General features: G+C 38.6%; 3 protein-coding genes and 1 pseudogene across 11 annotated transcripts; 3 read left to right on the forward strand and 1 right to left on the reverse strand.

The window, feature by feature from the left end:
* Nucleotides 1-11,019: 11,019 nt before the first annotated feature.
* Nucleotides 11,020-18,307, forward strand: ELF5 (E74 like ETS transcription factor 5). Its single transcript, XM_027642249.1, has 3 exons — nucleotides 11,020-11,143; nucleotides 17,570-17,800; nucleotides 18,135-18,307. The coding sequence occupies exons 1-3, from the start codon at nucleotides 11,020-11,022 to the stop codon at nucleotides 18,305-18,307; spliced, it is 528 nt and encodes a 175-aa protein (XP_027498050.1).
* Nucleotides 18,308-43,710: 25,403 nt separating this feature from the next.
* Nucleotides 43,711-81,660, forward strand: CPT1A (carnitine palmitoyltransferase 1A). 8 transcript variants are annotated; one of them, XM_027642129.1, is made up of 21 exons: nucleotides 43,733-43,788; nucleotides 44,033-44,421; nucleotides 55,702-55,788; nucleotides 55,924-56,079; nucleotides 57,045-57,184; nucleotides 57,589-57,760; nucleotides 60,865-60,966; nucleotides 61,645-61,782; nucleotides 62,646-62,723; nucleotides 63,390-63,497; nucleotides 64,542-64,629; nucleotides 67,171-67,366; nucleotides 68,381-68,569; nucleotides 69,612-69,717; nucleotides 70,878-70,994; nucleotides 71,786-71,950; nucleotides 72,617-72,751; nucleotides 73,416-73,568; nucleotides 74,870-74,974; nucleotides 76,995-77,087; nucleotides 78,569-81,660. In XM_027642129.1, the coding sequence occupies exons 4-21, from the start codon at nucleotides 55,939-55,941 to the stop codon at nucleotides 78,653-78,655; spliced, it is 2,313 nt and encodes a 770-aa protein (XP_027497930.1). In that variant the 5' UTR covers nucleotides 43,733-43,788; nucleotides 44,033-44,421; nucleotides 55,702-55,788; nucleotides 55,924-55,938; the 3' UTR covers nucleotides 78,656-81,660. The 8 variants fall into 8 exon arrangements, with proteins under 8 accessions (XP_027497933.1, XP_027497930.1, XP_027497929.1 ...); XM_027642132.1 differs by lacking the exon at nucleotides 44,033-44,421 and having other exon boundaries at nucleotides 43,711-43,788; nucleotides 55,702-55,780; nucleotides 55,925-56,079; XM_027642128.1 differs by lacking the exon at nucleotides 43,733-43,788 and having other exon boundaries at nucleotides 43,936-44,421.
* LOC113946647 lies at nucleotides 78,694-91,639 on the forward strand (annotated as a pseudogene).
* Nucleotides 91,640-121,123: 29,484 nt separating this feature from the next.
* GAL (galanin and GMAP prepropeptide) lies at nucleotides 121,124-129,211 on the reverse strand. Of its 2 annotated transcripts, XM_027642521.1 has the most exons (7): nucleotides 129,099-129,211; nucleotides 128,863-128,943; nucleotides 128,125-128,179; nucleotides 127,128-127,199; nucleotides 126,632-126,718; nucleotides 123,505-123,582; nucleotides 121,124-121,433 (listed from the first exon to the last, which is right to left on the reverse strand). In XM_027642521.1, exons 2-7 carry the CDS (start codon nucleotides 128,941-128,943, stop codon nucleotides 121,381-121,383), a joined length of 426 nt encoding a protein of 141 aa, XP_027498322.1. In that variant the 5' UTR covers nucleotides 129,099-129,211; the 3' UTR covers nucleotides 121,124-121,380. The 2 variants fall into 2 exon arrangements, with proteins under 2 accessions (XP_027498322.1, XP_027498323.1); XM_027642522.1 differs by lacking the exon at nucleotides 127,128-127,199.
* Between the last annotated feature and the right edge of the window lie 14,968 nt (nucleotides 129,212-144,179).

Genomic DNA, 144,179 nt, shown 5'->3' on the forward strand with positions numbered 1-144,179 from the left:
CTGGAAAGAGGATTACCTATTTGACCTACCATCTAGACAGTCTAATTTGGGCACAACCATTGCTCTTTTCCTGTTGTATCTTCCAGCTGAATTTCAATCAGGATCAGTGAACATTTGGCCCTTCTATGTTATACCAGGGAAGGTGACAAAAAACTTTGCAGAAATCCAAGTAGTTATTTGGTTAGTCCCATTCATTTGCAAGTCTCCAGGAGAGCATGGAGTCTTGCAGGATTTAATGATTCTCATAATTAAGTTTTTCAACTAAGGCTGTAATGAGTATTTCCACTCTGTTTCTTATGCCTCAAGTCATGAACATGTCATGAGGTTTGATGAGTTTTAAGAGAAAAACACAAGAGAAACTTTGTACTTGAAGGAGAGAACTTGTGTTTCTCATACATGGACACAAGGGGAAAAGTTTATTTAACTTGAACTATGTAGAGGTCTGTGGTTGAGAGATGTTTTCCTTTCTGGTCACTAAAACATGAGCCACCTTTGCAGGCAGTAAGAAAGGCATGCAAAGGTGTGTAGCAACTAAGAGGTTACTTTTCTCTGCCTTTGAGTTTCAAGGATTTTGAAACAGGTTCAAACAGTTTCTGAAGTTTCATGTTTCATTGAATCCCTTAATCCCTCAAATCTTGGTGCCATTTCTCACTCGTGCTTATATCTTAATCTCAAGTTTCTCACTTGAGAACTATATGGACCTATTGTTTAAAACTGAGGCTGTGAATGACGGTGCATCTGGGAGTTTTGTTAGAGATTTTCCAGCTGCTTCTCATGGTATGGGGGGTGTGGATGTCTGAGGGGGGGAATGGTGGTGCTTGTTCAGGTGGGCTGCACATGAACACTGCATGAGGCTGATCGCGTCCATAGGAGCTCATTTTATCTTTGCATGTTTTGTCACTTTTGTCACTGAATGCTCATAAACCAACATAAAAATAGTCATAGAAAGCAAAGCATCTGATGCTAAAGGATCAACGCCTGAGCAAATGTCCACATCTAATCCACAGTCCCTGTGGATTAGATGATCCTTACATTTCAGGTAGATACTACTCAGGGCAGCAGGCAAATTCCCTCTCAGCCTGCCTCACCTTCCCAGGTGTCCTCATATGGTAGGTATGAAGCACTGGAACTTCAGGGCCAGGCAAATGACAGTGTGGATGAAGGCCCATCCAGGTGGGAGGGGCTGCCCTAGGGTGAGTCAGTCCACCCCCCACATCATGACGGCCTCAGTTAAGAAAAACAAAGTGTAGATGTGATCAGTGACTCCCTCCAGAGAAGAACAGAGGGCCCGAAATGCTGACCAGGCCCAACCGATGGAGAAGTCTGCTGCTCCTTGGGGTCGAGATACGAGATGTTATGAAGAAACTCTTCAGCCTGTTGCAGCCCTCTGGTTCTTCAAGTGGGCAGTGACGAAGTCCCAACAAGAAGTCTGAAGTCAGTCAAGAGGGACCTCAGGGCCTTTGCCTGAGTGGTTGAAGGATCTGGAGCACAAATAGTGTACTCTATCCTGCCAGCTGCAGGGAACTATGGGGATAGAAATAGGAAAATCATACAGATGCATGCAGCCTCATCTGGCTCCAAATCTGATGTTACCAGCAGAATTTTGGGTTTTTTGATCACAGGTCAGTTTACATGACACTAAGATTTCCGGCAACAGACAGAAAAAAGGATCTTTGCTCAGGAGTTAGCAGGTAAGCCAGATTTGAAGAGGGCCCACTAGGACACAGAATCATCCTGCCTCACTCATCATGCTGGAGGCATCCAAACCCATCAATATCTCCAAAACTTTACTAGCAGAGAGGGCTTCAGCCAAGTCTGCCACAGGGCAAACTGCTCCTCAGTCCGGGGCTCAGGATGCAGGATTTGACATTCAAATTCTCCTTTCACCTAAAGCCCCCACGTGTTTTACTGCTTATGAGATAGGCATGCTGTCAGCTGATATTCTCTTAATTAGTCTAATTAACGGAATTTCACATTGCATGGACTAATTCATTAAGTTGTAACAATTTGCTGAGCCAAAGAATGAGGAGGATTGCTTTTACACCTTATGGTTATAGAATCATAGAATGGTTTGTGTTGGAAGGGACCTTAAAGACCATCAAGTTCCACACCCACCCCCCACCTCAGGCAGGAACACCTTCCAACAGACCAGATTACTCAGGGCCCCATCCAGCCTGGCCTTGAACACTTCCAGGGATGGGAGCACTGACTTTAAAAAAAAAGGGAGACTCAAGCTTACAAAGCTACAGAATCTGCAAGGTGTGGAGAAAGGGATGACTTTGTTCAGATTTATCTAGAGCTCCATTTTCATGAATTAAGCCCTTCTAAGCTCCCATGAGTAGGAACAAAAAATTGGCCTCAACTTAAGAAAGATTACATATAGTGTTCTAAGACATATACAGATTTGTTAAACTAAGAAACCTGTTGTGTCTATATATGTCTTTAAATCAGCCTTTCACATTGTCCCACAGTTTTTAAACAGAAAAGTGAAAAACTTTCAGGGTGAACCAAATGATGAATAGCACCAAACACATACAGATGACCATTCCCAGGTCAGAATAAATTTGAGATTCTTTACTTTTGGATCCTTGCTTTACTTACTTTTGCTTGAGATCCTTACTTTCACGTGGAGGTTGTAGTGAGGTGCATGTCAGTCTCTTCTCCCAAGTAACAAGAAACAGGATGAGAGGAAACAACCGCAAGTTGCACCACGGGAGGTTTAGATTGGATACTAGGAACAATTTCTTTACTGAGATTTTCTTCACTGACTGTCAAGAATTGGAACAGGTTGCCCAGGTATGTGGTTGCATCACCATTTCTGGAGGTATTTATAAGACCTGTAGATGTGGTGTTTAGGGACATGGTTTAGTGCTGGACTTGGTAGTGCTGTGTTAACAGCTGGACTCAATGACACTAGAAGTCTTTTACAACCTAAATAATTCTATGATCACCTACATAGACAGACCTCTTCATGAATATTGGCCATCTGGACTTCTGAGAGAAATAGGCACTTTTATTTTGCCTTTTTTATGGGCCTTGTAAATCAGGAGATGAAAGGTATTTTTAAACGGTGATAATTTTTATAGCACTCAATTGATTTCTTCTGCTGTTTTCTAACCCTTAAAATGTCTCAGACTGACTAACCCTTTTGTTTCCTAACTCCTCTGAGGTTAGTCTGTAGGGGAATTCTCATCAAATTTCAAAGACACACCCTTGATTTTTCTTCCCTTTAAAAAAAATAACAGAAGGTTGTGTAAAGCATTTTGACCCTCATTTCTGGTGACATAAGGAAAAAAAATTAGTTCTCACTCCATCTGAAACTGGGAGGTGGCTACTGTAGTTAGAAGAAGAACAGGATCTAAATGTAGATCACCATCGTGGTAGTCTGAATTTCTGGTTAAGAGATCAATGCCTGTGGGAAGTCTGTGGCCCTGCTTCCTTTCTGTCAAGCAGAAGACAGAAGAGAAAACAACAAGTTCTACCAAAATCTAGTAAATCCAATTTCTTGAGTTAAAAAGTGCACAAAGGCTTTTTAGTGCCAAAGTGAATCCAGCAAAGCAGCCTTATCTATAGAGAAGGTAAAACCACGCTGTTGGGCTGGCTGGCAAATCAATGTTTCCTTTCCAATCCGTCTCCTGCTACAAATGTAAGGTGCTGTTGCCACCCAAACTCAAAAACTCGAGCTCTGCCTGTTCTTTACCACCAAGGCTGTAGTCAGGCTTTGTTTTTTCTTGGTATTTCTGTCACCATTTTTAATGCTAACACTAAAAACATTCAACACTGGCTTCTCACAAAAGTTTTTTAGAGCAGAAAATGTGCAGCCTGTGAATCTTTAACGGTGACCATCCCACATAAAGCCAAGGATGTCAGTGGTTCCACCATTCTCAAACCCCACCCTGTCTGGTGGAGACAATCTTTAGGATACGAGGGAATGGTATCTCAGAAGAGATGCTGGAAACTCATGCTATGCTGCAGTCTCTCGTTTATACATGTTCCTACTTTTGTCTTCACTAATAGATTCTTCTGTCTCTAGTCTGTATAGCACTATCTCTACATGGAATTACACACACAAAAAAGACCCCCAAAACATGGAAAATCTGTACCTTTTCAGGAGACTGAGAAAACCTGTGGGAGTAGATGCTACAAAACTCAGCAGAATCCTGAATAACTAACTGTACCTGCTGCTGGTAAATGCTGAGCACCAGGGCACTGTCAGAAATGTGACATTTTAGTCATGTTCACTATGGTTTGGTCTGAGTATATTCAGGTCGCAGTGCTGCAGAAGGTAAGCACAGTGAATTACTGCCAGGATCACTGATCAGCAGATCATTGCAGGAAGATATTGAGGCTTTTCATGCACGCAGCAACGTCAACAACATCTTAAATTCTGGGTTTTCCATTGTCAGATCCACAGGGTTTAGCTCCTTGGAGAACTGTGCAAAGAACCTGTGTAAGCTACTCTCTTTGTACAGGACAATTTGATCTGCGGCCCCAAGGTTCATGCCATCTTGCCCCAAGGTCCTGCTTGCTGGAAACTCTGGTTATTGCTTTGAATTGCACTGCCCACTGGCTGCCATGGAACAAATTCACAGGTATACATGAACATCTGTGCCAATCCATTTGCCCGAGGAATATAAAACAAAATCATATCACAGTAGTATTTCATTCTACTTAACCATTCAGATTTTTGGAGCATTGTAACTCGTCCTCAGTGCAAATGTCAGGGTGAGACTTCTGACAGTGATCCATGAGGTGACACACACCAAGGGAGCAATGGAATATTTGACGTTTCATGCATACCACTAAACCTTCAGACTTCTGTTTTTCATACAATTTTTCAGATATACGTCAGGATTTGTAGGGAACATTTCTGCAAAAGAAAAATAGGGTTAATTAATTCAGTTGGTCCATCATTTGGTTAAGTAGGATGTCTTTTTCCAATAAACACTTTTCCAGGTAGATCTCCCAGAAATTTCTGCTATTCTGCAGAGAGTGGCATGATTCTGATTTAGAGGATTTACATGTCCAGGGGTGGAGAGTGGCATGATTCCAGTTTAGAGGATTTACATGTCAAGGGGTGAAGATGTGAGACAGTGTGTTCATAACATCCTCTGCTACAATAGGAGAGTTGACCTTGAGGTTTTTTTTGTCTGTCAGTTCTGGATGGAGGAAACAGAGTTAATCTGGTTTCTCTGCTTCTGTAGTTGAAAGGAAAAAAAACTAGATTAATATTTATAGTATTATGATCCCCACACTTTCCACATCATATAAGTCAAAGTCTCTTTTAGGTCACTCTGATGATAGCGATAAAAAATAATAACAGGTTATAAAGTGAGGAAATATCAGACAAAGCCAGTTTAATAGACTGTGAACAAAGTTCATTTTAGCCAGTCAAAATCGGTGATGTATTTGGATCAGAAACATCTCACTGTGGAATTTTTCAGTGTCCATTTGCACTCATCAGTAGCACTTCTCCAGTAAGTCTGAAAAGTTCTGTGATTGGCAATTTTATTAAAAACTGTGAAAGATGGTGTCATGGACTAATCCAATAATAACTTCTTCCTGTTAATCTCAAGAGCTCAGTCAATTTTATTTAAACCTGCAGGCATTTGTTCATGAGCTGAGCACCAGTGCTCAGGTACTTCTGTGTAAATCAAGGTGCACAGCATGGACTGGTGCTGACTTGTGAATTCATAAGTGCAGAAGCATGTCTACAGGACTGTATCAAAAGAAAAGACTTTTTCCAGATCCTTGAGAAATGAGAATTTTTCTTAAATATCTTCATTAAGTGGCAGAGAAAGAAGAGGAAATTTCCTTTTTTCTTTTTCTTTTTCTTTTTTTTTTTTTTTGGTGCAATTCTTAGGGTTATACCTATCACTTTATGTTCATGCAGCCTTTGAGATCCATTCTGTACAGTGCAGTAACTGCTACTCCTTATTTATACAGTTACTGATGTTTACAAGGTTACCAACAATTTCCTGTCTGGATTATCCCATAGTTTGTATGCTGCTTTATCAATGCAAAAGCCACATTGCAGGAAATCATACTGTTGCTTTGGAGAACATGATAAGCTGTTGCACAAACTTAATTGTTTGGTCTCATGCACTGTGGACTGGGTTTCTGAAAAGATCTGCCTGCAACATGACTGCCACAGCATAAACGCATTTTCCCCATTGATAGAAGCAATTCTATCATTCCATCATTCTACCATTTTGAAATTTTAAGAGAGAAAGATAGAAGAAAGGTAAGTAGAGAAGGAAATTAAAAAAAAAAGAAAAAAAAAAAAAGAAACGAAGGGTAGAGAGATAATTTAGCTAGCTAAAGGAGAGCAAGGAGAGTGCAGTGGGCAGAAGGAAGGAGAGGTCCTCTATGGCTAAGGCTTTGCTAAACGGGAGCCTGCAGGCTAAGCTTCAGCCAGGTTTGTCAGCCACCATCTTGTGTAACAGAAGGTAATTCTCCTGGTGCAGTATGCTCTGAAATGGCCAGCTGGGACACTGCACCTGGGTGGCCCTCTACCAGCTCCATTAGCAGTGTTTCTTGGCATGGCCCTATTGCGCTGGGGAGATGAAATGTGGCACTCCCTGTGAGTCACTTCTTGTATTCACACCATGCAACATTACCTTGCATCAGAGTTGCTTCTCCCCACGGTCATGCCTCACCACTAGCATGAGATGCACATGACAGCAGCAGGGTGAAGCTTATGAGGCACCTGTCAGCACAGTCATGGAGAAATAAATGCCTTTGCTTGAAGTGAGAGCACAAAAGAAAAGCAGAAAAGTAAACCAAAGGGAATCTGCAAGCTCCTGCCTCCATTATTTGTCTCATTTAACCACTCCTCCCTCCCCCATAACCCCATTCCAAGAAAATTCTGGTTCACAAATTTCTGCAAATAAGCAAATCTTTGTAGAAAGCCCACCTAAAATGTATAAAAGACAACATATTTTCAGTACTAGAAGTAGTATGTCTCAGAAGAGTTGAGGTGTCACATGTGCCTAAATTTTAAACTCTTGCTGTTTATGCAGCCACGCTCAAGAGACTACTATCTAAGATGGAACTCTGGGGCACAAAAATATTTCGATCTAGTTGACCAAAACTATTCTTAATTTATATTTTAAAGAAGTATCATATTATGTTAGATGTACCCATTTCATTCTCCAATTCATTCTTGCTGCCTCTGGTGTCTCTGGTCTGCTGCTCCTAATCATACCAAGCATCCTATCCATGAACATTCAAATATCTTCATGACCATTTCAGACCTTAAGGCAGCCGCATCTGGCCTAGAACCCAGCAGGTTTTTGGTGGTCTCAGAGGCACAATGCTCAGCCCTACAGAGATTTCACCTGACGTAAGATGAGCACTGTCCTTTCTCTAACACCCACAGTAGTTAAGCCAGTCACTTTTCTACATCCTGGTCTTTGCCAGATGCAAAAGGTGAGAATGCCAATTCCTCAGCTTTGAGGGCTCTGAACAAAATTTGATAGCTCCTCATACATGCTCAGGTCACAAAAGAAGGAGTAACACTCCCCTTAGTTCAAGTGCTTACATGTACCAGGTTTGCTTAGGTGGTCTGTAATTCATGCTTGCATAAATCAACACTTTTAGAGAAAGAGGAAGAAAACAAGATTGCCACGGTCCAGTGGGTAGGGGAATAGGAAAGCAACACTGCACAAAGGAGTCCGACAATGGAGAAGATCGGGGTGCAATGGCACTTTATTGAGGTAGAGCAGGGACTTATATAGGGTCTGTTTCAGAAATGCTTGGTAACAGGGGAGGAGCATGGGATTGACATCTCAGGGCACAACGGGGTAGGAGAACTCAGGAAAGGAGGAGGAACTTGGGAGGAGTCGGGCATTAGGGACCAGTGGGGACTCATCCTGCACCGCGGCACTCCTCAGCCAATCAGGGCAGCATGAGCGGGAAAATGAGGGAGTAAACAACTTCCAGCGGGAAAACAGCTCTGAGCAAGCCCGGGCGAGTCCTGGGCTATGCAAGCAAATGGGGTTAATACAGCCATGTGGAGAAAACACATCAAACAATGTTTAAAACAGGGTATGAACAAGCAAGTCCATAAAATGGAATCTCTTCACACATTGAAAAGGTCCCTCCATGCTTTAAAGCGTTCCCATTCGGACACAGGCTCCTCAGTACAATATGGGATAAAGGTAAAACTTCTGTACTTGAGAATGTTTTTCCCCTGGTCCTGGGCTACGTTATACTGTATATTATCACTGTCATCAAAAGGGGTGTGTATAAGAACTTGAAAAACCAAACCAACCTGTCTCTAAGGTGTTCCATATATCACAGTCCTGCAGGTGGCTTTATTTCTAAAGTTCTGGGCTGTGCTGCTGTTGAAGCCTCCTGCTCCCCCTTGCTCCCAAGACCTACTTCGGGACTTAATTGCTGCATAAGGAGTAATCACCTACCTAAAAGTAAGCTCCATTTCTTTACTGAAGTTGTTTATAAAAGAGCTAAAGGCTGCCAAAATGGTTTTGCTGTGACGATTTTATCAGACACTCAACTGATGCACTGCCTGCCATTCTCATTTGTGCATCACCAGTTTTCTCAATGACAAACAGTTGACTTTGGTTTAATGAATTAATGGTGGAGACAAGCATGGACCTCAACATCTTTTAATATGTTAACAATCTAGGCGTGTCTCACTAAATCAAAAGAGATTGTTTGTAATGTAAACCCCAATTTCTAGATTTGGTGAATCCAGCACCAGCTGGAGTAAAACTAAGAGCTGTAAAGCTCTCTTGTTGTTTGAAAAAACCTGATTGACTCTTCCAATTTCTACGTCCCCCAAGTGTATTTAAGCAGATATGTGCATACATAAGCAGCACCTGCTAACGGTAAGATAATATTCAATATGGCCCAAACCAATATCCTGTTTGCATAAAATACATGAAAATATATTATCTTTTTCAATTATATTAATAATTAACATTTTTTCTAGAACATCCAGAGCTCTATATGGGAGCAGCAGTGTAAACTGCATATGAGTAAAACAGGATTTTTCCTTCCCAAATAGTTTTTGCTGCCTGTAAGGCATGTGGTCAAACCTGTTGGTAGGATTTGAAGCTGGCAGCTTTGCCCCACACCTGCAAGCCCATATGTAGTCCTCAGCAGAGACTGAGGCTGCCATTCCACTTCACAAGCTTAGTTTCTCAGCTTGGAGAAATAAGTCGCCCTAACAATAAGCTACAACATCAAGCATGTGTCTTGTTCCAAATTTTTTTTTTAAATCCAGTGACCTTGGATTTATTTCATACCTCTCTTTGCTTGTAACAGTTCATCCATCTTCCCAGACATTATTTCTCCTTGAGCAAATCTACTTTCCTTGTTTCATGGATTCTGAATTTCATTCCAGACATTTCTTTGTGGAAAATCTTACATGTGGGGAGGGAGGTATAGAGTGAGAGAGATACTTCGAATAGGTTATCTTTGCAATCATTGTTTGTAAATAGATATCTTCTCCTGTATGGGCAACTCAGTCAAAGGAATGAAAAAAAAGAATACTGGAACCATCACGAACTTAAATTCTGGTGATTTTTTTATATCTGAGACCTTGCAGTTTCATATACATCACTTTGTATGAATTCTGTAAAATTCTGCATTGCTCACTGAATATGCAGTGTTCATCCAAACGCACAATTACACACATATGTATGTATGAGGTATTCTACACTAAAAAATTTGGCAGAAATGCATAGAGAGTGAAGGTTTTTACCAGACTGACAAAATCTCTAAATATTGCCTCCCACATTCCATCCATAATAATATGATTAGGTGAAAATGTGGTGTCATGAAGTATTACCTTGCCACATATATGAATTCTAGTATATTAAAGCATTTCAGGGGACTCCCAAATGTTTCCATGTTCCATATCTCATCATTGCTTAATTTAGACTAAGATCAGCTTTTTCTTTCAACTCTGGAGACCGTGAAAACTTCTGAATGCTTCCCATTTCTTCAGTATACACAGCTATTTGGACATTTTTTGACTTTGTAGTAGTTTTATATCACACATTGATCTTTAAGACCAGATCATGTTACTCTAGTAAACATTTCAGGTGTCTTTCTTCTACAGATTACCCAAGATAAAATTAGTTATGAAACACAGAAGCAGCTTAGGTCTGGAAAAAAAAGAGACAAAACTGGTTTAAGCACTTCTGTGTGAAGTCTGAAAGGCCAGACTTTCGGTCCATGTATTTATTCAACAGCAGGAAGTCCATGTCCATTCCAGTCTGAGGAAATTAATGCATGTGTACATGCATGATATATGTATAAGAAAATGGAATAAGCAAAAATTCTCTTCTTCTGTACTTGCTCTAGTTCCTATCATAGATCATGTTTTCCTCTGACACTTGTTTCTTTCACTGAAATACCACCAGTTAGTAACCACTTTGTTCTTCAGTAATCTTATTTTTTGTGCAAAAAGCTTCTTTCCTGAAGTGAATAACCATTTTTTTACATAAATTCTCAGTTTCTAATCACTTTTGAAAGCATATTTTTTTCTCAGACTTTGTTAATCTCCTCACACTCTGGTGTGGATGACAACTGTGGCAGTGTCTTACAGACAAAGTGAGTATCCTTATGGCCAGAACAATGTTTTCTCATACATTTGTATGAGAACTTGCTCAAAACTTTTTTTCCAATGATATTATTAAGCCATAATGTTAATATCATGTATATGTTTCTAATTGGTTTATTGCTCACTCTTATTTTTATATCCATAGATTTCATTATCAAGTTCCTAGTAATGTGTCATTACAATCATTTTTACTGAAAATCTATCTGTAGTATATTGGTCATCTGCCTTCTTCCTAAATTTCTCAGTTCCTTCATGGCAGTTTTCAGAATATCATCATTAGCTTCAGCTGAAGCTTAAATGACTGTGGGCAAAGGTACCTCATAGAACTACACATACACAGCTAGGGAATAATGCCTACAGCCTTAAAACTTTGGTCCTTAATATTATCTTTTCATCTTCAACTAAAGTATTAATATCTTAAGGTGATGCTGGAGTCAGTAACTCAGAGCACATTTCTGCCAAACACAATGGTTTGTGATCCCCTGATGTCTTCGACAGGACTCTTTGGGACAACCGAAGATGTCTACACTGCCTGTGATCATCAAAGAGGTATGCAGACAGGCTCCAACAGAAAAAAGAAATTGTACAATGTCAAAAACTGGAAAGTGATTTGAATTCAATTCATTTTAGATGAATCATGCAGCAAAAAGGCTACAGATTCTGAAACTGCTGCTGAGGCTCCTGTTATATGCATTGTCTGCTCTGGTCTTACTGACCTTTTCAAGCATATCACCAGTCATGTCAGTTAAAGCCGCACAGGAATAGTAGCAGCTTTAGTTTTGTTTGTCATGCAATGTGTTGAAATGGTGCTTTCTCCTCTTAATTGAAAACATGATACACCTAATTCAAGCAGAAACTTTCAAAGGCCGTTGTAGTTCATTATGAGGGGCTCAGCAACTGTGGCTTCAGATTCTTGACTCCTTTTGTTTACTCCATGTGTTTGAAATCCAGCATTTCTCACTGAAAAGGTACCCACAATACACCACTTCAGCTATAAAATGGAAGAGTAATTTATTTTGGGAGATTTATGGTTCCTCAAACGCTCTGCAACTTTGTAATGAATAGTGGAGACTGGGTAAATGCACACTAAAATGGCAAGGACTAGGATTCTGAAAGCCACTAGAGAACACAACAGCTGTAGAAATGCATCTGTAATAGTGCAAGAGTTCCCCAGTACAGAAATTGCCAATGTTAAGGGTGCAATGTTCTAACTGTGCATATGGAAAACCTATGCTTTACCAGGCCATGCATCTCGTGTGAGGAATCCCTAATCTGTTTGAAGGAATTTATTCCAAATGTTCTGGTGTCAGATCAGGTCCTTGTTCAGAAGCTTAAGTAAGCACTGCTTGTTAGAAATCTTCTCCCTTCTAAACGGTTGGATTAAATTCCCGAATAGTCCTGGCATTCTTCACTGTGCTCAGGTTGAATCATTCAAAAGGCTCTGAAAAGGGAGGTGGTGCAACCCACTTTGTTAATGAGCCAAACTTTTGGTGAGAAATGGGAAGAAATTATGACTCTATGCAAAATTTTTCTCTTCTAAGCTATTTTTGTTCTTTTACATGAGAATACTGGTGGTCTTATGGAAAAGAGCTTTCCCACCAAGACACATTTTGAGTAATAACAGTAATTTCTGCATGGCTTCTGATGGTGCTAATCCATGACCACTGAGGACATAGTGTTTTGTTTCTATATCACTAAGTTTGACATATGAGATAGAATATAAATCTTCTTGCTTCAAGATGGTTGCATTTAAAGCCCTGTAGGAATAGAATTTTTTTTAAAATCATACTGATTTCATACTAGTTTTCATTCCATCTTAGAATACAGAACTAACTTTCATTTAAAATTCCCAAACTCACAGAAAGCAGTCTGTTTTAAAATTTAAACATGCACTTTTAAATACCTGATATGATTCATTCAAAGTTAATTTTGGATCCCTTCTTCTTTTACCTTGATTTTTATTAAAGATCTGCCTGTTATTCAACCTTCTTCCACGTCTTTAAACAAACAAACAAAACACCCCAAATACAAAACCCACAACACCAACATTGAAATAATCCCAAGGTAGTTTCTGATATTGGCATATACACGTTTGCCAAAGGCAAAGCAGCCCATCTGAGGCATTTTGACAAGATATAACTTTACTGTGGTCTGTTACTAGTTAACACTATAAGGTCTGTGGTGCTACACCTTCACAGCTCTGAATTCATCCACATGAACAGTGGTGCAGCAGTTATACTCGAGCAATCATGTGAAGTTGAACTTCACTTGTAGCTAAGTGAAAAGCTCCCTTAGTTCTTAAGACACAGAGCTTTATGCAACAATCAGGTCAGACAGCCTCTTGCTAAGCAAAGATGAGCTGAGGAAGTAATTAGCCTTTTCTGACCAAGGTAGGAGCTATGTTTCTTCCTGGACATGTTTTCTATTGCTCAATTCTTCATGCTTTTAGGCTTTCTAGGAGTCCTTTCTGGTTACAGTAATTTATCTCCTGAATAAAATTTAAACCAGCCCGTGAATTCTCTTATCATTTCTTCCACAGTAGCCAAGGAGTACATATAACACCTCTAGCACACACAGATAAAGCCACTACTGCATTGCATAAGAAGCCCTTGAGCAGAAAAGTACTTTGCTCTGCAGCCAGAGTAGAATGTAGGTCAGCCTAATAACATGCAACCTGCACTTTTTTCTGGTGACAGTAATAGGCTTAAGGATCGTGATCCCAACGTCTTTTGAAAACCTGTTTTCTGCTAGGTAGAAACAAAGTAGAAGCTCAAGTTAAACAGAAGAGAAAGTGATGGCAAGACTGTCTAGAAAGAAACAGATGAAGACAACTGATTTACAGGCTGTTGCTAGGCTTTGTTCCTGTTTTAGAAAGAACACTAGTATTTTATTGTATGAGCCCAAAGTAAGTTCCTAAAATATTTTCGGCAAAAGTGTGAAGAAGTTGCAGCAAGCCTGATCAGATACAGGACCCTGGTTTAGAGGGACTTTTTTCTGGGACAGTGCATCCACCCCCATGCTCCCATGGGGAGAACTACAGAGTTAGTTTGCCTTTCCATTCCCACACTGGTAATTTTATTGCTTTTATTTTCTGGTTATCAGAATATATCAGCATTTGTATCTCAGGGAATTTTTTTTAATACAAAGTGGAATATTAAAATTCGTGACACCAGAAATATTGTGTAATTTTTCATTTCTTCTCTATATTTTCCAGCACTTGGTGAAAAGGGTAAAATAATACAGAAAATTCACACAGTCTCTGACTTCTAAATTTCAAACATTATGACTAAATTAAATGTCTTTTCCAACAGACAAAAAGGTGGAGCGTGTTACATAGGAATGATCTGCCCACCTTATATTAAAACTGGACTACATATAAAGAGACTAGACAGTTTTGTTTTGGCTGATGGCAGTATTTCCCTCCACATATATTTTCCCACACATACTATATTAGCTTGCCTGCATATGCCATGCAGCAGTCAATGTATCCCTGGAAAAGTCTGGACAGCTGTCTTTCATTTGGCATGCATTCCTGAACCTACTTGAGACTTATTGCCTTCCACAGCTTTACTTGTCACCACCGATAAAACCACATCCCCCACAAAGTAGGAGACTCATTTTAGAGGTGTCACCTTAGCTAGGGAACTTCAATCAAGTCTCTTGACTGAACAAGCTCTGTAGTCTGGGAAGATTATGTCAAGAGATGCCATTCTCTGAGGGCTGCCCAACCCAGGCTCCATGAAAAGTACAGTAAGATAGTCAATGCTGTTGAACAGGCAGTGGAAATCACCTTAAAATGGTGGAATGGAAAAGGTCTGAATTCTGTGTTTTCTTCTGCACCCCCTGCTACCCATCATCATCCTGTTTTAGGCACAATTCTGGCGTGTTCTTGTCACTAGGGGGTCTATTGGCCCTTATATTTTTGTATGGTGATATGAAATTTTACCTGCCCCTTTCTTTTTCTCTAAAAAAAGACCCCTGAAATCTTTCATAGACTTTATGCCTTTTGCTGATCTTTCCCTCCTTAGTGGCATAATACCTTGACCATGTTCATCATTTACAAGACAGGGAAGCTCCCTGAATTCTTTACTCTGATATGAGGTAGAAAAGGCATGAGCACATGCAAAGGTGAGGTGTTGGTGTCAGCACCTTTAAAATGCTCGACATATACAATAGTACTTCAAGGGACCATAGCATATTTTAAAAGAATGATTTGAGCCTTTCCAGAACCAAAGGAAACACAGAAACTGGACTACATGAGTGCTGTTCCATGAATAAAACATGCTGTGTCATTTATATGACAATACAAATCCTGCCAGAGAATATGATATTTATCAAAACAAAGTCAAAGTTTCAAGCCCAATGGCCAAAGTATTTCAAGGTTATTCACTGTACCTGTGAATTGGTAGAATAAATACTTCAGCTTTTCTTTCATATTGCCTTAAGATAGGGAAAAAATTAGCAACTCACCACTCTTGTAGATAGAAAAGTGAAGTTGTAGGTAGAAAAGTGAAGTTGTAGATAGAAAAGGGAAGCCATGACCTTTTCACTCAGCTGTGTATTGCACACAGATATGGGGAAAGGATCTAGACTGGCTTGTGGCAGCAGGTCACAGAGCAGCCCCTGAAACACAGGGCTGGATTTGTGCCCAGCCCCACAGGGACACCCATCTCCTGGTATATCTGTCTAGATAAGGACATGATGATGTTCCAGTTTTCCTAAGGGGGGCTGGAGGCTGTTGGCAGAGGATTAAAAAAAAAAAATAAAAATATGCCTGATTCAGAAAAGGATCAATTCAACTTTCTGCTTCTCTTGAGCAGCCTCTGAAGTTGGGATTCCAGTAGAGCTATATCCTAATTTTAAAACTTTTGTTTTTTACCTGGCAGAAGGCCTGTGAGCCTGCTGCTCCCAGCACTCCCATTCTCCCCCACAGAAGCCTTCAGACTCTGACATAGCCAGGTGTGTTCAGTCTGCAGGGCTTATAAAGTTAATCCAATGGCAAGCTCCTCTGATTTTCCTTCTAACTAAGGAGGTGAATAAATCTGGGATTCAAATATCCTAAAGGTATGGGTCCCAAAAGTCAGACCCAGAGCTTCTGCCCACCTCTTGGCTTTGCTACAATGTCACAGTAGCGTCTCAGGGTTTAAAACACAGTATGCAGTATTACATTAATCCTATATGTGCATACATATGAAGATATTTATAGCATGGGAATGATTCATGAAAGCAACCACAAATTCCTCTGTAAACCTTTAGGAGTTGTAATTAAAGTAATTAGAAGTATTAATTACTTTACAGAAGTCATGCAGGATGCAAGATCCATATTACAGTTATTCTGTCACAATTTCAAGCCCTTCGAATTAATTTTACTGTCGAAACTCTTCCAGCCTATTTGCATCATTTTGCACTCTGAACTGGCTGTCTAGACAGACAGATGCTATTCACTCGACTTGCAGTGCTATCATAACCTATATTAAATTATTACAATTTCATATAAGCAATCCCTAAAATCAAATATTCAGGACTTATTTGAAAATGAAATAATAAATAATGGATAACTGGACTAAGAAACTGTGAAATACAGATCAAGTGTAAGATGCTGTGGGACGTGAAAATGAACTAAACCTTTTCTGTTTTCTCCACATTACTTTCATTCACATGCTTGATTGCCTTTCTTTTGCTATTTACTGTTCTGCAACTGCTCCACTCCAGTGATATAAGTATTACAGATAATATATTCAAAATTAATTTAGAATCCTTAAAGATCCTAAAGTAAGGATCAGGATTGGATCCCTGTAACTGCTTAAGAATCTCAACTGAAATTACTAATCATCCTTAAAAAGAATAGAAGAAAATTGAGTAACGAATGAATGAAAATAATGATTCCAAGATGTATACTTGAATTCTGCTTTCACTAAATGTTATTTGAATGGATGCAGAAAGGACATATCCTTGCCATTGCCTCTGCTTCTTACAATCACCCAAAAAAGGTAGCTGCACATGAATCCAGCAGAAGACTGTAAGATCAGACTTTTGCCTGTATGTAGCAGTCTAGCTCACGGAAAGAAAAAGCAGAGTTTTTGAAAAAGTGTGCCCATCACTATACCCAAGAAGATTCAATAATAAGAGCCTGTGTTTCAATTCTAGAAAAAAAAAGTGTTTAAATCGCAGATTATGCTTGTTAACTGTATTATATAGATTTATCATACCAGACCTAGACATAAGATCAGTAATACATTTTTCTAGGGGAAAAAATTATTGCAAATATATGCATATTTCTGTACATTTTCCTGGTAACTGCACTGCTAAGGACAGAAAGAAGCCTGTTAAAAAAATTTGGAATTTAATTGGCAAAGTAGTTTTAGGTTACAACTGCTTAGCAAGTTTACTTGGAAGCTCTTTGTCCAGTGATGTGTTTTCAGAGTAGTATGTTTTTCATTTTCTGATCTAACAAAACAAATATTCCCTATGATGACATTAACATTATTTTAGTTAAAATAAATGAAAGAACTTGCTGGAATTCTTAGAAAAAAATGTAATAAATTAATGTTATTTACCTGTCTGCCACAAATCGTAACTAGGTGGCTTTGACTGTTTTCACATCTAAGACCGAAGTTATTTTAGTCTAGGAATACGTCACTTCTTTATATTACAGAGTGCTCAATTCTCACAAATCCTGTACTCTAACTTTTTAAATTTTTTTGACTGCAGTATTAAGAGGCACATTTTCTTTTCTTCCCATACATAAGCACTTTTGCTTGAAATGTCTCACACAGGATGAAATACAAAAGGCTGTACAATAGGAAGCAAAAAATGCAAAAAACAGGGCTTGATGTGTTTGAGAGGAATAAGGAAGGAAAACTGCAGTCAGGAGAAGGAAGAAGGATTAGTTTTGTTTGAAATGTGTTTATTAAAATGAAGTGCACCATGAATTTTTCATTGCAATATTCCTTTTTCTTGTCAAATATGTTGCAGATCCTAATTCTTTCTGGACATCTATCCACCCAGAATACTGGAGTGAGCACAACGTCTGTGAATGGTTGCAGTTTTGCTGTGACCAGTACAAATTAGATGCCAACTGCATTTCCTTTCCCCACTTTATTATCAACGGCTTGCAGTTATGCAACATGACCCAGGAAGAGTTCCTAGAAGCTTCAGGCATTTGTGGTGAGTTCCTGTATTTCATCTTATGGAATATCAGGAGTTGTAACTGTTGATGACAACAAAGTAATCACACTTTATCTCAGTTGAGAATGTTACACTATATTTGCCAAGCAACCCCCCCAAAATTTCTCTTTTTGCTGTTCCAGTAACACTGATGGTTTCTTCTCAACTGTGATGACCTTGGGGGAAAAGTACAACAAATCAAAGATCACAGTTCTTTGTAATTCTTGCATCTTTCAAACAGTGGAAGGCATACTCCAAGGCATGTGGGAAAGTTTAAACCTGTTTAAAGTCTTGAGAGCAATTTAACAGAAAGAGAGGAGCTCTCTGACTGTAAAGAACACAGCGATTCACATACTGTTCTGCTGTCATGAAGTCCACGTGAAAAACTTCTCTATTGTGACTTCTGCTACTACTTTGTCCATTGTTTCTTTTCTGGTTTTCCTCTGCAGTTACTATTACAAAACGGGCATTTTGGAACGAGTGGACAGAAGGCTGGTGTACAAGTTTGGAAAGCATGCCCATGGATGGCAGGAGAACAAGATTTGAATTGCCTCCTGTTTCCTTCTCAGTACAGAATGTGCCACATCCTGAATTATAAAGCTGCAATGGATACTTGAGGGAGAGTTTTTCTGCTCCCTCTCTCCCCTCTGTCGGTCTGGTTGAACTCATTGCAGATTGCTTCAAAAGACAGACTAGAGCAACAAAAACAGCACTTGAGATTTGGAGTTGTCCTCCCCTTCATGATTTCTGCCAAGCACTATCTCTTGTACCCCTTTACTGCTCCTCAAGAGATTAGGATTAATGTTGATGTTTAAACACTCCCTGCCTCTCTCTGTCTTAGTCAGTATGTCCACTGGGAAGTATTAAATTCTACCCTGTTTCACTGCCATTTAAAAGAAATTGTTTAGGTACATCTTCCAGTTAGGTTCCTATACTTTGGAGTAACACAGAAAATTTTCCTTCATTTCATAAGAAAAACACTTTTCTTATCCAATGTACCCTAAACCATTGCATTTCTCATATATGCTAGAATTCAATATGTTGTTCAAAATGAGCAATTCAGTCCTCTATATTTATCTGGATTTAACTGGTTCAGTCAACTAAGTTAACAAAGAAAAAAGACTATTCTGAATTTATCAAGCAGCTATCTTCCTTGTCTATTGATGTCATCTGTGCAATTATATTAACCTATATATGCTTGGTATATTTAGTTTTTTGAGCCAAAAAAGAGTTCACTGCAATTATTTATCACTGTTCTTTGTGCTGTATTGGTGAGTTGCTATTGTTCACATTATATCAATTCTGTTATATAGCAGAATTAATATAATTTTTATTATAAAGAATTTTGATGGAAATATTAACTCCTCTGAAATCCAAGGTCACTTTTTGCAACTTTGCATGCATAGAAGTTTGAATTTTTCTTCTATTAACCCTCATGAAGGTGAATTCATGTAACTTATGCATTTGGAAGAAGCAGTTCCGGAAAGAATATAAGCATTTGCTGAAGTAGATTAATTTTAAAATGCAAATTATTATTTGTGGCAAGGTTTTTATAGAACTTTTGCCCACATCTATACAACCATATGTTTAATTCTTCAAAGCAGCCTATGACATACAGTTTTACATATACCAATAAAAATTAACATGCAGTAAGTGCCCTCAGTTGCTCCCTACCTTAACTTTGCAATAAGTAAATTGGTTAGAATGAAGGATGATATGGGAAAATTCAATTGTGTTTTTTGAAAGCATCATAGGCATTTGGTAGTTATTACGGACATTGGTTTTTACACATTACAAATTTAAGCAACTCTAAATCCATCAACAATTTTAGGCTAACCACAAGTGGCTTTCAGGGAGTTTTGATGGGGCTCTGGTCTTGCTTTCCGATGGATGTCTTTGCAGCATGTTATTCCACATAACCTGAGTTCATTGTTGAGTTCCTTTGTTCTTTAGCCCTAAAAGTCTTCTTCTTGAAAATCAGAAAACTGTGGCCGTGTCTGCAATAACAATTGTGTTTTACAGAAAGCATTTGGTTTAAGAACTGGAATTATGCAATTAAGTACTGTTGCAATAACATTTTAGGTTGGTACCTTACTACACTACTTAGTGGGGAATGGCTGCGATGGCTCTTACTGACTGTACAACCTGCATCATGTCCTGACTTCACCTCTACCCATCAAATGCTGCAAAATTCATATTAGAGATGATTATCACTGAGGGTTCTTCTGAAAATTATGCATCTATGGATATCTTCATTTTATGCCTGTTTTTCAACCATTTATTTCTTTTTGTCTGCCTAAGAGCATCATACATTCTTCTTGAAAGATAAATTCCTTTAAGATATGGATAGGGTATAAAGGGCATACTGTGAAAAATGCTCAAATTTTATTGCAGCACTATTGCAGCACCTATTTCCCAATAAAACACTATTACTTTGCTAAAAGAAAAAATCATTAACCACAGACAAAACAGGGACATTAAACTCCACATAAAATTAGTCTATAAGAGGACATAGAACTGAGGGATGAGTACTTTCAAAATAAAATTTACCTCCTAAAATCATAGAATCATAGAATAGCTTAGGCTGGAAGGGACCTTAAAGATCATCTCATTCCAATCCCCTGCCATTGGCACAAATGCCACCCACAAGATTATGTTACTCAGGGCCCCATCCAACCTGGCCTTGAATACTTCCAGGGATCCCCATCTTCTTTGGGCAACCTGTTTAGTGCCTCATTACTCTCGAAGTAAAGAATGTCTTCCTATTATCTAATCTAAATCTCTCCTCTTTAGTTTAAAATTGTTCTCCCTTGTCCTATCACTATCAGCTCTGCATAAAGTTGTTCTCCTTCATTTTTGTAAGCCCCATTTAAATACTGAAAGGTTGCAGTGAGCCTTTTCTTCTCCAGACTGAATAATCCCAGCTATCTCAACCTGTCTTTGTAGGAGAAGTGCTTCAGCCCTCTGGTCATTTTTATGGCCCTCCTCTGGACCCCCTCCATGTGTTTCTTGTGCTGAGGACTGGAGACCTGGTCTAGTGGAAGGTGTGTCTGCTCGTGAAATGTGTAGCTGCCCATGGCAGGAGGGTTGGAACTAGATGGTCTCTAAGGTCTCTTCCAACCCAAACCATATGATTCTATGATTATTTACTGCATGAGAGGCTGGGTCAGACAAAACAGTCAGGGAGACTCTCCTATTGAATCATGAATTCAGAAAGGGCCCCCTTGTTTTCTAAACTCCTTCTTAGAGAGGAGTTTGGGTGCATCTGGATCCAATCCTAGTCTCAGACTTGATCAATAGTTTTTATCTCTAGGACTATAAATATGCACAATGAATCCTTTACATATCTTTCAAAGTTTAGTGTGCTGTCAATCACTTACCCAGAGCAAGGAAACTCTCAGCCAGAGAAAGTTTCTCAAGGAAACTCTTGAGAGGCTCCCCTGCTCAAGAGGAGATCCTGGTGTGCAGCCTGATGATGTACAGGAGAGCTCAACTGGCCCTGGGTTGTCCACTGCTTATAAAGTAAGATTATACTCATAGTTCCATACCCGACAGACATCTGGCTCACCATTTGAGGCAGCCCTTGGCTACCACATTGCCATCTGCCCCCAAAGCCAGAGTAAACTGGATACAGCCATCACAATCCCCACTTGTGGTTATGGCTTAAGTGAGAAGTAAAGGGGATGTGGGGAGTGAGAGGTAGGGGGAATGAGGGGGCAGGAGGGAGTGACACCACCACGTGTGTTCATCTCTTTCTGTGTCCCTTTCTGTGTGGCTCTGAGCACCAAATGCCATTCTGTGTACCTCAGGGTCCTCTAAGTGCCCTTTGTCACAGCTCAGGGACCTCCGTGTATTCTTTTGTTCACTTTACACCCCTCACTATCACTTTCTGTGCAGACCCAGAGCTTCAAAGTGCCTCTTGTTGAGACCGATGGGCTTCCTTGGGCCTTTCTATGTGTGCTGGTGTCTCCATGTGCTTTTCTGGGTGGCCTTGGCTCCTGGCCCTACCAACACCAAGCTTCTGCCCTTATGCCTCTTCCTAATCGCTTTCCTAAACCACTGCCTCACTCTAACTAGAGCCTTGGTCCAAAAGACAAAACCTTCAGCTTAGGACTCCCATAAAGAAGGGGTCAGGACTAACAGCTGTTGCTGCCCTTTGATGCTTACTCACAGCCCCAACCAACAGCAGAACTCTCTGCTTGTTCTGACACCTAGTGATTTTCCATTTTGGAGCAATGTTTGGTTCGACGTAGTTCCAGGGTACATTGAGTTTGATAAGCAAGTGCATCACTCCATCTAGTGGTGCTATGAAACAGGGACAGTGGGAAGGTAAAGGCCAGCAAGAGCCATCTGTCCCGGCAAATTTGGAGTGGGAGCAGTGCCTGGACATTTTCAGTTTTGGAGCTGAGCTCTGCCCAGAGTAAATAACGTGATGGTGCGTTTAGTGGGAAGGAAGGAGCATAACTTCAGTGTTGGTTGTGCAGTTTATAGTCTTCAAGGGGAAGGTAAGGGCCAACAGTTTTCTGTCTGTGTAGTCGCTGGAGGTTTTCAATTTTGTAGCTATGCTTCTAGGTAGGTGCATTATTTCCAGAATTATTTTCTAAATAAAGTATCCCACCAACACTGGGACTATATGCTTTCCTTCCCACTCTCATGTTTTACCACCACATACTCTCACTCTGGACAGAGCCCTGCTCTAAAACTGGAAAAGCTCGTTGACTGCTCCCATACTAAAGGTGATAGGACCAAAAGCTGTTGCTGGCCCTCTGCTTCCACTTTTAATGCCCCCAACATCCCTTCCCTCTCACACCCAGCCATGGTCCGTGTGCCCCCATCCCCTGACAGATGAACACTTGACCCAGCATGCAAAAAGGTTTTGAAGAGTGGAGAAAGTGTGCTCAGTGGTATCAGCCCACCCCACCTAAGTATAGGTGGATGATTTAGAGAAGGTGCCTGGGTGTGCAGCTGCAATGTGAGCTGCAGGTTGTGTCCTGGGTGAGGGAAAACAGTGAGAGACTCAGGCCAGGGGCTGTGACCTGGTGCCAACCCTTAGCACAGCAAAGGGCATGGGAACCTGTGGCATAGGCCAGGTGACCTGGCACTTAGGGACGCAGCAGGACCCAATAACACAGCAGGAAGGCCTCAGACTATTGCATACACAGACTGAAAGAGTACAAAATTCCCAGGATCCCTTTTGTTGGGTGTCCCTCCCCAGGAGCACTATCTCAAGCAGTTATTCTGTTGTTGCTCAATGACTAAATTACTCAAAGAATCCAGATATCTGAGACTCTGCTACGGGAAACCGAGCATTGAGCCAATAAGGAAACTTTGTCTGACTGTGTGAGTGTGGGGTGTCCAGGGAGTCAAGTGGGGCACCCATTGGTCACTGGAGGTGCCTGCTGTAAAGGGTCCTTGGTCCTAGTAATTACAATCCTGGAGGTGAGAGTGTAGCTACCAGAGTGGCTACTGGGTAGTCAGACAGGAAAGTTTCTTTACAAGTACATTTAGATGGGAAGGAAAGACCATAATGATGGAGTTTGTGGTGGAATTTATAGGCTGCAGGAGAAAGTGAAGTCCAGAAACAGCTTTCTGTCCTTGAAACTTTTATGTGGGAGCAGTCGCTGGACATTTTCTGTTTTAGAGGTAGTCTCTTTCCAGAGTGATCATGTGTGATATTTTAGTTTGCAAAGAAAGTGCACAGTCCCCAGTGATGGTGGTGCAGTTGATAGCCTGCAAGGAGAAAGTGAATGCCAGCAACAGCTTTCTGTCCCAGCAACTTTCATGTGGGAGCAGTTCCTGGTGTTTTCAGTTTCTGAGCTGGAATCTACCAAGAGTAAATAACATGATGGTATGTTTAGTTGGGAAGGAAAGCACAGTGTTGGGTAGTGCAACTTACAGGCTGCATGGTGAAAGAGGAGCATCAGCTTTCTGTCCTGGCACCTTTTATTTGGGAGCAGTTGCTGAACTTTTTCAGTTTTGACATGGGCTTTGCCTGAAGCGTAAGAATGCGACAGTACATATTTTGGGAAGGAAAGAGCGTAGCCTTAGAGCTGGTAGTGCAGTTTGGAGGGTGCAAGGAGAACGTGCAGATCAGCAAGAGCTGGCTTTTACCTTCCCTCGACACCTTTCAACAAAACCACTAGATGGTGGTATGTGTCTGCCTAACAATCTGAATGTACCTTGGTGGTTTCTTGCTGAGCAGAAAAGTGCAGCTCCAAAACTGAAAAAGTCAGGGGAATGTTCCTGCACAAAAGGAGCCAAGACAGAAAGGTGTTGCTGACCTTCACTTTCCCATTGCAGCCTATAAATTGCATCACCAACACTGGAGCTACATTTCCCACTGAAATGTACTATGATATTCACACACTCTTGACAGTTCGGTGAGAGCTCCACTCTGCAGGTACACCTTTCTTCACTCTGATGCAGTGAATCCAGGACTCTATCTTTTTTATTTTTCACAGCAGTACATGTAGTCAAAATAAGTCAATATTTGGTCCTTTCCACTTTTCCTCTGGTGGCTCATCCTTCCAGGTCTGAATATAAATAATGTCTCTTGGTCAAAAGCTGTGGACAGCCACATCCAAAGGAAGGGACGTTCCACTAGGTAAGATACCTATGCAAAGAGGACAAAACCCATGAGAAAGACAAAAGATAATTTCTCGGCATATCATCACCTTTCACATGCATTTGATCACCTTTAGTCACCACAGTATTAATTTGATACAGTCTGCCATAGAGAATTTCAAAGGGGTTTATTCCCCCTCTGACATGTGGGGTAATCTGGATTCATATTAAAGCAATAGATAATACATCTACCTAAATTTTTGCAATTTGTCTTTTGATAGTCTGATTCAACTTTTCACTAGATTGTGGTTTCCAAGACGTGTGCAAATCCCATTAAACTGAAGGAATTTAGACGCTCCCCGAACCACCTCTTTGATGAAATGTGGCCCACTGTCTGAAGATAAACCCTCTGGAATTCCAAATCTTGTAATTATTTCTTTTAGTAACATTTTTAACAACCTCACTGGCTCAACTGCTGTGGCAAGGGAAAGCCTCTGGTCATCCTGAAAAAGTATCAGCTAGAACTAGCAGATCCTTACTACATCTACGTTTAGATAACTAAGGTAAATCTATTTGCCATTATTCTCCTGGAGTTATTCCCCTTTTCAGCACTCCCACAGGGGCTTTCTTAGGATTTTAGGATTATTTACACAGCCGATTGGCATTTTAGTGGTTGTGAGAATCTGTTGATCCAAAGTGTGTGATTCAAAGTTCACAGGCAGGCAGACATAATAACCATAAACCCACACTTAGAACACAAAGAGTAAATCTATTTCTGTTATCTTGCCAGCTGGGTTATCCCCAGAGCAGTGCCTGGGCAAAAGCACACAGGCAGAGACTCAGGCACTGTTAAACTTGGTCCATGCTAGAGAATCACTGGCCTGCTGTTCACTCTGCTTTATCAAGGGTTATTCCCAGCTGCAAGGTCACTTGAGCTATTGACAATCTGCCTCACCAGTCTTCTGCTTTTAACCCGTTCCTCCAAACGATGTTATCCACCAACACTCAGAACTTGTTTTCTTTTTTGAACATCTCAGTATTTCTGCCAGTCAATCTTCTTTCATTCACATATTGACACAGACTCATGTTGCTATTGTTATCTAACCATTGTTCCAGTTCTGTTGCAAATACATCACCAAACAGAATCAAGCTGATTCATTATCCCTGTGGTTGTAACATCCAGCATAGCTGCATCTTTCTTCCCATTGTTAGACCTCTGCTCATCCACCACATTGCAAAAGAAAGCATCTTTTAAATCCAAAACAGTCAAATAAGTGTTTGCCCATTATTTGTTTGGGGTTTATTTGGTTTATTGCTGTACCAGCTTGTGTTCCTGAGAACAAGGCTTCTTTACTGGTAATATAGAAGTATTAAATTCAGGTTGATGCTCTCTAAACAGCATTCAATACCATATCCAGGATGTCATTCTCAAGTTCCTCGATAGTCTGGTTCATTCATTAACAGATTGGAGCCTTCCATGCCTTTTTTTTTTGTGAGATTTTTAACTGTACAGAGTTTTCTGATAAAAGTTATTTGAGCATTTAACTTGGATAATAAATCACATCCTCACAATGGAATGTGTTGTTCTGGCACATATAGAAACTCGTGTCAGTTTAGTATCTCCAATTGTATACGCCATGAGTTGCAAGAATGACTACAAAGCTCTTTTTCCCATTACCCTAACAATCAGTATTGTAACTCAGTGGGTCATTACAGCTCTTACTTACTGAATGTGTGGCTCTACTATTATCAAAAATCTATTATTTCATTCCCTAGTTTTACTGGAACTAGGGAACCTGCTGAGGATGCCCTGATGTTTTCCCCCAGTTCCGTTCACTCCTTGTCAAAAATCCTCCAGCACCATAACATTTACATTGTCTAATTTACCCTTCCTGCCTACACATACACATTGATTCAGGCCAAAAAAGTATTTGTGGGGGATGTGCCTTTCAGACCCCAGCTCCCTGCCCATTCCTCTGTTTGTCTTAAAGGTTCCTGTATCATTGGCCAAGTATGTCCTTGTCACTTCCCATATGCTCTTTATTTTTGTCTGTATCCTCTTTATCTATCTCTACCCCAATGTTATATAGGGTAGAAAGGAGGGAACTAACATTTGCCTTCCCTTGCCTTCCCTTCTGGCTCATCCCTTCTGCAATGTACAGTCCCTTGCCTTTTTTCGTTCCTTCTCCTCAGTATGTGGCATCAGCGTAACTCCTCCCAATCCACACACAGTTGCCTGCTCCCCCCTTGTCATCTACTCAGCCACCAACGACATCATCAAAAGCTGCAGAACCCTCTTTCTGCTCCCACATAATCACAACAAAGACACCAGTGACACTGCAAACACCTGCCAAACGCATTCATACCCAAGCAGTTGTTATGTCAGCTAGGACATCACAGGATGGAAAAGCACATAGCCCCAGTGCCTGAAGTGCAGTTTATAGGCTGTATGGAGAAAGAAAAGGCAAGTAACAGCTTTCTGTCCTGGCATTTTTTGGTAGCAGATGTTGGATGTTTTCAGGTTTTATACTGGCATCTGGCAAAAGTAAATAATGTAATGGTACACTGAGATGGAAAAGAAAGCACAAAGTGTTGGATATGCAGTTTGTAGCCTGCAATGTGAAATAGAAGGCCTGCAATTGCTTTCTTTCCAGGTACCTTTTGTGTGTGAACAGTCACCAGACGTTTTCAGTTTTGGAGCTGCAATTGTGTTAGGTTAGAGAGACCCATGGTACACTGCATTAGGCAGCTCCTTATCCCCATTGATTTGTGTGGATGGGTGACAGGGGCAAGGTAGAACTAAGCAGCAGTTTTCTGTCCTGGCACTTTTTTGGTGGGAGCAGTCTTTGGATGTTTGCACTTTTTAGCTGAGCTCCTCTGAGTATGAAAGCATATGATGTTTCTTGTAAGTAGAATGCAATTGCATAGCCTCAGAGTTGGTGGTGTAGTATAAAAGCTGTAAGGGGAAGGTGACAATAAAACCTTTCTGAACTAGTACCTTTCCTGTGAGAGAAGTGCTGAAGATTTCCAATTTTTAGCTTTGAGTACTCAGTACAAAACAAACCATAACATTTTTTCACAATCAGCAGATTACAGCTCAAAAATTGAAAGTATCCAGCTACAGCTCCCACAGAAAACCTACCAGTACAGAAAGCTGTTGCTCACCTTCTCTTTCCCTACACAGCCTATGTACTGGACCTCAACACTGGCTCTAGGTGCTTTTCTTCCCGATCTATATGTACAATCACATTTTTTCACTCTCTCCAACAAATTTGAAAACGTTCAGTCACTGTTCCCACAAAAAGGGTGGGAGGGAAGAAAGCTGTTGCTAACCTTCATCTTACCCTGGCAGCCTTTCAACATCACCTCCAATACTAGGGCCATGCACTTGCCTTGACAACTAAAGGTATGATCACATTCTTTACATCTCACCTGAGCCCAGCTCCAAACCCAAAAATGTACAAGACCTCTCCCACACAGATGATGCCAGGTGTGTTGTTGGCCTACGCCTTTCCCTGGCAGTCTTTCAACAGAGCCACCAAAAGTGGGGCTATATGCTTGCCTTCCCAAGGTTCATTCAAACTCTCTTACTCTTGCCCCATCAACACTGGGGTCTTGCTCTTGCCTTACCAAATAAAGATGCCATCACATCCTTTCAATCTTGCCAGAGCCCAGCTCCAAAGTTGAAAACATTGAGGGGCTGCTCCTACACAAAAGGTTTCAGGACAGAAAGCTGTTGCTGGCCCTCACCTTCCCTTTGCAAACTGTCAACAGCACCACAGACACTGGAGCTATGCACTTGCCTTCCCAGCTAAAGGCACCATCACATTCTTTCATTCTCCCTAGAGAAAGCTCCAAAATTGAAAACATCAAGCAATTTTTCCCACAAAAAAAGGTTCCAGGACAGAAAGTTGTTGCTGGTCTTCATCACTCTATTGCATCCTTTCAACATCTCCAATACTGGATCTATCCTCTTGCCTTCCAGATTGAGGGTTCCATTACACTCACTCTCACCAGAGCCTAGCTCTAAATTTTAAACATTCAGGAACTGCACCTAAGCAAAAACTGTGAGGACAGAAAGCTGTTGTTGGAATTCACTTGCCACTGTTTTCTTTCATCCAATTCTAGGATCTCCCTCTACTGCTGAAGGCAAGTGGAAACTAACCAGATATTACTTTGATCTTGTTGCCCTTTGCCTCATCCTTCTCCTTGCTTCTCTAAACATTTCTTAATATCCTCAGGGGTGAGGGGTAATATCTTCTCAGATTACCAAAACACTGGGGGACATGGGAGGTGTCACCCAATATGAACCCTGCATGACTGGATCCCACAACTGTGTGCAGGATTATCCTGCTTGTTCTTTCAGATTTTCCTGCTCTCCACTATCTCTCATCCAAAATGGCATTTCCTATTAGAAACCCATGTGTCATACAATAAGGCAGTAGCGGCCCTAGTATGCATGAGTACATAAATTCTGGGAGTCCACAACTAGAACAGAAAGGTAGTCAGATGGCCATGTTGCACTGAGAAACGCACTCAGAAATCCCTGGGGTGCACAGCAAGGCAGTCCAAGCAAAAAAGCTCTCAGAGGTGCCTCTGGAAAACACAAAAATTCACTCAGCAAGAAGAAAGAAGGGTAACCAGAGATCTTGAGAACAGACTGAAAAGGTCTACCCACATAAGCAATGAGAGCCAAGGATCTGCACAGAAAGACACCTGGAGGCCCTTAGGCAGCACAGAAGCAGACACAAGCACATGTGCTATACAGAAAGGCATCCCGAGGCTCCCTGGGTCCAACAAAATGCACTTGGGGACTTCTGCATTGCCTTCATGTGTTGACCTGGAGCATTTGAGTTTCTTATGAACAACTCTGGGGTCTCCAAGAGCCTTCTTGTTCATGCCAGGGATCTCTGAGTACCTTTCTGTGCATTCAAGGGGAGACAGCCTGTGGCCCAGGTGCCTCCAAGTACCTTTCCATATACCCTGCTGGCCACCAGGCTGCCTTCTTATGTGACCCTGGGTTCTCCAGGTGCCTTTCAGGATGAACCAAGCGTTTCATGTGCCTTTCTTTGCTCCGTAGTGGCAATGATATGTTGCGTGCACTCCAAGAGTCTTCAAATGCCTTTATTTGTATCTGAGGCCTCCAGAGGCCCAGAGTTCTTCAGGAGCCTTTCTGGCCACCTCTGCTCCTCAGTAGCACCTTCTGTGCAACCCTAGGGACCTTCTGATGACCAGGGCCCATGTAGGCTTTTTTGTGCACCCCAGGAACCTTTGAAAGTGTTTTAATGCATCTCTGAGGCTTCCAAGTAGTTTTCTTTCTGGCCCCAGGAGTTCCAAAAGCCTTTCAGATAGACCCATAAGGCACCCATGGCCTTTCTGTGTGTTCCAAGGGTCACTGTGCACATCTCAGTGAGAATTTTGGGCCTTTCATTGCTTCCTAGCAGCTCCCAAGCAATTTTCTGTGCATCCCAGGGCCTCTGAGTGCCTTTCCGTGTGGTCCAGGATCCTCACTGAGCAGTTCCTAGGACAACGTTGTTGAAGAGAAAGGACCAGGAGATAGGAATGCCTGGGAAGATGCCCTAGGCATGCAGCAAGTAAAGTACAACAGCCTGAGACTGCCACAGAGCTGGCTCTAGCGGTTTGCAGCACATGCCAGTCTTGCTCTTCCCATTTTTAAAGCTTGAGAGGTTTTGTCTTTAACGTGTGATATTTTCTGTGCTATAGTCAGCTTTGTTCAGTTAAAGTGAATCAAATGTTCCCATGAACACTTAAGTACTTCCAGGAAGTAGATAACTAACCAATTCCTGTAGTCCATAAACACACCTCAGTTTAATAAGTCATCAATTAAAGGAAATTCTTGCACAATTTTTTACCTTTGGTGCTGAGTCTGCATGTCTCACAGGAACTTTTTCAGTACCTCACACTGTTTTGCTTCTTGTCTCTGTAACTTAAATATATATATTTTTTGGAGAAAATTATTTCTGAAAATTAACTGGTGGTAGCATCTGGCAGAGAAGAGTATTTCAAATATCAGACATGCACCAAAAATACGCATTCTTTCACTTTTTGTCTCATTTGTTACTCTGATTAGTTGGGTTGGTGGCCTTGTAAGTTGAAGCACAGGTCCCACTCTCTATGGTTATATAGCAATCTAGACAAGAAAACCTAAAAGCAGACTTTAGTACAAAAATTACTGCTGAAAGTACTTGTTTGAGCATGGATGTCATTTAGATGGAAAGCCTTCTCATAAAAGTGAGAAGTTCAAATACTGTATTTTGTATTAATGCTGCTCTTATTTTTACACATCACACAGCATGTTAAGGCCTTGGTCTTCACCGCAGCAGCCATCGAAATGAAGGTTCATCTTTAAGCACATGAACAATCCCACAGAGTGCACATGTAAATTATTTGAATGCTTTGTTGGATTAGAGCCAGGGACTCAATATCTCACCATATGGACTTCTCTTGGGAAGACTGAGGATCTGGAACTGATTTTAGTTCTGTCCTTGATAAGAATCCGTCACTGAAAATGGCAAGGGCCTATCCCAAAAGTCACACAGGACTATGTTTATTTAAATGTAACCAGGATGCAGGTGCAGTAAATACAGCTAAGAACTTTACTGAAATGCTGTGGATACTTTAGGCTGTGTGTCCATTATGGGCTGTAGCCTAGAAGAGCATGGATGGGCTTAAATCTGCTACTTGGCATAGTCAAGGCAATCAGCTGTCGGAGCCAGGATGTCAGTAGGTTAAATTAGCAGTCTTGCAGTGAGGGTGTAAATCTTTCTATAGCTTTTTCACCCAGCAAACCCACGCATTTCATAGAGTGTCATGTGAACAGTTCACCTTGGGCTCCCAGGCCTTGCCACACTGTGTCTGTAGCTAAGAGAAATAAGTGAACTGAATTGGATTTCAAAGGAAACTCCATCAAATTGCAGATATTTCCTGTCATTTTAATGAAGATAAAATGAGTCACTGCAACTTTCATTAGGCTAAATATTTCGTTTAAAGATTTGTATCAGTTCTTTTCCTAATTGACTGTTTCATTTTTTCATTTGCTATATAGATAGAGTGTAGATTAAAGTCAGAGGACCAGCTCTAACTCCCACAGCCTAACACTTCACTCACATTGGAAGAAATGGACCTAGCTGTCCTGAAGTCATCAGTGGGAACAGTGGGAACAGGCAGGCGGTATTTGGCCATAATCAAACATCACTGGACCAACTTATTTGTGGAGGAATCCATCTCATTTAATTTTAGGTGCCTAAGAATTACTTAAGAAAGTGTAAGATAGGTGTTGGCTCCTTTCTTAGGCCTGCAGAGTCATTGTAATGCCTCTGGGCCATGTTCCAGCTGACTTGAAGAGGATATGTTGCCACTACCCACAGGGGGACCTGGGATCAGATTTCATGAATTAAGTGTCAGAGAGGCACCATGAGGTAAGACAAACTGTCATGACAGCAGATTGTGGTAACTGCCTGGATGATGGAAGATTTTCATTAAACTGAGCTGCTTGGCCTAAAGAACAACATCTTGGCTTTACATACCCTACCTTTCTAAAGTGGGACATTTCCCACTTTAGCCTTCTGAATAATCTGTGCTTTCTCTTTCTGTGGCAAAAATCATAATCTCCCCATGTACAAGAAAGCACCAGAACCCTTTGAACCAGTGCAGGTTAGGGTCTAGGGCCTAGAAAAACCTAGAGAAAAACCCCTGCCACCCTGGACAGCCCCCAAGAGCTGTGGCACCTCACCAGCAATGATGCTTTCTCTAGTAATTTTACCAACCAAGCATGTTACTTCATTTTCCTTTTCCTTTAATTTGTGTGAACAGCTTAAGCAGTTGTTAAACTGCTCCCACCATGACTGGTTGGTATTTGCTGGGATTTTGCTGAACAAGATGTGATTGAGCCACACTTGTCCACCTTGTCTGTCAGCAGGCTGAAATGTAAACATCAGCGTAGGTGATAGTGTCCTAGTACCAGTATTTACAGAGAGAGAAATAAATAAGTTGCTAAACTTCCAACCATGTATCTTGTCCAGTTCAAGAGTCCATTTTGGGCAAGGATGCCAAATGTTTTTGTGCCTGTGGCCTTCTTTTGAAAAGATAGTCTGCTTGAGAAAGACTCCCTCTATTTGTCCTCACCATTTGTTTTTAAAGGCTAACTCAAAGGTCTCCACTGTCTCTTGACTGCTGCAAGAATGTGCGTGAAGCAGGGGCAGGAGTGGATAACGTGTCTACATTTTCCAGGTAAAGTCAGGTCTTATATCTGATATGCACCCTACAGGTACACTGCCATATGATAGCACATGCGCACTCGCACATCCCATAATAGCCATGCCTGCTTCAGGTAAGGAGCGTGGCCAACTGACAGCATCCCACACATGAAACTCCAGGAAAGGACGTCTTTGGAAGGTAACAGCCCTTTATGCAGCGCTGGAATCCCATTACATTAGAGGGTGACATTTTCACCAGAAGGCTTCAGGTACAATGTGAAAGGTCAATCACGAGCTCACAGGGCTAATGATGTTATCAATAGAATCACTATGTATTAGAGGAGCATTATGATGGCATGCACCCTGTGGAAAAAACAGAGATTTTGAAAGCTCTTCTCCATTGCATTATTATTATAGCTTCTGAAAAGTAGTGATGGATACAGTTAGAAGCCCCTCTACAGAAAGCTATAGATGAAAGGGAGTGAGGCACGTTAGCTAATCTCCAAACAGTCCAATCATATTTGCATCAATATTCATGCTGTTTGCACACTATCACAAGAAGTCCAGCAAAACTGTACACTTTTATCTCTGGAAGTCATGTCCAGCACAAATCCCACGGTAGGGGTGAGAACTGCAGATATCTGTGAGAAGCCTGCATTGCATGGGACTTTTTACAAAGATAAACATGAACAAACAAGCAAACCCCTTCAGCTTTCAAAGGGGCTTTATAGAAGCACCTTCTGAAAAAGTACGAGAGCAGAGTGACTCTGCATTTAGCTAATTTCTCAAATGCAGAAATCAAAAATTTTTAAACACATCTCATGCTGGGTTTTTAAGAAGAGTGTTGACCTCCATGCAGGTATTCCTCTGCTTCTATGAAAATGATGAAATAATAAAGGATCAGTTACAAAAATTATAGAATGAAAAAATTAATCCATAATTTCCTTCCTGTTTCCAAACGGATGAGCTAAAATACCTCCTCAGATGTAGAAGAGCCCAGAAAACCAAAAAAGTCAGACAACATAAGATGCAATGCTCACCTAGTCAAGTCCTACTTGAAAGCAACAGCCTCGAAGGTAAGAAGAAAAAATTTTACAATGAAAAAAACGTGAATGTCTGTTCTGGGTAGTTTCGTTCGATTAAACCCTGAAGTGTACCTTTTCCAAGGTATTTATTTATTTATTTATCTTAGCAACAGTCACATGATGGCAGTGAGACCTATTTTCTACTGAACATGTTGCACAAAGTGCTTGTTCAATAACATATGCAGTTGATATTTGCACACTAAGGACTGACACAGTTCAGTACCTTGCCAAGTTTTCAAAGTGAGGATCACTTTGAAATCCTGAATCAAATTCAGGACTCATGAATACAAGTACATTTAGGGACCTAGTATTATGGCCTTTTTAAAATTGCTTCATTCAAGAGCATGTAATTTTCCCCCATGTATTATTTCTTCAAAGTCATTTTCACGTAATTGTTTCTAAAACCAAAATTTGCCTGTATCGAATTCATTATTCAAATCATATTAGCTTCCTAGAAGCCATAAAAAATTAGTCACTGGCAGAGTCATTCTCATTTTGCTACAAATATTAGGCCTGCATAAGATTTGCTGAGAAGTACCACATCACTATTTTTACAAGCTGTGTTAGAAAGCACTCTTTCCTTGCATTCTGTAATTGATGTTTTTCACTATTCTTCATTTTAAATCATTCAGAAGAGTATAGTATTTAAAGGAGAGGTGCAATTGCAGTCTCTTCTCTGACCAATTCAATTTCTCCTATATTGTCATATAGAAGATGACAAACTTCTCAGCCCTATAGGCTTTTAATAATTCCACATACTCATGGCTTTCTTATCTTAGCTATTTCCCCCTTGATCCTAAACTGCAGGTGATATTCTAGTCATCCAGCAGGCCATCTGTGTGATTTTTAAATTCATTAGTTTCCCAGGCACAAGTGCAAACTAGACTTGATCTTACAGATAATGAGACTGTGAAGCTCCAGCAGGGAGAACATGAGGCTTTTCAGTAGTCATTCCTCGTCTGACAGTATTTTGACCAGTACCCTGGCAGATATGGCTTACCTAGGAAGCTGACCTGCCTACATGTTAGTAAATTGTCCACAGAGTCGTGTATATTATAATTCTTTAGGTCACAGAAATCTTGTTTATGAAACATGCTGATGAAAAGTGCTTCCAGTCACTTTTCCTTATCTGTTCTTAGCTCTTTATGTGGTTATAATACCTATTTTAGATATATATGGGAAGCATTTGTGCTTTGTGTATGACCACAAAACTGAGCAGAATTACACTGACTAGAACTACTCAGCCACAAATATGAACAAAGTCCACTGGATGCTTACGTCACTTCAAAGACACCGGCCAAACAGCAGTAAAGGACTTGTGCACTTGGTTTGTTGTCTGCTGTCCATCCTGATATGAGCTGAACTTAATGTTGGCAAATGGGTTACTCAAACATTTTGCTTTCTGTAACAATTTTTATTACTCATTAGGATGGTTTGATAAACACAAGGTCATTAAATGAGACTAAATACTTCCTTTTCTCCAGAAACTGAAAAATAATGCAGTGCTTTTCTTAGCTGTTTACCACCAGAGCCAATCTTTCACCTGCTTATATTTAGGTGAAGAGTACCACAAAATTCACTGCCTTCTGCGTGAAGCATAAACCACTTCTTCCAGGTTTGCTTTGCTTTTAAGCATGTAGATACATCAATGATGTGATCAGGAAATATTAAATTATATAAACATAAAGACAACACATTTTGCCAATTAAGTGGGGAAGAAAAACAAACATGACAAATCGTTTGCTCTTGGAGAGGCTTGCTCATGCAGGAAGAATAAATACAAACAGCAGAACAGAAGACTATAAAACAAAACAACTCCCAAAGTAACTTTTGAACCTGGCATTTCTTCAGCCTTTAAGCAATTTTCCTCTTTAATAAGGCCTTAGTGGTAAAACTAGCCATTGACTTTGCTGATGTTGGTGTCAGTTTCTGATGGAGTGGGGGGGAAAGGCAAAAAAGCCATATCTTGCTTGATGTTAGAGATTCCATGGCAGAGGTATGGAATATTTAGGTTTCTAATTTAAGCATTTCTGAGTGTACTGTTTCGGCAGCTACCTATGTTTCCTCTCTTCCCAATAAGGATGAAGAAGATTCAAAATGTCATCAGGGACATCAAAGGCATCAGGGCATGAAAGAAGCCAAAGGGGAGGAAAGTGAATGTCAGAATCCTGCAACAGGATTGCAACAGGATAGGCAGAGCAAGGAACTAAAATATCTTCGTGCATTAGCATCACAGATTCACAACAGAGCTGTGGTATTTGCTGCTGCAACAAGCACACAGGCACATCAGAGTGTCTCATGGTGAAGCAAACCAGGTACTGAGGGTGTGGAGGGTCATGAGGCCCAACAGCCATGGCAAGAACAACACACAGAGCATCATGCCATGCTGGACACCCACCCCCAGCAGCAGCCTGCACACCACTGCTGCAGTTGAGGGGTGCCACTAGTAACCTGTATGTGAAGGGAGATTTTAAACTGCTTTCCTTCCAGTACAAACACTGTCCATACCCAAGCTGCCCCACACTTGCTTTCTCATGTCCTGATCCAATTTCTGAAGGACTTTTCCCCCTTCTAACCCACTCAGCACTCTGCTTTGCTTGAGTTGTCGGTACTATAGAAGTTAAAGGAAAAACATCACAAAAAAATTATGCTTTATTGTGGTTGCAAATATAAAAAGATTAGGAAATCCAATAGAAAAGGTACAAAGGTGGATTTTAATCATATGTGTACACGCAGCTTTGACTGAAGATGAGACTTGCATGCACTGCAAATCTATGGGTCTTTAAAATCTCTTGGTTATGCATTATACATCTGAAACAAAGTCTAAGGATTTGAGCTCATACTGCAGCCTGTTTATGGAAATCTACCAGTGTGATTTGAGAGAAACTATAGCACAGAGACTTTTTACTTTAGTATAAACATTATAATGAAAATTAGTCCTCTTTCAGGACTTTGAAGGTTAAAATATCTTTATCTTTCCTGACACAGTGGTTGGGGAACAGTCTTTATAAAGAATAGCACTGTGGATCTTAGTTTGATTGCTGTGACTATGGTGTTCAACACTGAATACTTTATCTGGTTTAGCTTGGAAATAGCTCTGCAACTGATATTACATACTAAGAGAAGCTTGATGGGGGCAGGGTTGGTCTGATCCAAATTCCCTGTATTTTCTGGGAGGTATTCTGCAATGTAAAGCAAAAAAAATCACAATGTGCTAGGCAGAATGGAAGAATATGTCCTCACACAGCTGTACTCCTTACTAAAGAAGGTGTATCTGAGTGAGCATGACAAGTAATAAGGAAAATGCCATAATGATGTGGGGATGTGCTTCAGTCACCTGGGGATGAACTGCTGACGTTTGAAGGAAAAAGGCTACACTGACATAGCAATGCCATGTAACCAATAGTAGTCCTAGTGAGTGTTGCAAGGCTTTGAGGTTTTATTTTATTTTATTTGTTCAAAACCTATGAAGAAAGCGGAAGGATCTTTTAATCCACTTCAAATCTTTTAATCCACTTAGCTGGAAGCACATGGTCTTATCCTGTGCATTCTTCATTCTGTCTAAAATGGCAAAATCAGGTGAAAAAAAGGGAAGTTTTTCCTCCTTACTCCTCACTTGCACAGATAAGTTTTGCACAGCCTTCCCATGTGCTCTGCTTATCTTGAACTACGAATACCAATGAAGAACTCATCTGATATGCTTTGACTGGAAATTAGAGTAGCAAGAAATTGAACTCCCTTCCTTCATTTTAGACTTAATCTCTAAACAGCAGTTCAATTTCCTTCAAAATCTGGGACCAGTTTGAGAATTACAGTAAAGCACATAATCGGTATAACAGAAATCAAACAAATAGACACAAATACTAAATACCAGAGACCCTGCAGACTTTGGTGGGTAGCAAATAGTTCTGCTTCTCTCCAGCAGATTGCAGTAGGAAGTAGCACTTACAGTATCTGTGGCCCAAAATTCTGCAGTACAAACCCCTTCAGTTATGGCTGACATTTGAAACTGTTAAGGAAAACTATGCTATCAGTTTGAGATCAACTGTTATTCTGAGTAACAGATTTTCTATTGACAGCAGATTATTTTAAATATTTTGCAAATAGACATAACAGTATCTTTCCAAAAGTATCTGCCAGATCCTCCAATGTGAACAAATAAACATCTAAATAACTTTCCAAATAATCTTTAAATAGACCTTTAGTCTTTGCCAGAAATGATGGTGTGTATTTTCAGGCCAGAGTGTTTTCTTTCTCAAAGTTTTGCAGAGTTAAGGGAGTGCCACAAACACAACCACTATTAGGTTGTAACATTCACTATGGTTTTTTCTAATATACAGTGACCTTTAGTATTGTATTTTTTACTTGTTCCCTTACCTTAGAAAACTTCCAAATACATACTTTCCTTTCAAAGCTTGGCCAGGCTCCATGTTGCTACTGTTAACATAACCTTAGGCACATGTTGTGAGGCTTGTACATAATGTCCTTTATACCTGGGATGTCATCCATCCTCTCACCTTCAGGATGGTATCAAGAGATCCATATTCCTCATTCAGTGTGACTGTGAAGGACAAAGTCAGGAGTCATAAATATGCAAAGTAAGAGATAAGAAGTGAAACACCAGAAGGAGAGAAATGAAAATCATGAGATCTAAAAATCTGCATATGGTGCAGATCTGTCACTTGCTGTGGATGTTCCTACCAAATACCCTCTTGGTCCAAATTTCTGGGTGGAGGATCCCTTACAAACTTGCCCAGAAGGGCTATCTCTTCTGCATGTCACAGCAGTACTTTCCTTTTGGTCTTCCTGGTCAATATGTATTAAAAATAACTTGGAGAGACAGTGAATCGCCTGGAACACAGAGTATGCAGTTGTCACTTAATTTCTTTTGCACTCTTCTGCTAAAGATGCTCAGGCATTTTAGGAAATCTCAATGGGGTGTAGTCATGGTTACTGAATTAAAAATTTAAACTTTCCAAGAAAACACAGGTACCTGCTAAGTTGATGGATATTTTGGTCTGTAGTGTATTAGACCTATACTTATCAACTTCAAAAAGATATTCATTAGTGCTTGTGTTCTCTTGGTCCCCTGGTCATCTCTTTGGAGGCAATGTTACAGTAGATAAGACTATCTCCGTTGTTTAAAATAGTAACAGCAGACATTGGGAACATAACCGTGGCCATGGAGAATTATTAGAGCTGATTTCATTTCTAAAGCAGTAATGTATTACTTATTGGTTAAATGGCACCTGCAAGTGTTCACTTTCCAGGCAGACTGCAAAGCCTAGTTAGTTTGACAGAGCACAGAGAGGTACACTTGTTTTATTTGGATTTATAAACTCCAGTCAAAACTTGTGACATGTTCTGAGTTATCATTTTGCCATTCCTTAAAAAAAATGCTTGTCTCACTCAGGAAAAATGAATGAACTATAAGTGTTCTAAAAAGGATATTGTTTAGGAGAAGAAGGGCATATTTATTTTCCCAAAACATCTTTCTGCTGTTGCAATCACAGACACACACCATATGTTCTGTGCTAGGTCTGACTGCCACAGGGTAGGCTGACAGCCCTGTTGACAACTCAGTCAGGTTAGTAGTATACATTTTATCTGGTTTAAAAAAGCAGTGCAAGGAACAGCAAGACACTGTTCTGTTTAAATATCTGTTAAATTGCTCCTGTATCTTCATGAGAAAGTATTTAAGAGTGCCAGCTAAAGCATTTTAATAAAGCCTGTTCCAAGTATGAGATATTACTATGCTGACAGAGCTTGGTGTTACTCAAAATAATAACACTGGATGAGATGGTTGACTCATACCAAAAAGGGCATGGGAGACAGGAGTGGTCTGAAACATGTAAGAAAAGGACGATGTGGCAAGGCATGGTCAATATGGTACATGGAATCACTCAGTGATTTTCACTGGTCAGTTATGTGCACCACATAGTTTTGCAACACTGCTGACTCATATTTAACTTGCCATTGACCAGGAGCACCAAGTCCCTTTCGGCAGGGCTGCTCTCCAGCCTCTCTTTCCCTAGTCTATAAACACAACTAGGATTGCCCTGTCCCAGGTACAGAATCCAGCACTTGCCCTTGTTAACCTTCATATGGTTGGTGATTGCCCAGTTCTCTAATTTTTCAAGGTCTCTCTGCAAGGCCCCTCTGCCCTTGAGGGAGTTGACCACTGCCCCAGTTTGCACAGTTTTTTGGAGAACAAATAAAATAACACTTTTCCTGCCTCATCTCTCTAAAGGTAAATGTGGCCATTTTGTGAGTCTGCACAAATGTAAGTGTGTACACTGTCAGTGCCCTTCCTGGGCTTTTGGCTGCCAGATCTCTGGGCCTCCTTAGACACAGGGTGCAGGTGTCTGGTCTTGAAATGAGCTGTTGGGAGAAGTTGCTCTGCAAGGTCCCAGTGGGACTCCCTGCTTAGCTTGGGAGTAGCTTTTAAGCAGAGGGTCTCATTCTTGGTGCATTTCTGCAGTTGAATTGCATCTGGTTGTTTTCCACCTTCACAACTTTGGACTTGCCTCATCGCTGAAGACTTGTCTAATGATGTGGTTGACCCCGTTTGCTGTCACAGGACCTGTCCTGCTCATCTTGCTCAGATGCCATGGAAAGGTGCCCTTGTCAGGGAGGGTCCTACCTGGCCTGCTTTGCTCCGACCCGTGGGTTCCTGGCAAACAAACATGCATACACTTACCTATCTAAACAAAGTTACACTTTTGAGCTGTTCTTCATTTCACTTTCTACCAGTTTGTTTTGCCACTCAGGCTATCAGTGGTTGTGGGACGTTGACTTACCTGGTCTTACAGCCTAATTATGGAAACCTTCATTTTTTAGATACCATGGGAGAAAACAGGAAGTGAAGAAAAAACAACCAAGTGTTTTTGGTCCTGTATAAAATGAAACTGCAGTGATGTTTTCACTAGCAAGCAAATTGGGAAAATATCTGATCAAGCACATATGACTGCACCCATTAAATTTGTGCTCTGAAGGTCTTGAATAATTAAATTTCAGTAAGTAGAATAATTCTGTTTCAAAATAGCGAAGAGAATTGCTTATCTATATTAAAACTGCTCGACAAAAGCAACTTGAAAAACAGAAGTAATTAAAAAAAAACAATACACCAAAACAGAGAAACACAAAATTGCACTGGAGATAACCAGGTTTCCAGACCAGATTCAGATTCAGGGTATAGTACTTTGCCAAAAAAGTACCATGACACCATGTCTTAAAAAATAGACAAAAGTAAAACCAATGAAAGATATGTACACTGAATAAGAAAAGCTGCTACAAAGATGTCATGCTGCATGTACAGAAACCAGGAAGTCTTAAAGGGATGAGATAAGATAACCAAATATATTTAGTTCAAGAATTACATATCCATTGTAGTAAACTGATATTATTTCAGTCTTACAAGCCACAGATAAATGTGGCCTGTCATTGATTATTTCGATTTCTTTGGATTTCAAGGATCAGAATTAATTACTAGAAGTCTTACAGCACCAAGCACATGTGGTCTGCGCTGATGATACTCGTAATTTTCTTAGAAATTATAAATAGGTCAATTTTAGGGGAGTTAACTTTGCTGAGCAGTGCAAGATTGCTACAGAAGCACAGGCTTCTGATGCAGGCATGCAGATGACTGCACTTACAGCCATGAGAGGCAGAATCATCTTATGCCCTTAGCTGAAGAAACACAGTTAGCAGAGGAGATAGAGCATTTCAGCAGTGCATGCTCTCATAATAAAAGGTGTGTTCTGATTTGGTTATTCTTAGAGAAGTAGCAAACTTTCTTCTTGTGGGTTAATGGGTGAATAGAGTCTGACCTAGATGTCAGTGTCAGGATCACTGGGAACTACTCAATAGGATTATCTGTGAGGTTTACACTTGCCAGCTAAACAGAGCCAAGTCAGGTTTAGCTAAGTTGCAATCATCACAGCCTTATGTAATACAATACCTTTCATGTCTTTACTAAGGTTATCTGCAGGATACTTAATCGTGTTAAAGTAAGCACTCTGTCTTGATGCTTCATAATCCATGACAGCTTGCACAATTATATGGAGAACAAAATAACTAACACCGACATATGTTCTTAGCTGATTGGTCTAGTCCTGATTTCATATGCAGTTGAAAATGTTGACTGGAGACTAAGATATATAAAAAACTACTGGTAGAATGAGCAAAAGCAGACTTTTTATTGTTTATATATACATATATTTCAATAGTAAAAGGCACCTGCAAGATTAAATAAATATATAAATGCCTAACAAGACATTTTAGACTGCCTTTGTGCATAACGAAAAACATAGAGATGATTTTTCCTAAGTAATTAATTACCTTCTTGAAACTGTCTAAATTACATTCCTATCCACTATAGCTAAAAATATGTAGATATGAATGCTTCTACTGGGTGTAAATGGTGACTTATTCTTTGGGTTTTTTCTCCTCCTGCTAATATTAACAGATCTAAACCCCTCTTCTAATTTTCCTCTTGATTTTTTCTAGGCTTTATGTTTCCTTCTAAAAGAATAAAACCTTAAAATTGCATCATTAGGCATACAACATTAGAAGGGAAAATTCTGACCAGAAGTGGGTTTTACTTTTCATTGACACTGCATCTTCTTAAGGGTAATGGAAAGATATAGCCTGTAGTGTCGGCGCTTCTGGATTCGGTCATGTTTGTTTGTTTAGAAGCCTTCTGCCACATCCTGGAAATTGCAGCAGGCAGAAGTGCATGGCTGGGTGGGTTTGCACACAAGCGAAAAATGTAGGAATCCCAGCTCTTACTAGTTCGAAGGAGAGACTTCATACTGACACCACTACAGCCTGACAGGCCACGACCTCCTTTTGGGACACAGCGGTCTTCTAGCTGTTATGATGCTGAAATCAAACAGAGCATCACATATTCCAGTTCTGAGCTCTTGAAAGGGATTAGTTTATTACAAATTCAAAAAGCAGTAATTTTCAAATTTAGTGACATTTTCCTTGGTAGTCCCTTCACAGCACTGCAAATACTGACACTTTGTACCTGCTCTTCTATCTCCCTAATCTGAGCACTGGTTCAAAAGAGAGAACATCCAGCTAGGGCTTCTGAGTGGGAGAAACCAGGAGCAAGGGCTGTTGTGTCCCATGCCTTCCCTTGGAAACTCCACACCTACACCTGCACTTGCTCTAAGACCTAACCCTCAGCCTTCCCAGCACCCAGGAACCTACGGGAAAGCCATTGCCTTGGGCTCACAGAAGTAGCTTAGGGTTTCCAAATCTGTTTTCCTTGGCAGTCCATTCATAGAATCATAAAATCCTCAAAAACCTCCAGGGATGGAGAATCCACCACTTCCCTGGGCAGCCCATTCCAATGCCTGATTACCCTCTCTGTAAAGAATTACTTCCTAATATCCAACCTAAACCTCCCCTGGCAGAGCTTAAGACCTCTTGTCTTACTGATAGCTGCCTGGGAGAAGAGACCGATGCCTACCTGGCTACAACCTCCTGTCAAGTAGTTGGAGAGAGTGATGACGTCTCCCCTGAGCCTCCTCTTTTCCCAGCTAAACAGCCCCAGCTCCCTCAGCCTCTCCTCATAGGACTTGTGCTCGAGTCCCTTCACCAGCTTCGTTGCTCTTCTCTGGACCTGCTCCAGGACCTCAATATCCTTCCTGAACTGAAGGGCCCAGAACTGGACACAGTATTCGAGGTGTGGCCTCACCAGCGCTGAGTCCAGGGGAAGAATCACTTCCCTGGACCTGTTGGCCACACTCATCACCAAACTGGTCCCCCACGTGCAATCCTCTCCCAAGGTGCACATTTCGCCCCGGCTCCTCTCCTCGCAATCCCTGGAGCTTCATTCCCGCGGACGGCTGAGAAACCATAGAGACCGCGGGACCCCGTCCCCGCTGCAAACCCAACACTACCTCCCCCGCCCGGACCTCCCCCAGGTCTGGGAGTGCTTCCCTGTATCCCTGCCCCCGGCTTCCCGCCGACCGCTCAGCCCAACCCAGCCCAGCCCGGCGCTCCTCTCCGGCGGCACCTCCCCGCCCGCTCTCGCTCCGCCTCCGCGGGGCGTGCAGGGGCGCGGCCGCCGTCCCATCGCTGCCTCCCGAGCGGCCGCTCCCGGCCCGCCCGCCCAGCGCCGCTCCGCGCCCGTCCCCGCCGGGCTCTGCAGGTGAGCGGGACGGGGCCCGGCCGCCGCGCTGGGGCTGCGAGCACCGGGCTCGGGCGGTGTCAGGGAGCGGGGAGGGGGCGCGGCGGGCCCCGTCCCTCCCGTGTCCGGCTGATTCACCGCGGGCCGCCGCTCCCCTCCCCCTTCTGCCGGGGCGCGCCTTCCTTGGGGCTGAGGAAGGGCCACATTGGGGCCAGGCAGACGGGCTCGGTTGGTCCGGTTTCAGCCTAATTATTGTTTCTGTTAGGTCGAGCACGAAGTTGTGTGGTGCCTGCGCCAGTGTGCCGGGTGCTGCTGTTAAGCGGGGCTTGTCCTTGCTGGAGAAAAAGGTGGAAACGCAGAGAAGGTGGTGGGCGCGGTGCCGAGGCGGGCGCTGGAGAGCCGTGGAAAGGCGCGGTGTCCTTGGCATCCTGCTCGCGATTTGCCCGTGGTTTGAGGGCTAGTGCCTTAGTGCCGCAGATGAGGGAGGGGATTGGGACAGGGGAGCGGCGTGACACAGGTACACGGGGAGACTCGCTAAATCTGCGCCGCCGTGTCAACAAAGGTGACACGGGTGACCCGCAGCTTCGTGGTTGTGGCCCGTAACCGGGAGGAGTTTCACGTCTGTAGAAGTGTGCACGCGGCGCAGCATCACTGGTGGGTTTTCAAGTGTGTGGAAGCGAAATAATTGTGTGTATGTGTGTTTGTATGAGAGACTAGTCCGTACTGCCCGTGCGATTCCAGCCTGTGAAACCTGTAAAAACCGCAGTCAGTGCCAACTGCGTTCGAGCTTCACACCGAAAACGTAATACTTTGCTCAAGGCATGACAGGTTTACTGTAGGAGGACGCTAATTAGACTTCTCGTAAAAGATAGATCAAGATTTTTGCATCATTTCGGAATTCCCTTTTCTTGCTTCATCTTTGCACAGCTTCGGTCTTTTTGCGCTATGTTCTCTGGTTTAAAATAGAAAACTCAACCTAAAATATTACTTCAGTTATAATCCAGTTATAACAGAGCTGTAGTAGTGTTAATGAAAGTGTAACAGGAAGTACCTTTTTTGGAAAGAGAAAAGTGCAAAGTAGGATCAAGACAAACATCTCATTCTTCCTCTTAACCTGGCAGGTTGTCAGCACTTAGAGGGCAGTCTGCAGTCTAAGGGATGTTACAGTACAGAACGCTACTCATTTCCTTTTCACGTGTGTAGGAGTGCAGCACTGAAAATGGAGATCTAATGCCTTCGTTCTTCTTTCATTATGTTTTCCTGAGTGTCTGACGTGTTCAGTTTCCAGATCTGCAACCTCCTTTATGCGTTTTCTGACCATTGCAAACGGATGTTAGATGAAACAATTCTTGTGGGCGTCAGAGGTAATTAGCAGGTTCTTTCTGTTGTTAGCATATCGATATAAACTAATAATTACCATTTTAAAATAGCACAGGTAGTATTGTAGGTAAGTATTGTGTGGATCTCTGTTAGTCTAGGAAATGTAGATTTACGTGATTGCACAGGTATTGGGATCTGTCATAGCCGTGACTTAGCTTGAAAGTTGATCTGAGGGCTCTTTAAAATTCTGAGGTGTTACAGCCCTGAATGAAGAGCTTTTCCCAGGAAGAAATCATTATTCCTGGCTAAACAAAACTGTAACCTCGAACAACTGAGGCTTTATAGTGCTGAGAACCAGAATGGAAATTGTTCCGTTGCACAAGCTGAGTAACACCCTTTTTTGTTTCCCCTCCTAGCTGTGAGATGTACTCAGCTTCTTTCATTGCTCGCGGTGCTTTTCCCTGGGAACTTTTGTTTGGCGCTGGCAGCGCCTTCCCGGCGCGCGTGGAAAGGCCTGGAGCGGAGCGGCCGGGGGCGCGCGGGCGGCCCGGGGCGGGGCTGCGGCGGCGCGACCTTTCACCCACTTCTCGGCAGCGGTCACGTGAGCGCGCCCGGAGCGGGGCGGGGCGGCGGGGGCGCGCCGGGGGCGGGAGCGCGCCCTGCGGCGCTGGGGAGGGACCCCGGATCCCCGCGTTGGGAACCCAGGGGGCCGGAGACGGAGCAGCACACGGTCCCGAGCAGCTAAACCCGAACGCCGACTGTGGAGCGATCGGCGGCTCGGTGCGCGCTGGACAGGGAGGGTGTTTCTGCGATAGGCAGGATGTTGAATCTCGAGCCTCTTGTTGAAAATCTTGGGTAAATGCTGGTATTAAAAAGACAAGCAAACAACCCTTCCCACTCCCCACCCCTCCAAAACCCCAACCAAACAACAAAATTCCAAAACTGTGTATTTTTAATATTCCAAACCCATTGTCTTTGTCGTGCAGCATGCTGTATCATAGTCCCGAACTCCACATTTTCAGAAAAACAAGATCCAGATGACTGAAGAGCATCCCTCTTTCTTCAAGTCTGGGTTAACTTTAATATGATGATCAATTTAAATATTTTTGCGAAGGGTTTGGAACTGGTTCTTCGGTCTTTCAACCTTATACAAGGTGAAAGACCTTATTCAGGTCTTTCAGCCTGGTACAGTAAAATGTCATTGAACTACTGTGAGAGAAATTAATTCAGTTTGCTTTTGGTCACCACACATTGTTGTCCATCTTCCAGGATCTCCTAAGTCCTAAAATGTTACGTCTTGTATGTCTCGTAAAAGTCTTGCCATTCCAGAAATATTTGTTGTCATAGAGAATAATTCTTGTTTACTGCATAGAAGCTCATTAAGTTCCAAGGGAGAGAGAAGGGATAAAACTTGTATAATCTAAATATCTAGGTATGTCTTTTATAGCAGTTAAAAAGAAATACCCAGATCTAGAGCCTAGTGTTTGTGGGGTGGGGGAAGTTTCTACATGGTATGATAACTGTGCAGTGTTTTAGCAGAGTATGCTTCTCTGTTACTCAGTAAGATTATTCTGGATTTCTAGAAGGTCAGAGGATGTAGTTTGCTGGGGTGTGTACAATATAACATGTAGTGCAATAGATACTAGAATGATGTAAGAGGCCTAGGAACAGTATGGTATGTCCTACCCAGTACAGGGGAAAATCCCTAGAAATAATAAAACAGTTATACGTTTCTGTTTTCATAGGAAGAATGTTGGTGTTTTGTGTTTGTTGAGGGTTTTGGGGGGGATTGTTTGTTTATTTGTTGAAGTGTACGTTTTGGAACCATCTTTTACAGGAGCATGCTATTGGGAAGAGAAAAGAGGTCATAAGATCCAGAAACTGTAGGGATTAATATTCCTTTGGGATAGCCTAGTAATTAACACATTGTTTGCTATAGCCAGTCTCCTCTACTTTGCCTGTCTTCAGTTTGATCAGGTGAGAAGACAATTTACTAACTTTCTCCCAGAAGTGGTGCCAGTGAAAAGTCTGTTCTGTGAACATCTCTCCAAGAAACTTCGATGGCATCTGTGTTGAGTCTAATGGGAGTTTAAAGCCAGCAGGCAAACACTTGTTTGGATGTCTTAAAATGAAAGCTAAAACTAACATTGAAGTCTGACCCCTGAGATACACTCGCTTGTTATGGTACTTAGTGGTCACAAACTTGAGCCCTCAGAAATGACTGAGTGGGTAGCAGATGAACTTTGTCACTCCACAGTTCCTTACCATCTCAGACATGTTCAGTGTAAATGGTTTCATACAGTGTAATGGAAAATAGTGTTTGAGAACTGCTGTCCGTGACTATTTTCTCCATTGGCACCAATTTTTCTGAAATCGTTCCAATCTGATCTAGTCTCTCTGAGCAATTGAAAGCTGTGTGTGAATTAAAAGCTCAAACTGCTTTTCTGGACTTTCTGCTTGAGAGCTACAGCTGACTGTTTGATGTTGCTTTGTAATATCTGTTAGGAGCTAGGAGCATTGGCATGAATCTGCCTCTCAGTGTGTCCTACCTTCAAGATCCCAGCTGCAATGAGCTTCTGGAACAGAAGATTTGTGTGTGACAAGTAGATCTCAAACTGGCTTTTAAGGAAGAGATCTGTTCATGTATGTTTACGTTTCATTCTTTGGTCTGTTTGTTATTCCCCTCTATCCACATATACCTGTTGCACCAGTTTACCACTTGGTAAGGGGATAAAGAAATGGGCCCAAGATTCCAAGGGAGATACCTGCAGAGGGTGATGAATATTCACCTGCAGGTGATCTTGGAGAACTGCTGAGGTCAGGACACAAACTGTCAGTGGGACAGCAAGTTGCTGCAGACTTCTTAGCTGTTCTGATTTCAGACTGTCTGCTGTGGGTGACTTTTGCTGTACCTGGGAAAATACATGTGTTCAGTTCTCCACCTTGTCTTGAACCACAGCATTTGTTCATTTTTTTAGATGTGGGAAATCCTTAGAGACATTTGCAATTCCAAGAGACCACAGCTGTCAGGTGTAGGTGAGGGTGGGAAGGACTGGAGCCAATGACGAGCAATAAGCAAATAGGAGAACTTGTCAAAACTAAAGTGGCATGAGAACACCTGTCAGTTTAACTTTGTTTTCATCAGATCAAGTGATAATTGATTGAATGCTATGCTAATTCAACTTTTAAAGGAGGTGATTCTTTGGTTTCTGTTTTATTTCTATGCCGTAGTCATTAGATTCACCTGAGAAGCCCTGTTGAGTGAATTTAATCCACATGACTAATTTTTGCATGGAAATTATTTGGCTTCACTCCTTAGATTTCTCATAATGATTTTGTGTCTGTAAAATATGATTAGTCATTGTAGGATAGCTGAGTTATTGGTAAAAATTGAAAGCAGCAAGTATCCATGTTGTCTTATATGCTGAAGCCTGATTAGATATTATTGAAGGTTATTAGGTAAGAAAGCTATTTAGAAATAGAAGTTCTCAAGTGAATAACTGTGTCCTGTTAATATTTCTAGTAAGTTCAAAAGTCAGCACCTTGTGGAATGTCACGTGAGCTATGAATAAATTCTGCTCTTTCTCAGGCTTTGGTATCTCAATACCTTTTTGCGGGAATGCAGTATACATAAAGGTGGCATTAGCTAATAAAATATCCAAGAAATAGATATGAGAGAGACTAGACAGTCTTTTTGGTCATATGTTTAAATGTTTGAGCTGCATATTTTATACTGCTTACTGAAGATTTTGTAGATCCAAACCTAAGTTTCCTTTGGAAGTCATAAAACTCCAGACAAATTTGATGTTTGTTTAGTTTCCCATTAAACTGAATGCTTTTTCTTTAGCTTTAGTTTTAATTTTGTTCAGCTCAAAGGAGCACCAGGAGCACCGAAAGCATTTTTGGCATCGTTTTGGCATTCTCTGGTTAGCTGCCTTACTTAATCAAGCCTCTTGCATTAGAGCAGAATTGTGGCATTTATGTGAGTGACTGCCTCCCCTCCACTGTCTGACATATGAGTGGATGGCACCTTGAGTTACTGTCAGCGCTGGATGCTGCTGTATAGCAAATACTTTAGTGCCTGAAACTATTGCATTTGTAGCAAACTCCATGAAAACAGTTTACTGAAGTCATGTCGGTTTTATTATTGATAATACAGACATTTTTAATTTGATTGGAACAATCAATGTTTTGTCTAGATAGGGATATACATGTAACATTAAATTTCAACTTTATTTTTTATTACGAGTTTGTAGAGTTTCCCACCATATCACTGCAATATACGTGGCACTTAAGGTCAGCTCCAGAAATCTACCTCCTGCCTTCACACTAGCTATTGAATATTTGAATATTTGACTGCTACTACCAATGTGAATTTCAAAGTATGATGTTCATTTAAAGTAACTGAAGCACAGGATTTCTTGTTCAGGCCTTAGTGCTCTGAGTTTTTTTTTAAAGCAAGTCTCTTACAAAAACTCCTATGTTAAACTTCATAAAGCATCTCTGCTATGTTAGAACTGTATAAAAAAGCAGGATTGATGGTTCAAGCCCTTAATCCTCTTAGTGGCTCTTCACTGAACTCTCTCCAGTAGTTTCATTTCTGTCATTGGGAAGCCCAGAACTGGACACAGTTCTCAAGATGGGGCGTCACCAGCACTGACTAGAAGAGAAGAGTCACCTGGTGGCAACAGTGCTCCTAATGCCCTCCGGGATTCTGTTACCTGCTTTTGCTTCAAGGGCACCTTTCTGGCTCATGTGCAGCTTGCTGGAGCTTTGCTTTCCAGCCAGTCAGCCTCCAGCGTGTACTAATGTGTGGGTTACTCCTCCCCAGGTGCGGGACTTTGCACTTCTTGTTGAACTTAACAAGGTTTCAGCCTGCCTGTTTCTCCAGCCTGTCAAGGTCCATCTGGGTGGCAGTGAAAACCTTTGTTTTATCAGTCATTTCTCCCAGTTTCGGTACAGAGACTGGTAAATCCATTTGCAGTTTCTTCTTTTTTTTTTTTTTTTTGCCATCTTCACACTTTTCAATATATTTGACAGCTGCTGCTTTTGCATCAAATATCTAAAAGGCTGTCAGATTGAGAGACTTCAGGACCTCTGCAGAATTCAGACAGGTGAAGACACACTTGTTGAAGGTTACAAAGACAACTACATTTACAAAATATTTTGGAAGATTCTAACCCTTTATGTTTGTGTAATAAGAGACCTTGCTGCGTGATGTAAGTATTTGATATACTTTTGGTTTGGAGAACCTTGTTTGCATGAATGTTTTTCAACAAAAGCAAAAATAAGCAACCTTGATTATCCATAGATTTGCATCTACTTCTGGGGTTGCTGTGTAGGTCAGTGTTGCCATTTAACTGTAGCTGGTAGCAAAGTGTGGAAGTAAACTAGCATGCTAGCAAGTTACTTGAGGATGTTGGCACTGTCGTTGTACTTCACTGCATATCAGTTCATTGCTAGCACATTACATAGGCAAAGTCAGCTACCATGGGGTAGTCTGAATTATTTTGTATTGGTGGTACTGAAGGCTTGGACCAGTATATGACCATCAATAACTGAAATCTGAAAAGAAATTCAGAGTAATGCATGAGGAGATTGGATAGACATCTCAGTGTTTGGAATTCTCTTTTTATTTAGTATCTGATATGAAATCAACAGATTTGAGCATAAGCAGTTATTTACTGATTTGTATAAAACAAAACACGTTCGTATTTTTGGCTTTTCTAGGAGAGTAGAAAATACAGATTTCCATAATGATAGCTTACACAGCTGAGAGAAAATATTTGGTCACTGTCTCAGCACAAACACAGCACAGATGTCTTAATGTTTTAGTACTGGCTCTGATTTCATTAAGTCTGTCCTCAGACTCTTGGAATTCAATGATCTATCCTAAAGTGTCAAATTATTTTGTCAAATAAATATACAAAATAAACTTTTGAGTGTCTGTTTTCTACAAAAAGCTGTAGCAAGCTCACCTTCTGAAGGGAGATCTTATCTGTGGGCAGTAAAATACTGGATAAAACTTCTTCAACGTTTTCAATTTTTAAACAGGTTTCAGAGTTGAAGTGTTTTACGAGAACTTGTGAGAACTCCAGAATTATTTTCCAGTTCTCTGTGGCTGCTTTTAACATTCAAACAGTAACTCTTACTGCTTTGCATGTTAATAGAAATAGGTTCCCTCCCTGCCCTGCTTTTCTCTTTGAAATAAACTGTTCTGGGGTCAGACCAAGAGTTTGGGGTACTTGCTTGGTTTTCCAAGACCTTCTTAGTTTAAGGTGTCTAGCTTTAAATCGAAATTTTAATACAGTTTTTAAGTATGTTTGCTAATTAAAATTGAGTTTAGTGTACTTTCATCTGATATTTCTCTCCCCTTCCCATCTTGAAAGCTTCCTTAAGCAATGTAACTTTAAATGATTTAGTATCATATTTCTCAGCAGTCTCTTATTTCTTTTTGAAACCTGAGTGCTAAGCTAAAATTTGAAGTTTTAACTTTATTTTTATGAATGAATGAAAAATTCTTCAGGGGTAGGCTTCTGTTATAGTTTGGTTGTTTACTTCTAAGCTTGCCTCGTAGGAACTTGGCAGGAGTCAGAAGGCAGAGTCCATGTGATAAGATGCTTCTCATTGCTTTATTGGTGGTACCTTGCACCTGCATGAAGTTATGAGGACTTCCAGGTAATTGGGAATTCAGAACTGCCATTATATAGGTAATTCTGAATTCAGAGCTGCCATCATACATGTGCTGCTGCAAGTCTACCCACCATCTATGAACACAGTGGTTTGGGTGCCAAAGACGTATGTTTGAGAGCTCTGACAGTATGAAACCTGTGTGTGGTGGTATGTAGCAGAGTGCTCAGAGAAACTGTATGCAGCAGCCATTGCTTTTTGAAGAAAACTGTCAGTCCTTGATTGTCAGAGTAGAATAATTGGAGAGAATTGTTTTGTGAACTTGGTTTGGTCACTGACAGTTGTATGCCCTGCATATAAAAGCTAATCTATAAATAGATATTAAAAATCTATGAGGACAGGGTCAAACTAAATTGTCGAGGTAACTTGCAAGTGAGAGTTGTAGAATTAAGTCTCTCATCAAGGTTTTAGCTATTCTGGATCACGTGAGTAAGACTTCTCTCCAGTTTTCCTCCCTGTTAACTTACCTCCTTTCCAGGAAAAGGAGCTATAGATGTGAAAACTACATTTCAATAATATGTGTCTTTCCGGATGTTTGAACTTCTGACATGGGGAAACGGCAGGGTTCTCTCTGTTCCAGAGGAAGAGGAAATAGGGGGGAAAAGTGGATTGCATGAGGCAAGCAATGTATGGGAAGCAAGTGTTTAGGATGAATTCTGTGATAAGAGGTGACATCCTCTTAAAGCAGAGGAGTTGGTTTTTATGAAGTATAGGTGGTGACTTAACTCTTTTTAGCCCTATTATTTTATCCATATAAAGCTTACGAAATCTACAGAAACACAAGAAGATTCATACTCAATAGCATTTCCAAAAGTAACCACTTCAGGAATTGTGCAGTGTACCATAATACATTTAAGTGTTGTATCGTGGCTTGGTGTGTTTTAAAACGTGCACAGTAATTTTTTCACTGCCTTTTAGACATTGTGTTCTGTATTGTGTGACTCAGAGAGACATTACCAACCAGGAGTAACTTCTTGCATGCCTGACTTAAATGGAAGCATCCTGCACATGAGGCCTCTCTTAGCTTCGGATTTCCCAGAGTTGAGGCTCTTATCTCCTTCTGTGACTGTAGGAACATGTAAGCCCTAACACAGACAGTTCAGTGTCATAATGTCCTGAAGTCATAAGGTCTGTCAGTTAAACGTCAAGCTTTGTAGTATAAATGTCCTGAAACTGCAAAAACAGCAGCCTGAGGATGCTTTATGCATAGGAGGTGTAACAGCATAATTTTTTCAGACCATCACGACTTGGGCTTTCTAGTGTGCTCTGTGTTTTCTTGACTTGAAAGTGACATCCAACATAGCAGTACTTGCTTACAACAATGGAAAAAAATTGTGCTAAGTTTTGTTTGGCTCAAGCAGAGGTATGAAAAAGGAAGAGGAGAAACATCTGCAGCTGTTACAGCATGTTTGAATTGAAATAAAACCAGATAAGAGCAAGGAACAGGCAGCTTTCTTCTTTAAATAAACAGGAAAAAAATCCAAATTATCAATAAACCAAATTTTAAGGGGCAAGTGTGTGGTTTTTGAAGATATATTAATATTACTGGAGGACACTGAAAGGAATGAAAATAGCCATTTCAGATTACTTTTAGAAATAATTGTGCTGGATTTTTTTTTTTTCCTCTTTGAGTAAGACTTGGCCAAGCTGCTAAGAAAGTCAAAAGCTGTTGTTTATGGCTCTCTGCTGGGAACGAGGTCAGTTAGTGTATGCCATACAGAAATATGTTGCAGATTAAAATGCCTGAAGTTAGAAGAAGCCATTGTTTCAGTGTGTGTTAGCTGATTGATGTGGGTGCTGCCTTAGGAACAGTGGCAAGTCAAGTTTAAAAGTCTAAGGCATGCGCCTCCGGCCTGTGCCCTTTTACCTACTTTCCTCGCAAGCACGTGGCAGTGCAGGAATGCAGCAGAGGGGAAGTGTACAGCGGCTTATGATTAAATTCGCCTTGAAGGAGGAAAACAAGTGTTCAGAGAAAGAGACTTCAGGAAGCCTTTGGTATTCAGCCATCGTAATTCAGGGCGCTCTTAAAGGCTTATGGTTTTCTTAAGTAAAGAAAAAGAATATGAAAAGAAACAGGCCATTTTATTGTTTCACATCCTAAGGTCAAGCAGTACAGTCCTAGAACTGTATTTGTTTACTTGATTCGGGATTAATTCTTGCTGGATTAATATTTTTTTCATTTGGGAATGAGGAATATTTTCCTTACTGAAGCATGTTTAATTTTATGAGCATGCTAAATTTTAATTCATTAAAATGTCAGGTTAATTGTTCACAATTAATGCTATTTATAGTATTTTTATGTCTTCAACAGTAAAAAAGCGTGTGCCTAAAAATGAGAGTTCCTGAAATTCTTTCCTTTCAGAAACAGAGAGGAGATTAATTACAAATTTCCAAACTGAAAAGTCAGAGGGAGGTGAAGGGTAAGAAAACTAGTAGATCTGGTACTTAAGACATTGGCATTCTAAAATACAAAATTCCATGAGTGAACTGCAGAACCTGTTGGCCCTTCTTGAGACAAATCCAAGTGCCTGATTCTCTGTATGTGGATATGGTTGGGGTCTTTTGTTTGTGTCTGTTGGGTTTTTTTTGATCCTAGTCTTAATAGTACTGCTAAACATATGGTAAATTCTTAACTTTGAATACTTTCTCCTTTCGCAGCCCCTGTTGAGCCCAGGTTATATCATGTATTACTGCTGCCTGTCTCTGTTTTGTTGCTCTGTTGCAGTTTTGGTCTCAAGGTCAGCTGGTGCTGAACAATTTAAATGAATGAATGGACTGCTGACTTTGACTTCCTCATACAGCAGGGCCCATATAAGTAGTTGTTAGTGACTGAGTCACTAAGTACTACAAATTGCAGTTGTTACTAGGGCATGTTTTACAGGGCTTGTTTTAAAGCTTTCTAAACTGGTCTTCAAAGCCGATTTGGGTTCTTTGTTGTCCTAATCAGATGCTGTATGCGCATAGATCAAATTACATACTATCTGTAGGATACTATGAGCTTTAGCTACCCCTCTGGAAACAGAGGAGCCTGATTCCCTCAGAACACGGCTTCTAAAACTTGAGCAGTGGCTGATGGATTTGGAAGATCTGTGAATTACCATCAACCACTGTAGCAGTAGTTGTATTGCTGAGGTGGATCATTGCAGGCTGGTCTAGGGATAGGCACTTTAAATATTGCAGTCCCTGCCTGTTGGTCAGCAACCTTACTAGATGATGTGTAGCAGCACTTACTTTGTTCATATTTACCTAGTGCTCCTTCTCTTTTATTTATTATGCATTTGTTTCCTAAGCCTACTGTTACTGCTACATTCCAAGTATTTATGTTCCCTAGTTGTCTACTCATACACTTTTGCCCCCGTTCTTTGTGATTCAGAGGACTTTGACATAGTAGAAAATTTACAGACTAGAGGAGCAGCACTACAGTCATAATAAACTGCTTTTGAAGTGTCCAGCTAAACTGCACTGGGTAGTCCTCACATACTATTCAATAGAGGATGACAGTCTATCGGAATTTCCTCTACTCTGCATAATTTTGATTTTTGCAGCTATGTACCAGTCAGAGCTCGGAGCCATAAGGACTATATAGTGTCTTATTGGTGTGAGTAATCAGCTTGAAATTAAGATATGAAAAAAATTTCAGTGAAAGATACGGCCAGAAGCAGCTTTGATTTGCTAGCTGAGGTGAAAACTTTAGGTATCTTTTGTTTCAAAAGGATGAAAAAAACCCATTTGCTGAATCACCTTTATCATTAAGAGGGAGATGCTTTGTAGCCATGATACGCTTTTTCCAAATATTATGGCTTTTTCTGCTCTGCTCTGATATTTTTATTTTTTTTTTTTGTATTGTGTATATGCTCAATATTCAGCTTACTGCGGTGCTGCCAAAATGCTGGAGTTACAGGAGTGTTTTGCTTCCATTTTCAGCTGTGGTGGATAGAAGAGGTACCTTAATTAACAAACCGGACGGTCAGACTGAAGTGCAAGCATAGTCTGTAAGGAAGAGGCAAGTACTATATGTAAATTTTTCCTACTTGGAAATCTTCCCCAAAATTACGGTGTAGAATATATCTTTCTAGAAATGGGCTAGCTTCTAGTTTTGTTGAATGAGAAGGAAGTATTTATTTTTTTCAACTTTGTTTTTTGACAGAACTCTCTGTGAAAATGGCGGAAGCTCATCAGGCAGTAGCTTTTCAATTTACAGTAACTCCAGATGGGATTGACCTGCGAATGAGCCATGAGGCACTCAAACAAATTTACCTATCTGGTGTCTATTCATGGAAGAAAAAGTTCATCAGATTCAAGGTATGCCAAATTAGTCAAATCCACTAAACCTGAGGGTTATTTAATGCTTTATAGATTTATTGGAGTTTTGTTAGGCAAAACTTTTTTTTTTTCCTTTATGGCAAATGAAGTTCCTCATTGTGAAAGACTTGTGTAGGTTTTAGTTAATACAAGGGATACTGAGGAAAATAGCACTGAGTAATGCTGTAAAGACTGAAAGAGTACATGTTTTTGATGTATTCTGTGGAAGCAAGATGAAACATGTAGGAATTAATAATAGCTTTAATTGACTTCATTCTATTCATAATACATCATGTAATTATATATTCTTTTAGCTTAAGTCAAAAATACAACTAGTTGTGATTTTTAATGTCATATCTCTTAGAGGTACAAGACTACACTCTTTATTTTGGCAAAGAATATATAAAATCAAATTTGCACATTAAGGAGAAGGTTTACTGTTTTCAAAAAGTTACCTGAGCATCTGTCTTGTACAACTTATGCTACATAGTATTGTTTCCAATGAGGGATTTGATGTAAATCCTTGTGAATTTACTGTTTTGTTCATGAGATTATAAATAAGTATCTGTTTTGTTAGTAGCAGTCTATATAAGCTACAGGCTATCTTCAACATCTCTTTCAAAAACATAAGCATGTTAACAACAGTCTTATTACAATTTTCATATAAAGCTAGCTATGAGGAGGACCATTTAAATTATAAAAAAAAAATATTGATTCTGATTCTCAGTGTCTTGTTCAGTAAGAGAACTTAGAAGTTCCTTTAATTCTTGATATTAATGTGACAATTTTTTGTAGTAGTCAAACTTAACTAAATCCACTCCCTACTCTTGAGATCAGCATATGTAAGAAAACGTTGGATAAGCTTAACTACTTGTTTAAAACTAAATGACTTAAATGTCTTTTCATGGTAATATGAAGTCAACCACTTTGGTATGAAAAAATTATGTGAAGGCTTTTCTTTCCAGAATGGAATTATCACCGGCGTTTATCCTGCTAGCCCATCTAGCTGGCTTATTGTAGTTGTGGGTGTGATGTCAACAATGTATGCCAAAATTGATCCTTCCTTAGGAATTATAGCTAAAATCAACAAAACACTTGATACAACGTAAGTAGACAGAAAAGTTACTTTTCCTCTAAAGGGAAATCGGTTTTATTTGCAGATACTGTTAAAGCTATTCCTGTGTAAAAAGTATCAGTTTTGGGATCTATGGTTGTGACAGGGTAAGCCAAATAAACAGATGTATGAGGGTATGAAATAGGTAGGTTGTTATACCAGTATTACTGCATTGTTTTCCGAGTATTTGGGAAGCACATTTGGCAACTTTTGTGGCCTTTGATCTTTATGCATGAAAAGGTGTTTGGAAAGAAGCTTATGAAAAAGGGGTAAGCAGGCATAAAGGTTGTGCAATGCCTGCCTGTAGTACCATTAAACTTAGGTTTGCCATATCAGCTTCTCTTTGGAACTTAAACAGACATTAACTGGCATGTGGTGGCTTTTGTTTTAAATAGTGGCTACATGTCAAACCAAACACAGAACATCGTGAGTGGAGTGCTTTTTGGCACTGGACTTTGGGTTGCCCTTATTGTCACAATGCGCTACTCTCTGAAAATGCTGCTTTCCTATCACGGTTGGATGTTCTCTGAACACGGCAAGCTTACTACAGGCACAAAGTGTTGGATGGTAAGGATATGTTGTCTTCCTGTTTTATCTTAACTTCTGTCTTATTGGTATTCAAAGCCCTATTTTTTTCTCTACTTCTGTTTTCTGTATCATGGGACAGGAGGCTGTTAGGCAGCTATTTCTACTAGTTACTGTCACCCTTCTAGTGCTGTAATTAAACTATTTTTTCTGGCCTTATAGAAGGAAGAGTAAACACTTCAAGAATACTTCTAAATTTGCCAGTCCCTTGGGACTGTGTGACTGAAATACCTACTTTTTCTCTGTGTGCAAGAATTTGGCCTGCAGCACCAAAGAATCTTGTCTTCACAGAAAGTGTTACCCCAATTCTTTGCTGAAATGTTAGGATTTCTGGTCATCCATTATAAAATTATTCTTTTGCTTGAAGAAAATAATATTGAGTGTCCTTTCAATTGGTTTACTGGTATGCCTCCAAAACAAGTTAGAGAAGAAGCATAAGGTGGAGGTGGCTTGTTATGCAGTTTTCATATGGGGTAAGATGAGAGTGCTGTGTCTCCTGTGGATTATCATGGTGCTTTGGAAAAGGATTCTTAAAGGATATGATAGGAAATGTAGATATAGGTGCTGCAAGAGATGAAGTGGGGTTTTGCTACTTGGTCTAATTTGTTTCAACTCACTTTTGGCAGTATCGTTGTAGAAATAACTGAAGTACCATACTATGATAAAATTAGTCCCTGCAGCCTCAAAAATTAACTGGTGTGCGTTAACCTAAGCACGTGTCATGATTTACTATGAAATATGTTCAAGGACAGGTATCCAGAATGGTACACTAAAATAGAATTTCATGTTTGTCTGTTACAAATGAAATTTCTAATTGATGGTTTCTCCTGGAAGCGGTATCAGCCTCGTGACTTGAATTTGTACAGTCCAGAGGCTCTGAATGGTAAGGTTTTCTGTCAATTGCTTGAAGCTCTAGCTGCCTTGGTTTTCAGCATGTCCTACCAGATATTTTAAAGCTCTTAATATTGCCTTATTGAACTTAAAAGAGTATGAACTGTAATGCTACTTACCATGCTTTGTTGCATATCATATTTATAAATTTCTCCTATCATATATGTTGCATATGTATTTTGTTGTGTATTATATATGTTTTAAGAATACAGAATGCTAAAGGTGTATGCTCAGCAGTCTCATCTATACTTACTATGAAAATTTATTTTAAGATCTTATTCTCTCTTTAACTAGACCAAACAAAAGAGAAGACTGATCTTGCTAGTAAAACAGCTCCAACTACCTTAGCTTTCCATATTTTTATAATAATTTTTATAATACGGTTTTCTGTTCAAATAGTTATTGCAGTCAAAAACCTGAGCTCTGATTTCAGTCACAGTACAACATGATTTTTCAGACTGGTTGGAAGTCTGGTGACACTGCTAATGAACATATTTCATCTTCTAAAGTCAAATTTCCTGTACCAGTGGTAAGGGAAAAATGCAATTATTAGTTGTGGTTTTAAAAAATTAAATAAATTATTGTAATTAATTAAAAAATCATCTGTGAACAGATGCAACATATGCTAGAATGACATTATTTGCTGTGTCTGTGTATGAAATCAGATGTAATGAAGTGTGTGTGTCTGTCAGATCACTTTAATGGTCTCAAACTTTATAAATTTTCTGCTACGAGTTTGCTTAAGAGGTAAATACCATGAAATCTGTTTGCTGAATTTTGTCAGTTGAGCAGGTATTCTCTGGAGGTAACTTTAGCCTTTTCTGGCTTAAGAGTTCTGGAATAAAATTGTCTCCAAGTATGGAATTAGATTTTCATATGGAAAGCTGAGCTTTTTCTTTCTCACCTGGTTTCAAATTTATCTTGTCATGAAGCACAAATAGATTTTATTGGGCCGATCACTGTGGTGCATCTGTGTACATCTGATGGCTCTGATACAGATCCATTTGCAGGGAGGTCTTTCTTGCTGGTAATACTCTGCAATCCTTAAGAGTTTTGTGCTACTTGAAATAACCTCCTCTAGAAGTGCTGATCAAGGAAATTGAGAGGGAGGAAACACTACATTTTAACTAATAGTTTTGTGAGCTGAACAGGAGACAGAAGGGAGAAGTTTTCGGAATTTAGTAGTGGAATTACATCCTCTGTTTTCTTCTGTGTTTAGTCTGTTGGCTCATATACAATATATGATGTAATATATTGGACCAAGATTTAAAGGTTCCACTGGATTGTTGGAATAATGCTTAACCTCACTTTCATGCTGAAATAGGGCGACACTGTCAAAATCCTTTCATGTGTAACCTAGAACTTGCATGGTTTAGACTTCCAGCCTACTGTGTGCTGCAGCTGAAAAGTAGTTGTAGACAGAAATGCTGCTTCTGTTTTCAGTCTCCTGTGGAACACAGGAGGTGCTGTAATTTCTGAAGCTAAGTCATCTCTGGCTTTTTTGTTTTGGGTTGTAACACAAGCACTGAGTATAACGCTGGCATGCTTGCACAATTTTATATGTTCAAATCATGTAGTAGACTAGCAGAGACATACTTATGCTTGAATTAATTCCCTGTGATATCAGTCCTATTGTTGATGTTGAGCTATAACTTCGGAAAACATTAAACGATGATACCAAAGCATAATTAGTATTTTTGAAGGTGGCTATAGTTACCTGGAAACCTTGGCTGAGTGACAGTCTTGATTCCTGTTTCAAAGTGCAGTACAGGTATTTTTGTAGTATCTACTATGTAGCATAGTAAAAGATCAACTGGTAGACTTGTTTTTTTAATCTTTACAGAGGGGAATATATGAAGAAAAGAAGTGCTAAGTAACTGTCTTTATTTTCTACTGGCATCAAGATGTGCCATACATAAAACAGCAGTATTGTGTAATGACAAGAAAATTGACTGGAAAGTCAGAAATTACTATAACCATCTTTGTCTTCCACTGACTTATTGTTTAACCTTTAGGAAGTTAGTTTCTGTCAATGCCTTTTTTATTTGTGAAACAGTGATAAATATGCTAGTCTCCTAAATTTAGTACAATATAATTTACCACTGAAAAGAACTGAGTTACATTACATTTTTACTCTGTAATTTTTCTTTTGCTGCAGCTAATAATTTGTGGTGTTTATTTTTGCTTTTCTTCAGGCCCTTGTAAAACTGTTCTCAGGACGTAAACCCATGTTATACAGTTTCCAGACATCTTTACCACGATTGCCAGTTCCAGCTGTTAAAGACACAGTCAACAGGGTGTGTACATTCACTGCTTTATTTTATTCAATAACATTGAATCCATATTTAGATGGGGGGGGTTGCCATGTGTAGAAGTATTGCATGGCAGTATTAATATTGTGTGATGGATTCGAACTTCTGCATAGAAATTAAAATAAAGGCTGTGACAAACCACTGAAACTGGTGACAGTTTGAAGCCAGTGTAATTCATATTGGATGGCATGAAGTCAGTTGTTGTAAGACTGTGCCACAAAGTGTGATTTCCAGGGTTTTGGAGCATACCACTTTTATTGTCTTCCACAGGTTGAACAGGTAAATATGTGTGTTATGACACACAGCCTTACAGCAAAGTGTGTAAGTATGACAGTATGTCACAGAAACTGAAGGTTTCATTTTTAGAGATGAAAAAAAAAATCTGTCTGTATATCTTCTCCTCTTGAGTGGAAAATGTATCTTTAGAAAAGTAACTTCTTCCACTTGTGGTTTGCTGACAAATGTCTGGAAAAGTATCTTATTTTTTGAAGTTTGCAGCAGACATTTAGAAGAGCATACACTCTTATTTCAGAAATGTAGTATTTGCAGCCTCATGGGTTGAGACTGGATAATGTTTATTTGCTGTTAAAATGCTTTAGTAGAAATGGTGAGAAGCTACTTATTTGTTACTGTACTGATGCTGATTCTTTTGCTGTGTTCTAGTACCTGGAATCAGTTCGGCCACTAATGGATGATGAAAAGTTCAGAAGAATGGAGGGTCTGGCCAAAGACTTTGCATTTAATTTGGGACCAAGGCTTCAGTGGTATTTGAAGCTAAAATCCTGGTGGGCCACCAATTATGTGAGTGTATAAATAGAAAGCTCAGTTGTTCAAATGACATAATTTGTTCCCTGTTGCCCTTTTTGGCTTAAGCTTCATTATTTCTTAAAAGCAAAAGAAGGAAATTGAAACTGCCTGATATTTTTGTAAAGTATGTGTGAGACCACCTGATTTTGCACGTAAATAATTTGTGTGATTTGGTAAACAGTGTGGTGAAAAGAACTTGAAAAAACGAATCCTTATTTTGTGTTTGTTATTCTGGAGCAGGTGATTTAGCTTTTGCTGTTAGGATTGCTTTTGGGGTCTGTTTATTTACTTGTTGAGCTTGATAGCTCAACAATGGGTCTGGCTACCCAGATAGTTTAGAAGAGTCATTTAGGCCAATTTTGTAATATAGAGCAGCTGAATCATACAGAAGAAAAATAAAGAATTATAATAATATTGTTGTTGCTCTGTTCTTTCTTTTTTCTTACCAAAAAGAAGACCCAAACCCCAGCATCATAGTGAGAACTGTAACATAATTCCTTTGTGATATATTATGAAGCATATATCTGTACACAGTAGCCTAAGCTGTCCTGGCAAAGGCTGCAATGCATTCAGGAGATCTGATACATTTTAAAATATTATCTTGAGATCATGACTTCTTTGGAACCTTATCAGCTGCAGCTGAATTTAACTTAATTCTCTCACTGCTTTTTTTGCTGTTTTCCCTGAAGCTTGACAGAAATTAGGAGGGGTTTTTGTTGTCTTTTTTTAAGTAGGGAGGCAGATTAGAAGTTTCCTTCCTGCATTTGTACGGAATGTTGTCTTGTGGAGCCATTAACCTAAAAACAAACTGTGGAAATTATGAGATTTTACTGCTTTTGTTTTCCTTCCTCCTTCAGGTTAGTGATTGGTGGGAAGAATATATCTACCTTAGAGGACGTGGACCAATTATGGTTAATAGTAACTATTTTGCAATGGTAGGTAAATATTTATAAACACTTTATGTGTCAGGCACTAACGTTTCTGCCAGGTGTCTTACTTTGTGATATCCTTCTGCTTAGAAATCCATTGCCATTTAGTATGTAACATTCATTTTCCTTTCTTTAATATAGTCTGCAGCCAATGCCTTCACGTACATTCAGGTACCTTGAGTACCTGAAGTACTTTAAGTACATCTGTCTTAATAACAAACCTAGCACATCTACCACTTTGGCAAACTCATACAGTAATTACTTACATGGTTTTGTGCTTATTGCAGCAAGCACTCTTTCAAAAGCTCCATGTAAAACTGCATGGGTAACACAGTTCAAAGGAGATGTGTGCTCATACATGCAAATGTCTGTAAAGGAAGTGAAAAAATATGGTCTTGGATCAAGTTTTACGTAGCATTGTCTTTTCTGCTGGAATGATTAACAGCTGTCATGTATGTTTTAATACTGATGCTGTTTATGAAGATAATGACTGCTGAACTAATTCAAGTTTCAAGTCATCAACTCGCTGCATTAGTGCATTCCATATCTTTTGAAGCCTTATATATATTTTCCAGGATAAACTTTTAAGAATGTGGATGAAAAGTACTGTCGGTGGTGTTTTTCAGATAAAGTCAGGTAATCATTAACTTATGATTCTTATCTACTTCACAGGACTTCCTTTCTTTACGTCCCACAACCCTGCAGGCAGCTAGAGCTGGTAATGTTATCCATGCCATCCTGCTCTATCGGAAAAAACTGGACAGACAAGAACTCAAACCAGTATGTATATCAGTTTGAATGGCTTTTGATCTCTTTCCAGTCTCTTTCCAATGACAAGTTGATCACTGTTCAGAATGGGAGAGGAGGGGAATTCTTATTGTTAGAACTGTATGTGAGATGTAACTAATTTTTGTGGTCCCATGTCATCTTTGTTATCTCTTCAATTACACACAGGCACAAAATAGCAACTATCAAAAATACAGGATTCTGTCATGCCAAGTAATTGCAGTATTTGAAGTTAGCTTCGTCATTACCCAAAAGACAAATAGAGACTTGTATTTGCCTATGTCAAATATTCTGTATAACTGATATTATTGGTATGTGTTAAGCCTGTAGTGGTACTTTTGAGACACTAAAGGATGAAAAGTCTGTGGTACCATGTAGTGTGAGCACATGAGGTTTTGGGACAAAGGACTGGAGACCTCTTGATGCCAAGAGTGGGCCATGGGAGCTTAAGCATAGATGGTGATAAAATTCTGTGTTGCATTAGTTTCTAGGTATCAAAGATAGGCAAGGTAAATCCCATCCTGAGTTTCTGTTATGCCCAGTGGCTGTGTATTGTAGTGAACAAATGTTGTGGAAACAATTAAGTAGTTTTGTTCAAGGTCATGGCAAGGATGCAATTAGTTGTGTGTAACTCCAAATCTGAGAAATGTGAACTTTTGTTCCTACACAGCTATAAATAGTTTTAAAATAAGAAATTAAGGGGTAATGAATGCTGCATGTGTAAGTTTTGCATCCAGACCAGCCATTGAGAGGTTTTTTGGATTTGAGATGCTAACTAGCTTCAGTCATCCCTCCTGAAGAGCGAACTTTTGGTAGGAAGGAAAAAAAATAGTGCTACTGGAATGTCCTTGGAATCTTCCACGTGTAGTTCAATGAAAGAGGATGAACAGGGAGGAAAAAAACCAAAAGTGAGTTGATGTATTATAAATCTTATTATTCTGCAGCCTGTCTTTAGTCAGATCCTTGTTATTTTCTTTGCTTTTTTAATTTTCTAATTGTATATGCAAAATTACATTTTAATGTACATTTGTGTCACAGATTCTTCTGATGGGATCTACTGTTCCACTTTGTTCAGCTCAGTGGGAAAGGATGTTTAATACTTCCCGTATCCCAGGAGAGGAATCAGGTAAGCAAGGCCAGCCAAGGAAAATAAATACTGTAATGGAATTCAGGGTTTGGGGTCTTTTCTACCAAAATCCCATTTTTCCACATAAGGATGTGACTGACACAAGTATACATCAAATACTGTATTCCAAGAATCAGGAAGTAGTGAATTGCTATAGAGTGCATAGGTGTTTTTCGTATGTTACTCGCTCTTACGTTTCAAACTGCCTTTGAACATGTTACTCCCACTCAACTACAGAATTCAAAATAGAGTTTCTAAACAGACATAGGGATGTGCCCATTCTTTGTCCCACATTTGCTGTACTGTATGAAGTTGGATAAAGGGGAAAAGTGCAGTTGGGTAGTGGATAAAGCAGTAGGTGCATGTGTTGGATAATACTTTGCTCTCAGTTCTGCTACTGCCCTTTGCTAGTTTATTGAGGAATTTTTTTCCATCTGTGCCTCAACTTTCTTTATCTGCAAAGTGAAGACAAACACATTCCTGATGTCATCCCTGTCACAAATTAGCTTAAATGGACAAGCAAGGTTTTAAATCTCTATTGGACATCTGTAGTGTATGAGCTATTGTTATGTAGAGTACTTCAAGTACTGAGAGTGCACCCCTTGCCCTTTCCCTATCCTCAATAAAATAAAAGGTATAAATGGTTTGCATTTAGCTTTGGATTTGGTGTTCTTTTAGTTTAAAATGAATTTTGCATAAAAGTGTAGAAGTGGCTCATTCTAACTAACACCTGATTAAAATACATTCTATATGTCTTAATGATTCTCCTCAGTTTCTCCTGATTCAAGTCTTTCAAATTAACCTACAGTCAGTATCATAAAAATTAGCTTATTTTTCTCCTAAGCACTTCACATTTTCTATTTCACTTTTTCCATTTTCTTTGTTTCTATTTTTCTAAAGGGCAAACAACTTTGTCATTCTGTATGAATATGTGAGTTACAAGGACATTTTTCTCACATTCTCATGAGTATCTTGATTTCTTGCCCCCTGATTTCAATTTTTCTATGTATATTACAGTTCCTAAAGAAAAAAAGGAAAAAATCCATAGCATGTCTTCATATTAATTGATGGTAAAATCTTATTCTGTCACTTGAGCAGTTGTTTCATCTTCATAGTTTTTAGCAAAACATACTATGGGATGAAATACTTCTTCTAAGAAGGAAAGGGCCTCTATGTCTTTCCATTCCCATTTTTTAATAGGAATTCCATGCAGCACGTTATGTACATCTTCAAATGTACCTAAATGGTTTCTTGGACTAGCAAAACAAAAGGATTTTTTTGTTTTGCAACAAATGTGTATTCCAGGTGCATGAATCTGTATTTAGGCCTATATAAGTAAAGGTGTCTAAAGGTAATTGCCAGGGTTTAACAACTGTTGTGAAGTCAGTTGTTGATGTAGATGACCGGTGATCTCAGTTTTGCTTTTTACATTCAAGAGGTTGTCTTTTTTTAGTATGGACACATCAGGTACAAATACTTACAGTGTCCTGACTCAGGTTGGGATTATGGAAAAACTTACCTCTTAGCTGATTGCTTTGCTGCTCTCCCAGCCCCCCCCCCTCCATCAGGGGGATCTTCTCAATTCACAGCCCAGTGTATTAATGCAGTTGACACTTGGAGTGATGCTTCTACCAGACCTGTAGTTGGCAGAAATGCAACATGGATAACCAGAGGCACGATTAGCTCAGTGCTGCTTCTGATAAGTAGATTGAGCATACCTACCAAAACCTGATGGTTAACTGAGAACAGCCAAAGTAATGAACTCTTGTTTCTCAGATCTCTCAGAATCATGATTTTTAGGCTCAACCTTTATTTTTGACATCTTTCTTCACCATCTCAATAATGAATCCTTTCAGATTCATAGAAATATAACAGTTCTTTGGGATAGTGAAGGAATTCAGTTAACAGTTTTCATCAGTTACAGGCTTTTTCTGTCTGTTTTGGAAACCTTCACCTGTGATTTGATACAATACCTTCATGACTAAATTTTGGCTTATCCCAATTAAACCATATAAATAATAAAATGAGGAAAAAATTGTGGTTCAGTTTTCTGCTTCACTGACATCCATAACATTAAACATTTTGACCATATATGGAGTGTTCACTCTGCCTCTGCCAGGATAAATGTGAACAAAACCTTATGGTACTAAATTTTGGGTCTCTTAAGACTCTTCTCAGATTGTACCATGAGTTGTCTAGGACTTCAATGGAGATGATTTAAAAGTACCTGTCCTCAGATTCATCTAGCATGTTCTTTTGCTGACTGCTTTATCAGACTACACTACTAGTGCTCAATTTTCAGGTAGAAAAATGCAGGTTTTGTTGCTTAATACTAGCCTCCAACATGGAAACTGGTGGTGCTATGTGTGCAAATGGTTGTCATATCTGGGTATTTGACTGTTTTGTGCAGGAATATTTGTGATGAAATAAGATGGGATGCTGAAATAACCAGCAGTGCATGCAGCAGGTATTTGATGTTATTTAGTGCATTAGTGTTTTGAGATCTCAGCTTTGTTTTCACATAAATGATTGCAATTCTAGATACTCTCCAGCATGTGAAAGACAGCAAACACATTGTTGTGTATCACAAGGGCCGTTACTTCAAAGTGTGGCTGTACCATGATGGCAGACTCTTGAAACCCCGAGAAATTGAACAGCAGATGCAGAGAATTCTTGATGATGATTCAGAGCCTCAGGCTGGTGAAGAGAAACTTGCAGCTCTTACTGCAGGAGATAGGTACAGTGGTTATTTTTTAGACAAATTTAGTGTTTAGAAATAGTTACATAACATGCTAACTGAGTACTGGCTTTGGAATTTTAGAATAGTCTGCAGTCAGTTGCTTGTACATTGGTCACTTATTTTGTATATTGCTGATGTGTAACAGTGCTTCAGTCATTTGTAACTACGTGGAGGTAAAGGAATTTTGCAGTGACAATAAGTGATATGGATTACTTATCTGGAGAAGTTGATTTAATTGTGGTAGTCAAAAGTGGTAATTGAAAGCTTTACAGTGCTACACATATTGAACTATTTGAATTCAATAGCTTTATGTCTATGCTGAGATTCATTGACATTTTAAAGAATATCTTAAAAATTTTGATTGAGAATGAGAATTCAGTAACTGTTATTCCATGTTCATGACTTGCACCTGCACAATGAAGCAGTATGTACTCAGTTCTAGGTACAAGATCACTAAATGCAACTAAATTGTGGCAAACTGTCAAGTTGTTTCTGGACAAGCAAGAAAGAGCTGTGGATTTTAATATACTTATGTACTAGGAGTACTTCCTTTTGTTCACTTTCTGCTTTAAAACAAACAGATTTTTTTTTTCATTGGGAAAATCACATAAATTTGGAAGTAAACATAGTGCAGCCGTGTAGAAATTACATTGATCAGGACTTCTTTTGCTTCAGATTTGTTGGACTTATTTTTGACTTTTTTTATAACAGTCCAGACTTTTTAGGTGTTGTAACAATGGACATTAATATCTGTTAATTGTTTTCATTATGCATAGAAATGTTGAATTTCTGAGGATTAAACTTTGCACATGTGTGATAAGTTGAATTGGTTCCTAGGATTACACTGTATGAGTATTTTCAGAACTTTTCACTGCTCATATAGCTTAAATGCATTGAAAGTAATTGTGTCAAATTCTGTAAAACTAGGAGGAATCTCACAGTGATCTTCAGGGTGATGAAACATTCACACATTTATGTAATCTGGCTATAAACCAATGGGTTTTTTTACAGAGTACCATGGGCTAAAGCTCGTCAGGCTTATTTTAGCCGTGGAAAGAACAAACAGTCCTTAGATGCTGTTGAGAAAGCAGCATTCTTTGTGACATTGGATGACCTCGAGCATGGGTACAAGAAAGAAGATCCAGAGAGGTCACTGGATGCATATGCAAAATCATTAATACATGGCAGATGTTACGACAGGTGCAGTATTGCTTCTGTGGAAAATGCCTTCTCTTTTTTAGAATTTGGCTAATACATGTGAATCGGTGACTTACAAGTTGATAAATTTCATAGAGTTCACAGAATTGTTTGGGTTGGAATGGATTTTCAAAAATAACTGGTTCCAACCCCTCTTGGAACGGGAAGGGACATCTTTCACTGCATCAGATTGCTCAAAGTCCAGTCCAACCTAATGCTGAACGCTTCTAATGACAAGAAATGTACAACTTCTCTGGACAACCCATTCCAGTGTCTCACCACCCCATTGTAAAAAATATCTCTCTGTTATGATGCATTGAAATTTACCCTTTTTCAGTTTATATCTGTTGCCATGTGTCCTGCCGCTATGAGCCCTGGTAAAAAGTCTTTCTTAAATTTTCTTTTACGCCCTAAATAAAAGATATTGAAAGGCTGCAAGAAGGTGTTCCTAGAGCCTTCTCTTGTCCAGACTGAACAACCCCAACTCTCAGCCTTTCTTCATGGGGAAAGTATTCCACTGCTCTTACCATTCTTATGACATTTTTCTGACCCACTCTAACAGGTCTGTGTCTGTGTTTGCTGGGGACCCCAGAGCTGGAGGCAGTGGTCCAGGTGGGGTCTCACCAGAGTGGAGTAGAGGAGGAGAATCTCTTCTTTTGATCTGCTGGCCATGCTGCTTCTTAAGCACACCAGGACACATGATTGTCTTTCTGGGCTGCAAGTGCACGTTGCCAGCTCATGCAGACTTTTTCATCCACTGATGTCCCCAAGACCTGCTTGTCAGGGCTGCTCAATCCATTCATCCCTCAGCCTGTTGATACTGGGCATTGCCCTGACCCAGGTGCAGGGCCTCATATTTGGCCTTGTTGAACTTCATGAGGTTCAAATTTAGGTCTATTTATTTAAATAAAATGTTGTTTAAAAAAATAAGAAAAGGTTGAGAACTAATGCATTTGAATGTGAATTTTGGAGAGAGATGAAGTTACAATATAAAAATGCATTTGAAATGTACAAAGCCATAAGGAAATACTGATTTCTTTTGTAGGTGGTTTGACAAAACATTCACTCTCATAATATTCAAAAATGGCAAAATGGGTCTGAATGCAGAGCACTCCTGGGCAGATGCTCCTATTGTTGGACACCTGTGGGAGGTAGGTGTTTAGTACCAAAAGCTAATGCAGAAGATAATGTGATATGGTCTGTGCAACAGTGCTGAAGATCAGCAGTTACTTTCAATCCCTTGCATTCATGTTGCTGATGAGTGATCAGGGGCCTATGTCTGTAGCAACTGTAGAATTTTAAAAATATCTCAAACCCCTGCTTAAAAGGATGCTGCCCTTTGAAGGGCAGCATTTTAGTGAGCATGGATGTCTTCACAGAAAAGTGATACAGCTTCCAATCTAACATGTTTATAATATTTTAAATCCATAAATTGTCGTCTCTTTGGTATGGCATTGTATTTTGTGTATATACGTGCTCCTGAAGCCCTTAAGCTTCCTTGTGCTATATAAATCTCACACTTACATTCAAAATTTAAAGAAATGTACAGAATTTAACTTTTCCTCTAACCCGTTATTTGATCAACTGCATATTCATATGCAGTTTACATTATCTCTTGTATTTATTTGCAATGAATGGAATAAATGCACTTTGTCGTATCTGTTCATCATGAGCTTAGTTTATTACTTGAAATCCTATTTAATTTTTTTTATTTTATTTTTGAAGCTTAAACCCATAAACAGTTGCATGACTCAATCATCAAAACTATTTCATAAACATTAGTTCGTTCTGATTTCAAATGTATTTGTGCAAATAGGTCCCAGGTCTAACTGGTCCCTCCAGTAATTTCCTAGTTTTATTGTAGAAGCACTTTCATGTCTGTAAGAACAAAAAAAAAATTTCCTTGCATTCTCTAAGGAAGGAAAAAAGAAGGTCAAACTGATTTGAGGGTGACTTGACAATGCAGTTTAGACTGTCTCAATGAAAGAGACTTTTATTTTTTTACTTCTAGTGGGTTTTTAATTGAAACATTTTGATTAACTCAGTAGCAATTAACAAAATGCGTCAGTGTAATCGAATAAGTGTTTGGTGCATATCTGGTATTCTTCCCACTCAGAACACAAATAAAAATGCCTTAAAATAAGAGGTAAAATTGAAGACTTCATTTGCAGTTGTTTTCTGTATTTGGAAATGGCTTGTATATTGTATTTCACTGTGTACTGAAAATAGGTTATATTGATTTCACAATGAAATCCTAATTCCACAGCAATACATATTGTGTTGCAATTCTGAAGAATATCATTCTTTGCAGAATGTGATGGCAACTGAGTATCTGGAACTGGGCTATTCAGAAGATGGGCATTGCAGAGGGGATACCAATCCAAACATTCCTATCCCCACCAAACTACAGTGGGAAATTCCCGAAGAAGTAAGTACAGAAGAAGTGGTTTGAGGAAGAAACTTCTCTTTTCCTAAGCAGTCATATCATTTATGTAATTACTGGTAACGCTCTAAATCAACTATAAATTCCTATGAGTCCTGTAGGATGTGTAGGCATTACTCAGTTTACTTATGAAGTCAGGGGTTTTTTAACATCAAGCTTTCTTGATTGGCAATATGTCAAAAAAAAAGTGGCTACCTATTTAAAATAATAACTATATTAAAATTAAGTGTAAGTTGCTGAGATTTTGTTACTGTTGTCACAACAAATACTCATCTAATAGTTCCCTGAAACTACCTGGTTTTTTGTGTTCAAAATTGTGTATACGTGCCTAATAAGGTTTGTTTGGGGGTTTTTTTTCCCTGAGTTCAGGACAAACTGCCACTGCCTGTTTTGATTTTAATTTTGAATAAAAAAATAATGGTTGATGATGTTTTTAATTGGGCATGTATGGCAGCTTGGAAGTCATACAGCTATTGCTATTCTATATCTATGGGTCATTCTTTTATGTTCTGGTGATCTAGAGAGTTTTATTATGGTGTTTTTTAAAGTGTTATTTTTGGATATACAGTGACTTAAAACATTTTTATTAGCTTTTTGAATTTTAACTTCCTGGCAAAAATAGCTTCTCTTCTTTCTCTAAAGGGAAATTATTTAGATAGTGATGTTCCTGACATGCATAAAGGCAGCATTTCTTATTTATCAATTAAAAATACTTGCCATTGAATGCATGAGTGTATGCATATAGGTGTGTGTAATTATTTGTTTCTTTATTTAAGTGTCAAGAAGTGATTGAGAGGTCTCTGAGCACTGCCGTAGCTCTGGCAGACGATGTGGACTTCTGTTCATTTTTCTTTGAAACTTTTGGAAAAGGACTAATAAAGAAAGCAAAAACCAGCCCTGATGCCTTTGTGCAACTTGCCCTGCAGCTTGCTCACTATCGGGTAAGAACAGACTGTTTCTGCCTTACAGAATCTCATTAAATTGGGTAAAAAATATTTGTGATTGAAACATGTGACTGGGTAGAGTAATCTCATGCTGCTTGTGCAAGGTTATTAAAGACGTTCAGTGGAAATTGATAAAAACCCTAAACGGATTATTAGCTGGAAATGACTGCTCCAAGGACACGTGGAGATTTTTCTCTTCTTCTTAGCTGGTCTATCATTGGGCATTTGGGACTTGAAAGAAGATATAAAACTTCTAGTAGCTGTGTTTATAATCTAAACAATGTTACAGGACAGTCCCTAACAGGATTAACAAAAACACCTACCTGTGTTTTCTTCTGCTAGTTCACCTTTTCTGTATCGTGCTTTCAGGAAAGGCCAGTGTAGCAACATTCAGCTTCTGCTATAAACTGAAAAAGATTGAATATAAAATGCAAATAGTAGTCCTTGCTAGTTTGATTGTTCTATTAGTGTTTATCAGATCATGCTGCTAATCTTATTTTTGCCTTTATTATATTCAGATCGGAGGGCTAATGGTAGGCTACTAAAAACTTGAGTTTAATTTGTGGAATGATTCATATCCTGTGTGGTTAGCTTGGACTATTGATTAAGAAAGGGGGGCTTTTTTTCTTAAACCTTTAAGTTCTTATTTTTCCCTTTTTCAAGGACATGGGAAAATTTTCTTTAACATATGAAGCCTCTATGACACGCTTATTCAGAGAAGGCAGGACTGAAACTGTTCGTTCGTGTACTGTTGAGTCATGTAAATTTGTTCAAGCCATGGAAGACCCAACTGAAAGTGTAAGTCCATGATGTTGTTGCCTTATACAGTTGGGAGAGTAGGTTTAGATTGGATATTAGGAATAAATTATTTACTGTGAGGGTGGTGAGACAACGGAACAGACTGCCCAGAGAGGTTGTGGATGCCCCATCCCTGGAAGTGTTCAAGCCCAGACTGGATGAGGCTCTGAGCAACCTGGTCTAGTGAAGTGTGTCCTTGCCCACAGCAGCAGGGTTGGAATGAGATGATCTTTAAGGTCCCTTCGAACCCTGTCATTCCATGATTCTGTGGTAATTCATAAGTACATGAGTTACCACTAGACAACTGTATAAATCCTCAAATAGTTTTTACACACTTGTAGTGATGCTTTTGTTTTTTTAAGAAGGAAGTGCAGCATAAGGTAATTGTCCACATTTTCTGTCAATACAGCAGAAATTCTAGGCCATACCAAAAGAGAATGGCAGAACTTAACCATTAGTTACAGTTCCTGAACTTCAGGAAACTGTGATTACTTGTGAAAATTTTGTGACTTGTAAAACTCTAACATAGATTTGTAGAACAAGTAATTTCATACCAGTTAAACTTTCCTTTCTGAGTGGGAAGCAAGAATCATTCACAGGAAGTAAGTAGTTGCTCAACCCAGTTCGCTTAACTGATTTTTCTTAACCTTTTTTTCATTGTTAGAATGAAAATAAGCTGAAATTCTTTCGGCTTGCTGCTGCCAAACATCAGCTCTTGTATCGTCTTGCCATGACTGGTGCTGGCATTGACCGGCATCTGTTTTGCCTTTATGTGGTGTCCAAGTACCTTGCAGTGGATTCTCCTTTCCTTAAGGAAGTAAGTGACTTCTATTGGTAAATATTCATTACAGTAAAAAATCCTTTGTTTAATTAGTGTTTTGCTGTATCTGCTTTACATACTTGTAGAACTCTGTTTTTTCTAAGAAAAAAGGTAGCATTTGTAGGTAGCATTTTTTCATATCTGCTGAGAGATTGTAAGTTTCATTTTGTTTTATGTAAACATTTATTATGTTTCAGTGAGCTTTGTAGTATAATCACCTTGAATATCGTGTGCAGTTTTGGGCACCACAATATAAAAAAGCTATTAAGAGAACATCCAAAGAAGGGCACCCAAGATGGTGAAGGGCCTTGAGGGGAAACTGTATGAGTGGCTTAGTTTGTTCATCCTGGAGAAGGGGAGACTCAGGGGACACCTCACTGCAGTCTACAACTTCCTCATGAGGGGAAAAGGAGGGCCAGGTGCTGATCTCTTCTCTGTGGTGACCAGTGACAGGACCTGAGGGAATGACCTGAAGAAGAATTACTAGAAAGATATAGTTAGTATTAAAAAAATTGTTTGCATGTGGTTTTTACATATTTTCAAGACGACACAACAGAGGCTGTGTGTTTTGTCTCAAGAACATTCTTTTGGAACTGTGACAAATTCACTTTAAGTTATTATAAACTAAAGGAGCTGTATATGGCATTAATGTCACAGTTTATTTCTGTGACAAATTTATTACTTAAACTAGATTTTAAGATTGGAGTTTATAAAAATAATTACATTGCACGTATTCATTTTTTTCTGATTAATAAAGAATGACTTCCAGCTTACCTCAAAATTAATCTACTCACATTTGCCTGTTTGCTCTACTCACATTTACCTGTTTGCTCTCCTAAATATGACTGATGGCTAAGTCAAGAATAAAACAACTTTCTACATATTGCACAGACTTTCAAGATACATATGTATTGTTAGATAGTTTAGAAGCTTCTAACTTGATATAGTATCTTACTGGGAATTGAATATGGCTAGTAATGATCTTGTTAAAACAAGACCTGTTATGCATTATTTACCAGGCTATCGACCAGATAATCGTGTTTGAAGTAGCATTTCTATTCAAATTTTATTTCATTCTCTTTAAAGAATTGGCATCACTACCTCATATGTTAATATCAGGACAAGTTTACCTGTTTCTTTTAACCTTCTTAATCGTTCATTCTGTTGAAATGGGAACTGGAGTTATCCTTAATATTGCTTTATTGAGTGCTTTGTCTTAACTAGTTTTTGAGAAGGTTGCATATTCTTAAACTTAAAGAGTGTTATACTTGTTTGCATCTCTTTCATATCTAATGAAGGTTTTGTCAGAACCTTGGAGGCTGTCAACGAGTCAGACACCACAGCAACACATTGATCTAAAGAAGAACCCTGAGATGTTATCCTCTGGTGGAGGGTTTGGACCGGTATGTTTGCTAAATATAAGTACCCATTGAAAAAGAGTTTTTAGTTTCAATATGCCAGTTTAAAAATTTGAGGTCTGTAATACCGTAATATTGCACATCAAGGTGCAACTTACGCTTTTATATGCATGTGTTCAATGCTTTGCCGTGATCTGGATGTGCTCAGCAAAATTTGTGTCACCTTTTTCTGGTATCCTGCTACAAAAATGGATTGTTCTTAAGGAAATATGTAGTTACAAAATGTGCTATGGGGCTCCATGGCAGAGAGATCTGATAAAAATGGGGGTTTTGTCATATTACCTGTGCCCAGAGCTTCTGTACATCAGACTGTCCATCACTGTGAGCACATTACAGTGACAAATGCCTTATTACTTAAATTAGATTTTAAGGTTGGGATTGATAAAAGTACTTATTCTTGACTTGTTCTTTATATTTCCTGATGGATTAATAAATGTGTTCATCCTTTCCTTTAGATTAAGCTGCTCGCATGGTTCTGCTTTCCTCTCCTAAGTGTGAATAGTGGCAAAGTCAAGCATGCAACTGTGTTCTACAACTTCTGTAGACTTTCAAGAAACTAGTGTATTGTTAGAGATATTACCAGCTGCTTACTTGCTGTCATATTTTATGGGGACTTGAACTTGGCCATTAATGATCACATTGGTGTTAACAAGATCTATTAAGCAGACTTTATGGGGCTTTAAGACTGTTTTCAAAAACCATTTCTATTGAAAGAACAATGAGAGGGATCACCAGGCTACTCTTTGTCACACAGAAATTAGGGTGATAGAGTGTATTTTGGCCGATTTGTCAAGCTGGAAGATGTGGGCAGTTTTTAAATTATTATTACTTATTTAATCTTGTTTCTGATACAGCTTTCAGTAGTTTATGAAGTTGGAATGACTTTGAATTGCAGTATCAAGGAAGCCTAGCTATTGCAGTACTGCTTATTCTTGAGAAACTGGCTTATTCCAGCAGAGTATAAAGTCAGTATTCAAAATCCCCAGATGTGATCTGGCAATAGAATAAGGGTTTGGCTGCAGGAATTTCTAGCGCTTTTTTCCTTTTGTTTTTGCTAAAGGTACATTAACTGATCCCTTCTTACTATTTCTTTATTCCTTTAATTTCCTTCCTTCCGTTGTCTACATTTCCAAATAACCCTGCTTATATTTCCCTGAATCCCTTCTTGTGTTCTTAGAAGAACTGTGCTTTTGTTTGCTGAAGTAGCACAGAGATTCAGTGCATCAGCTTGTTGGTTTTAGGGGTTTTTTTAAGCATTCTGTAGAACTTATTCCTGTAGTAGTAATGATGAGAAGACAGTCAGACTGCTTGGCAGCAGTGGCAACAAAGAGCTGGAAGGTTGTGATCCTTTGAGTTAGGAAAGAGACAAAGAAGGGTGACAGCAGGATAATTTGTGTTTACCAGGCGTACTTTGAATATAACATCAGACTGAAACTTGGGACAGTTAATGCTACTAATGTTGAAATTGGACAAGACCTCTGCTCATGATACAGGTGTTCAGAATCATATATTTACTGTAGAGTCAGATGACTTTGCCTTTGGGCAGGTTTTCATAATACAAGGCTTTTATACTCCATATTTATGTATCATATTTGTTTACATTGGCAGAATGATCCCATGTTTAGGTATACAACTGAACTATTTTATTCCTTTCTGCTTAAGCACTGAAGCTGTGTAGCTGATTAGGACCAGACCTTGATAAGAGAAACTCCTTGAACAACAAGTATTTTATTTCAAAATACCAAAGCTGGAAAATATTACAGACAAATATTCAGAAAATATTAATTTCATGCACTTCAGATAAGACTAGAACTATTCCTCAAGTGGAAATCAGTCTTCAAAAATTATCCATTAAATATGGAATCTTGAGTTTTGCTTGAGGAGAAATTGCAACTGATTTTAAAAACTACACAGTAAGAACTCTTTACTTATGTATAAGTTGATTTGGGAATGGAAGGAAAAAGAAGAAGTTTAGAACTTGTTTTTCTCTTCTTTCTTCCCGTAGGTGGCTGATGATGGTTATGGTGTTTCTTACATTATCTTGGATGAAAATTCCATTCATTTCCATGTCTCCAGCAAAGTATCTTGTTCTGAGACGGTAAGTCAGTCCTTTCCTAAGGTTTAATAAATCTGTTCCGATGTCTGCTTATAAAACTGTTCTATTCATTGTCTAAAAAATTGTGGTAGAATTTGCAGCATACTGTTATGTATTCTTTCTCAACATATGCTGTTTTTCTGGAGTTTTTTGTCTCCACAAAGAATGGAACCAAGAATCATGAACCAAAATCATGAACCAAGAATACCATATTCTCTTTCACTTATACTTTCAAGCATAAAAAAACCATGTGTTTACACATGTGTAGTTCCCTGGAACTCATGTAAAATGACTTACTGTTTATGTGTCCCATAAACGGTAAGATGGGCATGTCTTGATTTTTGTTATTACAGTTTTGCTTTGATTTGTCTCTGGCTGCAGTTGTAGAGATAGAGTAAAATGTATGCTCCCTATTTAAATCTTTGTGGTTTAAATATTACTGAAAGAAGCTGGCCCGTAAGTTGTAATCTGTGCTTGAGAAACATAATTCATCAAAATTTATTAGAATAACACCCATTATTAGAATATAGTAGATGTCATCTATTCAGTATCCTGCTATTGTGGAAGCCTGCCCTGAGTCAGATTCAATTCATCTTTCCCCTTTATATTTTTATGACTTTAATGAACATGTTGAGTTCGTTCAGGGTTACATAGCTGAACTAGTTTTCTTCTTTTGACCTAAACTTATCTGAGGGATCATGGTGCCTCTGGTTAATTATTAAAGATTAAGAAATACAACTTTGTTTTTTTCATAGTTGATGTTGTTCTTCAGATACCCGTTTACTTGTGCTTTACATTTCTCTGTATTCTTTTTACTTATTGGTCAAGTCAAAGGTCCACACAGAAAAGGAAGCATTTCATGTGTGTGGCCTTGATATTAGTAGGATCTTTGCAGTAGGTCCTGTAATGTAGCTGAGAATTTATGTTTGTAATCTTAATTTCTTGTATCATTCATCTAGCACTTGGAATAAACAGAACAAGTTCCTAGTTTGTTTACACTTAGAAAACTGTTATTTTTATTTTCAATACTTTATGTACTTTTTCAGTAGCAGATGATTCATGACTCTAATAGAAACTTAGAAACGTTTTTCTGATTTTTTTTTTATTTATTTCTTGGTCATTAGTCATACACTTTCTGAACATTCCTTTGTTTTCTGAAAATTAGCTTTTGCAAAATCTTGTATAAAAAGCAATATCAAAACCCAGTGATTTTAAAGTAACAGAAACCTACATATGCATCTGATTTCAAAAGGATATTATCTCGGTTCTGTCTGTAGGAAAGTAAATGCATAATGAAGAACTCATTAGTCATTAATAGAATAAACCTGGATACATTTGTATTGTATTGTATGGTAAAATAAATGCCCAAATTCCATGAGCTCCAAAATTACAAAATGTTAAAAGGTTTCTTCTTTTACCTGAAAAATAACTGTTGATTGACAGTAGAAGTATTTGATTTTGGATTTTGTTTGTTTGTTTTTAAGGATTCTCATCGTTTTGGAAAAAACATCCAAAAAGCGATGGTTGACATCATGGGTTTATTTAACCTTGGTAAAAACTGTACTAAGTGAAACACTTCCTTGGTGCCAAGCAATCTCCTCTTGTTGGGATGAGAACTCTTCTGCACAATGAACTAGAGCAAGGTTTGTCAAACAGTAGCTGGCGAAGAAACTGGTCAACACCTTCTTAAACATTTATTAAGACTTTAGCAGTGTATTAAATTTTTCTTTTTTTTTTTGTAGTTTGGAAGAGTTTTTTTCCATAAAGGATGACTTTTGAAATCTTGTATGTTTATAGAGATGAAGCGTAGTATTAATGCATGAAGTCATGTATATTCTAACTTCTACAGTTTTCTCTTAATTTGTATACACTTTACACTTGCTCTTTTTTGTTCTAAAATTAGTTTACTTCTTTCCAGAATCAAAGGGATAAAACACACCGACTTAAATACTAGAAAAAGTTAGATTTGCTATGTATTAATAGCAGAATGTTCTTCAATGTATCTGCTGCTTTATGTAAATGAGTGACAAAACTTGTGGCTGTTTGCCTTGTTTGGTTTTTTTTTAAGAGGTAAATTTTGGAAAACATACCAAAAAAAATCCCTGCTGCAACCCACCTTAACACACTAAGTTGTATAAATTTTATGGTTTTTGAAAAAAACCTAAACAAACAAAACAACCCAATCATTGGGTAGTAAAATGTGTCACCTCATTAACAGATATCACATTTTTTGATTGCTTACAGGCATGTTTGTGACACTGACCTTATTTCTGTGTGAATAAATGGACCTGTGTGCTTGTTCATGCAAGTGCCTTAGAAAAACAAAGATCCTTAACCTAGGAAAAAAGCATATGCTGGGAGTTGATTTTACACTGGTTTAGTGGTGAAGGAAATGAAGTAGTAGTAATGCAGATCTGATTTTCAAATTACAGGTTAGGATGATGTGGCATAAGGAGACTTGAAAATGTTGCCATATGGTGCAGTTTGGTTTAAAAGTCTAATTAAATGCTCCCATCTTAAATATAAAGATCAGTCCCTATGAAGTGCAGGACTAACTTTGTTTCAGATTTACAGATATTCACGTGTTTGTGTTGGTGAATGGTATTGATGGTCACTTGAAATAAGAGTTTCTGTGTCCCAGGAATTGTCAGTTTAATTAAATGTACTGTGTTGGATAGTCTACAAAGCAAGGCTGTCTGTATAGGCAATTGCAATCTGCCTCCTTTCAGCCTGGAAGGACCACTACTACATTGCCAACCATCTGCATGAGAAGGGCAAACTATTAAAGCCATGGAAAAAACTCCAGAATGGGAGAATCATGGCGGTTCTTAAACCCTTCCTGGGAGATGCCCTTGATCACGTAGTTTCTAAAGGATACAAGGGGAGAGGGGAAAGCTATTTCACTCAAAAAGAAGCAATGATGTTTCCAAGTGCAGAAATAAAATGGCTGCTGCCAAACTTTGTGCATGATGCTTCTCTTCCACAGGCTTTATAGGTGTGGTAACTTTTTACATCCCTGCAGTGTAGTAGAGTGTACTTGTTAACACCACAATTTTTTTATTTTTATTATTTTATGTGTAATACATGGTGGTTAGTAGTACAGTGAATGGTGCTCCAGAGCTGTGCTGAGTTTAAAAGGCCCTTGGAGTGGATTTAAAACTTCTCATTAGTCTTTGAATGTTTTCTGGCCAGTATTTCTAACTTTCTGTGCCTCCTCACGTTTATTTTTACTCTGATCTAGCTAATAAAATATGTGGTGGGAACCCTCAAAGATCCAAGATGCATACCTAAGCAACTGCATGCTTACAGAAATGTAGGAATCCACACAGGAATTGATCAAAGACACTCATTATTTGGTTAGGGTACAGTATGTGGGAAAGGACACTTAGAAATAAGCCTTACTGTGGATGGCAGGCCTGGCATTTATCAAACTACTGCAACAATTTTGCAGTGATCTGTTTTTGGAGCTGCAGAAATAATGCACTGGGGGGGTTGGGGGTTTGTGTTGTGTTTTGTTTCTGTTTTTTTTAATTGACCAATCTGTGCTTAAATTACCATTAGGGTGTGATAGCTTTTAGGATTTTCTTTTAAAAAGAAAGGTTTAGATTTGACTCTCAGGTTTTAAGTGTTTCTAGTCTAATTGTAGTTAGTGCAGTTATCAATGCAATTTTACATTCTTGGAGAGTAACTATAATTGGCACAGAAAGCTGTTTATTGTAACTGTTTAAAAGGTTTTGTGTTGTTAAATGTATCTTTTTAAATTTTGGAATAGATCATAATTCCTAAACGGATAATATTTCATTTCTTTTTCTTTGAAATGTCAGCAGCATGTAAATAAAATATGCTTTTTGGATGTAAATCTTAGAAATCCACAGTGAATGTAGGTTATTAATAAATAATTTAAATCATGATGTTCAATATTGTGTAAATACAGTAAAACTGCTTGGGGTTTTTTTTGCTCAAAGCCATAGGAATGTAACTAAAATTGCTTAGATTTGAATGAATCTTCTAGTACAGTGTACTTTATTGTAAAGAAAAATGTTCATATTCCAGTAAAACTACTAATTTGTTACTAAACCCTTGAATCATTGATTCTCAATTAGTGATTTAAGAGCTCAAAGTTGAGGTTGAGTTGGTGATAAAAATGAGGTTGGATGATAATAAATTTTTCTGTTTATTAAATTGCATTAGGGATTTGTGAAATACCTAAAATGTGTATTTTTCAAATTTATCTCAGCTATTTTGTAGCAGAAATTAGGAAAGCATTAAGTCCATTTGGAGGGTACCATTCTTCAGGATTAATTCTGTTCCCAACTGAATATTCTTTAAAGGCTTGAGTCTTTTGAAGAACTAGGGAAGAAGTGTGTGCCTGACCTGGAAAAACATGGTTCTAATTCAGCCTTTCTACCAATTGTTTTCTCATGTAAAATATATTAATTTAAGATAGAGGGGTTTTTTTAATCTTGTTTAGTTACTCTACATCTATTGTTGGTTATTTACATCCAACACTTTGTCTCTATTTTCTACTTTCTTCTGTGACTTCAAAAAATGAAATAAAATTTCACAATTACCACTACTTTGTGTTTACTGCAATGTTTAACATCTTTTGTATCTTTTTCCCAGCTCCCTTGCTGCAGTTTCTGGACTGGCAAAATCATTGCTGTTAAATCCAGTTAGGAACAGTAGTAACAGATTATTGAGTTGGTTTGAGCAATGATTTAAACATGTCTTGCTAGTTAATAGGGAGTGTGTTAATGAAGAATTCTCTTTTTTGGGTTCAGTAGAAAGAAGAAACAATGTAGGTCTTACTTTAGATGAGCTTCTTTTCATGAGATCAGGATAACTGCTGGAATGTTTCTGTGAAAGTCTGTCTGCAAGCCAGTGGATAGCTCCGGTTTGATTTTTACAGTGACTGATCCATAGAATAGGAATGGTAAGGCAGTGGACAACTAGTTAAGGCACAGAAAGTTATTATTGTTAAAACATTATTTGTCTAATCTATAGATTCCCAGTAACTGAAAACTCCCTTGGAATTTCATTATAACTGGGGGCTACTTTGAGATGATTGGTAGGGATTTTTTTTATTACCCTTTGAAGGTTCACATGCTGATATTTAAAATGCTCTTTAATTTAAAAAATCTACAAACAAACAAGCCAACACACACACAAACCCCACCAAACTGTTTTGTGTGATGCCCCATTTTCACAACCATTTAGCTTACTGCTTTGCTGGACATTGCATCCTTTGCAATACGAAAGAACACAGTGATTTCAATTTCACACTTCATCTCTTCAATACTTTTAGTTCCTGACTGTATTTGAAACACCTTTCACCAAGACTGGATACTGAAGTTGTAAATGAGTATGTTCAATCTGAACAGAAACACCATGGAAACTTTCTAGGCACAGAAGATACTGATTTTTATTTTTTTCCCCATCTTCCCTTTGCCTGTTTTTCAGGGTGGCAAGTATAAGATGAAAGCATTAGAATAAAAAAACCTTCAACTGTTAGGTGAAACCTTTGAGAGGGGAGAAGGAAGAGCAGGGATATTTTTTCTTTTGTTTTGTTTTTCCCTGACTTCGTTGGCTGCAGACCTGGGGTCCGTGGGCTTGAAGATTGTAACAAAAAAATTGATTCTGATTTCTTCTTGAATTAATTGTACAGCACCCTATGGATGAGAGGTAGCTTGAAATTGTTTTGGATGTCTTTAGCTGCTATGTTGTTTTTTTTAAACACACAGTATTTCCTAAAAGTGAAAACATTTAATGCAAAAAATGTAAAGTCCAGGTTCAGTTTCTGCTTTCAAGAAAAGCATCTCTTAAGTGGCCATAGGTAGTGGCCCCGTGGGTTTAGTGTGTTTTCTAACACTGAAATCTTCATGGCATTGGGGTAACAATTCCAAGTTTTACACAGTGATTTGTAGAAAGGACTCTTAAGGGTAGCAACTTGAAGCCAGCTTTTTCACAGAATGGTTGAGGTTGGAAGGCACCTCTGGAGGTTATCTGGTGCAACCAGCTGGTTGCCCAGGGCCACATTCAGATGACTTTCTGAGTAACTCCAAGGATGGAGACTCCACAGGCCAGTGAAGCCAGTGTTTATTCATGGTGACAGTGAGAAAGTATTGCCGGATGTTCAGAGGGAAACTCCTGAGTTTCAATGTTTTGTCCTGTCACTGAGCACTGTGGAAAAGACCCTGGCTCCATATTCTTTGCACCCACTTCTTATCTCAAGGCTGCACAGTCCCACCTCTCTCACCCTCTCCCTATAGGAGAAATGTTCCTGTTCCTTATTCATTTTCCTGGCCCTGCATTGGACCCTGAGCAGCCTGTCTGTGCCTCTCATTCTGAGAAGTGCAGAGCTGGACACAGTGCTCCAAGTGTGGCCTCACCAGTGTTGCGTAGCACTTCTACATGGATTAGGACAATTAACCTCTGACTCGGTACCAGGGTCCTGGTTAATCTTTGACTCCTTGCAATGTGGGATAACTTCCAAGGGAATTTAAATAAACACAGAATCAACAGCAACAAAAAAATCCCCCCAAACACACCCTGGTTCTGTACTCTGTCATGCCTGTACTCTGCCATTGCCCCTGCCTGGACACGGTGTTCCAGCGTGGACCCCGCTCCGTTAACATTCTGGTGCACAGCTGTCACTGCCCACCTGGGGGAAGATGAATTGCCTGGGGTAGAACCAAGGATGTGCCCTCTGAAGTGCCTGGGATGCCCCAGGTAGGACCTGTCACCTCCCCATCTGCTCTGGACAGAGGGGTGGGGAGCGGGAGGGCATCCAAACCCTCCCTATCCCTCACTGCACAGGTCCTAGGCCGGTAGTGGTTGATGCATATGGGCAGAGAGATCTGAATCTTCAGAGAGCTCTCATATCCTGGCCTAGTTCAGGGCCCACGGGGACCTTGACCCTCCCAGTGTTGCCTTAGCCTAAATCCAAAAATAGTAATGATGAAAGTGCAGGTGGATATTGGCCTGTCTTTTTGGTGATGACCTTGTGTTACTCTGGGCAGAGGTGCTTTGGCTTGTGTTGTTGGCAACTGGCAATAGTGACACTGAGAGTACAGATAAGGTTTGGTCTTAATGCCCTTTGTCCCCAGGGAAGTGGTCACAGCACCAAGCCTGACAGAGTTCAAGAAGCTTGGACAACACTCTCAGGCACATGATGTGATTCTTGGGGCTGTCCTGTGCAGGGCCGGGAATTGGACTTGGTGATCCCTGTCGATCCCTTCCAACTCAGGATATTCTATGATACTGGCGCAAATTTAAAAGTGTTATTATAGCTAAGTGTACTACATGATAGAGGTTTTTTTTGACTACTATGCATTAGCAACTATTAGACAATTGTACAATGTGCAAATAGGATACTAACTTCTGTTCTTTAGTTCCACAGCTGACACACTTTTCAGCTTCAAATTTATGGTCCTAATGAGTTAAAAAGTAATTTATTTGCAGCAGTAAACTGTAGCTTCTATTGTTAAATCTCCATGAGGAAAGTACTTCTGTAAAAGAGAGGAATTTCCCATTGCTTACCACGTCTAGCAGTTTTTCTGTGTAGTTGGAATTTACATTTTCTAAGCTGGATCAATTACTGTCTTGAAAAGTCCACAGCATAAAACTTCTTGTGGGACTCACAGGACCAAACCCACTTGCTTAATGCAGGCTATCCATATGTGGAATACCTGTGTGTCCTTGCATCTTTATTGATGGCCAAAGAATATCTGAAGAAATCTCCAAATTCTAAATTTGCACTGTGGCTACTTCTAGAGGGGCACTGAGGTTTCCTTTGAGAAATAATTGAGCATACCAGTTGACTTCTTTTCCATGTAAATGTTTTGACAAACTGTACTGGTCTCAAATTTAAAAATCCAGGGCATTGAAAAAAAACCCCAAAACTCACAAAAATCACTTAGTTGAAAAAAAAAGGTCTGATTTTCCCATGCAGTATCCCCCTGAGGTGCCAGGCTGAAGCAAGGTGGAAGCTTCAGGGCTGCCTGTGCAGGAAACCTTCTATCACAGAAATCATTGCTGCACTACCTAGCCCAGTGGGTCTTCCTGGTGTCATTTCATCCTGAGATGCTTGAAGGGTGCTGCTGACAGTTACCTTATATGTTTTGGTTTTGTTCCAGGTTTCTGATTATGGTTATAGTTTAAAAGTATCTCTGGCTTGGAAGGTTCTTTACACCCATGCTCAATGTTATCTGTAGTTCTTTAATAATTGAGACCTTCAATCTTTTTGACTGTTAATAAGATTTAAAGGACTGATGGAAGCCTCTAGATAATAAATATGTGATTAAAGTGTAACAGTTGCTTTCTTCAAAGTCAAGTTGAAGATAATGAAAGTTTGTTAGTCTCTGTACAAGGAGCTAATAATAAGATTTAGAAAAATCTTTCCGACCAACTCCTCCTAGTATCCTTACAGTTTATCACACTGTATATGCATGTTCCCTTAATCTGACCTGTTTCTTGAAGGTATTAGAACGAAATTCTGATCAGTTTATTGTTTTATTGAAATAAAGAAAGCTGATTGCTGGCTTCTACATTGCTTGCTTGCCTTCCTAAACTGCTGCCTATATTATATAAAGAGGAAGCACAGCACACACAGGTTGGGAGCAAATTGTCAAGTTCAAACAATCTAAACTTGAAACTAGAAAATAGTTGGTTTCTGTCTTTGTTCCATTTTCTGTTTGTTTGGTTTGTTTTTGAAAATACAAATGTAGGTATTAAGTATGATGCTGTTATAGTTGTAAATGCATTAGATCTGTACCAGGACTGTATACTGAACAGAAAAAACAGAAATAATATTCAAGGCATATAATGCTATAATGCTGAACAGGCTGCAGCGTTTATGTGCTTAATTATGTCATGAAAATGTAAATAACTTCCCATTTTCAAGGTCACTTTAAATCGAGGGTTTTTTTATTCATTTGGCATTTTAAAAATGAATCATTTAATATATAGAATAGATATAAGTAAAAAATTCTTTCTTCAAGTGTACATATCATTCATAATTCCAAATGTACATAAGAATAAATGGTTTTGTTTTGAAGACATCAAAGACCCAAACTGAAGTCTGTTTTTCCCAACAAGACTGTTACAAATAACTATTAAGTATTTCTTTCACAAGAATGTAATGCTGTATTGACATCAAAATCTTTTATTGATGCTGCAATGGAGTTCTTGATATAAAACACTATTCTCTTTCTAAATGAGACATGCTTTATTTTGTGTACTAGAATATTTTGGTGATATCTGTGGTTTACCTCAGACTAGTGCTTCTGTGTATGATGAAATAGTAAGTATGCATGTAAGATTTTGTTATTGTTGGAAGAATCCATCCAACCACTGTATATCTAAAATGGGATTTATTCAAAGTGCCAGAGGGTAAAAGGTACTTTAAAACATTGTCCTATCTGATCTCTTCACAAAAGAAAGGAAAAGAAAAATGTTGCTCTGTAGATTTCCAACACTGCCACTTTATGGAGGAAGGCAAAATAGCATCTGGAATTTTTGCCTGCTTCTGTTCCTCAAGGCTCAAGTCTGGTTGGGTCCTGTCTGCCACTGCTGGTTCCAGTTCAGGACAGTTAGGAAGAAGTCTTCTCCTGAGGCAGCCTGAACACAAACTGCCTCGTGGGACTGCACCAAATAACCTTGAGCAGCTGATTGATTTTTGAGCCTCTTTCCCATGTGCAGTGTATATAAAGGAACAGAGCTGACAACGCAAATCTGGCTTTAACATTAGCATTCCCTGCCTATGGAGAGATGTTCTTTGCCACTTAATTGTTCTCTTAAAATGCTTGGATTTTCAAATATAAATTCCTAAATATAAGCAAAACAAATTATACAAATTCAGGTGTTTAATGAAAGACTTCTCTGAAAGGTACTGGAAATTTATAAACAGGTTTTTCAAGGTTGTCCGTTTGGTGTTTAAAGTGTGTACCGAGAGGGGCAAGGCTTCATCTGGAAGGGTGACTTCTGTGAGGATGACACTGTAATGAGTTAATAGATTGGCACGATGGGTGAAAAATTGGTTTTCAACAAATGCGAGTGGCACCACATCTATGATGAAATGCCGTAACACAGTGGTTCATTTTGGAACAATCTGATTTATAAGTGCATAGATGAATTTGCAGTCCAGTCTCAGATGACTGCTTCTTACTTACATTAAATCCCAATTATCCTCTGTCAAGTTATATAATTCTAGATGAATTCTTGTTTTACATAATTTGCTGTGACTGACTTCTTCAGGACCAGTTAGATGACGCTTCATGGTGTTGGAGACACTGAATCCCATTGTAATTGTGAAGTATGTTACTGTTCATTGCCATTCTTCAGGAATATTTTTACTTGAAATAGAAACAAAAGTCATTCTGCCCTTGATAAGTAAATAAACTATTCTCAGTATTAGGTTTGAATGCGATCCTCACTTTAAAGTACATGATTTATGCAGATAAATTTTAAAATTTATTGTTTGCTTGGAATTTAAAGTACATTTTAAAGTATGCCTGTTAAGTTTAAAACTTTTTATTTCAGGCTGAGGTAAGAGGCAGTTAGTAACATTATTGAGAATCACCAAGACACAGCATTTTTTCAGAGTTCAAATGTTGGTAAGTCTGACTGCATTGCACGGTGTGGTGAAGGACTCCAGATGTTCACCCAGAAATTATTCCAACTCTGTGGTAATTATATGATGTAACTGATAGCAAAATTATATACTAGAGAAATTAACTAATTTGTACCACACTAGCATGGAAAGTCCCACTTAGTAAGTGCTATATTAAGAATAATAAGGCAGTCCTTTCCTTGGACTCACAATCTTAATTTTATCTAGCTATAGTGCTATTTTTCATATACATATATATATATGTATGTATATTTATATAACATGTTGCTTTCTAGTTAACTTCTGGAAAAAAAAATACTATGTGAAGATTACTTCTTCCAAAGGAAAAGTCTCAATTTAAAATCACAACTAAATAAATCAAATTAAACATGAACAATTACAATGGTATGTTGAGGAGCTACAGTGTTAGATCTCAATAGGTGCTTCAAAAAGTGGATTAAAATTAAGGGTCAAAAAACAAACATCTTAATGCTCAATTCTTTGAGAGATTCCAGTCTGTGACTATAAAGCTTTATAGGATAGGTGGTATTCTTATGAAAGCCTTTATATCTATATGCTTAGAATTACAGTTTCTTAGATTAAAACTAATCATTATTCATTACAGGTTGTCTGCCAGTTGGAAGTGGGTACTCAAATACTGTGTATAAACATTTGGCATACAAAACCTAAAATTAGTTCCTTTAATTCCTGAGTATCATGACCAAAATAATTATCTTCAATTGGGTACAGTAAAAATGAAAATTATCTCTAATCTGTCATGGTATATCATAGATTCTTAATATACAATTGCATGTGTTCATGTTCTTAAGCAGCAACAGGGGGAGATAAGCCAAAGGTAATGTAGATACCACCACTTTACATTTTACTTCATTTTATAAATAAAAAATTACTAGGCCCTCCAGTGCAATAAGAATGATGTAATGGATATGTTCAAATTATTGAAAGCTTTTAATATAGAGATTACTTTCCATATAAAACACATTTAGCACAAGCTCCTGCATACATTTGCATTTACCCTTGTTTGCCACCAAGTGCCACTGTTTCTCTATAAATGAAGAGCAGCATTGAGTGCTATGGGTACATTTTGGACTTGGAATTCAGAATGTCTCCATAATATTTAGAAAACTATGTGAACTTGAAATGCCATCGGTTGTTAAAAGAAAGTGGTTTCTGAGGTCCTGAAGTTAATGCTGTTTAGATTCAGTAACACATTTTCATTTTAACAGCAACAGAGAATTTGAGTGTAGTTTAGTTTTAACTTATGTAAATATTTCTTTACCTAAATATAACTTCCACAAAAATATTATTTACATGCTTTATTTCATTATTTATTACTGTAATTTTATGTGGTCTTTTATGCTGATGGCAGTGCAAAAACATTTCTCATAATCGAGCCATTTTTGTTTAAGGCCTGTCTTGATAGAAACCCAGAAGCTTTCTTACCAAAGATTGGGAAAAGGAGACTAGGAGAAATTAAACATAACCATAACAAAGGATGTAATTGCAAGTGCTCAGAATGCCTCAAGAATTATTGTGAGTGAGTCGGGTGAACTTTCATCTTGTCAGTTACTGCCTTAACATTGACTAGATTCTGTAACTAGCAGAAGCTAAAAATAATCACTTACCTTCTTTCTTTACATTTCTCATCATAAAACTTTTTCAACATGGGAGGCAAAGTCTTTTTCATGTCATTTCTTTAAAGAACGGAATCTGGCTGAAGTTGATCAACTAAAATTTTCAGGATCTGGTGCTCTCAGCCAATCCCATGTTCCAGAAGAAATGAGAAATTATTTTCTGCTGATCCTTTTTTTCTGTGGTATTTTGTTATATTGCAAAGTTATCCACAAATTGATGGGAGGACTGACTTGTTCATGTACAGAACATCAACCTTCACAGAGATTCCTTGGAAAAAAACCCTGTCTTGCTTCCTTAGTTGATTGATACCGATGGTCTTGCTGAGTGTCCAAGACAAGCACATCTAGAATAAGTCCCTGGTGCTATGGCTCAAATGGTTGTTCAAATGTATGTTTAATTTAAGATTTATATAAATTTTATTCTAAGTATTCTACATTTACCTGGATAAAATTATGTGTTCTCCTGTTTGCAAATGAACTGGTTGCAGAAATCATGAAGAAAGTCCAGATGAATAAAAACAGTTGAATGTATGAAACTACATGGACCTTGGAATTAGTGAAGGGAACAGCCCAGTTTTGACATCAAACATTCAAAATGTTACGATAACTGAAGAAAGATGGGTGAATATTTGGAAATAGTGCATAATTCATTGGTCTGACTTCATTAAGTGTTTGTATAACCCTTATCATAAGTATCTAATAAATAGGGACTAGAAGGACAGAGGGCTTATAAGCAAGGAGTTGCTTCAGATAGCATTTGCCTTTTTCTTTCTATAAATTAAAAAATATCTAAGACTGAGACTATAACGATCCCTTAAGAATATAATATACAGAGTTCAGAGATATATGTAGTAGTTCTGCTTACAAAACAGCAGTTACTTATGTATCGATCACATATTTCATTCAACCTTTTCCCCCCTTAACTGCTTTGTTTTTCCTTCAGTTTCTCTGTTCTTGAATTTTTCCACGTGCAGGAATTCATTTCTAACAAAACCTTGATCAAAGAAGTGTTAAGAAAAGTGTATTATTAGTGTTTGTGATGTTCAATTAATAAACATGTTTATATCAGTGCTTCTTTCCCGTTTCTTCTGCCTTTGGTCCAGCTCCTGTCGATTTTATTTGTCTTGGCAATTTGGATTGTAAAATATTCCAAGAAGACTAGACTGTCCTGATGTTGTTATGTGTTCTAACATAGTTGTAGCCTAAACTCTGTTTTTGGTTGGTTTATAGTCATTTACCTAATAAATAGAAGCACTTGTTAATAAACTTCTAAAATTGATTAAAATATCTCTTAATTGATTTTAGGCAATGTTGCTCCAGGCTCTAAAATTTTCAGTTTCCCTACATGATTTTCTTTCTTTCTCTGCATCAACCATTACCTTGAAATTCCTATTTTATTTCCATTTTTAAAATACTTTGTAATATATTTTAATAATTTCTGCTATTGATAGTGTATGATGGGGTAGATAGTGCTAAGTTTTACCTCTACTTGAATCGCACAATAGGATGTTATATTATGAACGTACTAGAATGAGTTAAGGTGTTAACGACTGGTAGTTTCAAGAGTTTCTTCAAAGCAAAGCTGCTGAGGTGCCATTCAGGGAATCCTTGAAGCACTTGGCGCTGTTTCCTGTAACTGAATTTACATTTAGTACCTCCTAGACCCTGAGTTAGCCTTTTGAACACATTTCGTTGTACGTGAGGCAGGATCTAAATGTTGCATGCAGATGGAGTAAGAGGCTTGTTGTTTAACCTTTCTCTGTCTGCACCCGTTGAGCAGAATTGGCATAGTTTAATTATGTGGTGAGAATACAGTCTGCTATGTGATAAATGAGAAAAAACTCAGAAGCAATCTGTTAAAAGCAGAGGCTATTCAGTGTAGAACACTGAAATTCCTACAAGGAGGTATCTTACTTTAACAGTGTGGCTACTCTGATTCAGCTCTGTGCGTTCCAACTCTCAATGGAGTTTTGCAGTTTGTCTTTTAAATTGTTTTGTAAATTTAGAATGGAGATATTTCACAGTAGTTTCTTTTTCTCTGTCAGGCAACCAGCTCTATGCATGTCTTGGGAAGAAGTGAAAGCAATACATGTGCTTGTCTCCTGCTGCAAGCTGAAGAGGCAGAAAAAAAAGATTACTCCAACTGTGTAGTTGAGCAGATGATCATGGAGGAGTTTGGGAGATGTTTACCGCAGATCCTCTGTGCATAATTAAAATCTAAAGGATTGAAAGTTGAATAATGTTTAATGTACTATAAAGCTAATAAGTATTAATATTGATATGTTGCCCTGCTCTCCACAATTTTGCTATTTAATGATTTGATCTTTCATAGGAATGATTTCATTGACTTCAGCTGAATTCTTTCTGAATTATCCTGGTGTAAGTGAAACCAGCACCACACCTAGCGTTTTTCTGAGTAACTTAATGTTGTAGAAAGTTTAGTATATGTTTTAGTATATTTTTTACTAAAAGATTTTTTCTGTAGTTAAGACTTTCTGGGCTGATTCTTCAGACTTTACTGAGACTTTAAAGTAAGTTTAATTTGAAATTACTTAATTGGATATTTATGTGGGTCAAGAGGTAGTAAAAACTGAGTAAGAATTTGCTATCTTCGTTTGGTTGGTTTATGAATTGTGATGCAATTTCACTGTAGACAAATCTACTAAGTTTAGCTTTCGGTCTTCTCTGTTTTGGCAACTTATTTCTGTTGTCTTCAGGTGTTGCATTTTTTGAAAACAGAGTAATGTTGTCAGTATGCTTGGTATTTAGTGTTGGGGAAAAAAAACCATATCAGGGTTTGTTCAATATTATATTTGTTAGATTTATGAGCTTCATAAAGAATAGGAAGAAGATGACCCCCTCTTAGCTCCTACTGTAAAGTACAAGAGTTTGAGATTGGAAAATCTTTTATGTACATAGCAGATAGGGTTGAAATTTGCTGAATCCTACATTTGCAATCCAGTTTCCCCTAAAGGCTGGAGTTATTCATTTTTCTTATGTGGACATTTTCTCCATGAAATTTCTTCCCCTTCTCACTGTTACAATAGTAGCAGATTTTCTTTTCTCTAACAAAGTAAACTATTTCCTGACATATTTATGGAAAAGAAAAAAAACTAAAATGGTCATCTAAATGAATTGACAGATAATATAAAAATTAATGCTTCTGGGTTAAGAAGTTATGCTAAGTTAAAAATACATTCTTAGGTTTTTTGGGCATTTATGCTTTAAATTGTAAAATTATTCTCCATGTCATATTGATACATGAAAAATTCTTTACAGCAGGTGAGATTGCATGCTATTTTAAGATTTTGTTTAATACAGGGGAGGGGTTTTTTATTACTGGGAGTTGATATGTAAATGGATTGCAGTTTATATCTCTGTTTTTAACAACTGCTGCTGGACGTTGCTGAAGGCCACAGGCGAAAATGGATGCTCAAAGTGCTCTGTTATGGCACTATCTGTACATCTCAGCCCTTCCTGGGCCCTTCAATTCCTAAGATGATTTCTCTTGGTTTTGGAATAAAAGCATTATCTTAAAAAGCATTTGTTCCCAGATAGGGTTACTGTGAGCTCATGAATCAGAAGAGCACACAGAGGCTGTAGGGTCGGTAGACACTCCTTAAGGAAGCAAAGGCTGAAGAAAAGCCTGTATTGCTAAATCATGCCTTGAAATCAAATCTTAGAAATGAAGTTACTGAAATTCCCAGTAGGGGTGAGTTTCAGTAAGATTAACACTAGTAAACAAGAAACTAGGGTTAGGACTAATGACACAGACATGGATTAAAAATAGAAATTAGGAATAGAAATTAAAAATTAAATTTAAAATTATTGAGAGGAATGGAAAAAATACATTTTGAGAGGAACTGTTAGAATTCTTGAAAAAACAAATTTCATGTAATACAGTCTCATCTCCAGATGCATCTTAATTTGAATACACACATCAGGAGACAATGCCATAATATAAAATGTCAAGTTACTAAGCCCAAAAGAGAGATGAGCTCAAATGATGAGGAAAAAATGAAAATTAAGAAGAAAAATAATAAAATTTTGACTAGTCAAGTGGTGGGAAAGTAATATAGAGGAAAAAAAATCACAAGGGATATTTAAAAGAAGCAATACAGAGAATTAAAATGTAATCAGAGTGGAAATCATAAGAAATTTCTACTGCCAAAAGTAAAGGGTAGGAGAGCTACAAATAGCACAATAAAGGAAATGAATGAAGAAGATATGAGCTACAGCTTTGAGCAACATCCCTAGGCCCTCATCTCTGTAAAAATGCTATATAATACCGAGACTTTCTCTCAGGGTGCCAGCTAAGATGCCTTGAGGGAAGATTTCTGCATTTCTTATGTAAATTTTCAAGTCACTGTGTAAGTGAGATGGGCATAAATGAAATTAATAACAGTTTGATAAAAAATCCAAGGCACTGGAATATGTAAGAGTTTACACTGAAGTAACAAAAACCCAACTACAAGATGTAAAAAGCTGAAATTATCTTTTTTCATTATAGAGAGGTAAAACTGCTTTGATTTAATATATTCTATATTTCAGATGGTATAAATTCAGACTATAAAAACACTCCTAGGTGATGACTAGGATTGTAATTACATTCTGAAAACAAAAAAATAAATACAAAGCAGTATTTGATAATATATAATGTAATAGACAAGCCTAGCAGAAGCAATATTTTTAAGTGTTAACAAACTGCAAAACTCTCTCAAAGAGAGTTATATATTCAATAAACAAAGCTAAAACTAGCTCTTACAAATGATGTTTTTTGCAGTGAGTAGTGAAAGTATTTGAGAACAAAATTAGCACAGTCATATATTTCTTCCTGAAACAGTCAGGTAGGAAATATGTATCTGTTTTTGTAACTAAGTGTAACACTTCTGTACTAAAGAAAAGTTGGTTTCATAACAGAAGTGAAAACTGTTGTGGGGAAAAGGGCACCAGAAATCCAGTCCTGAGGACGTCAAGAGATTGACAGCTGTACAGAAAAGATGGAGAAGAAAAATTTTAACTGAATAGAATCAGAACATGTAGGTACTATATAAAGGGGAAAATAGCTTTTGCCTGTCTGTTTCATAGAAGGATTTTCAAAATTCGATACTAATGAATGGAACTTCTTCAAATGACTTAATGTGAACAAGAAGATCTAAGCAGAATTACCTTCAGTCACTGCTGCTTCATTTAGCAAAAGAAACCATGTGCCCAGCAAATGAATAAAAAGGGAAAGGACCAGTAAGAGATGAAGCATGGATAGCTCTCTATAGCAGCTACTGTGCTGTTCTTGGTTCTTCTTTTCACAGTATTTTATAACTTGTTCAATTTCTGAACATATATATCAGAAATATAGGATATTCACGTTTCTGAGGAAACTAGCAGGAATTTAAATGGGCATAAAGTCATGCCTTACCATGAATTACTTATATTTTAAGCTTGCAGATAAAACACAAAGGCCATTTTGAAACTGTCAATTTGTCAGTCTCATCTGAAAAGAACAAGTATGTTCATCTTTTAAAAATATGTAAGGATAGAGATTATTTTGATGGGTACAATTGCAAAGTTATTTAAAGCAAATATTCTCATCAAATGAGAAATTTTCAATTTCAGGTTTTACCTACAGGCAAATCAAACAGTACTCTGAAGGCTTGGCAAACTGTAGTCAAGATCTTTGGTGCAAAGGATTATTTCAGAGAGGTCTCTGAAAGAAGTTCAGACCCTTCTAGGAGGTCTCTCTTGGCTCATAATCATGGAGTTCAGCTGAAGGATGTTGTAATGTGGTATGTGAGAACTTACTGAAGGGTATGGATTGGTACAGAATAAAAGTTATGTGAAGAATGGAATTTCTCATATATATAAATATATGAGATATATATTGGATGAGAGAAGTGAAACACAATACAATCCACTCCATGAGATATTTACATAAAAATTGAAAGCTGCTATTTGATGCCTTCCCTATTAGGTTTGGAGTTTGTCCCTGCTTGATTACACCAAGTGCCATCAAATCTATTCAACTATTCTTAAAGTTCTTGGGGATTAAATGTTTCCCACATTCTGACAGAAGACCTCCTTCTCTTTTTACACTATATGGTCCATTTGAGAAGCTAACATATATGGACAGAAGAAGAAAAGGGTGAACATCAAAAGAGCACAAATTTTAATAAAAAGCATTCAGAGGAACATGAAAGCAAATGGAGATATGAGAGACACACCTCAGGAAGAGTTGGAGTAAAGTAACAAGGTGTAAGAAATAGCTTCTAATTCTGTATTAGTTTTGCATTGGTTTGAGGAACGGAGAGGGCAAAAAGAAAGATGTGAATTATATGGTGAATCAAAAGGTCTCCCTCAGTTACCAGTGTTTGTTCATATCATACAGTTATAAAAAAGCTTTTTACTCTTCTAGGGAATATTGGAAAGTATATTTTTAGTAGAGAGAGGAAGCTCTTTGTATTATTTTATAAAATGCCAATAAATCTCCATTTGGAATACTGTGTACAGTTCCGGTCATCTGTGCTCAAGAAAAAGAAACTTAATTTAGAACAGATGCAGTCCTCAAAGTCTCCTGGGACAAATGAGAGAATGGAGTATCTGTCTTTAGGTGGAGAGATCAAAGGAGTTTGATTTAATCTAGGCAAATTAAGTCTGAGAGGATATATGATTCCTCTTTAAAACTAAATTCAGGGGATAAATATTAAAGAGGGACAGAAGCTGTTAAAGATAAAGGATACATATCACTCAAATTTGGAATGGAAAGTAAGTTTTCCTAACCCTTCAAAGAGTGAGGTTCTGAAATGTTCTTCCAGATAGGGTAGCGTGAGCCAGGAACCTAAACTATTTAAAAATGGAACTTCAAAAATTGTGTCATTAAAACAGATTTCCTGTTTACCCGTGGAACAAGGTTTTGGGTGTCTATATATATTGGCATATTCAGGGGATTCTGAAAGGAAAGACAGTAGATTATGCCATTTTTCCTTGCATGAATCTCATACTTCAGGGCTTTTATAGTCATCTATGGCACCCAGAAAAATATTTCTCCTCCTTATTATGTCATTCTTAGAACTCCTAAGTACTGAACACTACCAGATGCTGAGGCAAAATGCAGACATTTTGTTCACCTGTGTGTTAACCTGTGTGTTTACCTTCTTAGAGATATTAAATAGTCCTGTTTAAAAGCTTAAACTTGAATTGGTCAAACACACTTTCAGGTCATGAAAGAATTTTAAACTACATGAGACAGGGACTTTTTTTAGATGTTCTATTTTATTTAATGTTCTGCCAATTTAAAGATTTACTTGATGATGATGCTGTCAGTTTCTGATTCTTTCTGTGGCATGGTACTGTTTTTAATCTCTTGATTCATGTATGAGAGAGACAAGAAAGTGCTGGGAATTGTTAGGGGAATGGGAAGTTAATGTTCCATGGTTTGTTTCAAACTGAACACAGATAATGCTTATTGTCAATAAGGGACTGGGTTTGAGGATCCAACCCTGGGTGCCTAAATTCCACACCAAAGAACTGCACAATACCTGAGCAAGTAGAGCAGAAGAGCTCTGGTTATTGTTATTAGATCAACCTAAGTCTGCTTGTTGCCAGATAAGTCCATAATGATGAGGCAAATGTGATGTCAAACCAGGTATTCAAATCTGTGAGTGAGGATCAGGCACAGATATATCTATGAAGCAGCTCAGGACAGAGCAAGGCCTGAGCTTAAATACAGCTCTTGAATGAAGCAGGGAGGCCACCAACAGCTCTCTCACACAAGTCTGATCCAAGGCTACAGCTGTGCCCTGTCAGAGCTGGCCTCCATCAAAGCAACCAAGCCCTCGGAGGGGAGAAAGATGTTGCAGAGTCTGTTGGTGCATTGGAGTGGTCAGAGCAGCAGGTTTATTGAGCTGTTCCAAGTTCTGTTGATTAGGTAGAAACCTGTAAAGCAGCTATCCCTTTTTCTTCCTCTCAAATAAACAGCTTGTCCCTGTATTACACATTTAACTCTTCCAGTTCTTTAGGGTTTGTGTTTGGGGTGTTTTTGTTTGGAGAGTGGCAGGGTGGTGGTGAGGGGTGCGTTCTTGCTTAGGAGTTTTAGCCTTTTGTCCGTGACCCCAGTACATCAACATGTGCCTTTTCAGTATCTTTTCAGTCTCCACCCAAAGAGAGTTGGGGATACTCCCTTTTCCGTATTTTTAATATAGAAATTTCTCCTTTTACTGTCCTATTAATATAGCCACACATTAAGTTTGACTATTCCATTGTCTGCTGTATCTGATTCTTTCTCACATCCTGTTGCATTAACACTGGCCAGGTCTGCCCTTCTGAATGTATACCTTAACAATTAAAACTGCTGAAAGGGGTGAACTTTGTACTGATATAAAATTATTGTATTCATTGCATTCTATTATACTGCATTGATAGTGGTAGCAGTCATTTCTTATAGGATGACAAAACTCTAATATAATCATTTAATCCCTATGTTTAGGTGATTTTGGTTTAAGTTTTTCAGTTGTAGGAATACCTCCCCACACCCCCCCACAAAAAAAAAAAAAAAAAAAGGAAAAAAAGGTATTGCCATACCTGTTGTAGTGACAGTTCTATGTATGTCATTCTGTAGAGCTACTTCTGATCGATTGGTAAAGCTCATGAGCAACTTTGCATGTATGGTTTTCATTCCAGCTGTTGCAGTGTGGCAAACTGCTGTGGCATGTTTTATGTTGCTTATTCACTATAGTGCTTTTTTAAAATCATATAAATAAATAATTAAACTATGTCAGACAGGCCTTCTGAGAGGCGCTAATAGGTAATAAATTTACTAGTTATTTACACATTACAGAGAGAAATTATGTGGTTTGTGGCTAAGAAGCTAAAGAGGGACTTTGGAGATCCAAGTTCACTTCTGCGCTGTGCCACATGTTTCCAGGTCTTGAAATACTCACTGAATTTCCATAGCTTTTATTCAGGAAAATATTTGAGTGAATACTGAATAATAAACTCCATCATGTTGTGAAGGACCTTCTTGAATTAGGACTCTCGGAAGTGGGATGGCAGGCCCCTACCACCACCTTGTTTTCAGTTATGAGTAACTTACCCGAAGCCTCTTCATATTTACTTCAGCAAGGTCTGAGTCAGGCTTTTAGAAAGAATAAGAAATACCAGACCCTGAACAGGGTACCTCACAGAATGGCACCTTGAGCCCAGCTGGGGCCTCAACTATAACATAAATTATATGTATGGAAAAAGAAGAGGTGTATAGTTAATTTCCAAAACCTAGTAGCTATCCTGTAACTGTATGCCAGAATAATGCTTTCATAAATCTTCATTACAGAGTGGATATTTGCCATTCAGTATTACCCACTTCAGAGACCAAATGTGACTCATTATTAAATTACTTCAATCTGTGCTGATGTAGAAGCACCCCTGACACATCTCTTTGTGAGCCATTTCTTCAGAGTAATTGCATTAGTAATAGCCGATTACACAGCAATCTTATGTTCCTACAAAATTAAGGTAATTACTGTAGCTAAAAACACATCCCTCTGTATTCTGTCCTAGCAAGGAAGCTGGTAAAAGGCAGTGTAATGCTTCAATTCTTTGTAACAAGAGAAACATTAAGATATAATTACATTATTGATGTGGCGTAGGAGAAGTTTTCATATCTGAAAGGAACATGGAAACAAAATCATAGTTTGAAGCTGTAAAATCCTAGTCTATAAAGGGGAAAAAAAGATCATTTGCATTTAGGTTCCTTAACAAGTATGGAGGAAATGTATTTGAAATACATGAATGAGTTTGTGTTCTGTACTTTGAAAGTGTTAGATATCTGTCTTTGAAGTCGATTTTATTATGCAAAAGTGCATTTTTTCTCTGAACCAGATTATCCAAAGAAACTGTTATGGATATATTTTATTACTGAGTAAATAGGTATTAATTTTTTAATTTAATGGCAAACATCCTGAATACTAGGGTCAGATTCTAATTAGACTGTGTGCTATGGAATTTCATTTGTATTTTAATTTTCACCTTTCTTTTTGTCTTTGAGGGAAACTTGACACTTCACATTTTCTTTAATATGTTATTAGAAGTTTAATGTAACAGCTGAGGAGGAACAGTCAGGCCATTGCCTGTAAATATAGCTAAGGAATTAAAACCTAAATATTCTAGAAAGGATACTGAAAAGCTAATCTCTTCACAAGTATTATGCAGTGTCAAAATTCATAAACAGAGGGTACCACTAGGTCATTTGAGAGTGGCAGTTTGTGTTTGGTTGTGGGCTGATGAGAGTCTGTTGCATGACGTAAGTACTCCTTGCAGATTTTGCTTTCTGTTGCATTAATGTTCCATATTTGAATTACTGAATGCAAGCTGATGGCCCTGGAGTATATATGATATACAAAACTGATCAGAATAATGTGGTGCTCCAAATTGTTTTGATTACAAAGATAAATTCTGGCAACTGAGTATGGATTGATCAATTGACATAGCAGAATATGAGAAAGTGTCAGGTTAAGCTAAATTCCTTTTATGCAAGTGTCTTAGCAGCTATTATAAATAGTTGCCATCTGTTAGTAATATTTGTGGGGAATGAAGTGGCTCTTTTAAAGTGTATAAAAATGAGAAATCTTATGGGATCAGAGTAACAAGTTTAAAAACATATTTTTTGCAGGAAGAGAAATTACAGAAGATAATACTGTATTTTTCTGTTTCATTTCAAAAGGACTGGGGACAATGTACATCAACTTCAGTAGGAAGCTGTCCAAAATTACATTTTTTTTCACATTCCTGTAATTAATCCAGCCTCATTTGATTGCATACCTTTTCTCTTGTGTCTTGTTAAGAAGCCTATTAAGATGTGGATACTGTCAGAAGCAGTAACAAGCAGTCCTCAAGAGAGATTCTGACTGCAGGGAATATAATAACAACAATAATAATAATAAACAGATTATGAGAAACAATTGTTATGAGACCTATTTTTTCAGACTGAGAAGTTTTGAAGTTTCAAGCAGCTTTTCAGTTTAATGCCTAAAGTATCAGACTATGTGCTGCTTCACAGGGTGATCCTGAAAAACCCATTTTTTCAGTTTTCTGATTATGCACTTACTAAGTACTGAGAAAATTTAATTTAGGGAGATAAATACAGAATAGCCTTCTTCACTGGAAATGAATATGTGAATATGAAACATCATTTTTTTCTCTTCAGTAGAAATGAGTAGACCTTTTTTTTTGGTCACTTATGTGTTATAACATTATTGCTTCATTTAAGAAAGGATTTATTTGCAGCTTTATACTGTTTAACTGAGAATCTGTCTTGGAGTGTTGAAAAATATTCCTCCTCGGGAGCTGTACTTGCAACTGGAGCTACTAGTGGGATTTTCATAAGCAAATGGGCCATCTTGAATATGTTGTTTTCTGCATTATAGTACTGGGACAGGCAGCAAAGAAAGATTTTGCTTTCTGATGCAGGGACAGAATTGGTCAGTGAGTGAAATCAGTAGAAGTCTTTCCCTTGACTTCAGTCAGTTATGGAGGGCAGTGATCTTATACGTGGGTCTTGAATTTTTGCAGTATTGCTCTTTTAGCAGAGCTTAAGGAAATAGTGAAAAAATCACCCAGTAGTTTTTCTCGCTTTGCTAAAGCACAAAAGATAGAACAGGCATTAAAGAAGAAGCCACTGCCTGAACATTCTCCCACCATTCACGGAGTTGCCCACACACCACCACAGGCTTTAACTGCTGGGACAGAGTGCCTTTGCAGGGAACAGCTCCAGTGAGCCAGTGGGTGCCCCTTTTGTAAAAATAAATAAATAATTTAATAGCATGGTGCAGCAGCAGGTCAGCTCAAGCTGGGTGCCTCCAGAGAGTGACTCTGAACAAAGAGGCCCCTGGACTTTTATACCCTTGCAGTCTATACACTCGTTTTTTACATGCCCTTCATGTACCTTGCAAGTGCCTTCTGGTCTAATGATGATTTTTGATATGGGGTCTTCTAACACCTTATTGGATTCTTTCTCTGTGTTTACACAGCCAGGCTCTTAACTCATCTTGTCAAGTTTCAGCTTCTGCTGATGGTTGTAGTCTCCTTACCTTCTGGTGTGTACTTCTGGTACACTAGCTCAGCCAGCAGAACATGGGAAACTGAAAAGTCCTGGATATAGAGTAAGCACTACTTAGCAACAACTAAACATCAGTGTGTTATCAATGATATTTGCATACTAAATTTGAAACACAGCACTGTACCAGCTACTAGGAAATATAGGAATGTTCATGAAACTGGCAGTAGCAATATCCATTAAATATTTCTTCAGATTTTTGAGCTCTGTTCTGACAAAGTTGGAGAAGAAAGCAAACCCTGTAAGTTTAATTGAACTAAAATATATGAAATAGTAACAGATGATACATGTATCTGATTGTTGATAATTTTGGCAATGCCCTTTTTGAAGGACAGACTCGCTACACGGTTTAACTTCTTTTTAAAAATAACGTGATCCCTTGTACACGTGGTGTTGTAAAAGATGTGTGTAATCTTCTGTGTCATGAGATCAAAAAGACTGTGTCTACATGGAGACGTCTCGTTCACTTTAGCAGCCTGAAATGTGAGAGTGATAGGCCCACGCACAGAGAGAAGCTGAATATAATCGTGGAGTGGAATGACTATTGTAGTATCATATATGACAGGTTTTGGAAGGAAGCTCTCTGAGGATAGCAAAGATATGTTTATCTTGTATTTTGAATAATGCTGTTTCCCACAGACAATTTTGAAAATTATAAGGAGAACTGTAAGCTTTTCATTTACTGACATTGTCTCATGCATAATGTAAGGGGAAAAAAAAGATGAGCCATATTAGCAAGCCTTTAGATTTCATAATTTTCAGATGTAACTTTAATGAGATAAAATGAATATTTATCTTGGAACAAACTGATTTAACACTTTCTGGTCTTTAAGGACACTTATGCTGTCATATTTCCAGTAGTTACATTCAGTTGACTTTTTTTAGCATGAGGAGAGGTTTGCAGCAAACAGCAGTAAAGTTTTGTTTTATTAGAAGCAGCTGATATATGTGTTTTGTACATCTTATTACAATGTTCAGAATGTTCATTGATGTTGAACTCAGGTTTTTTTAGCGTAAAGCCTAAATAAATAAAAACCAAAAAATGTATGTAGTCCCTGGGCATTCTGCTGAAAGCAGTGCTTGGTATTGATGATTAATTTTCCTAACCAATTCTAGCTGCACTGAGAAAAAGTACTTTTCCCTGACATAAGCAGGTGCTGGATTTTGGTTCTACATCTGTATAGCAGCTGCTGCAGATGTATACCTGTCTATCTTACAAATCTGCAGTCCTGTTCTTGCTGAGCCTTGAAAGCAGCTCATCCCATACTAGGAATTGAAAGCTTAACCTTGAATGTTCTGCATAGGCCAAACTGAACTATGGCACTTTCTTTCCATAACAGTAAGCCAAGTGTAAGGCAAGAGAATTGCTTTTCAATTACTTTGGTCTATTTTCTTTTAACCTTGCAGCAGTATCCCTATGGGATGTTCATTTCCTCAAATGAACCTAGATGTTCATTTCCTCAACTGACTTTGTGAACATCCTTTATTTTCCCATTTAAAGCTTAGCTTCTGCCATTAATCTTCTGGTAATGATTATTTTTAAAGGCACTATTCTAGGAATATTCTGGAGCATATATTTTAAGTCCATCTTTAGTATATTTATGTTTAATCACCTTTCTTGTACAAAAATGGTTTTTTTCTAAACCATTGACCCAGTCTGCAAACTGAAACTGATCTCACAATTCTGCTAATTTCTGATGTTTCTCAGAAGCAACTGAAGAATTAAGAATTATGCTGAAGACTCCCAGGTCTCTTTCTTAGGACTATTACAAATTCATTCTTGCCCCCATTGAAATAGTGGGAATGTAACCTGTATAGCCCCACTCCAGAAAAAGTGGAATCTTCAGGTTGTGCTGTTGCATTGTGAGACAGTGGCACTTCAAAAAATCACTTCCCGAAAGTATAACTCTGCTTTATACTCATGGAAAGGGATTTTAGTGTTATAAACACTGAAGAAGTTCATCTTGCCATAACACTGAAATAATTCTTTATTTCTGCCACCTCACATCATCTCATGCTGTGTATGTGGTACTTGGAGGCACATAGAGGACAGGGAGGTAATTTAGGTCAACCAGCATGGCTTCACCAAGAGAAAGTCCTCTCTGACCAACCTAGTGGCCTTCCAGAATAGAGTGACTAACTACATCAGTGAACAAGGTAAGGGCTAGATGTCATTTGTCTGGAATTGCCTTTGCCACAGTCCCTCACAACATCCTTCGCTCTGAATTGGTGAGAGAAGGATTTGATAGGTGAGCTGTTTGGTGAATAAGGAATTGGTTGGATGGTAGCATCCAGAGGGTAGTGGTCAACAGCTCAGAGTCCCCACAGACATCAATGGTGAGTGGTGAATCTCAGGGGTCTGTACTGGGACCAGTGCTATTCAATGTCTTCGTCAATGACATAGATAAAGGGATCAAGTACATTTGCAAGAAGTTTGCAAATGACTCCAAGATGAGTGGTTAGGTTGACACACCTGAGGAACATCTGAAGGAACCTGGACAAGCCCATGAGGACCTCATTAGATTTAACAAGACCAAGTGCAAGGTCCTGCATCTGGGTTGAAGCAATCCCTGGTATCAATACATGCTGGAGTTGAACAGATCAAGAGCAGCCCTGTCGAGAAGGACTTGGGGGAGTTGGTGGATGAGAGGCTGGACATGACCTGTCGATGTGCACTTGCAGCCCAGAAAGGCAATTGTACCCTGGGCTGCATCCAAAGCAGTGTGGGCAGCAGGTCAAGGGAGGTGATTCTGCCTGTCTACTCTGCTCTGGTGAGACCCCACCTGGAGTGCTGTGTCCAGCCCTGGGGTCCCTAGCACAGGAAGGATATAGACCTTTTGGAGTGGGTCCAGAGGAGGGGCACAAGGATGATTAGAGAGCTGGAGCATATCTCCTTTGAGGAAAGGCTTAGAGAGTTGGGATTGTTCAGACTGGAGAAGAGAAGATTCCAGAGAGACATTATTGCTGTCATCCAGTACCTTAAGGGAGCCTACAAGAAGCTGCAGAGAGACTTTTTGCAAGGGCAAAAAGGGGGAATGGCCTTAAACTGAAAGAGAGCAGATATACAGAAGAAATTCTTTGCTGTGAGGGTGCTGAGGTACTGGAACAGGTTACCCAGAGAAGTTGTGGATGCCCCTTCCCTGGAAGTATTCAAAGCCAGTTTGGATGGGACCCTGCGCAACCTTACAAGAACTTTCTTATAGCCATTCCATAACAGAATATATTGATTTGCATAATTTCATTTAGCACACTTGTCATATCATAAGCAATTTTATTAACATGCTTTGATTTTCTGTGATAGTTTAAATATCTATTAATGTTTTTAATGTCTTCATCTAAGTAAGCATATATTTTTATTGTTCAGGGGAGAAACTTTTGGATAGGCATAACACAGAAGTTGATTAAATGTCAAGCATTCTAAGAGGTGGTGCAAATATGTAACCTTCCTCTTTGGTCCTGTGTTTTACTACAACAAAGAAGGACTATAAGAAGATTTAAAAGCCTCTGAGTGAGAACACATCAGTTCTTTGAAAAATTTGTGTTGTTTACTGAGGATCATATACTACACATTATATTTAATGTTTTGATCAAGTGTTTTGTTTGAGGGAATAAGTTAAAAATTCTGGTTTAGGACATAGCTGAGATAACTTGTTGTAACAGAGGGGTCCCCCAGGTAAGCAGACTACTAAATATTGCACTTGTTACAGAGTATAGAGGGGTACTGAACTGAGTTCTTTCACCCACTGTGCAAGGAGCCAATCCACACACAGAGCCGAGGCATTTGCTTTATTTACAGTTCTGCACAGAAAGGGGAGCTAGGTGGCAAATCCACAAAGCTACACACAGGGCACACAAAAACAGGTATACTTACAGGGTTACAACCTTAGGCTATTTGCATGTCTCAGTTAAGTCAATGGGCTAAGTTGCTTTTGGCTCATCCTTCCCCCACTTCAATTTACAGACATTATGTCCCAAGGAGTCATGGCACGTGGTCGGTGAGTAGATGTCTTGTTGTGGCCAGGGAGTGCCTGAGTGAGGAGTGTGTTTTTTACTATTATAATGAGCAAAAGTTCATTGCTAGGGCAAGTTTTCACCATAGAATCTGTCAGAACTGTGGGTTTGTTAGCTCATCATTAAACATCCTGGATAAGACGGGAGTTACTTATTTTTGTTTACACACCCCTCCACCCACCCCCCCACCCCCCCATCAAGAACATAGGCCATCAATTTTGTCTTCTACATGCCTATGGTTATTGTTTCCATTGCTTAACCTCTTTGTTCTTTATCTTGTTATTTGGAACAATGCTCCTGGTACTCATCAGTATCTCTCCCTGAAGTGGTTACCTTAAGCTATCCCTTATTTACAGCAACCTGTGCTGCACTAATGTGAATCATACTGACAATGCAGTGTAATCGGCTATTTCCCATGTGTTTCAGGGATAATGTATGCTGATATACAAAGTGTCGCTGTGTGCCGTGATGTCTTAACTGCTGCATGTGAAATTCAGCATAGCTTACATTTTTATTTCTCTGTTAGCAGATCTGCCAAGAGAGAAACAATAACCAGATGAGGAAAATACAGGAATATCTTTCAAATTTTCCACAGAAGTGTTGTCTTGCTGAAGTTCTGAAAATGAAGAAATGAACTTTTTTCCCAAAGATTGTCTGCCCATGCTTAGTGGCAATAGTAATTCAAAATTTTTTTAAGAGAAACATATCATATGCCCAAGGGAAACAGCTTCACTTTAACTAACATGAACACTATTTTCCTAGGATCATTTTCTGTTCAGTTGTGCCAACTCTGAAGCAGCATATGACTCGCTGCTCTGCTTGAGGAAGTGGTAGACTGTGATGAGGTCTCCCTTCAGACTTGTCTTCTCTAAGCTGAACAAACCAAGTGACCTCAGCCACTCCTCACAACTTTTGCCCTTGAGACCATTCACTATCTTGGTTGCCCTCCTCCAGACACACTGTAATAGTCTGATGTCCTTATAGTGAGGCACCTAAAACTGCACATAGGTTTTCAGGTGTGGCCACAGCAGTGCAGCGTAGAGTGGGACAATCAGGTCCCTCAACCACCTAGCTATTCTGTGCTTGATGTACCCCATAACATGGTTGGCCTTTTTGGCTGCCAGTGCACACTGCTGACTTGTAATCAACTTCCCTTTGACCCCAGATCTGATTCTGGGGGGGCTGCTCTCAAGCCTGTCATCCCCCAGTCTGTATGTGTAACCTCCATGTCCTGGAGCAGTCATTCCCTGGCAGTCTGAAATGAAGACTAGGGTGATGAAGATTGTCCCCTGCAGCCCATGGAGCATCCCATGCCAGAGCAGATAGCTGTGTCCTGAAGAAAGCTGCAGCCTATGGACAGCCCCTGCTGGAGCATTCTCCTGACAGGAACTGTGTCCCTGTGGGATATCCTTGCTGGAACAGCCCATTCCTGCAGGAGTGCACCCCATGGAAAAGCCCTATGTTGAAGAGCATGAGGTAGAAGGACCAGCAGAGACAAAGCATGATGAATTGTCTGCAACCCACACTCCTCATGCCTCTGCACTGCTGGTGGGGAGAGGAGATAGAAGACTTGAGAGTGAAGTAGAGTCTGGGAAGATGGGAAGGGCAGGGGGAAAGTGTTTTTAGATTTGTTCTTATTTCCCACCATCCTACTCTGATTAATTGACAGTAAATTAAATTAATTTCCTGACATACATTCTGTTTTGCCTGTGATGGTAAGTGATATTCCTGTCCTTATCTTGACCAACAAGCTTTTCATTCTGTTTTTCTCCCTCTGTCTATGAGAAGAGAGAAGGACAGAGAAACTTAGTGGGCATCTGGCAGCCAGCCAATGACGACCCACCACACTGTTACTGCAAAAAGCCTCATTTCAAAGAGCAAGAGTTTTTGAATAATATATCACTTCTTGTTTTACCTTTCTGTGCATGATTTATAGAAATTTTCCACTCATCTCCTCCTGAGTTTCAGGACAGAATAGATACCCTGTTGTTACAAACACTCCAAAACCTCCTTTTTTCTTTCCTATCTTTTCTTAAGCAAACTGCAGTGATCTGTAACAACTTCTCCAAGCAAGCTCCCATAATGTCATTTCAGTCACATCTTTGATAATTTATTAAAAATTTAATCTCATTTACATCCACCCCACACAATAATGATAACACAATTATTAAAGGAAATTGGTAGGATTTTTCTCAGTACCCACTCATAAATTCTTTTCTGCCTTGTTTAGGTTAGTCCTCTTTTGATACTCTTAATGCTGTATTGAAAAGGTTTTTATTGTATTAGTCTGATGAATACAAAAGGAACATCAGAAGAGTTGTAACAAAGGAAGACATAACTTTTTAAATTGGTTTCTGTGAACTAGCTATTTCAGAGCATCTCTATTGGGATGACTATTTCAGGACAATAAGAGCTCTATTAGCATAATGTAACACAATATCCAATTTATTCACTGGACAGAAGAAAAATGTGGCATTTACCTATACAGAATATGTTTTTATAAAGAAGGAGCTGAATGCACCCACATCTTCTTTAATCTGTCAGAAATCTTGTATCTTGAATGAACTCTGCAGAGCTGTTGTTTGTTTTAACCTTTTCCAGGTAGCCTAATGTGACTCTGTATAGGCACAGTGAGGAATAACATTTATGTTAAAGGAGAAGCCACTGCTTGAGCCTTGTCCCACCCTTCAAGGAGTCGCATACACACCACCACAGGCTATAACTTCTGGGACCAGAGTCCCTTTGCAGTGGACAGCTCCACTGAGCCAGTGGGGGCCTCTTTCGACTCCTTGCTCACGCATTCACTCTCCAGTGCACTTCCTCCTTCTACAGATTTGATCCTGAGTTCCCAGTAGCAGAATCTCAGGCACTGGATTTATAAAAATAAATAATTTAATAGTGTGGTACAGCAGCAGATCAGCTTGAGCTGAGTGCCTCTATAGAGGCACAAAGAATTTCTGGCAATTATTATACCCTTACAACTTATGTACCCCCCCCCAAGCACTTGCGTGCACTTCTTGCTCAAATGGTAATTTTTGGTCTGGGGTCTTCTAAACCTAATTGGATTTTTTTTGTCTGTTTTCATGCAGGCAGGTCATTCACTGTTCTTATCTTGCCAGGTTGCAGCTTCTGATGATGGTTATGGCTCTTGCTTGTGCTTCTGGTGCACATGGCTTGCAACCTAAGGTTTGACCAAATCCAGCCACTCATGCTGACAAAGTAAATTTAAGCAAATGAGGTACTAAATCACATTGTACTACAAATCTATGTAACTCATTTTACTTAAAACTTTCTTATGCTAAACATTTATTATCTCTCAACCTGTGGGCAGCTCTGTCCATTTCCACATTCATCTGTTCACCCTGCCCTTGCTGCTCCCTGTCATACAGCTGTTTGAAAATAAGTAATTTTGCAACATGACAAGACTGAAGATTTTACCCACCTTGACAGTGTCTACATATACTAGGAAAAAAATAACCTTATTTAACAAGAAAAGGGATATATAAACTGGTTGTCAATAATACCAAAGGGCTGAACTTAGGGGGCCAAGTAGTTTGTGTTTTCTACCATCCCTGAAAGTAACTTCATGCTGTGAAATTCTGCATTCTCAGTGTCCAGTACCAATGTCTGACTCTGCCTTGGTTTATCTAAAAGCTGTTTATTTTTGCTGCAGCTGGTTCTGGTGAGGACTAGAGGGCCCTGTTCCAAGAAGCAGTCATGGAGATCAAATTCAAGTGTTGGATGCCCCACAGGCAGTCTAGTTTCTCCCTGTTCACATGCTTAAAGGCCACTGCATTTTACCTCTTTTACAGGAAGAGGTACTGTAAACCTTAGAGTGGTTAAAACCAAGATCTTTAAATGGGTCAATGAGGTTAGAAGGGAAGAAACAAAGTTACATAATGATAATTAAAGCTTAAGAAAGAAAAAACGATTGAAGACAAACAGCATATGTGAGCCCTTTTTAAGGAGAAAAGGGAAAAAAAGAAAGCCTTGTGACAAAGTAAATTAAATGCTGTCCTGTTACATATGAGAATCTCTTTGTACCAAGCCAAAAGAAAATTGCTGTGGGGCAAGGTAGTGTGATTTATTTATTTTTTCCACTGACTTCCTACCTTCTGAAGAGATGAGAAGCATAAAAGTCACAACATTGCATAGTCTGTTTCTTCAGACTAAATGAACTCCCACATGAATGGACAGCAATTTATGAGTTGAGTCCTTTTGGAGAAGAGTGCATGAAGAGCATTCATTAACTGTGAATTAGACAGCTAGAAGATGAATGAACTATTACTCACATGATTCAATCATGTAAGTATTACAGACAATTGATGCAATCATCTTCTTTATTTGGGCAAGGATAAAAGGCCTAATTCTGATATTTTAGTGGAGGTAATCTCTAGTTGTGGAAGTAGTGCCTTGACTTTACATGGGGTGGTTTAAAAGTCTGGACTCAGAAGTGACATGGTAAAACGTAAATTCATACTTTTCATTTTGTTCCACACTCTATGTAGAACACTGTGTGCTGCAGTCTGCCATGGCAAGCAGTGTTCAAGTGGAACATGAAAAGAATTACAGAGTGAAATTCCCACATGGTTGCTTCCATGTGAAATAAATTTAAAATAGCATTGCAATACTGTTCTTCAAGTATCAGCTTATAGTAAGTAAAATCTAGTAATAAAATTGCTTGCTCACATAATAATTGCTGAGTGGCATGATTAGAAATGAAGTGTCACTTTGCATGTGACATAGCCTTTATTCTGCCTGAATATAACACACCTCCATTTTCTGGAAGTTCTTTTATTTCATGCTTTGACACCAATATGTTCTTTGGAGCCCACAGACTTATGTAATGTTGTAAAAACATGTTTCTGCTGATTTATATGATTGATCAGACAATTAACTTATTCCCAGGCCTGATAGCTGTCTCCAAGCCCAGGTATCCAAATTTATGACTCTCTAAATTAATACATTCTCCTTATAGGAAATAAATATATATTAATAAATAAATATAAATATATATCTATTTTATATATACTGGATTTTTTTCTTGTGCTTTTAAGCACTGAAAATATGCTTTTTTTTCTCTCGTGACCACTCAGATTACACAAGTTTAGCATTTATTATGAAAGCATGAAATTCTCAGATTGTCATATGACTTCAGAACACAAAACTTCAAACAGACTTCTAGAGACAACAAAACTAATGATAGCATCCAAAGAGCTGGAAAAACTGGTGAATCAAAGGGTGCTACTTAATGCTATATTGCTTGGATGTGTAAATATAACAGGTGTAAAACTGATGGATTGGTTCTCCCTCGAATGAAAGAAAGTGGTGAAGAGCCTTGATGGGAAGCCATACAAGGAACAGCTGAGGTCACTTGGTCTGTTCAGCCTGGAGAAGAGGAGCCTGAGGGGAGACCTCACTGCGCTCTTCAGTATTCTCATGAGGGAAGAAGAGTGACAGGCATTGAGGTTTGCCCTCTGGGGACCAGTGGCAGCTTTCAAGGGAATGGCATGAAATTGTGTCAGGGGAGGTTTAGGCTGGATATTATAAAAAGGTTCTTCACCCAGAGGGTGTTTGGGCACTGGAACAGGCTCCCCAGGGAAGCAGGTCACAGGACCAAGCCTGACAGAGTTCAAGAGGAATTTGGACAATGCTTTCAGGTATGTGGTGTGATTCTTGTGGTGGTCCCATGTAGGGTCAGGAGTCGGACTTCAGTGATCCTTCTGTGTCCCTTCCAAATCAGGATATTCTATGATTCTATGAAAATAATTTTGCATTAATGATGTCACTCGATGACAATTAATTTCTCTTTTCTTTTGATGGTTTGCACTAGAAACTAGAATGAAATCTTATAGTCAGGAACAATAAGATTTTAAACTGACCTTTCAAAGAAACCCACCTTTAAATAGGCAATTGTCACCAAAGTAACACTGGCACTTACAGGTGCAAGCTGTTGCAACCATGTCAATAATGATCACAGTCACTTGGGATAACACAGATATTGTTATCAGAAATAATTTGTTAACAGGAATCATTTTTATTTCCCCTGTGTAATTTGTTTTTCTGTATTTAAGCTGGTGTTTTGACTAGCTAGATATTATAACTCTCTCAAATAACTAAAATTAAAGGAAATATTCTCATGCATTCACTTGATGACAGATTTACAAGAAATCTTCTTTTCAAGGTGAGACTATCATTAACAGAAAAATATACTTCAAAAGCTGCCCTATTACTTCTCAACACAATTGTTTTCCAAAGAGGGGACTATTGATGTGGTTTAACTCCAGCCACCCACCAAGCCCCACATAGGTGCTACATCACTCCCCCACCAGCGGGATCAGGGAGAGAATCAGAAAGGTAAAAGTGAGAAAACCCATGGGCTGAGATAAAGACGGTTTAACAAGGAAAGCAAAAGCTGCACACACAAGCAAGACAAAATAAGAAATTAATTCACTGCTTCCCATGGGCAGGCAGGTGTTCATCCATCTACAGGAGAGCAGGGGCCCATCACACATAATAGTGACTTGGGAATTCAAATGCCTTCATTCTAAACATCCCCCCTTTCTTCCTTCTTCCCCTACTTCATATGCTGAGCATGATGTCCTGTGGTCTGCAATATCCCTTTGGTCAGTTTGGGCCACCTGTCCCAGCTGTGTCCTCTCTCCATGTCCCATGCATTTCCTGCCCCCCCCTGCCAGCGTGGCAGTATGAGAAGCAGAAAAGGCCTTGGCTCTGTGTAAGCCCTGCTCAGCAATAACAAAACACATCTCTGTATTATCAACCATGCGTTCAGCACAAATCCAAAACACAACCCCATACCAGCCACTGTGAAGAAAACTAACTCAGCACAAATCAGGACAGCTATAATCTTCCCGGTTTATAATGCAAAAATTATGAGTGTTTTTTCCTGCATTATTTCTCACTGAAACATTGGTGAAGTACCCAGACAACCACTGCATGACTCTTGTGGGTTTTATTACCTAACTTTACTCCAATGATGTTCTTAATTTTTGCCATGCTAACACAGTGTTCTATTAGAGGTTTTCACTTCCTTATTTCTAAAGGCATTATTGTTCTTTGTAATTACAATTCTTAGTAAATCAGATATCTGTATAGAGTTAAACTTGTTCTGCTAAACACAGCTGAGCTTTTCCAAGAAGAGCACTATTACCACCTTGTGGTTATTTAGGCCATCTATTACACCCAGAAGAATAGAGCTCCAGTATACTGCAGCCTTCTAAATTGTCAGCCTTCTCTGCTTTATCCTTTGCTTTCACCTGGATGCACAAAAATTAGAGAATTAAAACATCAAGAACAAACAGCCCCAACATCCAAAAAAAAAAAGATTCAGAAGGGTTGTGAGAGAGGGCATAGTAACTCTCTTGAAACATATCAGTTTAGTAACAGCAAAGGGAAAAATTATTCCCATGTCCGTGGTCAATAAAATAAGTGCTTGGAAGAAAAGGTGGGAAGGAAATTTCAGTTCTGTATCCAGAAATGTTTTCTAATAGTAAGGGACAGTGAACTACTCACTGACTAGTTCCTTGGAGGGGTTGTGGAGACTGTAACACTGGAGGTATTAAAAACAAGCACTCTTCTGACATAGTTTATGAGCAGCTGATCTAGTGGTGAACTAGGGAATAATTTAAATGATTTATTGCATTTTTTTCCTGTCCACCAAATTTATGACCTGGGAAAAGAAGTCCCTCTGTGAGGAATTCCAGGAATTTCCTTGGTAAATTGGTTGACCTGACTGTTTGTTTATTTATTTATGTTAGGAAAGGATATGATGATTGAATAATTTCTTGTCATGCATGAATTGGCTTCTGAATAAAAGCAAACTTTGTTTAGATTTTTTCCATAGATTTCTTCTGTCTCTTTTTGTGTATAAATCAATAAAGCTACACCTACCAAAGCTATGAGAAAGAGTTCCAGAAGCCATCTTCTTGCTTGTATTAGAAGTCACCATAGAAATCATCTCTTAACACCACTTTAGTAACTGCACTATAGATCTCTCTCTAACACGAGCTTAAGTCCCTGTTGATATACATTTACCTCCAAATACTGCCATTTAAAGACTATATCTAGATTTATCATTGAAAAAAATAACCAGAAACCACAGGCATGATGTCTACTTCTGTCTCTTTCCAAAATCTTGGCAGTACAGTGTAGCTTCCAGTTTCAGCTAATGGGGCTTGTCTCTGTTGAGAATACAACCCCAAAAAACACATAATCCAGGTAACAACATGAAGTCATCCTGTTTAACAAACATCTGCTCTTACGTTATCTCTTAAAGATGACTTTTCAACTGGTGTAAATCCATGTTGCTTCCCAGAAATCAACAAAATGTTTCAGTTCGTATAATTCCACCTTCAGCACTCTAATTTAGCAGCAGTAAGCTACCAAGCATATGATTCTATCTATCAAGCTTCTTTACAGTTCACATTTCCAAATTTGAAAAGTCAACAAAACCCATGGAGTCATCAAAACTTGTAAAGCTCTGTCCATTGCAATGTTATTCAGATGTTTTTGCAATTTACGCCTGAATTACCACCCTAATTGCTAATATTGCTTCAGAACTGGTACAACTGAATAGAAAATAAGCCTAGGAATAGAACATATCTGTCCCCTCTGGTTGTGATTTTGCTGGGAAATGGCTCAGAAGGAAAGTGTCATAATATCAGATAATGAAGAAAGATTGTGCATACAGGGCTTTCTGGCTTTTGTCAGAACATATATATATATTCAGTGTTCATCTTTTTTTTTTAATCCTTTCCTTCTTCTAAAGGAAGGTCCTTCCTGCTGCAAGCCATAGTTTTAGGGTTTTATGTGATTTTAGGATTATTAATCCTAACCTGAAGGTTCTGCAAAAATTTTTTCCCAGATTGGACAGCATAAGGGTAAGATTTTCAGAAGCTGATGTAAGTCTCAATTTCTAGCACAGTTTTAAGTGTTATGGTGCCAAAGTCTCATAATATTTCAGAGGCGTTTCAGGTGATGTCTGCATCATCCAGTCAAGCTTCTCTCAGGTGTGGGGCCCCAGGCTCTGTCACAGCACAAGCACACTTGACTGACCTGCCAGTGCAGGGTGTTCTGTGCTGTATGGCCCATGTTGCACACTGGCTCAGAACTTGTAATTACTTTGCTATGGAGCTACCTTGACGTTTTCCTAGCAGTTCTTTTGGCCTTGAGATGTTGTTGAGTTCATTTTATTTGCTGGCTAACATCACGTTTGTGCTGAGAAATATGTAAACCAATAATAACAAATACAAAACTTTGATAGCATAAGTTAATAGTGTTCTCCAAGCTTTCACCTATAAAGGGAATTTATTTTGGCATCCTGAGACTGATAAAGTTGGATTTATAAGAGCACATAAATTCTTACTTTAAAAATGGTTCATATTGCATATAAATAATTAAATTTTCAAATCTTGTTGGTAATTCAACACCCAACTTCCTCACATGGTCCCATAAATCCAGTCAAGTGTGTTTCTGCATCTCAAAATTAATTAACACCTCCAAAAAATGTTCTCAAATCACTTTTTCAAAATAAGGGATTAAACCCCTTTGTTGCTTTGATTCTTCTGAAAAATATATCTCTAGTCTATCAACAGATTTGATTCCACTGCGAATTCACAAAAGGTAATGTGGCAAAAAATATTAGGTGTTTTCCCCCATAAAGGAAAGTATCTTTTCTATCTGACTGAGGCAAAGAATAAGTACTAGAAGAAAAAATAGGTTACATCTTCCCTTTGTCTGGTTAAAAATATCTGGTTTATCAGCACTGTCACAAATATTAATTATTTGTAACTAGTGTGTTTTATGATAATAGATAGTTAGGGTGGGGAGAAGAATATCAAAATAATGATTAACATAAAACTATTATGTCTAATTAAACAGATGTTTGAGGGCTGTGGTGAACAATAAAATACTGTCTATAATGTACACTGTAAAAGGAATGCAGACAGAATGGTCTAAAAGGCAAAGAAAATTTAAATATTCAGAGAAAAAAAGGTGTTACATAGTTTGAACTATATAAAATGAAATAAAATTTCACAGATGTGGGGATAATTCTAAATTAATACACAGACAGAGTATTATATCTTTACTGGCTAGGATTAGTAGATGGTTCCGAAGGCACTGAGTGACAGAAGGAATTAATAAACACTATGCTTTGCAGCAGATGGGAAGGACAAGTATTGTTTATGGAATAAGGATGAATATAGCTTTTACTTCTGAAATTATTTTTTGCATACGATCTGGTATTTAATTTGTTTTAATAATGTTTCTCCACTGAATAAGGTCCAATCTTAACCGATATAATAAAGTGTACTTTTAAGGTCGACAGTACCACTACACTTAGTTTCATAGGTCAGGATTTGGGCCTCAGATGTTGTGTTTGATGAGCTGTGTTTTAAAACTCTGACTAAGTAGGTAACCAGCATGAAAGCCAAGCAGGCACAATTTGCAAAACTGTGTTTCGAAAAGTGGTACAAAAATGTAACATTAGCTGTAAAAACATGGTTATTTTTCCTGTCTGCTTCTACTGGTTCTCTAAGTCTCAGGGTCTGGGTTAATTCTGCTTGATTTGAAGAAGGAAATCAAAATGCCTAATTTAAAAGGTTGCTCTGTATTCGGAGCCAGCACTCACACTGTAGATAGAGAGGAGATTCAGATCTTCTCTTTGCAGAACTGCCCTCTTCAGTTCCAGTGCCTAGAAGTGCCTGTGAAAAGTCCTAGAAGAAGTTACTCAATATAAGTGTCCCTAAACACTGATTTGCAGAAGGGGTGTGTAAAACTCTCACACAAATCTTTGGAGATTATGTTGAGTAGAGGTTAAATGGCTGCGGGGAACAGTAGATGTGAAAACCATCAGATAACTAATGATTCCTGAATCTACTATCTTTTAGATAGAAGTCCAAGAAGAATAGGATAACCTTAACAAATTGCAGAAGGAGCTTGGCGAAGCACAGTGTGATTCCCCTATACTGTCATCTGAATAAATAGCAAGCAAAGAATACTCGTTCTGAAAATATGACATAGGAACTCATACTGATGTAAATAATGAGAGCATCAGTTTTAAATTTCATCAAGAAATGCTACCTCTAATATTGATAAATGTAAATAGCAACCATAATGTTCATAAATCCGATCAATTATTTTCTAATAAAATGATTTTTAATGGAATAGAATAATTTCAAGGAAATATATTATCTCATGAACATTTTGAAGGGGAAACTATAGAAGCAATCCATTCTGAATTAATCACGTGTTTATGTGTGATACCTAGTCAACATTTATATTAGAAACTGTAAAAAAGAAAAAAAGTGCAATCTGAATGGTAACAGATGTTTTAGATTTCCCCTCAGACAGACATTCCATATGAGACTCATGTCTCCCAGCACTCAGGATGTATGATTTATACATACTTAATTAGCAGGAAATCGGTGGAGATCAATTAAATTAGAAATACACAAGTTGAATCCCAAGGGAATTTGATAAAGTTTTGGAGAATAATGTAGTGCTTTACAAGCAAGGAGATAAAATAGTTCTCATCTGCAGTTTAACTCTGACTTTTTGAAGCTCATTTCTGGGAGGTTCTGAGTGTGGCATATGCACTGACAAATGTCCAGTGCTCCGAGGTATTAAAAATCTTAACAAATTGACATTTGTATACCCAGCTACTGAATTTGAGCAGTAGAGTGATCTGCGAGTCACAGTTTTCTATTGTTGCCTGATGCTCTGTCCTCACAAAATTAACTATCAGAATTATTATTTGCATTTATTTAAAAATAAGTGATAGAACACAAAATAGTGACAGAACTACTGCACTGTTAAAGTACTTTGTGAATTGGTGAAAAATCATTTGTTCTGCTAATAACACTCAGCTCTAAACTTTCTTTCAACCCTCATATCTGCCTTAGATGTCTCCTGAGGTAATTTGCATTTTGGACACATTGCAAAGTACTCCTGGTGTCCATTCCTAAGCTGTTGCAAATTTGTGTAATATTCTGAAGCAATGTGAGAATACTTTTGCCATTTTTTTCTGGGAGTTATTAATGAGTCTTTACACATACTATCTCATATCTCCTTGTGTTTTCTGAAATATAAAAGAACAGCTAAAGACATATTGGAGTCTCTTGTAAACTAACTCCCACCAAGCTTCTCTATGACATTAGGAAGTTGGTGTATTAGTCAGGCAAAAGGGGCTGTAGTTTGAATCATGGTAACATTAAACCTGAAAGAAGGATTATGTCAACCCCAATATCAAGCCCCCTCAAACATCCTCAGTAATCTGAGTCCTATCTAATTTTTCTATGCTAATGTTGCAGTCTGACCTTTACATGAGTAGACAGGTGGGAAAATACATGTGCCCTGTCAGGCTCCTAATGACTTCCTAATCTGAACAGACTGTTCAATGCCAGCTGTGCCACCAGAAATTCCCTCTTTGATGCTGAACTGATTTGCATTTAAACAAGTTGTAATGAGACTACCTGACAGGTGAAACGCTGTATAAAAATATACTTTTTTTTAATTTTGTTATTGGTACTATTCAGAATTCAGTATTCCCGCAGAATTTTTAGCCAAAAATATGTGATTTCCAAATTTCTTTTGTAAGCTGGCATCAAATGTTATGCAGCTGAAGAAGCCCTGTTTAATTAATCCCTGGATCAAGTTGTAAGAGTCGTTTTATAACTCTGTGCACAAGAGTCCATAATTTGTTCTAACAATTTAATTAGACTTTTTGAGCAGTGGTTTCATTTGGATCTTGGAGGACTTTTCTTCCATGAATGTAACTGTTTCCTTTCATGGAGCATATGGCCTCCACAAAGTCCTGTGCCTGTCAGTGCCACAATTTCATCATGAGATGTATGGAAAAGACCTTTTTTTTCTGGATGTGGGGTTTATCATCATTTATCATTGAATCATTAAACCTTGGGTTACAGGAATAAGTGAATTTGCTAAGCACTTCTAGCACAACATTTAAGACTCATCTCTCATCTGTTTAGTCTCTCTGTGTATGGAAATTATTGTAAAAATATTTGTCCATTTTCTCTATAGTTTTCCTGGTTGTACAGTGGTTTTTAACTTGTAGTGAGCTGTCCAGAACTGCTGCTGGTATCAAAGATGGGAATGGTATAATTTCATTATGATTCCTAACATTCCTTTTGCCTTTCTAACCATTGTTGAGGTTTAAAATAGCATTTTTATAGGACTGTGTGCAATGAGTCTTTTTCCAGACACAATTTAGTAGCATCAGTATGCGTAGGTAAAATTAGAATTGTTTTTCTCTGCGTATATAATTTTCTTGCATCAGCATTTAATCTCATCTTCCATTTATTGTCCAGTCATTCAGCATCACGCAAGCCTTCTGTTCATTGTCAGAGTTAAATTTGCATGATGGGTAATTTCATAGCACTGGCAAACATTACAACAAAGTTTTACTCTGTATTTTTTTAATTTGGCTTTTGTCTTTAGTGCACGTATGTGTTTGAGCTAATCCTACAGAAAAGTGGGACATAATGTATGCAAGGGAGCAGATAAATTATACAATTAGATGGAAATTATTAGGGATTTTAATTATTATGTTCTACTAAAACATCTTTTTATTATCTATTTGCCCCGTTGAAACTGATTTCTTCCAAATTATGGTTTAAGGGCCATTTTTTATGAGGTGTTTGTCCAAGAGGTTGATTAAGGAGATGTCATTCCAAATATTTGCAGAACTTACGTCTGAGATGAAGTGACGTAAGACATACTTTAAATAAAATGAATGTGTGGCTGTTTACTTTGGCTGAACACCAGGTTAATAAAATAATAACATTACTGAAATTGTGTAATTGATCCAGAGGAATGCCCCTTTATTGTTTTTTTCCCCTTTGTTTTTGCAAAGATAGGAGATGTTAGAGGGTGAAGAAACAAGCTGAAAATTTTACCTGTCTCTGTATTTTGGAATATTACCAATATGTGTTTGAATGCAGAAATTAAGTGAAAGTATGTGGACTGCTTTTGGTAAGTAGGTAATAATATTCTGGTTTCTATAGCATTTTCATATAACAGTGCAACACAATGCAGAAGCTTGTGGGCCTCCCTGCTTAGACAGTGCTGTAAATCTTCCTGATCCTATGAGTTTTTCATTATTTCAAATGATCTCAAATTTCAGAATTTCAAATAAACATTCAAACAGGACCATTCCAACTCTAATGAGCTGACAGTATGCTAATTTGATTAAAGTAATAACTGTTTTCTACTTTTATTCTATTATTTCTAATTTCTTATCCTATTTCAAAAGAAAAGAAATTCAATGCTAATGTGATGTTCCTTTTATTTGATCATAGATTGGGGTGCTCTGCCATAGAAAGATGGCTTGATACTGAGTTCTTCAAATGGATACCGGGTTTTACAGTCAATCAAAGTCCATGGAAATAAATGAAAATAATGGTCTTGATTTTAGTGAACTCTGCTTCAAGGTTACGGTAGGAAATATGGACATTACTAGTGAAAATGAGAGTTTGGACTTACCGAACCATATTAATGTACAGAGGTTAAATTTCACTCTATCCTTATTTGACATTTTTGGAAGCCCATAAATTTACCAAATAATGTTGGACTAGCAGCATACATACACTTTGTATAGCAGCATTGTACACTTTTTTTTCATTACTCTTATTAAAAAAAAAGTGTAATCCAGTTTAACATTGTTGGAAGGGCTTGCTCAGAAGCTCTCTGGATCTGATGAAAAGTGTAGTTTGCACACTTTGGAAAGTGAACATCAGATATGAGATCAGAGGCTGAGTTATTATCAGAGGAAGAGCAAAGCCTGACAAGGTGGGACAGCCATCCAGGTTCGAACTAGACACTAGTGGATTGGCATTTAGAATGTATTTTGCTACGCTAAAAGTGAAAGACAGATTAGGTAATAAAGGTCTGCAATATCTCTGTCAGTCTGTGCACTCCAGTGCACTTCAGCATTTTGAAAGGATGATATTTCATTGCACCATGCAGAGAGCGAAAGTCACCTGAATATGAAAAACCTTTCCATGGTTCTGTATCCTCTCAAACCTTTCCTCAGTCTTGATATGACATTTATTGTGCACAGGCCTAGCATTCTGGTCCATCAAAGCACTTTTATATGGATTAAGCATGGATTCAAGTGCTTTGCTAGACTCAGAATGACGCATCTCATAAAATAATTTTTTAATCTTGGAGCAGACAGAAGCATTTCTTCATTAAGGAGTACAGACCCAGTATTCTTGATGATGCAGGAATCCTACACATACGATTTGTATAAACTTGTACAGAACAGTTAAATTTGTATTGCATCAAGGTATGCTTCAGTCAATGGGCTGGTGTATCACAGGTGAATAATATGAAATTTCTTATGAACATGAGTTTATTTCATGTCTGTGAAAACATGAACAGGAAGTAATGCTTCTTGAAGCACAGAAGTACAGACAGATCTGTGACCTAAAAAGATTCTGCATGGCAGCACCTTGAAGTCATTCTTTTTGTGTTATTTAAAGTACCCAATATATAGTATTTATGTTTTATTTTGCTCTAATATTGCAGAGTATTGGTGCAGTGTAATCTTACAATTTAACCTGGACTTTGTATTTGGTACATTGTGTGCTGGAAGATACTTAATTTTAAAATGAAACAATTTAGTTGCTCTTATTTTTATTTTATCATTTACCTACAGAAAAATTTTACCAAGGCAAAATTATACACTATAACATTGCAGGAGAAGGGGGAAAAAAAAAAAAAGGCAAAAAAAATTCATCAAACAAACCAGAGGGGAGAATGCCATTTACCATTTATCAGATTAATGCAAACAATACTTCTCAATGTCAGCTCATTTGCATCTTTTGTTTAGAATTCAGTCTAAATCTACACTGCAACAAAAAAAAAATACATTCTTCAAGACTGGTTTGTTTCCTCTGGTGTAGGTAGCTTGTCAAGTGCTCCCAACTCTGCAAAAAATTTTAAAAAAAGTTAATTAGCACATATTTATCTTAGCAATTAAGTAATGAAATCCAGTTACAGTAGTATACATTTTTATTACATTTTTGTGCTCTCGACTATAAGAGCAAAATCTTTGAACTTTTCATATTTAATTCATAAACTCTTGGGTTTTGTCTTTTGAATGTTAATAATATCTTCCTGTTTTAATTTCACCTGTTCTAGAAACAGCAGTGATAGAACAACAATTAAATTATATCTGTTTTATTATGTCAATTGATATTGCTGGATCCCAGTATCTCAAAATATTTAATACTATTCAATTATGGCTGCCATCCTGCAGGTTGCTCTGTATGGAAGCATTTAAAGCTGGAGGGAAAAATTTTCAAGAAAAAGAGCTGAAGGCCACTTTTAGATCTTGCCAAGATATTTCTTAGCAGTTAAAACATTGCCTTTATCTTGCAGACTAAAATTTATGTCTAATCTGACTAAACTATTCCCTGAATCTGAATCCTATGAGTGCGAGTTATCCCCCCCACCAAGGAACACTCTAAACCAATACACTCAGTGTAGTAAAGTTTCATTTGAGAAAAATTGTTAAAGCATCTCTATCATTAAAAATACGTTTTTCACCTGCCAAATCAACAGTTCTGATTTTGTGTGAGTTTGTACTAAACCTTGCCAATAAACACTGGTAATATAATGCAAAAACACTCTGTGTCTTCTGAAACCTGGAAACATAAGAACTCTCTCATGGAAAAGCCATTTTATATGATCTGAAGATTCTTTTTTTTTTAGTAAGGACAGATAATACCACCATCTTTTCTGAATAAAAGCAGGTGTTTGTCAGCACTATCCTAAACAGGGAAACTTGTTTGCTCTTTCATTGCAGGGAAGAAGTAATTTGTATTTCTGTGAGATGCATTTTTTTTTCTTGTCCAACTTAGCAGCTTTTTGCCTACTCAGAGCTCATGTGCTTGAGCTCTACTTGTTTTACAACCTTTTTGTTGTGTTCAGATATTGATTTTACTTCCTAGGCTCACACAGTAGAGTAAGAGAACGTTTGGGGCTCTTTCTTCACAGTGGCACAAGAAACAAGCTACTGCATTGTCCACAGTAAATATACAGGCTAATAATCTACTTTACATATATATATATGAATTATTTCAGGCCCTTATTACTAACCATAAAGAGGTTTTGTTTCTGATACAAATCCTATGCAAAAAATACTGGGTTGATATTTTCAGTAATGAGAATTATTTTGCCTGGGTAGGTACAAATAATTCAGACAACAATGCCAAAAACTGATCCTAGATATGCAAAGAATGAACAGATCTCTTGAAAGTATCTTTTAATAATGAAATTAAAACATGTATGTAACACACAGTTCCACAGCATACACTTGCCCCAAAATTGCTTATAATTTGTTGTACACAAAAGTAAGAATATGGAAGTTACTGATTTATTGAACTGTCAACTTTCTGAGACAGAAAAATGCTCAGACATTTTCAGTAGAATAATTGTTTTCTACCCATTTTCTTTGCAACTATATATTTGTATACATTTTGCAGACAATTTTAGAAGCCCTGAAGAGGTTTTTGAAAGCTAAAATTGTGTTTGTTTGCGTTTTTTAAAGTAAAACTAATGAAAACTCAGAAACATATAAGTTTTTTCTTCACTGAATTCTATAATAAGGCTACCATTCTTATAGAATCAGCTGTAAGCCCAACATTACAATTCTTGTCACAATTTTGAGGCTCTACAGAGATTTTACTAGCAGCATTTTGAGCTATTTGCCAACATTCATCTTAGTGTTGTTGCAATTTTATGATGCACCTTTACTGTGGAATACATGCAAAAAGGGAGAGGTATTTCTTGTGCCACTAACAAGCGACCAAATGGTATAAGAATTCTGCTACATCAGATATTCATTGACCTGTGGTTTTGCATACTAGCTGTGTGTGTTCCCAAAGTGCTGTTCAAAACCTCGCACACTCAAATCTGTAGCAGACTGGTACACTCAGGGATACTCTTGTCTTCTCAGTACCAGAAGCTGTGAAAGGTTAAAGGGCATTCACTAACCTTTAAGATGCAAGTAAGTCAAAAATTCGATTACTGTACGCATAATGTTTTCATCAGACAGTGGTCTTCCAAGATTCCCTATAAAACAAGTTGGTTGTCACTTAATGTTACATAGTATGAAGATACATTTTATGTGACATCACAGCTAAGTTTATAAGTACCCTGAAAATAAGCTACCTGAAATGCCTTTTTCCTTAAAATCTTGAATGGAAAACCTCATTTCAGGGAAGAGTGAAGCCCCTTTAAGGGTGGTAACTGCACTTCTCAGAATCAAAATTGTCCAGCTCCATATGCCATCGCTGCATAGCAGCTGCTTTGACACCTTAATGGTCACAGTGCTCAGAGTGCTGATGCAGAAGAGTTTTCCTCAGTTCTCAACTCTCTCTCTTGTGTCCACTAACCTGAGACTGAAGGGATAAGGTTAAATTTAATTGACAAATTTGTCACCTTTACAAAACAGTTAAAAGTTCTTCACATAGTCTGATTTTGTTCCAAATAAGCCTCTTGAGTGACATAGAAGTGATTTGTAGCCCAAAAGCTGGGCCTGGGTGTCTTTCTAAAAGCCTGGAGAGGTATGTTTTTACACAGGTATCTAAACCAATATACTCATCTCTGATCTAGTGAAAATAGGCCTTTTGATGCTATTTTAATGGCCTAATGGAGTCCTGGGAGCTTGTTATTGCACTTTGGGAGGCTGAGAAGGATGCTTTCTGTATCTGTTAATGCAGAAAAAAGAGAGAGAGAGGGGGGCAGGGAAGACATCTTGCTTTTTTCCAACAGGATGGAGAACTGTCCTGTATTAGAGAACAGATAGCAAGTAATTGCCCCAAGATTTTTAGTTCTCTGCATAGAGATGGGTGCCAGTACCAAGAGCTCATTATTACATCATTGACAATACTGTCCTACCGGATAGAAGGCAGACCAAGCTCTGCAAAACAAATTAAAAAAACACTGATGAAAGTTGAAGGGACACAAAGGTTTTTGGTATACTGAGAATAAGCATTTGAAAATGTATTTAACATGCTTGCAGCTAAAAGTCTTGTCTTCCAGTCTTTGAACCGACACAGAGATGTTGCTATTATTTACATTAGTAATAGCTGCATTATTTGAATTTTTCCTTAACTTTTTTTCCCCACTTAACCTGTTATAGAATTTTGTTATGGTTATTATATTAGTCACTTTCTGACCCAGATTTTATTACCAATGTGATATTCATTGGATAAATATTTTTCTTCAGTGGCTTGGGCATATTGTACACGTGTATTTCTCTATACTCTGTGACTGACCTTTATTTCTGTATAGAATAAGTTAAAACAAATTATGATCTTGTAATTTGAAGATTTGACTAATTATGCTCGTAAATGGTTGTTTTGTAGTGATCTTTTATTTTTCTGGACCTAGTGTTAAGTCCCTAATACAGCTTGCAAGTTCTTCTAGGTTATCTGGAGAGTTTACAAATTTTGCAGCATTCCTTCAGGGAGAGAGTACAGTCCTTTGCATTAATTCTTTTACAGCAATAATGTGTGTATATTGCCATTTTAAAGTGCCTATGTAAATAATCAGAAAAAATTAACTAAAAAAAAAACAAACCAAAAAAGCTTCCTTTTCAATTAAAATAAGATTCTGACTATCTTATACCCTTTTTTTGTTTGTTTGTTTCTGTATTTAAATCTCCTTTGGGTAGGAACTCTGTAATAAACTTCAGCTTCAAAGAAAACTTTTGGTAAGAGAAAAGCATGAGGTTCATAGCAGAGGCACCAATATAAGTTTCCAGTCTAATCCTGACACGTTTGGCTGGGTTGACCTGTAATTGTGAAGGCACAACAGTACTTGGCAAAAGAGTTCCATAAATCTAAGAGTTCATATTCCTGTAAAGAATCCAATATATCCACTAAAGGCAACATGTTGCAATGCGAACTCCATTGTTAGATTACAACCACCTTCCTTTCACATTGTTTCTGACTGGCAAAATATTATTTTTACACCAGCATTTGAAAAAGTGGGTGCTTCCTTTTTTTTTTTTCCTTAAAACAAACAAACAAACAAAAAACCAAACCAAACCAAACAAAGCACAGCACCAAAAAACCACCACAAACAAAACCACACTATGTAACTACGTACCAGAACTAAACAGTCATTCAGAGAATGTTAACAACTAAGAAATGTATTGATGTTACTCTTTTCTTTAGAAAGTAAGTATGTCTATGAGATAGTAATCAAGTACATTTCCTATATTTATGAACTTATTTAGCGTTAACTACACTTGCATTATGCTGGGTGTATTTAAAATAGCCTGCAAAAGCTCTGTCCTCCCCCACTAGTGCAGTGATGAATGCAATAGTACTCAAGTAAGTACTGTGGTCACTCTTTAACAGTCTAAAGATGAGATTCATACCAGCTCACTTTAGATGTTTGCAGTAGTTTTGGTTTCTCCTCAGGAGAAAGAAATAGGCTTTTCTAGAAGTTTCTGCATCTTATCCTGAAATAGGTGTTTAAAATAAAGCTAAAAATTGTCAGCTTCTCTTCATAAAGGAAGTGTAGACATACTTTAGAGGCCTGGTTTGTATGAGAAATCAAGAACTAAGCTGCATCCTTTTCATTGATATTTACTAAATTCTGACACATGCAATATCAAAACATCATGTTGACTTGACTTCAGTTGCAACCACATCCTCAATCTTTTGTGATGATAATCCACTTTACTTAAACAGTGGAAATATTGAGACTTTATATTTTTTTGAGCTTTTGTTACTGAAAGATGCCTTTGTCAACTCACTTCTTTGCTGAGAAAAAAAAAACCCTTGCGTGTCTAAGGTGACATTTGAAATACTTATTTGAACATATGAAAACAAAACAAAAAAAAAGATTTTTTCAAAGCAATATGACCTATCATACCTTTAAAGCAACAAAATTATCTAAGTGCCTAGGAAAACATACCATGTTTTAAACTATGACCATACAAAGAATACACCAAATGGCCAAAAGTCACTTTTCTTCCTTTCACGTGTTTATTGGGATTTCTGTTAAAGTGCAGGAATAGCCTTGTATCTAGGTAGTCAGTTAATAGTAAATAGATTGCAAATCATTAAAAACAAATCAACAATAGTGGCTTTCAGATTTTTGTTACCTGCTTTAATATCCTCATCAAGCTGTATTTCACGTTTACCAGTGAAACCATGCTTATCATTAAAAGATCTGTGGTTATCTACTGCATCTGATAAATTAAAAAAAAAAAAAAATCAGAGGAGTTAATTAACTTAACAACCACCTTTATTATATTGCTTGCTTTTCATGAATTTCAATGAAAAGATCATGATGGGCAGTTTTGATGTACAAAATTACAGAGAAGTAGTTAATGTGTCATTAAATAAAATAACCATTCTTGTAAATTTGTGCTTATGATTTATCTTGTTTACAGACCCAGACCTGTGCTACACACTTGCAGAAGCTATTACTGAATTTAGAAGAAGTTGTAAAGAAAATGTAAGCCTGTACATCTGCATGTAAGCTGGGAAGTTGTTTTTACTGTTCTCTCCCTAATCTGTAAGAAAATGTTGCTGATGAGTTTGCTCAAAAGAAAACTGCAGGTAGTTTACATGAATAACCTTCAGAAACTATCTTACATGCCCCTGGTGCCTCTTCTCTCCCCCTTGCAATGGGCATTTCCTTTATCAGTAAAAGCTGATCAATACGACCTGCAACAAAGGATGATTCCTATTATCCAGTCTTAGATAAATGGCACATTTCCCCGCAGTACTTTTTCCGATTTGCTTAGACCTGCTTTGAAGTAAATATACTTCCAGACATTTACAGTACCAGTTAATACATTTAAGATGCATAAAAGCTTTTCTTTTTTTTTTAGATATCCTTAGGGATAGCTGAAGAGAATTAAGAAAGTCATAGTAAGTGTCTGTAGTATTTGTCTATGTATTACTGAGACTGAAGATAAAGAAAGATTGGTAATGACTGTTATTACATTAACAAGAACAGGTAAAAGGATAAATATTTGAGACAGTTTAGCCCTGCATTACTTTTCTTATAATCTGCATTTGTAATCCAGTGTTCCTGTATTTTGAACACTTTTATCCTAATTTTTCACAGTCATTAGTTTGCATGTTATTGTTTTACTTTATCGTGCTTTAATTAAAAAAAATGTAGTATAATAAAGCCAAGTGGTGAAACAATTTTCGAAAAGATTTAAAGGTGAAATCTGAAATACATAGGAAAGTGCCAAATGTCACATCTTGTCATTCTTCCTTTGACGTAAGATGATAGAAGATGATACAAGATTTTGTAACACTTCCTGTGGTGAAGAATTTGTCATATGAAAATTACAGTCCAGAAGCACAGAGTGAGCAGAAACATTTCTGGGCATAAAGCCTCAGGTCACAACTCTGCTTTAGAAAAGAACAGCTCTTGTTTAAGACAATTCTATAATTGGCATGTAACAAGCATCTAAATAAATATTTTCCCAAATGAGTTTCTTCAGCCTTGAAAGTTTAGAGAAAATTGCTGTACACAGAGAAGTGAACAGCAACTACAGTAAACAGATTCTAGGAAAAAGAAAAACCCCACAACTTTTGCATTTTGATATAAAGAAAAAAAGAGTGCCTCACTTACGTGGCCCGAGTAAATAACCAGCACTATTCAAAGTCCAACCCCTTTTTTCTTTTGCCTTAAAGAAAAAAATGCAAGTATGTTATTACATGACCTACACAGTGTCAAATTGCAAAAGGACATTCTCTTAGCAGAGTCTTCCAAAGGCTCAAAATCAAGAAAAAGTTGTAAAAAAAAAAAAAAAAAAAAAAAAAAAAAGTAAAACAAACAAGCCAATCATATTGAAGTAAATATTAATGTTGAACTCTTGCCCCCTCCCCATCTAAGTCTACACTTTTGCTATTGACATCCATGTCCATATGAAGATATGAACTCAGTATGAAGATTTCACACCATGTAAGTGAAACTGCAAATCAAACTTCAGAGGTAGAAATTTTGCCTTTATGCTTCAAGTTTTTATTACCGCCTGACAGCCATCTTAACAGACAGCAACGCTTTCTTTCAATTGCTCAGATTTACAAGACAGCCTCTTTATAAAAAGAACCCCTATCTACAACCACCTTTTCTGAGTACGATGGGACATCCATTCAATTTTGGTCTACAAACTAGACACCCTTTTATTCACGGTATTTACTACAAGGGAGCCAGTACTTAAAATCTCCAAATTCTTAGCTAAAAAAACACCCGGTTTATAGCCAAACGTGTTTGAGTGCTGCATCTTCTGCAACTGCTATGTCTAAATACAGCGTATATACCTGCGAGGTTTAGAGTCACTTTGCCAGCTGAGACACGGATACTTACTGAGAAAACCAGCCCAAATGTTTCCGAGAGGGTGGCACCAAGGATTAAAGACAGAAACAGGAAACTAGCGCACCTCTGCATCTGGAAAGAAACCGCACGAGGGTAAATGCTCTGCCTTCCCCAGCGCACAGGACACTCCTCGCCGCGGGTAGGAAGTGCGGGTGAACCTTCCTGGCTGTGGCTACCCAGGCTCGGCACCCAAATTCCCGCTGGGAGAAGGGTCGAGAGGGGAGTACCTTGAGCTGGGGCGCGGCGCTCTGCCTCTCGCAGCGCTCCTCCTGACGTGTCCCACGGCGGGCACTCACTGCATGGCCACAGCCCGAGTGCGAAGCTGCGCCCACGCTCCGCTCCCGACGCCCTTTATGGGCTGCGGCACTGCCGCGCCGGGGGAGCCAGAGCCGCCCACTCCCCGCTCCCCCGCCTCCCCCGGGTCATTTCCCCCTCGCCACCCACTGCATTAGGAAGGGCAGAAATTACAGCAATCCGATTAGAGGTACTTGGAAGCACGACGCAGGCTGCCGGGAGCTGACAGCGCGGACAATTATCTCTTATTACCGCGGCTTTGGGCAGGCTGGTGGGCAGCGAGAGGAGCTCTGAGCTGGGCAGGGAGAGAGGGGCTCAGGTCTGGGTAGCCTGGCCTGCGCCTGTCGCCCGCTGCAGCTGCACGAGGGCTCGGGAGTGGAGGGGGGTAAGAAGAAAGTGTAAAGTGAATACAAATCGCTTTACAGATCACTTTAAAGTGATCGCAGACAGGTACAGGAGCAGCGCTAAATACAAATGCCTGCGTGTGATGCTGGTGAGCAAGATTCACGGTGCTTGGGGGTTGCGTTTGGGAATACTGAGGACTTCACGCAGCTTTGCCCTGCTTGCGATCCCCGGAGCTCCCTGTGGTCCAGGCCACTCGTGGCCTCTGAAAATCCCTTTGACTCCTGCCCCGTGCTCTAGCATCAGAATAAAAGGAACTGTCAAAACTCTTCCTGTAGTTCCTTGCTGCTCTCTTATCTGTGATTGCACTTTTTTAAGATTATATGAGAAAGGCTGGGGATTCAGCTCTCTCCAATGATTAGACTAGCCCTGGCCTGTTAATTTACAACCAGGGGAGTTTCACCAATTTGCTTATCTTAGTTGTAGTTACAGCTGGCATTGGGATGTGCAAAATTGAATTACAAGACAGAGATTCCAATATTAGTTCCCTTTTTTTTCCCCCACCAAATTGTATTTGCTCTACAACAAATTAGCTTATTCACTAAAAGTCCCTCAAATTCATCTTTCAGTAAGAAGAGCGTCACAGATGTTGCACAGAATAAGTTATACTTACAGTTCCTTTCTGAAGCTCCTTTTACAAAGTGTATACATGAATTTGAATGTGGAGCCAAGACAGCTATTGAACAATGCAATACACTTATCATTCACCACTTTAAAAGCAAACTTTTTTTTACTTCAGTGTAGCATAATATTCATAATCCAAGCAAGAAGCAAAAGCTGTGTCTTTTATTTCTATTTCCTACCCTCTTTTGTCAGGTGCAGCAGAGTTATAATAGTCTAGCCTTGTCTTTGGGTTTCTGATCAAAAACTACTTGGATAAAGTCTATTTTATGCAATTCTTAAATGTTAATGGACCTAAATGGGGAAGCTCAACTTCGTAGATTTTATTTGATACTTTTTATCATTTGCTAAGGACATTCAGCCGTTACATGATCTTCACAATTCGGATTAGATAGATCTGGAAAATAGTAATACGATTTTTGCAAAGTGTTCTTTTCCTTTACCTTATCAAAAGTGCACTTTTGTCTGAAATTCTCTAGCTTTCAGCTGTTAACTCCCACAAGGCAATTTTTGAAACTTGAAGCTTCTTTGTGAGACAAAATGTTTTCTTGTGTTATTTGAATAAAGCCCCAGAAGTTATATGAAAAGATGTCAAATTTTACATTCAAACAGTGTTACAAAAATGTGTTGATTCTCTTATCTTTGACTACAGTTTTGTTCTTCATGTCCTGTAAAAAGTATTTGAAACAATTTATTTGAACCTGCAGGTTTTATTCTGATTTTTCACCTCAGTACTTGCACCTTCCTGTCAAATTACAGAGTAAAATGATCTCTTTATCTCCAATAGAGTCAGATGCAAAATAAAACCTCTTTGTATACTGAAAGGCTTAATCCATCACTTGCCCATCATACTTTTTGTCTAAATGTATCTTTATGCTAGTGTCGATTAAATAATTTTATCACTCATTCCTACAATTGATGTTCTCATTCCCTCAATTTTCCTTGTCAAGAATGCTATTAGTCTTTTTTTATTCCATAGGAATTTTAAATCTCACTATTCAGACAAAAGCATTAGTCTGAAGCCTGCCTCTTCTAGCTTAGCTTGACAAATGGCCATCTCTGTGACTACATGGTTTGTTTTTATTGAGGAGACCCTTCAATGTACTTGTTTTTCCACTGATTTATTTGTTGTTTGGTTAATTGCAAAGGCTTAATGCAATTTGCAGTACCTGTTAGGTTATGCCCAGTCCTTACCAGAGATTCACTGTCATATAAACTCTCAATGAAGCTTATCTAAAATTTACTCAAGCCAATAGAACAATAAACATTGATAACAAAACTGTCTCTGATGTCTCTAAATTGATACAGGAAAGACAGGAGTACCATTGCCTGTCTCACGCAACATGTACTCTGTACATGTAACTTTATATACATGATTGTAACTGCATTTCAAAATAATTTAAAAAAAACCCCAACAGTGGAAAATACTGGTTTCAGCCAGAGACAAAAACTTTGAATTTTTAAGGAAAATATTATATGGATTAAGTAAGTGACTGTATTGAAACATTGGACTTGGGAAATAAAACAATTTCATTTTTGTCATTGGAGATTTTATTTTGAGAACAAACAATAAATCCTAATGATTTTACCACGCATTTAATGGTAAAAAATTCTCTTTTATACAATTGCTGAGGTAGGACGTCCCATTTAAATTTACATTAACAAAAAACATAAACTATCCAGAATGGCTACCTTGTATAGTATTCAGGAAAAACACTGAATAAAAGTGGATTTTGCATTATATTTTCAAAGGGTCTGGCATTGCAGTGGCTCTCTTCACTGTTAAGCTTATTGAGAGATAATGAATGAAGCAGGAAAAGTGTGTCTGCTATTGCTGTTTTGAAGTTGTATAGCCGGGTTTGTTTTCAGCAACTCACCAATGAATAATAAACCCAAATATTAGAAACTACTGCAGTCACAGTGATGTCCATCTGCACAAAAGATGAGTCAGATTTTTTCTACTTCCCAGGCAACATCAAGTGTGAATGTGTTGTTTAAGACCTTTCTCCAGTATGTACATGAAACCTCTAACATAACATGAACAATGGCAATGGATTCTAGGCTTGGGAGAGAAGTTACCAGAAAAATTTGTCTCCCCTACACTGGAGTAATTCCAGTGAAATACTGACATTACAGAAGGTAAGGGCTTTATTGGAGGAGTGTCATCATCCAGCTAACTAGAAATGATTCTTTGCAGAAGTTTGAAGATGCCTGTTTTTGAATCCTATTAAGTAATTACCAGGGGCTCACTTAACACACAGTGACACCAATAATTTTGTTACTGTCTTTTCTGCATTGGAAACAATTTTAGCTTTTTGAGATCAGTGTTTGAACCCTGAATACAGAAATTCATCAAAACTGAGCATGGGAGAACACAAATGCAGGACTTTCTGTGGCTAAATCTGAGTGGGAAAGGCACAAATTTCTTTTTAACAGAGTATGGACGCTGACAGATCTGAACATCCATTCCAGTTGCCATCAAGGCTGTGAATTGCTTGACTGATCTAAAGATTTAATGCCATTTTGGTGGTAAACGAGGGTATTGTCACAAAGCCGAAAAGTTATTTAAAGGAATTTTTTCTGTTCAACAACATTACACCACTCCTCAGTATTTGCATCTCAGCCTCTCATTGTCAGCCTAAGCAGAGATAAGTTGAAGATGATACTGTTTCCATTTATCTGAAGATGACATAGAACTTCAATATGCAACTATAATTTTGACAGTAGTTTGCTCTTTAAGTCTTCAAGAAACCTCTTGATTATGTTTTCTCTCATATGTATAGAACTACTTTTTTCTTTAATGGATGTAAAGCAGAGAACATGTTGTTGTGTTTGGGGGGCTTTTTTAAAAATAAAAAGTAGTAATAAGAAAAGGGTCATTTCCTTCATCCTTCCAAATCCTTTGCTATTGTTTTTTTCCATTTTCCCATTTTGTAGTTTCTATGAAATGTAGGCAATTTTCACTGAGTGAATCTGTTGCACATTTTACCACCTGTGTCAAATAGAACTAAATATTATAGATACCTTTTCAATGAAAGGCTATTTTCTGTTCTGAATTACACTGATATCAGCCAATAATTTCCTATTATTACATCGATCAGTGTGCTACCAGATCTATTATTCACAAATATATATCATTGCATCAAAAGCGTGACTGTCACATATTAGATCATTTCGTGTTTTTAAAGATGATTTTTGGTTCAAGAAGCATCGTGATTTTAGACCAAATGTGTGTATATATGAAAGAGAAACCACAGAATAAAAACTTCAGGGAAAAATTCTGGAATTTAATTGCTGTAAACATCAATAATATTGTGAGAAATAAGAAAAAAGCCCACTTAATCTTGATGCCTGCTTCATAAAACTTACAGGAGAATAATGTATCCATTTGGTTAAAATTAGCCAGTAGGTTCAAACCTATCAAGGACAGATTTCTAGCCAATACAAAGACATAAGCTTCATTTCCTAAAGAAGTCACAGGCTCTCTTGATGACACTGTATGTGCAAAAAGAAATGAGAATTTGAAATATTCTAAGAAACACCATTTTCAAGGGTTTCCAGTACTAACAGTGGTAGATCAATAGATTGCACACCCTTATTACCATTCCTAGCCTGTGTCTCCCCAGAATACTTCTATTTGAGCAAACTGACTCTGTGCAGAAGCCTCACTGAAACTCCAGAAACCCACTGCTTCAGCTATTTTCTTTGTAGGCCAAATAGAAGGACGGTACAGAGCCACTGCCTCTCTCAGAAGTAAACACAGGATCTCAACTCTGTAAGAGGCTGAGTTTGGCTCTCAGTTCCTGCTAATATTAGAGCTCAGCTTCTTTGGAGGCAGTAAATCTGTCTGAGTCCTGCAACAGCTGGGAACCTCTGACTAAAAGGGCAGATTCAGGATTTATAGTTGCAGAGGCTCCTTTACCAAGTTCTGAATTCCAATGCTTACCTGAAGGAAGTTGGTTCTTGGCTAAGGTTTCCATTTAATTCCTCACTCACCAATGACCCTCCTCTGAACAGTAAATTCAGTGGAAGCTCACTCCTAACTTTTCTCAGGAAAATTAATGCCTACCCCACTGATGAAAATCATGCAAGCAACTACTGAGGTGACCAAAAGTTGAGAAGCTCTTCTTATATAAAGGCAACAAAGATCTGAAGCAGTTTGTCTGCATCTCTTGCTGAATGTGAAACCATGTGCCTATTATCATTTTAGTTACTGAGGTACCTATGTGAATAGCTCTGTGCAGATGCATCAAACCAATATGATTAATTTTTTTCCATCACATGAAATAATCTCTTATATTTTGTGCATTTTAATGTTAAACAACCTGAAGATTCACTGCTTTTAAAAAATCTTGTCTATGTTAAAAATTGTATTCATTACTTATTTGAAAACAATATCATCATGATTCAATTAGAATTTCTGTAGTGGCTTTGAAAGCTCTTAAAATGTGCTTAAAAAGCATAATGCAAAAGGTTCCTATTATTAAATTGTAGTTTTGCATTTAAATCACAATGAAAACAACATTCTGCAAATATTGAAATATTTGCATGGGACTTTATTACAGCATCACTAGATGAGTTAATTCTGCAAAATATAAATAACTACCACACATTTTCTTAAACTGTATTTTAGACTGGAAATTAAAATGGATTAACCAACACAGGGTGAGGCGGTTCCTACAGAAAGGCACACAGGAAGGGCTGTGCACACTGCCAGTTATTGGGCTGCTGCCTGCTCTGCTCAACCATAGGTTTAAGCTGCAAGCTCATGGTCACCCCAGCTCGCTGCTGGCTGTGCAAGCCTTCCCAGCAGCTTGAGGTCTCCAGGTAATTAGAAGGGTTATTAGGCAATGCTTTGCAGTTGTCAGAAGCATGGTGGTCGAGACCAGGCAAGGACTGCACTGCTGCAGCAGACAGCAATCAGCTACCTAGGTCAGACCAGTCTGGAGGAGTGAAGGGCAGCCACCCAGACAGATCTTTGCTTCGTATAAGAGCAGCTGCTGTCCAGGGGAAGGTCTGCAAAGATTGTACCTGTCCTCCTCGGGGGGAAGGGTGGAAGCGAAAGCTGTGCTCTAGTGGAGTCCCTCAGGCAGGAGGCGTAGGAATGCAAAAAGAAGTTAACAGGCTGTACTGTGTGAGGGGATGGGAAGCAGAGTATTATTTTAAACTTTGTAAGAAGAAATAGTAGTGCCCTTTGGCACTAACCTCTAAGGACTACCACCAGACAAACAGTTTCCACAGTGAACAAGCAATACTTTGGAGAATGAGGCCCCATGGTCTTTGGTGACCCGTAGGAACGGGCTACCACTTCACACTCCTTCCTTGTGTGTACCAAGCAGCAATAGACATGAAGCCTTGGTGGTGGACAGTGACAATGAGCAAGAGTCACAGGGAGAAGTGGCACCAGCAGCACACATTAGAAGCTGCAAAAGGAAGCAGCGAGTGCGTGACTGCTGAGAGGCACAGAGGCTCCCATCTGCCAGCCTGCTAAACAGGGAGGAGCTGTTTGCTGCTTGCCAGGAGCCAAGACACAGAATATCACAGAGAGACTGCCACAAAGGGTTTAAAGCACAGACTGCTCTCCACTGCTTCCTTTCTGTGTGGGCACCAATGATACAGTAAAGCAAAACCTGGGCAAGATTAATCAGAACTTCAGAGCCCTGGGGGCACAGGTGAAGCAGACAGGTGCCCAAGGGATCTTCTCCTCTGTCCTGCCAGTCAGAGGCGGGGTGCAGGCAAGGTCTACACATCATGCAGATCAACAACTGGCTTCAACACCAAAAAGGGCTTTGGTTTCTGTGATCACAAGACATTTTTTGATGAATACAACCTATTGGAGAGAGAGGATCCATCTCTCTAGAAAAAGGAGACAAATCTTTGTTAGCAGGTTGGCTGATTAAGTGAATCACAATTTAAACTAATGAACTTGTGGGATTGTGTCCACAGCTGTCACACTTGCATGTTCATAATCAATATGTTGGGTGTCTGCACCTACCAGGGTAGTGAGAAATACTCCCTCAGCTATCTCTAAGCACAAAAACCCTAAGACCAGCCATCTCAAGTGAATGTATACCACTGCACACAGTCTGGGTAACAAACAGGAGAAACTGGAGCTCCATGCTCAGTCAGAGTTATGATGTCATGAGAATCACAGAAATTTTGTGGGGAAAGTCAAATGACAAAGATCACAATGGATGGCTGCAAACTCTTTCAGAAAAATAGGAAAGGAAGAAGAGGAGGTGGCGTTGCACTTTCTGTAAAATAGAAATGTGAATGTATGGTACTGAGGTACGGAGACCACAAAAATTCTATAGAGTACCTTTGGATCAAAATTAGAGGGATTGTCATCAAAGAGGATCTTACAATTAGGTAGCCTCCCAATCAGGATGATGAGTCAAATGAAACCCTACTTTGTCTGCCTAAGGCAGTGATGGGCCAACAAATTCTGGTCCTCATGAATGGCTTCAGTTACCTGAATATTTGTTGGGAAAACAAATGGTGGTGCACAAGTCATCCATTGGGTTCCTGGAATGCACTGGAGACTCCTTAGTGGTGGACATGCCAACTCAGAACAGTGCATTGCTACATTTACTGCTCACAAACCAGGAAGTTTTACTTAACAGCTTAACTAGACATGGTAGCCTTGAATACAGTGATCATAACATTGTGAAGTGTTGAGCACATGAAAATTCAGTAGTAGTACAAAGACCCTGGATTTTAGGAGAGCCAACGTCAATACTCTCTGAGCCAAGCTGTGAGGGATTTCATTGGAAGCATTCCTGAAGGGGAAAGGAGCTTGGAGTTCTTTAAGAAGACAAGGAGCAAAAAGTACAAGCTGTGCTGGGAGAAGTTTCATTCTGATACAAGAAAGAAATCTTTTATGGTGAAAACAATCAATCTCCCAGAGCCTTAGTGGAGTCCCTATCACTGAAGTCAAGTGGTCAGCCTGCTAGATAATAGATGATTTTTTGAGGTCCCTTCCAACCTGGACTAAATTAAAACAAGTGAGTCATCAAATTATGTGTACTAAAATGAAGACCCATAAGAAAACAGGTCAGTGCTTTCAGGGCTTTTACTTTTTAACGGGACACAATGCCAACTGCTTCATTAACAAGGATGTTGCAACATTATAATACAAAAAGCCTCACAAGAAAGCATTTCAGACATAAAACACAGCCACAGTTATGCAAAAAAGAGCTTTAAAACGATACTTAGATATCAAATATTTTCAAAAAATATTTTTATATTACATTTATTTAAATGTAAAAAGAAAATAGCATGTTAAAAGATAGATATTGAGCTACAAAATAAAATTTTGTAGCTTGGTTGTTACTGGGTTTTATTTTATTAAAGGACAAAATAGAATTAGCATGATGATATTACACAGCCTTCATTATCCTACTATAAATGCACCCAATTAGTCTTTTTCTGCTTTGATAAGAGATAACCCATTCCATCTTACAGGCTTACCGTGCAATTTGAAAACGGGTTAGGGAAATTTTGGTGAAAAAGGCCTTCTTGTTGTCCTTGACATTCCCTACGAGATTTAATTCCAAGTGGACCTTAGCTTTCCTCATCACATCCCTGCATACTCTGACAACCTTCCCATATTCCTCCCAAATAGCCTGTCTCTTTTTCCACATTCTGTAAACTTCCTTCTTCCTTTCAAGTTTTGTGAGAAACTCCTTATTCATCCATGCACATCTCCTGCCCTCCTTTGCTTGATTTCTTATTCATCGGGAAGCATCAATCTTCAGCTTGGAGGAAGTGATGCTTGAGCATCACTTGGACCAGCTCACTTGGACCCCCCTACCTTCTAGATCCTTAACTCATGGGATTGCTCCAAGTAGGTCCTTGAGGGGGCCAAAGTTAGCTGTCCTGAAGTCAAGGGTTGTAATCCCACTTATCTCCCATCTTCCTCCATGCTGTATCCTGTAATCCACCATTTCATGGTCACTGCGGCCAAGGCTGCCCCCAACCTTCACATGGTTAATGACTGGACTTGATGATCTTGAAAGGCTCTTCCAACCTTAGTGATTCCATGATTTTATGATTCTGTGTTTCCCCAACCAGTCCTCCTTTGTCAGTACAAAGTCCAGCAACACACCTCTCCTCGTTGGCTCCTCCATCACTTGTGTCAAAGCATTATCATCAGTGCTCTGTGGGAACTTCCTGGGCTTCTGTGTGCCCATCTGAGCTGTTCTTCCAGCAGAGGTCAGGGTGATTTTAAGTCCCCCATAAGAACCAGGCCCTGTAACTGTGAGACTCCTTCCAGCTGATTGTAAAAGTCCTCATTGACTTTTCCTGATGAGGTGGCCTGTAGCAAACACCCTCAGCAGTGTCACCCACATTGGCCTGACCCTGAATTCTTACCCATAAGCTCCTCACTTGTTCTTCACCCACCCCTAGACAGAGCTCAATACATCCCTGTTGCTCTCTCACATAAAGAGCAGCTCCACCACCTCCCCTTGCTGGCCTGTCTTTCCTAAAAAGTACGTAGCCATCCACGACACCATTCCAGCTATCCCACCATGTCTGTAACTGCAATGTTACACATGGATCTCTCATTCCACCTGTTTGTTCTCCACAATGTTGGTGTTGGTGTACAGGTATTTCAGAGAGGTAATTGATCCTGCAGGTTTCCCAGGAGGGGGGTGCAAGAGGATCCACCACAGCCATCGGCACCCTTGAGGTGGTTCGCCTTCTGGATCTCATCTTGGGAGGCAGATAAGAAACATTTGTCATTTCTCTGGTTGGCCTGTCTTATTCCCAGTTGGGTGTGATGTGAGTGTTGCACTTTGGACTTTGCCCTTCATTTAAAGCCTGCTCACAGAGTTGGCCAGCCTCTGCCAATGAAAGATCCCCTGGCCTCTTTTAGACAGCTGGATCCCATCCCTTCTGAACAGACTATAGTCATTGAAGAATGTCCTGTTGTCACAAAATCCAAAACCATCACGAAGTCACAAAGCTGTAATATGTCTATTTTTTGCATTATATGTCTATTTTTGGCTTCACCCTTTCCTCTGATGGGTAAAATGGAGAAAAAGACAACTTAGGCACCAGTACTTTTCACTTGTCCCACCAGTGCCTTATAGTCTTCCTTGATGGGAATCAAAAATGTCAAAGATGTCATGGACGAAATAGGTTAAATAAGATCCCTGTGTAATGGTGTTGTATTGATGAAAAGGGAAAGTTTATGAATTCAATTAAAAGACAGAGAAAAGTTTACATGCTGTTTGCATGCAGACTTTTGCATTGTAAAGTGCCTATTGTTTCCATCAGCTACAGAGGGAAACCATGCTTTTAATTTAGAACAGGATTTAGAGGATGTTTCCAGTTTAAGTGCATTTTGGGGCAATAAGAGAAGGCTGAAGGTTTCTTGGAAAGCTTTGACTCCAATCAACTCCGTTGACTGTTACTGAAGTTTTGACATGTAGCTCACCTGTAGGGATCTAAATTAATGGCAAATAATTCCAATCATTATGACAATTTTTCGAACAATAAAAAAATGTTAGAAAACAGTGATCAATTTTTATCAGTGCTTAATGAGGATTGAAGAAGGTAGTGCTGGATTAACCTGCAAGAAAAAATGTTGAGGTTAGTTATTAGGAAAAACTTTCTAACTGTACAGTTAGAAAAAGAATGTCATAAGAAAGATAATGATAGAGGAATTACGTGCAGGCTTCTCTAGAGAACAGGTTCGGTGAATGTGTCTAAAAATGTGGGGGAAAAAAGCTTAAAATGAAGCATGCCATCAATCATAAGGCATAATCTGCAGTAAACCATGTTTCATTACCTTTCATAATGGCTGAAAGACCAAATTTCTTTTTCTTTTCATAGACTCACGCAGTAATTAAATTGGAAAAATCCTCTAGAGGTCATGTAGTTTAGCCTTGGGCTGGTAGCACATCTGACTAGATCTGGTTCCTTAACCAGCTGAGGTCTGAATATCTCCAAAGCTGGATATATTCCCCCACCTCTGTGGGGCCCTGCTCCAATGTTTGACTGTCTTCAAGGTGATTTTTGTCTCTTCCTGTTATCTAGTTGGAATATCCTGTGTTGGAACTTGTGTCTGCTGCCTTTCATCCTACCATTGAGCGTATCTTAAACTGTGTACAGCTGTAGAACAGAGGAAAGTATAAATGTTGCTAGTATCTTCTGTGACTCAGAGTTGGTATGAAACAGAGCACATAGCCTTCATTAAACTCCTATTTTCCCAGCAGAAAGATTAAAAAAATCACAATTTTTGTATAATCAAGATACTGCAAAAACAATAGCCATTGGGGTTTTTTTGTTTTAACTGAAACCTGAATCTGGATCATAAGAAGCCCTTTGATTTAACTCTTGGGTACTCTTGAGTACTTGAGCTTATTTGAATGTTAGCAATTATTTTTTCCCAGTGTAATACAAAGTAAAAATTTAAAAGGTCACCAAAAGCAAGGCACTATTAAGAGCTATCTGTTTACAGACATTGGTCGTGGTTTACCAGAAGTCTCACTGCTTTGTGCGCAGCTCAATTAGCTGCATTAGCAACTTAGATTATTTTTTTTGTTTTTTGCTTATCATCACTAATAAAATTACAGGAGGCATACTTTAAACCCCTGCTGATGATATATTTAATGGGAAGAAATTATTTTCTTTTTCTAAACTTTTCTTCACTGGAGTCGATCTATTGTTCTCTTCAATACAGAATATTGACAATCTCTTGTATTTACAACACTAGTCCACCTAACTGTTTTAAAAAAAATTCCACGTGTTGTTTTTCTTTCCGAGAAATGTTATTTTTTACCATCAAGCCAGGCATCATGAAGATGACCCCAGACTATGGGGAGCACAGACTGTGAGGGTATAAAAGCCTGGGGATTCCTTCGCTTGGGGCCCTCCCCAGAGGCAGCAGCTCAATCTATTTGAGCTGTTTCTGTGTTACTGTGCCACAATTAAGTTACTTGAAGGAACAGGTGTCTGGGACTCTGCTGTGGGAAACTCAGCGTTGAGCCAGTGTTTCTATTCATGAATGTGGTGCCAAATTTCAAACTATGCTCGTTAAAAAGTGATATTTTCCTTTTTTGTTTGTAACGAAGGTAAGAAAAAGTCAGCAAATGAAAAAAAAATGCTGGAAGATTGTGCATGAAAGAGCACAACACATATTAGAGCTAGTTTCTTTTATTGCAAAGGTCCTATAGATACTGTGTGCATAATACTAGTATTTACTGCAGTTTTTGAAGACTAAGAAAAAAACCCTTTGAAGTGGCAGTTCTGTTTTTTTCTCACATGAACCCAAGATATTAGAAATAGCTAGATAATTTTCTTTTCCATGATTTCTGTCACCACAGAGATCTCGCTCTTTAAAGTGCATCACATTTTTCTGTCAGCTTTCACTGTATGACCTACAGTTAGAAAATGACATTCATAGTTTATATAAATGAAATTTACTCATTTTGTGTATATTTATGGTTAGCTTGCTTATTTTATTAGCATTTTATTCCTGCATTAACTCCTATTTGAAAAATATATGTGATATTTAGGGAAATTTTAATGCTTTGAAAGACATTTCAATATATAGAGTTGTCTAAAATATTTTTTATTATACTTTTGTAAACTAAGACCTTTGAAATGCAGTTGGTGTCAACCATGAAGCCTTGTGAGTCATTCTGGGCTATTAAGAAGCAGACTCATCTTTCCTCAAGACAGCATTTTTAAAACAAAGTACTAATTCATAGCATATTCAGAAAACATTAAATAGCAAAATAGTCCTCTCATCTGCAAAATAATCCCACTGTAAGCAATGTGAATTACATTTGTTTGTGTGCACTTCCACGTATCCTTGTCATTCTGTTTTCTAGATACTGTTTTATTGCTCTGTCTGATTCATTGGATATTCTCCATATTGACTTTTGCTGAAATAGTTCTCAACCTTTGCCTTTTTCTTCCCTTTTGTTTGTTCTGAACCTCTCTCTCTCCACTCCACTACCCCACCCTGCCAATGAAACTTCAAAAAGCTTCAGGGAATTGAGCAGGGTTTAGCTTAAGAATGTATTAACACTGGTTAGGGGTGTGGGGTATAGAAATCTTGTCCCAGTCACACATCAGTTCTTTTTGAATAAGTATTACCTTTACACCGAATGCAGTATGGGGAGGTGTTAACCTCCAACCCTCCTCATAAAGCAGTGTTTAAACAGATTTTAAAAAATAGGTCCCTAAATTTAGGGTTCTAACTCTGTATTTGGAAACCTTAATATATTATTTGATTACCTGTGAAATATTACGTCTTTGTAAATTTGTGATGCTTATTCTTTGTGGTTCCATGTTTAGTTCGGATCAGACTAAAAAGTCCAAACTGTCAACCTATATCCAACCTTATTTAGGAAACATCTCCAAGCAGTTTTACCGTGTAACACTCAATGAGCATTTTTAATTCATGTAATTTAAAACTGTTACAGTCAGATTTAAGCAAAATAATCAGATTAGTGTTCCTCCCCTAAATATTACTTTTGAAGGAAATCCATCATAACATCTCCTGTTCTTCACTTTCCCCTCCCTCATAGATTTTTAAGAAGACAAATCAGGAAGGGATTCAGTTCCCCTATGTGTTGGGGTGCTGGAGTGTGTCCAAAGAAGAGCAGGGGAGCTGGTGACGGGTCTGGAACACAAGTCTTATGAGGAGTGTCTGAGAGGGCTAGGATTTTTCAGCCTGAAAAAGAGTGAACAGAGTTTGTACCTGAACAGTTTGCAGCAAGGTGGGGGTCAGCCTGTAGCCAGGAGGGGTCAGTCTCTTCTCCCAGGTAACAAGTGACAGGGTGAGAGGAAATAGCCTCAAGTTGCGCCAGAGGAGGTTTAGATTGGATACTAGGAAAAATTTCTTCATTGAAAGATTGGTCAGACATTGGAACAAGCTGGCAGCTGGGCTTTGATTCTGAGTGACAACCAATGAAACATTAAGCAACAGAAATGCAAAGCCAAACGGCACTTTAAGTCTAGTCACGTTCAGTAAGAACTACCACGATTACAAGTTCACAAATAGTACGAGACACTGCAAGTCTGGTCACACCCAATGAACTATTGTGGCTGGACTAGAAAGTTCAGTCATGGTCAATGACTGTCATACTCAGATACAAACCAGTATCATTTATTAAGCAAAGAGATGCAGGTTCTTACTGGATTGTCAATGATAAATACACTGCCCACGGAAGCACACGTGAATACTTAAAATATGAATAATGCATCTGGCAGCAAATACATTAAATTGCAAGATGACTATATAGCACTAAAAGTACAATCACAACACATGCCAGCACTCTAAATTTCCTAAGGAAGCACTCTATGTAGCTGAGTGTTCAGGTCTTACCCAATAGGCATCCCTATGAGGGGAGGAGATACGTACGACCTATCAACTGTCCCAGGATACAAAGGCAGAATCTCCTCTGAACTCTCTCCCCACTTATGCTATGTTTGTATGTTTTCTTTGAGAGAGGGGAAAAAGGTAAAGTTACAGTTGATGTAGTTTCATGTTTAGGTGGAGTTTGGGTACCTTTATTTGCTAGCATATATAGAGGCATGAAAACTAATACATATTTTCCTGTTAATGAAGCAAAGCTCAGCTTTCAGTAGCTGAAAGCTGAGCTTTGCTTCATTAACACTGCTTCCCTGGGCAGCTGTGGGCAAAATACTGAAAAACAGAGTTCAGCAAGAGGGAGTGCCTGTGTTGGCCACAGTTCATCAGGGACAAACTGTCTGCACACCTCAGGAGCAGAAACACTGAGGGAGCTTGGGGTACCACTCCAAGGGAGACATGAAATGAAGAATGGAGCAGCACTATGATGTTGTGGTCATGCTCTGTTGCAAGCAATCCAGTTAATGGGAACTAAGGCGAAGGTATTTTGCCCACAGCCACCCAGGGAAGTGGTGGAAACACCATCTGTGGAAACATTAAAAAAATGTGTCAATGTGGCAGTTGGGGACATGGTTTATTGGTACTGGGTAAACAGTTGGAC

The sequence above is a fragment of the Corapipo altera genome, unplaced genomic scaffold (assembly GCF_003945725.1).
Source record: "Corapipo altera isolate COAL_440 unplaced genomic scaffold, ASM394572v1 23b, whole genome shotgun sequence".
NCBI lineage: Eukaryota > Metazoa > Chordata > Aves > Passeriformes > Pipridae > Corapipo > Corapipo altera.

What these genes read in the sequence shown, in the direction of transcription:
- ELF5 (XM_027642249.1), top strand. Translation starts at nt 11,020, where the DNA reads ATGCTGGAGTCAGTAACTCAGAGCACATTTCTGCCAAACACAATGGTT. An exon ending in TGCCTGTGATCATCAAAGAG is followed by an intron (nt 11,144 to 17,569) that starts GTATGCAGACAG and finishes AATATGTTGCAG; the next exon opens with ATCCTAATTCTTTCTGGACA. An exon ending in CTTATGGAATATCAGGAGTT is followed by an intron (nt 17,801 to 18,134) that starts GTAACTGTTGAT and finishes GCTGTCATGAAG; the next exon opens with TCCACGTGAAAAACTTCTCT.
- CPT1A (XM_027642132.1), top strand. Translation starts at nt 55,939, where the DNA reads ATGGCGGAAGCTCATCAGGCAGTAGCTTTTCAATTTACAGTAACTCCA. An exon ending in ACAGACAAGAACTCAAACCA is followed by an intron (nt 63,498 to 64,541) that starts GTATGTATATCA and finishes TTTGTGTCACAG; the next exon opens with ATTCTTCTGATGGGATCTAC. An exon ending in ATTCTCCTTTCCTTAAGGAA is followed by an intron (nt 73,569 to 74,869) that starts GTAAGTGACTTC and finishes TATCTAATGAAG; the next exon opens with GTTTTGTCAGAACCTTGGAG.
- GAL (XM_027642521.1), bottom strand. Translation starts at nt 128,943, where the DNA reads ATGCAGAGGTGCGCTAGTTTCCTGTTTCTGTCTTTAATCCTTGGTGCC. An exon ending in AGAAGAGGCACCAGGGGCAT is followed by an intron (nt 126,719 to 127,127) that starts GTAAGATAGTTT and finishes TTAATTTATCAG; the next exon opens with ATGCAGTAGATAACCACAGA. An exon ending in TGATGAGGATATTAAAGCAG is followed by an intron (nt 123,583 to 126,631) that starts GTAACAAAAATC and finishes CTTGTTTTATAG; the next exon opens with GGAATCTTGGAAGACCACTG.